The sequence below is a fragment of the Battus philenor genome, unplaced genomic scaffold (assembly GCF_028537555.1).
Source record: "Battus philenor isolate CCGP_79_NKW_IND1 unplaced genomic scaffold, ilBatPhil1.0.hap1 SCAF_21, whole genome shotgun sequence".
NCBI classification, from domain to species: Eukaryota; Metazoa; Arthropoda; class Insecta; order Lepidoptera; family Papilionidae; genus Battus; species Battus philenor.
Window position 1 is genome coordinate 1,821,226 of NW_027181684.1, and position 144,179 is coordinate 1,965,404.

Below are 144,179 nucleotides of genomic sequence, written 5' to 3' on the forward strand. Positions count from 1 at the left end.
TGAGAAATATCATAGTTTTACTAATGTTTTATCTATTTTATATTTGACTTTTAGTAAAATGATGCAATTGCCGTAAAGGTTAAGTCAAAATGTATTAGGAAAATTATAACATTTAATAAATTTTAAATGATTTTTGTTATGCCCATGCGCTTTGAGGTCTATATATAGCAATTTTAATACATTAAAGATTTCATATATCATTATTATTATTATCATTTTATAATTTGGATAAAAGAAATTGAGTACCAAGTTGCAAGACAAGCATTAAATACTGAAAGGGACATATATGTATGTATATTTACGATTTGTAAATATCTATGTAAAATTCTTTCAAATTTATGGCTATTATAGTGGTAAAGATACCTGATGAAGTAATCCTTTATATATCTACAGTAGATGAGTAATAGAGAACTTTATCGCGAACCTAACAAGATCCTTGTGATATGTCTATTGAAATTTCATGTCAACAATTATGTAAATAATGCATGTGCATGACAGTTGCATGTAAATTGTGCACAATCTTATCGCACGATGATAGATAATAAAGATAGGTAAACAATAGCAGACACAAATAAAATCATTATTATGTTATATAGATTCGTAACATTTCAAAGTTCGAACACTTACAAAATAGGTAATTAAAATTACATTGTACAATGAAATCTATAACGAATTTTATCTTTTAAATTAACATTTATAGTTTCTAAGTTAAATATCGTATTTAGTATAGTTATATTTTTGCTTTATAAAATAATTTTTGAACTACTTAGCGCAATACACGGGCTGCCATGTGTCATTTGAAATATTGCCATTTTATTACATCATTTTGTAATTATTTTTTTTATACTTTTCTTTTGTACAAAACCAATATGTATGCTACAAGGTTTGTAGGCCTGCAATGTTTATATAGAAATCATGGACATGCGCGTATCGTGTAAAAAAAAAACTGATGCTAATTTGCACAATTTGTTGGAGATAGAATATAATTACGAATAATTCTGTAAAAGTAGCACAATTGTGTGCTGATTAAATTTAATAAATTGAGGAAAGACCTACTAATTGTTTTAATTATTATAAATATTGCTAAAACCTGTTTATTCTGCATCGATGGGCACTTTTCGTGCCTTTTATAATTCGAATTTTTTTGCGAAAGTAATTGATCTCCACCTAAATTTATTAATAATTTATGTGTGAGATAAAAGAACAAGAGTCATTGCTTAATGGCTGACAGTATATGTAATACGTGCTATTATATATTAGCAAACCCTTAGCTCTAAAAAGGATTATCTAGATGGCTGGTAAGTGAGACTATGTATTGAATAGTAAGTATTATTAACGATAAAGAAATAACAAAACTTGAAAATAAAATATGAAATTATACCATTATAATATTATTATTACTATACTATACCAGTATGATAATAGAACGCACATAGACGTGAAGAAGTTATAATGTTTACTCCAAACAAAATAAGACTGCCACCGAAAATGTTTTTATCTGAATTATGCCAATTTCCTTGATTATATTCAGACTCATATATTCTTTGTTAAAAATATGACAGTAATAGAAATAATAAGTGCACTATTATTTCTAACAATTATTTTTTATAAAAATAACTTTGACAGTTCTGTAATTAATCTGTGCTGTGACATGTCACGTCTTAAAAACATTTACTAAACCATAAGCTTAAATGAATTAAATAAACTGTGATAAAGCAACAATTAAAAATGGATGCAAAAGATGTTTGCGTCGAAATAGAAAATGATGAGTTTTACAGTAAGTTCCTAGTTGATTCTGTGAAACCTATTGTCGGTGAGAATATTTCCGTCAGCGATCAAGTCAACAAACTTGCGCTTGGAATAGAAAAACTGACTAAAAGTCTAGAGAAACAAGTTTTAGATAAACACAATGATCTTTTAACACAAGCTAGCCATATATCCGATCTAGAAGCTATGCTAGAGTCTGTTAGGAGTCAAGTACAAAGCTTGTTACGCGGTGCTGAGAAGCTAAAAGATCGTGTTCACGCGCCGTACGATGCTCTCGAAAAACAAACAATGATGCTCGAAAGGGTACAAATCACTTGCAATTTACTCCGGCACGCGTCGAAGATATTAGTTTTATGGAACAAATTATCATCTGTTAAGGATAATCCAGCTAAAGAAGCAATGATCTTATTCGAGCTGAACGAATTGATAAACGACTACAATTTCGATGGTATTACTCTTTTAGACGAGGTATTAAAACAAGTAGGACAAAGGAAGAGAGATTTGTTGAAGAAAGCAACAGATCTGTTACAAACAAGTTTGCTAAACGGAGATAAGACAACTCTTCTGCAATGCTTCAAAGTGTTTCACAACTTGCAATGCACAGAAGAACAGATTAAGAATACAGTTGACAGTATGCTCAGTGACTTAAGGAAAGAAATTAACACAGCACTTAATGTTCAAATGGTCTCCATTGAAGTTAAAAAATCAAGTTCGGGCAGAGTAGCACCAGGAAAAGCCAATATAATGAATGCGCATGATTTCAAAATAAAGCTTTGGGACAACATAGAGAAATTATTCAACATTGAGATCTATAAAAGTTGTACAAAGGTCATAATGTTACAGAATGTTGTTAACGAACTTCATGCTATAGGAAACTTCAGGAATATACTTAAAAACTTCTGGAAAGATCTATCAGTAATTTTTAGCACTGAACTAGAGAAAAGTCCACTGACTGTCAATCAGTCCATAGAAATAGACTTTCCTAGGCTACTTAAATGTTTCAATGAATTAATAACTCGTCTTAAATGTAAGGATTTAGAGATGCACCGTTCTAGTCTTAATAGATGGGAGAATGCATTCCTATCAAAATCATTAGGGAAGCTTCTAGAACCAGTAAGAACAATGTGGCATCTAAACCAAGTACCTAATATGGATCAAATTGATAATGCTATAAGAGTTATAGCGGAGGCATTGAGTATATCACTCTGTGATAAGCAACTAAGCATAAGCTTGGCTAACAGTGTGGCTAAAAGTATCAAACAAATGAATATGGAAGCAGAGCAGAGAATGTGTATGGATAGTGATGTAGCGCAAATCATAGAACCTCCCACAAGCTCGCAGCAGAAAAACGCAGACCTCTGCAACTCCTTACACTACTTCTCTTCTCAAATCAAAAGGGTTCTTGTTAACATGAACTCTATGCTGCCTCAAGAGAGTATCCAAATAGTCCAGAATAGTTTAAAAGACATCTCGAGTACACCAATCTTAAATTTATTTGCGGATTCAATTAAAAATTCGCTTTTCCTCATTTTGATGACAATGCATGACGAACCAGATTTAATCAGGGCTGATGAGCCCAACAACAAGTCATTGTCTTGTTCACCCTATATGAAGGAACTGCAGCAGTTTGTTTCCAGGTGTAGAGATATCTACCTATCAATGTTTCAGGAGAAGTCTGCTTTAAATGACAGCTGCATCAACATATCTAAAGCCTGTGTTGAACGATTTATTCACCATGTCTGCAATGTTAGACCGCTTACTAAATTTGGGAGAGTTAAACTTCAAATTGATTGCAAACAGTTGGAGACAGCCCTGTCTCCTTTAGTCAACGATATTACAGACTTAGGTGATCATTATAGACAGTTAAAAGCTCTACAATTACTCTTAGATAAAACCCCACAAGAAATTGCTAAAAGTCAATGCGAAGGTGCTTTATTGCCATATTCAATAGTTTTAATGTTCCTATTTTCCTTTGGTGGACCTCAGCTACTAGCACCGCATACATGCGCTGGCTGGAATATACAGAAGTTGATGCATTGGTTGGACTCCCATCGAAATGAAAGAGACAGGTTGGAGTTTGTAGCGGGTGCGCTGCAGAGATATCAAAACCATATACGGCAAAACCAAATAGCGACATATGATGATGTTTATCCTGTTTTACTACAATTGTTAGAAGATGGAAGAAATGCTTTGAAAAAGTAATAATTATGTATTTATGTATATAATATAATTTATTAAAATCGTTATAGATAATATATATTGTTTTTAGACCTGCATTGGCAAATCTTATTTATGTTAAGAATAATTTATTATATGTGATAGATTTTGACCAAGTTGAATACACTTCCGATTGGTCCGAAATATGATTTTGAAATATGTGTTTATAAATATTATTGGTCTAATATAATTGTAAATGATAATAGACATAGTGAAAATAAAGATTTATCATTTGTATGATTTTGTATTGTATAGTAATATTGATTTTAAATTTAAAAAGGTATGGTATTATATAGCATATTTAAAAATGATTGAAAACTTTGTACCGGACCCAATAGAAATTGAAGAAGTAGTTTAAATTTAAAATCAATATTACTATACAATACAAAATCATATAAATATAAAAAATCTTGTCCATAATTATCCCAAAAATTCCAAAATTCTGCTTGTCTTGTATAAGAATCATCTTTCCAATAACAATCAGTAGGAGCAACATATAAATTTTTTCTAATAGCAAAACAATCTTGATATTTTTTATATTGTGGATCAATTTTTTGATCAATCTGATAAAATGATAAATCTTTATTTTCACTACGTCTATTATCATTTACAATTATATTAGACCAATAATATTTATAAACACATATTTCAAAATCATATTTCGGACCAATCGGAAGTGTATTCAACTTGGTCAAAATTATCGTCGCCGATAAATTCCGATTCATTTGAGTTAGACACGCTTGGACATTGCTGAGACCCATCGAATTTACCAGAGTTTGCCAGTCGTTGACTTGCCAATCGTTTGCCCAATCTTTTGACGGCTGATCGTTCTGCTCTATTGATTCCGGTACGAATTGCCGATCTTCGTTGAGAAAGAATCTCGCTGGTCGACTTTCTAGTTGAGATAACTCCAGTTGTTCGTTCGACGTTCCTTCTTGACTCAAGACGAGGGTCGGTAGTAGCAGATATGCCAAATACATGAGCACCATATCCAGTATAACCCCATTCCTTGTTGATGAAAAATTTAACATCTTCAGGCCAATCATATGGATCACCCTTTGTACACATTGAATCCATGTCAAATTCAATCGTACATTTAGCATGACTTGTAGTATATATGGAGGAATTTAAAAAATTACTACTTTCTGTAGCCGGGTTCAAAGCAGGAGTTGCTAACCTAAATGTACCTGAGGTTGGTTTCTAAAATTAGAATGCTGTCCGGAGTGTAGGTGCACAAATGTATAATCTTCGACACTTTGATAATAATTATTAGTGACTCTGAGTAATCGTAACTTGTTTTCGTTAATTCAGACGAAGCAATCACTTTTTCACGTTCACCTTCTGTAGTTGTTAGCTTAGTTTAGTTAGCAGTGTGAAATTAGGTTTTACCAATCAAAAGATCGAGCATCAAACAATTTTGATTGGTGGTTATTACATATATAAATTAATTTAATATAATACAATACATTGATGAGAGAAAGTTCATAAAATAAATTCATTTTTAGAAATGCTTAACGGGCCGCCTGTTGCTGCTCATCTCTGCTATAGATTATATTGTTTTTAACTTAAATCTGGTGGGAGTAACATTACTTCAACGTCAGCGGCATATCGAAAAAGGGGAATTCCACGTAAATAAAATTATTCATTTACGTCTTTATAAATACCGACGAAGCTCTAATATACACACGCTAGAGAAGCCCGTGTTTCTCCCGACCGCCGAGTACTCCTCGCTTCGTGCTACATACTCTACACCCCACTCACTACACCAGTGGCGTACCTAGGGGGGGGGGGGGCGGTGGGTGCGGTCCGCACCGGGCGGCACTTCCTTGGGGCGGCATTTTTTATATTTACTTATAGTTGTAAAAAGCAACTTTTTCATTTCAAATTTATTTTCTTTCTTGAATAATAAATGATTATTATAAGTTTAATATTTGATTTATATAAATTATAATTACCTTTATGATTTCGAATATTATTCCTCGGTGTATATAAATGCATTTTAGTGTAAATTTTGGATTCTAATTCAAAAACAAGATAATAATTTTATTTTATTGTATTCATTAAAATTCGTTGAATTCGAAAAAGGATCTTTACGACTTTGTTCGGCAATTTTTCCTAACTAAAATTTTTTGATGTCAGTTTATAAATGTCATTTCTTTTGAAAAGATTATATGATTACTTTGAAGTGATATATCAAAATTTTTTTAAAGCAAAAACCACTATTTGATTGACATATAATAGAAGGGGCGGCAAACTGGAGATCGCCCCGGGCGGCAAAAGTTCTAGGTACGCCACTGCACTACACTATACACCTACACGGTTATAGTTCTCCGCGTGTGGACGACTTCGTCGTAACTGAGGTACGATCCCCAGCGTAAAATTTTTAGTCCGTGGACCTCTGTTTCCACGGGCTCAATTTCTATGAAGCTGTACAAAGCCTAGACCGGCTAGCAGCACAACATCTAATAGCAAATATACACACTTCTGCTACGGACTTCGTGTTGTTACTACCACAAAACCTACCATAGGAACAATCCCACAAATCTATATTCAAATATTATCCTTAGCTAAATAATTTCCACTTTAAAAGGTGTTTTTGTACACCATTTTAACAGTGTACAGTACCCGACGATTAATATTGCACATCGATCTTTGAAAAGAGACAATCTACTAATTTCGTAGGCTTCGTAGAGCACTATCTCTGTCGCACAAAATAGAACGACTGACAAAACGTCACACAGGTAGTGTGGGACAGAGACAGTGCTCTACGAAGCCGAAATTAGCCGATTGATTCTCCAAAGGTCGATGTGCAATATTTATCGCCGGGTACTGCTTGACTGAATTATGGTTTTTAAATTTTCGAATCAGAGGAAACTGCAGTCATTTCCGAATATAGTTTATAATAATGTTAAACTTATGCAGTAAATATGTCAATGTACTCTAACAAGACGGATGCTTTACAATGTGCAATATGTATCGCCGGGTACTGTAAAATACCTTGACGAGATAAAAAGCAAAAAACTATATACAAAAATTTCTCAGCCATACCACCTCCGAGTAGCGAGATTGTCAATGTTTTTTCAGGATTCATCCCTGTTTCTCTAGAGTACTAGTAGAATATTAACTCAATACCAACCTTACACTGTGGAGATTCCTTGGGTTTCCAAGTGTTTCGACTAAACCTTTCTGATCTTCACAACCTGAGTATAGAACGCCTGCTTCCTTATTTCCCAAGAATTACAACCCAGGTCTCTTCCGTAATTCCGTGACGTACCTACTAAGTCTGCATGCTTTATCTTTGTCCACATACACGCTTTCCATCAGGTTGGCTTGGTGGTCAAATCGATAAAAAAAGAGAAATATTGTGAATATTTTTTTCTTTCAAATAAAACAGCATTTATTAACAAGTAACTTTTATTATGAACAAACATTAACTTGTGCTGTGTTTTGGACGAATCTTACGTAATATGCCGTCGGTGACTGTCTTTACATACTAGTTCTCCTTTTCCTCAAATTCCTCGAACGATTCCTTTGGGACAGATTATTAATTAAAATTATAACAGCATATAATAGGAAACTGTTATCACCAAAGGGGAAAATCATATGCATATTTACCTAAAGATATTTAGGGCTAAGTAACTATGGAAGCGACTTCAATGTGCTACTAAAATAGTTTATCCTTTCTCTCACAAGTATATATCCATCCTAAAATGCTCTTCAACACATTTGTTAAAACTATTACTTTCACAGTGTATAAATACGCCCCTAATTTCAACACAAAAATGTATTCCATAATTGCGAACACAAAATTAACAGTTGAAAGCTCCATAATGCTCAAAACAAACACGCTTGGACCTTATACTTCTGCAGGGTCCTATTGGAAATCTAAGTCGGAGGCCTATGTCCAGCTATAAACACCAAACGTAATTCTATATTTTTATTCTTCTTGATTTATTGTACACAAAAGCCTTTTCCATAATAAGCCATCGCGTATGCTTTAGGTAAATATGCATTCAAATAAAGGTACCCCCATCTAACAACAATTTAATATGCCATAAATGAAAAACAGAATTATCAATTTTGTAAATAATTATAATAAAAAAAAATCATATAATTTAAGTTTCTTATTTACGTTAAAAAATTATATAAAACTGTTGATTCTTAAAATGTAAATCGTCCCATTCTATTTGTATAGGAAAGATGGCTTCCATCACGGCTCTTAATTTGTCTGTTTTGGAAACATTAATATAATTACTGATTGATTACAGATATAAAATCTTTAAGGAGGTGGATATATAGTTCATTTGCTGACAATGTATAGTATACAAAAATAAATAATTTCAAAAATGAATAACATATTCAAAATTTCTAATGGATTCAGGCGTTATTTTGCGGAAATCCATCCTAAGTTAGAAAAGGACCAATATATAGCTACTTCCGCCAATGCACGTTGCACGACCACTACTGCATTGGCGGAAGTAGCTATATATTGGTCCCTTTCTAATATTCAAAATTAATTATTGTTTCCTATCTGTCCTTGATGACTTTATACTCATGTAAGTTATTATCCTATCACATGCCAATTGAAAAAAATATATAAAGGTACCATATTTCATAGTGATCGCTTTATACAGGATGATTGTAAATAGGTGTAAAAGCTTGTTTATAATATATTAATACCTTAAAAGGTTTTAACACTTATAACTAATCAGTTATAAAAGAAAAATACTTATAAAATATTGAATATGTAAAATGACACAACAACAGATATGTGTTGGTATAATATGGAAACGGCTTTTATACTTACCAAACTCTGCTTTTCAATAGAGACTAGAATATTAATTCTACACCAATATCTCACTTTGCGTCGTGGTTAAGTTCCAAAAAAAAACACGACGTAATTTAAACGCCGCAAAGTGAATTATTATATAATTTATATATAATTTTCTATAGCAAACCATGTAAAGATCGAAGATGGGTTCCAGGGTTACGAAAATACTACTTTTTAAAAATGAAAATTGAACAAAGCAAACATTTAAAAAACAAAAGTAATATAACTCTGTCAATAAATAAATTGAAAAAATATATACCTTTTTTGTAACCAGAAACAACACGTAAGAATTTAAATAAATTTATTATTCTCTTTTTAAAAAAAAGCACAACACACTACGTAATTGAAACTGAACTCCAAAATTAGCAAAACAAAGTGAAAATAAAACTGTATTGAAATTGCGTCGATTTTTAATTAAAAAGGGAATCCCCAAGTTTTGATGGCATGGCGCAATTTGAAACAAGTGTTGCCATCATTTGAAAAAAAAAGAAAATTTCATAAAAAAAAAGATTAAAGACTCGAACCCAAAACAACGCAACCCCAAAAACTAACGACGCACAGTGAAAATTAGTACTAATTAAGCAGCGAAGCAACTTCGAAAAATAAAAACGCAAAGCGAGGTATTGGTGTATTTACTAGTTTATAAATAACTTATATTTTTATATATGTTATACTATCATCATCATTTCCATATAACGTCCACTGCTGGAGATAGGACTTCAATATAAATTTCCAATAGGATCAGTTAGAAACAGTAAACCCTGGGACTACCATTATAAGGTCTACGCATTGTCATAAATTTAAGTAAAAAATTCAATAGCCTTGTTAGTTTTTCTAAGTTAGACTCTCTAAGTTATTAATATAAGGGATGAATTGTTAAATACATTAAGTGATCACCAAGTTAACTTAAGTTTGTTGTGAATTTCATTATAGCGGTGATATCAAATTAGATCCTTCTTGCATTCTTCTCACTTTTTTTCATTTTTTTCATTCTTGATCACTAAATCTCTCTCATCCTCTTCGTTTCAATCCATGGGGGCCCTCTGCTAGGCATAGGCCTTCCTCAAAGATATCTATTGGGGAATATACTATAATTCCCACTGTTGGTAAACAGGTTGATCGCAGTGTGGTATTATGGTATGCAGAGAACAAAACTGCCCATCCTCTAGAAACTTGTTTGAGATGTTGCAATACTTAATAATTAATGCACAGTTTGAACTATTTAACATTGTATCTAGAAAATCAGCGATCCCTAGTCTAATCATTTGTATAAATCTGTTGTATGAATGAGAGAAGAATCAAGGTGATCTAACTAAAGCTGTCTCCATAATTTCTAAAAAAAATATATCTTTTGGTAATCATGCAATTTCAAGACGCTCCATATATGCCAATTCCAACTTGTTATGGAGGCCTATGTCCAACTGTGGGAAATATTACAGCTGAAATTATAATTAAATATGCATCCGAAGTCTTACAATGAGTTTATATCTTTTTTTATTTTCTACATTTAGGGATTATGGGTATATAAAAGTATATAAAATAACTACATTTAAAATATATTCTTTATTTATAACAACATGCACCACAAATCTAAATTACATATATCTTTCATTTCAAATATATCAATGATAGACTACCATATATATCTTCATAAATAAATATATATAAATACATAGTGAAATAAATTTGTGATGATATTTAAATATTGTATGAATATTTAAAATTGAAACTTTTTTAAATAACGTATGTATGGGCCATTATTTAAAATCTTAGGTGAAAAATTGTGACAGACACCTGATAAATATAAGAAATAAAAATAATTAGCCTTAGATTTCGTGTTCATAAATTTTTACGCATGTATAATAAAGTTCCACAAGATATCTTAGACCTTCCTTTTTTTAGTTTTAAATATAAAATTAAAAGTATATTATTAAATAAATCCTATTATAGCATTCAAGTTATTAGTTGATCGAAATGTGTGGAACTTTGTTGACTTATTTACATGCTTGATATTATAATGTATATATCAAAAATTGTTTAATTTCATTTAAAAGAACAACTTTTGAGTTTTCGGCTCTTCTCAACAGATCAGCATTTCGAGCGGGTAGCTTACTGTTTATAATGTTAAAATAATCGACATTCAAAAGCGCATGTAAATGTCTGCTTGAATGATGATATTTTAAATTTGAAAGATACTTTGCCTAGATATTTTAGACTACAAAATTATTCATCTCCTAAAATATTATAAAAGAAAATGCAATATTAAGTAATAATAAACATGATGCTTTGACATTTTAGTTAAAAAATCTGATTCGAATTCTGTATTTAAATTAAGAATGTTACTTTTTTTTGATAATGTGAAAATGCGGTAAAAGACAAATATATATTTTTGGTCAAAAGTTAGTATCAGACAAATATCTTTTTCTAGACAAAACTAAAATGTAGACATGAACCAAATAGCTTATTTTTTCCACAAAAACATAAAAAGTTGCTAAAACTGAAAAGTTGGACTTGGGTAAATGCAATTTTTTGGTTAAAATTTTGCACTAGACAAACACCTTTTTCAGGCCAAAAATAAAGAAGTTCCTTTTTAATAAAATCACTAAATGTAATATACAAGAAGAAAAAAATATCATATAAATGCCTTTTTCTAATGCAAAGTGAAACAAGACAATTGATGTCTAAATGAGGTTTGATTTTAGTCACAAAAATAGAAATACTCCTCCTTTCACGTTTTGCTTTATGTCAAAGATTTATTTGTGGCAGTGTTTGTAACAATGGTAAAGCAAAAAATTGATGTTAAATATAGTATGAACCCTTTATCTATATAAAGGGGATTCCCAAAATATTTTGTGCGAGAAATATGTTTTTCGAACTACTACCACAGACTAATATAAACAAATTATTTTAAAATTCGACATTTGTTTCAGATTGAAACAAAATATGAATTTAAGCTGTATGCAGTTGATCGAGTAAATTTGACAAAAATTCCTCAAAACAAAACAGTTAATTACTGTTTTGTGAATTTGTTTTTAATTAAGTAAGGTAATTTTAGACCTCATATAACTCCAAAATCAGTTTTTGTTTATAACTACCTTTAAGAAACCGATTCAAATTTCAATGAGTCTATATCATACACTTTGGAAATCTTTGTTTCAGGACTTAATATAAATGCTATAGATATTTATCTATATATAGGAGAATCCGCATATGTTCTGACTCATTATGCTATCTCTGGAACTATAAGCCCTAGAGACTTGAAATTGGTAGGTTAGTAGGAATATTTTTTTCACTGAGTACAATTCAACTAAGAACCGATTTTACGAAATTAGACCTCCCCATCATAGAAATAAAAATGCCCATATACCCTACAGCGCAAAGGTAAACTTAAATTTGGCCAGAACATTTCTAGTGCTTGTTAAAAACTACCAAAAATGGATTTTATATTACATACATGAAGGCAGTGACATTTAATATATATTTATCAGACATAATGTACGAAAATATATAATTGATAAAAAAAATAAGTTATGGTCTATGAATGTAATCAAATTTATTTTGTTGCCAATCAAAAAATATACACATAACCATACACACTACATCTACATCCACTAAAATCATAAAACAGTCAACATATGTCTATATTACAATTAAATACAATACAATACATACAATAACTATTTATCAATTTGGTTTGATTTATAACAAATTCTCTTCGCACATCCCTTATAGTGTTCATCAATTTTATATCATTTTAACCCATAAAACAAAATTTTCAATATAATTTCTTCAATATATGTTCGATATCTCCTATATACCTTTCACCTGTATGCAATAGATTTAAGAATATAACCATCTCCAATTTAAATTATTTTCTTAAACATTATAAAGACAGAATGAATGACTTTATTAAAGCATTCCTGGTAAAAGGTCACTCTGAGAGATATGCTGTTACGCTGCAAGATCGAATCAGAATTAAAATCTGTAGGAAAACCAAGAACAAAACTAGCTCGAATCGCTAGTTTGACCTACGTCCGTTAAGGCTGAAGGGTTCTCGAGTGATCACAAGCCGATGATGACATAGTCAAGATATGAAGTCGTTGGATCATCATGACGATCTTTGGTGGAGACATATGACTTGTCGTGAACGTCTATCGGCAGATAAGAAAAGATTTCTGGTTATAGATTTCCCATTCATAAAGTCAGTTTTCCTGATACCTCGGTATCCAATGCCATCTTATATCTACAAATGACGAAGAACAATACAGTATGAATCAAGTCTAGACCTGATCGAAGGCAGTCTTGAACACTTCCTCGTAGTCACTGACGAAGTGCACTTCAATGTTCTCCCTGATGAAGGCAGGAAGGTCGTCGAAGTCTCTTCTGTTCTCTTCTGGAAGTATTACGCTGGTCACGCCCACTCTTTTCGCCTGGACGTCCATGCAAACATTAAACATACAATTAATGGTGAAATTAAATTATTTTATTTTAATATTATAGGACGAAAGATTCTCTAGTAGTGGCTATGCAACAGATGGATAGGCATTCGGAGGACTCCGGTTCGACTTCGAGAGCCGGTCTGGTGTAAAAATCAGGGAGGAATCAATAGCCTTCCTGATAAGAGAAGAAACAACCAAGGAAGACTTCACTTTGTGTGCACTTTGTGTTAAAGTAGGGTGACCATCTGATTTGTGAATAAAAAACTCCTTGTGAACCAGTGGTGTTTCATTTGTAGTCAGAACCCACGGTACATAACAATATATACAAAACATCACTATGGTGGGTAAAAGGTAAGATTAAAACATAAAATTATAAATAATCTTACAGCAATAATTTTCTCTTTGATGCCACCAACGGGTAGTATTCTGCCTGTGAGTGATATCTCCCCAGTCATGGCCAACTGCGGGCGCACCGATTTGCCCAGCGCTAACGATAGCAGCGCCGTGGTGATGGTGCAACCAGCTGATGGACCATCCTTAGGCGTCGCTCCTTCTGGCACGTGCAGGTGTAAATGGCTGTAAAATACCATCATAAAACTTTTTAAACGTAAACTTTTTTTATTGTTTTAACAGAAATATGCAATATTAAATTGTAGCGGTAAAATACAAATGTACAAAAAAAACATTAAGTTTAGTTTGAGTGCTTAATATAAAAAACACTCTTATAACAGTCTGTCTGTTGTACTTACCATAAAGAAAATATTTAATTAAAACGCCTAACTAATCACAATATAGCAGGTGGCGCAAAAGTAATGTCATAATGTGAACGCGCCTTAATTTTTACAAATGGCGCCAAATGTCACTGTGCTTTGACATTACTGCATACACATGCTTTATAAAAAGCATTCCAAATTCAAATTCTATATTTGTATGATCATTTTTTTTATCAACTATAGGCAAAGCATTTCCTCTGCGTCATCTGATATAGTAATGACAAGGTATTCTTGTCTTGAAGCCTCCTAAGTTGTAGTTACCTGGAAACGATGACTGGTAGATTTTTGCATCAGTCTTCATTGAACTTATGACCCATACAGAAGTAACAGAGCTTATGTGAAAGAGTGTGCGTGAACACCTGTCTCTATGTGAGTGAGAGAGAATATGTGTACGTGCGTGATTGTGTGTAAGAGAGAGAGAGAGAAAGAGTGCGTGACTGTATATATGCACTAATGAATTCAAGTGATTTCTTTCAACATCTCGGTTACTTTTGAGCTTCATCATACATATGCATATCTTAAGAGTTTCTCACCTGGTATTCAAGAATGTGTTATCCGGGTGGTACTTGACGAGGAAGTTCCTCGCCACTGTCAACGCTATCCGGGCAGACTCCTTCATCACATCACCGAGGTGGCCGGTCAGTTCCATGGAACCGAACGGAGATTTGTCGTCACGCTGCGCATTGCGGAGCGCTGTCTCGATGTACAGGGTGCTCCCACCTGGAGATTTTAAATATAATAATATTACCATCCCTGGTCTTAATCAGAATAAATAAATTAGCAAGTTCACATTATTGGTGGATAGTAAACTGACCCATAGCGGTCCAGGCGAGTCCCATGACCACTCCTGGCGGCGTGACCTCGTACATGCGGTCGTGCTTGAAGGTCGGCTTGCCCACCAGCTCGGACAGGTTGGCATCCGTCACCACCACGCTGTCCGACTCCTGTTTCACTATCTTGTATGCAACCTTGCGCGCTATCTGAAACAATTAGTTTTATTTTCAAGTATTAAAATAGTTGAACCGCAGAGGAACCTATCATATATCACGTCTGGTGTTCCGCTGCCACTTCGGACGTACTATGTCAGTGAACTTGGTTCTTGGAAGCTTGATAGTCCTCTCCATTGTTGTCTTAGACACCTTGAACCTAATAAGCTAATTATTATCCTTACCCTGAAGACATTAGTAAGAAAGAATTATTTATACATTCTACCTATGTTTCTTGTTTACCTTTTCTATATGTTTCTGCAGATTTCTCACACCACTCTCTCTGCAGTAGGACTTGATGAGAGAATGTAGCGCCTCTGGCTGGAGATCCAGCTGCTCGTCGCTGAGGCCGCAGTTCTTCCGCGCAGTCGGCACTAGGTACTGCTGTGCTATTGCCATCTTCTCTTCTGCCACGTAACCTGATAACAAGAGACATTTTTTAGAATGAACTATCAAAAAGGCTTGTGTGACACTTCCAGAAGTCAATTAATTCGACAAATTCTTATTATGACGTTGTTGCATTGACGTTTTTATGTCATTGTGTGGTAAGTAAGAAAAGGACTCATATATAGCTACTTCCGCCAATGCAGTAGTAGTCGTGCAATAAAGTGCACCGCCCGCCAGACCGCTGATAAATGCGCATGCGACAAAAAATGTTACAGTACCCGGCGATAAATATTGCACATCAACCTTTAGAAAGAGACAATCGGCTAATTTCATTCGTTCTTCGTAGAGCGTTATCTCGGTCGCACGAAATACGACAAACAAAAGTCACATAGGAAGTGTGGGACAGAGATAGTGCTCTACGAAGCCGAAATTATCCGATTGTCTCTTTCCAAATGTCGATGTGCAATATTTATCGCCGTGTACTGTATACGCAAGGAAGAATTTTATAAAAAAATCTATAGAATGCGAGAAAATGTCAAGAATTGAAGAAGGAAAGGAATAAAAAATAACAGGAGGTCTTTAAAACGATGTCATAAAAAAAACATACCAGACATATCGATAAGTTCCATACGATCACGTAGGGGCTCCGGAATGTGTTCAACAACGTTGGCAGTGCATATGAACAGCACACGTGACAGGTCCACCGGCACATCCAGATAGTGATCCAAGAAGTTTGCATTCTGCTCCGGGTCCAGCAGCTCCAACAGCGCAGACGCTGGGTCACCGTGGACACCCCTGCATATATCATGCTAATATACTAATTGGCAGATTAGCATTGCATTATTATTAACCAAAGCACATCCACAGCTGGACACAGGCCTCCATATATATAAAAGATCTATAGATAGATATTAGAAATCTTTCTTTGGTGTATATTTATTTAGATTAGCATTTACACACTTGAATAGTAAATCATTTTTCGGTTGATTAATCAGTGAACAAGCTATCACTTGCTCTAAACACTAATCTCATGACATGATATTATCAATAAAAATAAAAATATCTCTCGACTATGTATGTAAATGCTCAAAAATAAAAACAATAATGCGTTGTTCTGAAAATAGAGAAACGACATTTTAATTTATAGATTCCTTTTAAAACTCTATTCTCTATTTACATAAAATCCACTACTTTACCGACGTTAAATAAGCGCGATAGAATTATTAAAGGAAGTAATTTCTTTACACACAATATATATATATACATATATATATATACATAATTTTTTTTTTTCGTTATCTAAAGTACCAAGAAGTTCTTTCAGTATTCCTTTGCATACAAACCTCGTATTATAATGTAGAGGTTTTACTCTACTAAGGCGATTATACAGTAATCGGACAAAGAAGTACTTAATACATTTAACTCAATTCAACGTCGTGGATATTACATTAATGATTGCACGTACTTGCCAATCTTGTCGACCTCGTCGATGAGAACCAATGGGTTCTCCGTATTGGTCTTCTTCAGGCACTGCACCAGCTTGCCCGGCATCGCGCCCACGTATGTCCGTCTGTGACCCTTGATCTCGGCCACGTCAGTCATACCCCCCACTGAGAACCTGAAGTACTGACGGTTCAGCGCTCTGGCGATGGATCGAGCTGAAATTAAATTTTAATAAACTTGCAATACTGGCCACAATACTTATAACTGTTAAATTATTCTTAAAAGTTCTAAATTAAATTCGAACACCAACTTGAATTTGGAAGACATTAGTGATGCAGTCGCTGCTATTGCGTTTGGATCGAAATAGTAAATAGTGTCTGTATATATGTATATACACCACCTCGATCACACCTGGATCACATTTTCATCACCATCAAAGAAGGAACAATCACATGCACATGGTCACACACCTCCACCTCCACAGTATAACACTTAAAAATGTAACTACCCTATATAAATGAATCCTTAACATCATTAAATGATCAGGAGGTTGAGATGCTATATGCTTGCCTAGAAGAAACCTAGTCACTTGAAGACTTCCAGGTTATAGTCAGCTGGAAACAACGACTCCGGTGGGTTGTTCCATACCTTGGCTGTTGGCACTATAGAAGTATTATCAAAAGGCTTAGTGCTGATTTAAGAGATTTCCACTATGTATGGATATAATAAATCCGTATGACTTGTTGTCTGATAGAAGAAAGAAGATGGGGGAATCAATTGATGTAACTCTGACGAACTCTTCAAAATGTTGTAGGTGGAACACCAATAAACTGGCAAGTTTTCACCAATGATCCAGGCTCTGATGCTCTGAAACTTGAGAAACCAACTCACCGATACTGGTCTTCCCGACTCCCGGTGGTCCATGGAAGCACAGAATCTTGCCCTGTGTTGTCCCTTTAAGCTGTGAAACCGCAATGAACTCCAGGATTCTCTTCTTAATGTCCTCCATGCCGTAGTGGTCCTCATCTAGTATCACCTGAGCGTCATCCAACTTCAAATTCTCTTCTGATGTCACACCCCATGGTAATGATGTCAACCAGTCTAAGTAGCAACGGGTTACACTGAAAAATTAAATAGACATATAAAAGGAGGTAGTGACTGGATGCAGATAGCACTAAACCTACTTACAACTTATACTGGCAGGTAGCTGATGTAATAAGGAGTAACTTATCCCACTTTTACTTAACCCTTTAACTGTTTATGACGAGTATACTCGTCAGAGCGAAACTAATTTTTTTGCACAGTGTCGAGTATACTCGTCGCAAGGATAACAAAAAAACGCATTCGTATCATTATTAAACAAATCAATTGTAGTTTTTGCTCCCTGAAAAAGGGCAAATGAAGATCTTTTGGGAAATATACATTTCAGAATATTCGTTAATCTGGCAACCCTATTTATTTTTATTCGCAATAGCTTGTATTAGGCAGAAATAACAAATTCTAGGGAAGTTTCGTCAATTTTTTTTTTAATTAAGACGTACCACCATGTACGCATTTCTTAGTTGATTGTGCCGTACAATAATAGAAGGAAAGATAGAAGTACTTATTTTTATTCCATTAAGGAATAAAATTGTGAAATACATAATTTCAAGTATCTCTACCATTATTATGATATTGATGGAGATGTGTTTGAACACAAAGAAACGCAAAACAATGATAATTTTGTCATCTTCTGATGAGAGCAGTGATGAAGCAGCAAGTAGCAGTGACGAAGATACAGAAAGCAGTAATCTTGTTAAAGACCTCAGGAATGAATTTCAAGAGAGCAGATCAGAGCAAGAAGTTTTTTATTGCTTCTGATTATTTTCCTATAACACCATAATTTTATCTTTATATGATTTTTTGTATCAATGAAATAAATTTTAATTGTTAAAAAGGATAAATTATATATTTTGCAACAAAAATAACACGCAACGTTTGATTTTTAAATATAATCGCCTACACTTATAGGCAGAAACATTTTACTCTTAATGTCGAGTATACTCGTCTGTCAGTTTTTCGAAACAAAATTAAACAGTTAAAGGATTAAATATTAAAAAAATATAACGCTTTTTAAAATGATCACATAGTTTACTTATTAAATGTAAAATAAATATATTAATTATATTATTCGATAAATAACCTACATAATAATTCACATTTTTTAAACTGGCACAATATCTGTTAGGTAACATGTTTCATGATTTATTACACACTAGTTTTAAAACTTGCAAGACAGGATATGAAGATCATGGAAATAAATATTTGTATTCGGCCTAAATATTAATATCTCTCAGTAATTTTGGACAGCTCTTGTCATAGGAACTTCTGGATCATCTCGTCCAAAATTCAGCAATACCTGACGACGAAGGACTTTGACTAATGTGTTGTCAGTGATGATATATAAATACGTGACGAGTTTACGGTGGACCTTATAAGGCGCAAGATCACCCAGAGACCCTAGGGAGGGCTCTGCTTAGAACTTCGCTGTGAGATCTAAATAATGACATTGACAGAAGAACCAGTCTCCAACGTAACTTGACTTATTTCTCGTCTGAATTGGAAATGGGCGGAGCCGAAAGGTTCTCGGGTGGTGTCCACAAGCTGGTAGACGCGGCGTGGAAAGACAACCTATGAGGTAGACATGAGCAAGTGATCATCTTTGGGTGATGAAAACTTTTTAAAGTGGATGTCAATAGTTTTATAATGATGATGGTGATATATTAATATTAAACAGTTATGCAAACTCACTTGAACTCGGAACTGTGGCTCTCCAGGAAGTTCAGCTTGTTGAGTTCCTCATCGATGACGGTCTGCACAGCCTGGGGCACCTGCTTGTCAGCGAGGCGCTCTCGGAACTTGTCACCTATCGCATCTTTGTCGTCCTTCTCCAGGCCCAACTCCTTCTTGATCACCTATAAAATTATAAATCTGATTAGATGTAGTTCATAACAGAAATTATGTATTTGTGTGACTGGATTGTAAAATCGCATGATAGATAGACAAATTTTTGTAGTCTTGACTTGAATATGTATAGTCTTGTCTTTGAGCACTTGGATCCCTCAAGATCTAGTCACATTGTTAGTCGAATATAGGGTGATTTTCCAAAACTTTCTGGTAATCACCAAAATTATTTTAGTGATGTCAGCAAAAGTCAAAACCTCTGTGTTAAAGATGGCATATTTTATATTGATTTTTTTAATGATATAACATAAAAATGAATACTCATTTCCCTCGGAAACACTATAATTTAAGTAAGACTTGAAATTTTATTTATTTTTTTATAACATTCTCAATACTTTTTAAAAGAGCATTTTGTGAAAAAAAAAACAAATGTGCAGAAATTTCTAAATAAAAACACTATTGGAATTGCGCATTACATATCGTAATAAAAAAAATCTTTATCTATTATATCTGTTATTCTATAATATTAATAGACATTTCAACTGTTTCATGGCAACATTCGATTTTAAAAAAGAAAGCACTAAATTTACTATAGGTATTATCCCGCCAAAACTGACATGTCAGTTGCCTGACAAGTACGATGCCGCCATCTTTAAAAAAAATGTAACCTATTTAGTCTCAAATTTTTGACCAATTGTAATTTAACTGTGTTATTAAAAACTATTAAAAATAAAGGATCACTGTTTGAAAGTATGTAATCATAGTATTTATTATAATATCAGTATTAATTTAGTCGCTTAACATGAATATCTTACTTTAAGCTGTTCATGAAGAATATACTTCCGATGCTGCTGCTTCACTTTCTCCTCCACTTCCTTGCCAATCTTCTGCTGCAGCTTCGATAGCTCGTACTCCTTCTTGAGTAGCGACAATGACATCAGCAGTCGTTTTGGAATCTGAAACATAATTATATACGACAATGTAAAAAAAAAACTCTTAACATATAATATGATACAAAAACTTAAAAGGTTAAAAGGTAAATGTTAAGAAATACCTTATTTAAAGTTTATATATATCATTACAGAAAATATCCAGATGTAAAAATAATATACAATTATATTTTAAAAAATTTAATTTAATATGTATCAAAATACCGTTACAAAGCAGGAGTTGCAGAACCATCTAAACAATATACACGGAACCCTAGAATGAAGAAGTGCCGGAAAAAACGCGTGACATTGAAGTTATTTATAGATTTTTGTGTACTTCTTCGTAATATAAATAGATGTACTCCCCATGTCGACAGTTCAGTGTTGTTTTTTGAGTTACAAGATTAAAATCTCCGATCAGTGATACAAAGTGACTATTTAATAAGTTATTTGAACAGTGATTTCATCGATTTGGAAGCGTAGTTTGGACTAAGCGACTAACTATTTTTTATATTTATATAAATAGTATATGTAGATTTTTAAACATGTATAATAAATACAATATAATATATAATTATTAAATACAATATATATTGAATAAAAATTTTCATCTATTTTTTCAAATATTTATATGGATGTATGGGAATGTAGCAGTAAAAATATTTTAATTAAACATAGCACTTGTAAATTCGTCGTACGTCGCAAATCTGATAGTCCCCTGTTAATGTCAATCCTTACATCCTTTTAGGTTGCCATTTTTCTACCACATATATATATGTGCATATGGTATATATATATAGATACGTATATATATATACATATATTTATACATATATATTTATATAAACATATATATATATATACATATATATATGTATGTGTGTTTATTTATATATATATATATATATATATATATATATATATATATATATATATAATTATATTATGTAGTATCCATTAGCATATTTAAACATGTTTTTAAGTGATTCTCTTTCTTCTCAATTTGATTTTACATTTTTATTCTATTTCAAGTATTTTTAATATTAAATAGTTTCACCTGCCTTTATTGATTTATCTGTGAACCACCCAAACGGTTAATGGACAGAGAATGCTTCTGCTTAGGTTCACTTTTATACGAAAATGTAAAGAGTTTTTAAGTAATGAATAAAAAGGTTGTGTGTCCATCTTTTGGTTGACCGTCTCTCTCTCCAGGTCCCTGGTCTCTACTCCAGAACCATAAGCCCCAACCGGCTGTTCTGCCTGGTTCATTTGTCTATGGAGTCCCTTGTTTCTAGTTCAATCTCATTGATAAATTCCGAGCATATTCCTCACCATGGCTCTGTATAATCTTCATTCAAATTGTTCTTACAAAATATAGTTAAAGTAGATTTTTTGCACAAATTTTTAGTCTCAAAATTTGATAAACACCACACTCAATTTTGAATCTCAAAATCCTTATGTATTTTAAAACTAATTTAAATCATGAAAATCAATTGATCACTATCAGCTTTGATTTAGAAACTTGTGATAAAAACTTACGTCAGTTTCGTCAAGCACAGCCTGGAGCTCAGCGGGCTCCGCCCCGGTCAGGGCTGCGCCAAGGTCGCTCAGGTAAACAGGGTTGTCAACAACACGCTGACCTTGCGCCAGCATATGGTGTAATGACTCCCTGTGTGGAAGATTATATTTTAGATAACAGACATCATATTAAGATCGTCCTATGTTCAACAGTGGATATATTGCTGAAATAATGGTGATGACTCTTTATGCTAGTATTTTTGAACCTCTTATGTGTCATACCTTAGCCTTTATAACTTCTTGCGCCCCCCCCCCCCCCCCCAAGTTATAATCGTGTCGAGCCCACCTTGGAATTGCCCCTCTTAACAATCAAATTGCCCCCATGTGGAACGTGGCCATCCTTTTGGAAAACACTGCGATATACGCTCATGCCTTTTGCCAATGTAATTTACATAATATCACTAAAGTTTTTTTTTTAATTAGATAATACTGTTGTACTATAGTGCTACCGAAACCGCTATACCGCGCCTTAGGTATGAGGCAAGGGGGAAGGGGAGAATTGGCCACTCCGTTTAGTCAGTCGGCCGTCAAGGCTTGCGGAGGTGCTTTCGCTAAGTTTCTAGCGGTGGGCTATGTCCAGGTATGTTTTCCGGCTTGAATGATGACTATGAAAAAGTTATTATAAAAATAAAATTCACTTTAATTACCTGTACAATGGATTCATGTTAATTATATCCCGAATAGTTTTAATAACTTCCTGCGTTAGCGCCTTAACTTCTTCGTTCTGCTGGAACTTATCATGCATCACATTCTCCACCTTCACCATCAGCACTTGGTCGAGGATCGGTTTCTTCTTCTCCACTTTCTCTTCACCCTCTGGCTCGTTCTTCTGCCGCCTGTTGTTTCTGTACTTCCGGCGCCTGCGCTCGGCGTCTGTTTCTTCGCGGGTAACATCAATTTCCACATCAAATACAGGAAATTTAAGCTTCATTTCTGAAATGATAACAATCATTTCAGAAGTGAAGCTGTGTTTATGATGATAATAGCATTAACAAGTATTTTTATATCACCCTTTATATACAAGGTGTTACATGACCTGTGGAACAATCATGGCCTCAATAACTATCCACTTCCTTCCCATAGAATCAACAATCTTCAACAGTCCACCTAATATTTGAAAATTTGACAATGTCTGATTTCAATCAATATCATTTTTTAATATTAAGTATTGCCGGCAACATGAAATTTCACCAAAACATGACTAAGAAAAATATGCTATGTGATATTTATTCTACAGAGCCACAAAATTTATGTTAATTAAAAATAATATTTGCTTCATACTTATTTCAAACTTTATATCTGAAATATGTTAGATTTTTTAAAATTGGAATGTGGCAGGTAATACTGCAACATCTGACAGTACAATATATGTAGGACAGATAATAAATAATAATTAATATATGATAATACAAATTAAAATTTTTTTTTCGGATGATTCGGATTAGTACATATTGTGAAGCTTTTTCTTAATACAATTCCTAAAACATTAGCATGCATTTATCTTTTACAATTACCTTTATTATTTTATGCTTGTATTCTTGAGTGTTAAGTTACCAAGATCTGCTCAAGCTATTGATAAACTTAAAATCCTAAACAATTTTTTATCTAAGCTAAAATAATTTAGTGGTTTTAATTTTTCCTTCGGATTTGGGATTATTAAATTATTTTTAAATCTTTTACACTTATATTCACTCGGGAAGCTAATTATTGTCATGGACTTATTATGAAACTATGTTTGAAAAGAGCAACTGTCTAGTTTTTAGCTGACTCTTCTCAGCAGAACTGCCTTCTGAGCAGGTGGTGGCTTCATGTAAGACTAGCAATACTAACATGTGCTTGTGACAGCATATTTAAATAAAGAATATTTAGATTTCAACTAATGTCCCTGTATATGTTATGTCATGAAGTTGCGAAGGCAGTGTAATTAGAGTATGATGCTAGACCTACCTGCAGGTCCTGTTTCAATCTCCTCCTCTATGAACTGTCCAGTGATACGAATTCTCCGATGTGCCATAACAACCAGCCTCAGCTTATAGTCCATATCTTGCATTTCATGGATCTGTGCAAACACACCCACTTGGTGTACATCGTCCAAATTTGATACAACATCTGACTTCTCATCTTCTTTCTTACGTAGAAATATGCCCACATATGGCTGATTAAGTTTTACTTTTCTCCTTATCAAATCAATAAGCGCTGGATTTGATATCTGAAATAAATAAATATTTTTATATACATTACCACATTTATTACATAAGCCATACAGCATCTTGTGACAAACTTCACAAGGTTGTATAACCACCCTATGTGGGTGTCCTATACTGTACCTCAGAACCGTCAGCTCAATATTTAAAATTGTTTGAAAATATAAGACAAAGTTATAACAATGAAACATCTCTGTAACCTGCTGTAAGATTTTGGCCAATTGAAAGCAAATATCAAATCATTTCTGCTTGTATCTCCAACATAACCATTATACAAAGGCTGCAAAATGGTATACTGCGCACCATAACAAACGCACTATGGTTCCTCACTAACTCTGAAATCCATGAAGCTCTGGAGATCAAAACAGTAAAGGTGGAGATCCAGCAGTCATCGATTAATTATAAAAAATGGCTAGACAAACACCCAAATGACTTGGCTTCCGAATTAATTTGCATCCAGTACAGGAAATGTCCTAAACGCCATGACATCCAGAGTCTAGACGCTTGATGGTGAACTAGGAGTGTCTCCCATCGGGGAGACCCCTTCCAAAGCTATAACCACTCAACAAATCCTGGGACTGATCACAAATGAAATAAGGAACACAAAAAAAAAATAGATCATTTCTGAAATGGACTTCCAAGCGTTACTTAGGTAATTTAAAATTAAACTAGTTAGGGAGAGGTGTCTGAAGGTAAACACCGAGGCATAGCAATAAGACTACCCTAAACCCCCTATGTTGGTTGACAGTCCAAAGCAGTGTATATTGTCTTTTTCTCTGTATGATAATAATTAGTTACTGACAATATACTAAGGTTGCCTGTAACAAATTGCTTCAATTGATAAGACCCTTATTATTGTACTTTCCATGTTATTATTAGAGGTATATGTTCTTCAGATACTTTCAAGTAAAATAGATGAATAATTAACCCTTATATTTCATACCAAGTTATAAAAATTGTTATTCCATAAATATAAATATGTAGTAATATATATATATATATATATATATAATAGGCACATAGACTATTCTAAACATACTATTAACTATTCTATATATATATATATATATATATATATATATATATAGAATAGTTAATAGTATGTATAGAATAGTCTATGTGCCTATATATTTTTAAATTACTACAATATTTACAACATAAACACATTAAGATGTAAATATAATAAAACCACTGCTTTTGAAATTTTAAGTTCACAGAGTAGAAGGGTGTGTCAATTGATAAAGCTACAATAAAAGCCACCAGGCTAATAGCATCATCACCGACCGAGAATAAAGCAATAAACAAGCATTGAAATAATTCAAAGCGTGAAAAGGCATCTTTTTTATTTGCATTTTTCATTTGCACAGTTTTAACAATACAAGTTTAAATAAGACCATAAGGTTTTAGGCAGTACAAGTTCAAACTTTCAATAGTGCAAAATGATATCCGGATGGCAATAGAAAAAAAAGGTACCTCTCTAGTGCGAAAATCCTAAGCATCACATTATTAAACATGTTCCAAATACAGTCCATTAAACACAATTTAATATACATACAAAATATTTTATAACACTACACATATGACTTCACACTTATTATTGAGTAAACAAACGAAGTAACATATCTTAAATATAATACAAATTTAAAGATATTACTCTGTTAAATAACTGTTTTCTTTTTAATGTTGTGCCAAGGACAATGTATAATTCTTAACAGGTTTGTTACCATAGCATATTACACCTTACTGCTCAGGAATAAACTTACATTTCCTATACTAATGGCAATTTGTTTTTATCTATATTGTTAACATAATTAGAAACACTTAATCTAGTTTAGTTATTTATTCTATACTTTCATTTGTTTTATTTTTATAATTCGATGTCTTTTGTGTGTTTTATGCAATAAAAATATTATTACAAAAAGAGCCGTTATGTCACAAAATGTAATGATTTATTATACAAAAACTATAGTAAATATAAAAACTAACCTCAATCAGTTTGATGAATCTTGGAAATACCGGATTTCTGTTAATAGCAATCACAGGAACTTGCGGCCAAACTTCAGGGACAGCCACTGTAGCCGGTAAATGGCTGCTAAACAACGGAGTCTCATCCTTTACTCCCGGGTCGTCTTCTGGTGGATCATTTTTATTTTCACTCGAATAAAATCTGGCGTTAGCAACTTGTCTAGATAAAAATTGAAAACTGCCACCATAACTAGACACTCGGTTATAAAAGTTTAAGCTACTATAGTTACGAGAACTCTGAAATTTTTTATTATATGATGCAACTCTGCTAAAGTTCCGAACTAATCGCCCCGGACTAGACTTAAGTTTTGGGTTTAACAAGACGCCGTTGCGTAATATGTTTACAGTGTGCATATTTAATTCAGTTTACTAATGCTATGTTAATTATTTTAATATAACCATTTATAAATAGTTATTTACTAGGAACAAAAAGGTTATATTTCCAGATTCTTCAGATAATGAATGAAAGTTTGACATTCAAAAAAGCGTTCAAAAACGGAACATGATAAACGGATATTATGCTCAAAATAGCATTTAATTATTTAAATGCGGTTTAAGTTTTATAAGGTTAAATTACTTAAAAAATATGTATATCCACGGTAAGAAATTAATTATTATTTTGACATTTATAATTATTGAATCGATTTTATAGTAAAAAATGTTTAGTCCTCTAACCTAGTGTCAACACTTAATCTCAAAATGTCATAACAAACTGCATGCTATAAAACTCTATGAGGATTTCGAGAGTTTTAAGAATAATATCAAAGGTATGCCCACTATAGTGACTCAACTATAAAATTTCAACTTAAAAAAATCCTATACATTAGATGTAATAAGAAAAAAACAAAAGATTTTTCTAACCTTTATTTGTTCTTATAAAATATTATACTGTATATGTGTTTTTACAAAATTACGTTTATTTACACAGACTATCATGAAAATGGGAGAGACTGCAACTCCAGGGAAACCATTAAAAACTATAAAAGAAGGTCAGGCCGAAATCTGCTTAAAATCAGAGAAAGTATTTTATAATCCGGTCCAAGAGTTCAACAGGGACCTAAGTATAGCTGTGCTAAGTGTATTTATTGAAGATTATAAAAATGAGAAACTTGCGAGAGTCGACAAGAAAACTAAATATTTATCATCTGTAGACAATGCTGATAAAAATGAGGTACAATTTTCTATTTTTTTTTCATTGCGCTCAAGAATCTAAGTTATATTAAAGTAAATTAACAACTACTGGGCTCCTCCACTAGCTAAAGGTGACAAGTAATAAAGAGTGGTATGTTTGAAATTTCCTAATAAGCTTGAATAGTAAGTCCAAGTTGTTTATGAAGTTCTCAAAGTCAAACCAGCCGTATGTTCTGTGGCTGTAAAATTCATAGATAGTAAAAAATTATGTAAACAAGAGGCAAAAAAGGAAAATTTGTTTGATTTTAGTCAGTGGCATACCTAGAACTTATACCGCCCGGGGCGATCTCCACTTTGCCGCCCTTTCTATTATAAGTCAATCAAATAGTGGTTTTTATAAATTAATAAATAAATAAATAATTAACACATAAATAAATTATTAAGTTATTTAATTAATATTAATTAATACACACAGTAATTTTTTTTGACATTTGTATGCACCCGTAAATATATTTATATAATATCTACTCTTCTAGCTTTCATAATAGTAAAATCGTGTATAATGCTCTCAAAATTTATATTATTTGTAATTTCGTGTTCTATTGACAATATTGCAAGATTTTGTAGTCTGAATTGACTCATAGAACAAAGATAATTTTTTATCAACTTCACTTTTGAGAAGCTTCTTTCACAACTAGCGACACCGATTGAAAATTCTTATAAAAATTCTTAACAAAATTCCAATGTTGGGAACAGAATTTTCATTTATTATTCAAGAAAAAAAACAAATATGACATGAAAAAGTTGCTTTTTACAACTATAAATAAATATAAAAAATGCCGCCCCAAGGTAAGTGCCGCCCGGTGCGGACCGCACCCACCGCCCCCCCCTAGGTACGCCACTGATTTTAGTGTGTGTGTGTGTGTATTAAGGTACTTATGTATGCTACAAGTGTGCTTTGTAAACAATCCTTGGCAGTGATGATGTATTTTTATTTTAATTTGATTTAGGCTATATCTGCTAAGGTGTTTATGTTTACATTTGTATTGTTAAACTTTATTAAAAGATGTGTTATTGTGAGTTTCATTCTACTTCTCCACAACTATAACAGCTAGCGAAGCAGACTGGAGTAATAAATAAATTGATTAAATGATAAGATGATGATCATAAAGGGATTTTGTCTTTATCTTTAAAGGAACTTTTATTTACTACAATAAATACCTTACACTTTCAGATACCTGTAACTATTCTGGAAGGATTATCTGCAACTGGGTTGAGAAGCATCCGTTATGCCAAGGAAGTGCCAAATGTTACGAAGATTATAGCCAATGACCTGTCCCAACAAGCTGTGGAAACTATTAAAGATAACATCATTCACAACCAAGTAGAGAGTATAATAGAAACAAGCCATGATGATGCATGGTAATTATCTTTTCAATACTCATTATTGTATAAAAATTTATTATAGACTGTATTAAGTGGACCGAAAAGTAATGTCACTTTCTAAAGTTAAATTCACACAGTTCCAGAAATATTGGGTTTAGGAAGGACTTAGGCGGAAATTTCTTATATACATAGATATTATTTGTTACAGTATGCTGATGTACAAACACAAACATCCATTGAAGCGATTCTCAGCTATAGACTTAGATCCATATGGATGTCCCTCCATGTTCCTGGACTCGGCAGTTCAGAGTGTACAAGATGGCGGACTTTTGCTTGTCACCGCAACTGACATGGCGGTTTTGGCGGGAAATTCGCCGGAAACTTGCTATGGCAAATATGGCGCTGTCAGTTTAAAAACTAAATGCTGCCATGAAATGGTAATATATTTAATATTATTATTAAATATATGTAATAATTTTTTTTTACTAGCTACCTAGAGATAATTTGTAGTGTCAAAATAAGGTTGTCACAATCAATTAGGAAAACTGTAACTGTAATCACTATATTTATTGATTTAATATAGTAATAATTAACAGCATTTCTTTATTAAAGTAAATGTCGACTCTCTATTTAATTCATTCTTTTTTTTTCTATTTATCTTTACGTATACAAAGTCTACCATACTTTTTTTTACATATGTAAAGAATTCGTAAATAATCTTACAATACCTTTAATATAACACTTTTATTAATAATTTTAATTTAATGTATCATAACTTTGCGAAATACTTCGAGGCACGTCAAGCTGTCACCGCAGTCAGAAGTGGAATGACCCCAAAAGTACCTCCGCATTGCGCAAAATACAAATTTATATCCGTCACCTTTTTTATGAATTTTTCAAACTATCGTCATAAATTTTTCTTTAGTACCGGCACGTTGTAGTTTCTACATGACAACACTTTAGTAATAATGTATTTACAGTATCCGGCGATAAATATTGTACATCGAACTTTGGAAAGAGACAATCGGCTAATTTCGGCTTCGTAGAGCGCTATCTCTGTCGCACAGTACCGTTTTGTCAGTCTTGCCGATTGTCTCTTTCCAAAGACTGCAATATTTATATCCGGGTACTGTACGTGATACACGACTCTTTTTAATGTTATGGTTAAATCGATATTTACAAAGACAATGTATATGACACATATAGTATATATGTGAGTGTACATATAAACATAGTGAGATTGTTCCTAGGGTCAGTAAGTCTTAAGTTATTAACAACACGAAGTCCGAAGTAAAAGTGTGTTTATTAATTCGACCTTCTCCCGTATCTATATCGACGTAAATAAATATTTATATTTCTATGGAATCGATTTCGATGCGATCTTTATTATTATATATATGAAAATTATGTAATTGATTTTCAGGCACTAAGGATATTGTTACAATGCATAGAACACCATGCGAACCGTTACAGTCGGTATATCGTACCCATGTTGAGTATATCGGCTGATTTCTACATCCGTGTGTTTGTTAAAATCTACTCGGGCGCAATTCACTGCAAGAAAACCACAAGGTAAGTTCCATAATAGCAACTGATGGAGCCAAGGTTGAACTTTTTTGACACTGGAATCGAAATTTGAAAATGTTTTTTTTTGTGACAGCCCTAGTCCACTTTCCTTCTTAGAGACAAAGTTACCTCGTGAAGGGTTCGTATAAGCTATTTCGATTCATGATGGAAGATTTTGTTACAGCCCATAGACGCTATTGCAAGGCATATTGCCTTCATCAAAGATATCTATGGGGGATGTACAACAATCGCCACGCTAGGCAGTTTAACTATCGCAGTGTGGTATTGTGGTACTCAGAGGACGCTGCTGCTCATCCTCTGGAAAATTGGTTGTGAGCAGTAACAATCATATGCAAATCGAACCCGCGACCTCGCAAATTTCAATCCTCAACCGCTAGGCCACCACTGCTCAGACTACGCATGTTAGAATATACAATTCAATATTCATACGAATTACAATAAAACTTAACCTTTAATTGCATCTCGTTGCCAAATGTATACATACCACGTTTCATGTTATTTTATTGAAGTCGTGTGGTATGTTTCCGAACGCACTATGACGACCATAGATAATAAATATATTAAGTGTCAAAAAAGAAATTATGCAAGTTTCGGCGGGAAATCAATTTTCTTTAAATAGATATTTTAATTAATATTACCTAGTACTAAATATAAATAAATTATTTTTAGACGAAATTTATATTTTAAGTTGTAATTTGTAAAATTTAAATATTTTTATATCTTCCATTTTCTTGTTCTCAAGAGCTGTCATTAGACTATTTTTCGCCTTAGGATATTGATGTTACACTGAATATCAGTTTGTGTCAAGCCATATTATGACAATCTTACACGGAGACCGCTAAGCTGGTGAATGACTAAGTCATGATCTACCTGTATCTTGTAATATATAAGAAGAGAGGTTATATGTTTCTATGTAATTGGCATGATCTGCAAAAAAACTCTATAAAAGTTTAGATAAAAAAAGAATTGTCATTCTTTAAGATGGCGGTTTTCTGCAACGAGTACAATGTAATAAATATATAATAAACTAGCTGATCCCGGAAACGTTGTTTTGCCATGTATATTATTTCTAGGAAACATTAAAAAAAATAAGTGTTGATCGTAAAGGAATGAAAATTTAGGATTGCATGTATTTTTGTATGCTGTATCATAAAAAAAATAAAAACTAAAAATTTTGTCAAAAAAAAATTTAGGGGTGGACCATCCTTAAAATTTAGGGGGATGAAAAATAGATGTTGTCCGATTCTTCGCCCTGGCCGATATGCGCGCTAAGATTCACGAAAATCGGTCGAGCCGTTTCGGAGGAGTTCAATCACGCACACTGTGACACGAGAATTTTATATATTAGATAGATTTAAGTAAATTATTAAAATAATTTAAGTTTTATTTCTATATATTGATATTAAATATATTCCTATTTCCTTATTTTTATTTGCCACCATTACAGCCCTTGGGTTCCTTTGCTGAACATAAGCCTCTCACATTGAAATCTTTAAAGACTGACCGGACATGGTCATGTATCCACTTTGACCATTTGCCTGGCCGTTATCTCTAATCGAAAACCCCATGGCCCTGGTGGTCATCTCTTGTGCACGCCATGTAGTCTGCCCACTGCTACTTCAACCGCCATTTTTAAATGTAATCATTTATTATCTATGTTATCACACGCGGCCGCCCGCTCCCTAACCGCGAACAGCGTGGGCGAACCGTGGTTGGATCCGGATCCCTCTTCGGCTCGCATACTCCAGGAACCCATCCCGTCAAAGCTCTACCGCAAAGAGCCTTAACAACGTCCAAGCGTCCCCGTGCAACTTGTAGGCGCCTCCCCAGCTTAGTTTCTAGTTTTAAATCTAGTTCAAGGACCCTTCCGCTCCGTGAACTCAGTACCGATGAAGCTGTAAAAGCCTTAGGGCTAACAGCATTAGCAACGTCGGGGTCACCAGTGTAGGAGTGGTCGTAGTACTGTAGCTTCTTGTTCTTCGGTTGTTTCTTGTTCGTCGGTTGCTTCTTCATCTTCAGTTGCTTCTTCATGTGTTGACCGCACCTCCGCTAGCCCTTATAATGAGCGCGGAGACTCTCAACAACGCGATGCAGATTTTCGTTGCGTCTACTGTGGCGCCATCTGTCATTTATCTGTTTCACTGCCGCCGCCGCCGCGATGCGATTGACGGTCACGTGGGTAAGAGCTTGGTGTTCGAGTGGCGCGCGATATGCACGCCACAACATCTTCAGAAACAATAGAGATGTTATCACTATTTTCTCATAGGTAGTAGAAAAGCAGAGCATTATGTCCAGCTGTGGACATCCTGTAGTTGAGATGATGTAATGGCTAAGGTTACATTTATATTTCAGCAAACTGTCCATGGTATATCAATGCGTGGGCTGTGATAATATAACACTTCAACCGTTGGGTGGTTTTAAACCGAATCCAACGGAACAGAATCCAGGACAGATGAAGGCATACCTACCATCAGTGCCACCTGTCGGTGAACGCTGTGTTAATTGCAACCAAAAACATCATGTGAGTATAGATCATCACCTAGTGATAATATAGTAAAAAAGTATTTTAAATTTTTTTATTACTACATATTTAAATTAATAATTTTTTTACTGTTGTTTACTTCGTCCTGCAGATTTTGTACTGCCAGAAGTTATTGGCCTGTAAAATTCCAATTAAAAAAAATCAATTGGTGTAAAACTTTTTTAAATTTTATACAGGGTAATTGGAAATAGATGTAAAAGCTTTAAAACTTTTGTTCACATATGAGCTATACAATCAATCTTTTAAAGTTTTAACCAATCACCCTGTACAGTAACCGGCAATAAATATTACACATCGACCTTTGGAAAGAGACAATCGGATAATTTAGGCTTCGTAGAACGTTATCTCTGTTGCATGAAATACAAACAGTCCGGTATCTATCAGAAGCTGTAAAAATAATTTTTATTTTTATTACATTGTCTCATTTTAACAATAGGTATAATGATGTTTATTATGTACAGTTGTAATTTTCTTAAATAATTAAATACGTAAACATAATGTGAACATGTTTTTTTATTTTAGTTTACCTCAACCTAAAGCCACCACTTATATGAAAAATAGGTGTATTTTATAAAATGAATTAAAATAATTATCAAAAGATGCAAATGACACTTGTTGTAACAGCTCTTATTAGATAAAGGATTGTTTGTATTTCGTGCGATAGAGATAACACTACGAAGCCGAAATTAGCCGATTGTCTCTTTCCAAAGGTCGATGTGTAATATTTATAGCCGGGTATTATGTATAGAAATGACATCACAATATATAAGCTATAATAAATAAATTTCTTTTATTATTTTTTTATGAATAAAAACTAATATTCACGTTTAATTTTATTTTAAATTGTAGATGGGCGGGCCCATCTGGTCAGCACCGATACACGATGAAATATTCGTTACCCGAGTACTGACCCACGTGCAAGAGAAACCAGAACTGTTTGGTACATCAAAGCGTATACAGGGTGTTCTATCCATGGTGAGGGAAGAGCTACAGGATGCTCCACTTTATTATGTTATGGATAAGATGTTTGGTAAAGTTCATTTGGAGACCATGCCCATGTTGGTAATGAGGTATGTTATGATTTTGAAAATACGTTTCAAATTTAGATTTAATTTTTTAATTTTTATTATACATCTGGGTTGGGATGCATATCTTCACAAACTGGTTAAACGATATTCAAATTAAACAGACTCTAGTTTGGACACAGATAAAAAACTTTAGTTGTCAAAAAAAATTAAAGCAATTTTTTTATACATATTAGTGGACAATTTAAAATGGCGCCCCGAGATATCCACCACGTTTTTAACCTATTTGCAACGGATCTAAATATTTTAGTGAAGTGATATTAATAACCACATTTTATTTTCTGTAATAAAATTTATACTTTATATATTTATTATTTTCTATTAAAGGTTCTTAAGTAAGTAAATAATAGAAATTTATGAATCGATCGACGTTAGGTGTTTTTTTTTTAAATAAATAGATGTAGCCAAACAGCCTATGCGGCTTGCATTAAAACCTTTTTGATTTTAAATCGAAAAGAATAGGAAAAGGAACGCGTGAAATGTCTAAGCAAAAAATACATAATTAAGAACTCGACACACGCGACCTACAGTCCCCGGCGATAAATATTGCACATCGACCTTTGGAAAGAGAATCGGCTAATTTCGACTTTGTAGAGCACTATCTCTGTTCCGGACTACCTATGTTCTTAGGTCGTTGTGCAATTTTTATCGTTGGGGAATGTAACGTCGTTTCTGTCGACACATTTTACAGAAAAACCTTTGATTGAATTAATACTTATAATGTTACAATTATAGACGATGTAAATGCCTGCTTGATTAAAGATATATTTTGAATTTGACGTATTCTGTATAAGCTAGGCATAATATGTTAACAGACTATATTAATGGGATTTTTCTTTAATAGGTCAGCTATACTGAACGCTGGCTACAAGGTGTCGTTTTCACACGCTGCTAGATTATCTATAAAGACTTATGCACCTGCTCAGGTTATATGGGATATCATACGCACGTGGGAAAAGAAACATCCAGTGAAACCAGCTAAGTAATTATTTCTTTTTATATTCTTTTTATTTCTTTGACAATATATAGTTAACCATTTTAGTACGAGCGTCGAGTATAGTCGACGGCCACAGCGGCCCAAACCATGCTCTTATCTGCCGCGACGATGAGCTCGTCTTGCTCTTTAACATACTTGTGATGAAAGTGTTTTGCATCACCAGCTGATACAGATACTGTACAATGTTATTATAATAAACGAATTCCAGAGATATGTTAAAATTTATGGTTGACGACTAAAGTCGACGCTCGGTCGTGCACATATAACGGCCGTCTCAAGTTTATAAAAAGAAAAATTATATTTAATGTTTTAGGCTAGAAATGAATCCGGTTTCAAAATTCATACTCAGACAAGAGATAAAGACAGAAATAGACCTGAGTGAGAGGCCCGATGCGAATCCTATAAGCAGAAGGGACGGTTGTCTGCGCTTTCAATTCAATCCAACTCCCCATTGGGGTCCAGGTTCCAAGTCGGCTGTGAAGTTAGTATTGATGATAATTTTTTTCTATTCACACCTTTATCTATTCTGAACGCTGAGGGTAATTATTCTCGATCTTCCATGATTAGTTCCTAGAGCTCCATAAGGATCTTAAGTTCGGAGCGTTTCACAACATTCAGTAACATGGTCTTTGATCACTAATGTAAATGTTTTATAGTGGAATGGCTGTGCTAAGGTATATCTTAGCTGAAACGGGATCTAATCAGGACTGAGGGGATCTGTAGATGAACAATTGTAATTGACACAGCCACGAATGTTTGCAAGTTGAAGAGACAGTAGGCGGGCTAAGTAGCGGGTAGAACTGATGTCTGATAGAGCCTTAAAGTTCTGGAGTAGAAACAATGAACTCTACCTGTTAAAGTAGATGACATATTTAATGGAATCAGGCGTTACCTTGCGGAAGTCCATCCTAAGTAAGAAAAGGACCAATATTTAACTACTTCCGCGCATGCAGTAGCAGTATGCGGCAAACAACGCAAATCACACAACCGCCACCGCCAAACCACTCAACACGCGTTTCACCCCTCCACGGGGCATCTTCAGGAGTTATGTTACACCGATTAGTGACTCTGTGTTTGGCATTTTGTTGCACGACTGCCACTGCATGTCGTCGTGCATCGTCCTTTTCTTACAAAGTAGATGACGTTGGGTACAGGTCGCTTCCAACCCGGTCCTATTGGAAATTTAGACAGGAAGCTTATGTATATATATGCTATAATGAAACGGTGATGAAATATAAGCTATAATTTCTAAATCAGTGTTCTTATGTGTCAAGGATTATTTTTCTAATAGAGTTTACTATTTTTCATTTAATAATCACAGTGTCAGCGAAGAGAAAATGGCGAAGTCGATTAGAAATCAGAACAAACGCAGCAAAGAACAGCGGGCTCAGAAACGGGAACACTCGCCCCAGAGCGAGGAAGAAGCTCCCAAGAAAAGAAATGATAATAACATAACAACACAATAAGTAAAATAAATTTTAAAAATAAATTTGTGTTTTACTATTTTAACATACACCAATACCTCAATTTGCGTCGTGATTACGTTCCAAAAAAACACGACGCAAATTGAAACGCCGCAAAGTGTATTAAGATTTTCTATAGCAGATCATGTAAAGATCGAAGATAGGTTCCAGGATCACGAAAATACTACTTTTTAAAAAAAAATGAACAAAGTAAACATTTAAAAAACTAAAATAATATAACTCTGCCAATAAATTAATTGGAAAAATTAATACCTTTTTGTAACCAGAAACAACACGTTAAAATTTATATAAATTTATTATGCTCTTTTAAAAAAAAGCACAACACTACATTACAACACACTACGTAATTGAAACTGAACTCCAAAATTAGCAAAACAAAGTAAAAATAAAACTATTAAAATTTGCGTTAATCTTTAATAAGAAAGGGAATCCCCGAGTTTTTATGGCATGGCGCAATTAGAAACAAAAGTGTTGCCATCTTTTGGAAAGAAAGAAAATTGAAGGAAAAAAATTAAAGACTAACCAAAAACAACGCAACCTCGAAAATCTAACAACGCATAGTGAGAATTAGTACTTATTAAGCAGCGACGCAACTTCGAAAAACCCGCAAATCGAAACGAGGCAAAGCGAAGTATTTGTGTATTCAAAGAAGATATGAAAAAAATTGTTCACTGTAATAAAGCTTTTAAACCTATTTCCAATCACTCTGTATAAAGTCTAAAATATATGTGGAATGGTACGTAATAGTATACGTGAATAGGAACGTCAGATGGTGCAAGCGAGAGGCATGTAAGAGGAAGAGAGATAGACGACGTTTGAACGATGTAGGAACGTGCGCAGTTTTAGGTTAGGAGTTCTTTTTAAAATAAACAATTGTGCCCCACGAAGGACTTTAAATTCAATCCCTGCATCCCGATTACCACATATATAACATTAATTTATGTTTTCTATTGAAATACACCAGGCCAATTACTTCTAACAGTACAGTCTGTAGGAACAGATAATAAACAATAATTAATTTTAATATGTAGTAATCAGTTTTGAAAACACTTTTTTTTACAATATTACCATAGTGTTATTTATTATTTCTGAAACAATTGATTTTGGGTGTACCATACATAAATTACCAGCAAATGAGTTGTGGGATTCTACCTAGAGCTGATAGGTCTTGGAGGTAATGACAACACGAAGTCCAAAATAGAAGTGTGTATAATGAATGTATTGTATTGTTTCTGGAGAAGTTGTTGCTGTTAGCCTTGCGGCTTTTACAGCTTCATCTGTATGAGTTCACGGAACGGAGGGGTCCGTGAACTTTAAAACTTAACAAAGTTCGAGTGTCGGAACTCGTATCAGGGACGGTGGTGAGGTATAATGAACTAACTTAGCCCATATTTATACCAATTTTTAAAACATGAAAACAATATCCAGCCAATCACAAGCCGAGAAATATTGTAGAGTGATCTCTTTTGCCTAACATAAATATAGAGCGCTCTGGCGTGGGATTCCCCTGTTCGATACACGGAACTACATATCTTCATCTATCATCACCTTTAAATCTTTTAACCATAAAAAGTCACCCTGTATATTTTAATGTGTAATTGCAAGCAAAAAAAAATATATTACACCCATAGTTTAAATTTTTCTAGTCCTAGAGAAAACTCGTGAAAAAAATACTATTACGGTACATAGTTAATATATTCATGACAATCTGGTCTTTATGTATTGGAATATCAATAAATTTAAGAATAATATATAAGGTTAGCTCTACGACTGTATTAAAGATACCGATAACCCGTATGTGTTTGTTGTGGGCTCTTATATCATATTCCTATAAAATTGAGATCTGGCATTTTTCTCATGAAATACACAAATGGTCACTGAAGGTGATATAGATAAGAAATCACGCATTAATAATACTGACCTCGATGCAACTTTCTGAATACTACATCAATGCAAAAAAAATTAAATTGTAATTAAATGAAGCAACATCAATATTTATAATTAAAAATACATAGATTAGTTAGCAATTAAATGTAATATTGTATTTTCTTTAACAATAAATTATTGTGAATAAATTGGGTTTTTTTTATCCTTTTTTATGCCTTATAGCAATCGTAATTTGAGGCATTTAGTGCCTCAAATTACGATTGCCTATACTAACCTAAGACATTTACTAAAGTTGTACATTATTGAGTTGTCAACGGTGAAGTTAAAAGAAAACAGCAACTCGGAAACCGAAAAAAAAATATATTTCATTTAAAAGGAAAGTGGGCCGCAGGTCTGGTCTGATTTTATACCCCAGGACGATACCCCCCTGGGGCTGGTGGTAAGCAACCGCACGATGTCCCAGGACTGGTCAGGCGGCAGCAGGTCGAAACGTGAAGCGCCTGTACAGTATGTGTTCGTTCCGGTGCAAAATACTAATAAATTCAACCTCAATGACCGAAGGTTACTTTTAGTATAAAACTCGCACCCCTTTGGTTTGCGAGGCGATATAAATGTTGCGGCGTGGATTTAAAGAAGCTCCGAAAATGAAAAGAACCAAGACGAGAATTTATAACGTATATTCGAATTGACCCCGGCGCATGAGACGTCATGTAGCTGGTGAACGCAACCGACACAAAGATGTGCGTGAGACGTCACCTAGCAAGTGAACGCGACCGAGGCCAGGGTCCTTCTCATGGGCAATGGATGTAAACTCCTGTGGCTGGCCCGCAAGTGCATTGGAATGTTTGTTATAAAAACAAAGGTCCGTTAAACCGATAGCACGCTTCCACGATTCCACGCTACTTGATTGCAATTTATGTGTTATTTCTTGTGTTTATATTTTATTAATTAAAATTTAAAACGTATGGGGCATTAACATACAACGTTACAAAGTACGGTGTGAACTAATAAACCAAAGGAATTATTTAATTTTACTTGTTATGAAATTGCAGACCGACAACGTTTTTGTAGATATTTTTGCTGCGTTTCTCTTTCCTTTAAACGCCGCCGTTGTTTTCCGAAAATATAAATTTGGTGACTTAGAAAGTGCGCTCTAACATTTATAGCTTAGCTAGTACATCATAGCAATCATGGCTTTTTTGTTACAATTTTATTTAGTTTTCTACGATCAGTAAGAAAATTTAATACCTGTATTTTGTACATATTCCGATTAAATATTTAGATCTTAGCAGCAAAATTACTTATTTGTCAATTTTAATGGCAATTTGTGTCTAAAAAATGGACATATCCATCTTTAACCTACTATTAGCATAAAAATATTAATGTATGTTCTTAACGCATAAGGTTAACCTGTGGCAATGAATAAACATTTGTACATTTCGGAAAGTTATTAGTCGACAGTTTTAAATAAACAATTATTGTAAATAATTTGACATTTTCAAGCTGTCAACGTACTGTTTAAACAACATTTTCGAACGCAAGATAATTATTATGACTTTGAGTTTAAACGTCAATTATAATTTCCTGATTTCATCCCTCCCATAATATTTTCAAAGGAAGTGATCCACTCATTGTAATTTGAGTAGTAGATATTATTTGGTAGCGTTATACGACGATGACGCAAAATATTGTGCATACTTAGAAGGGAAGTAAGTTATATTACAAATACTTAGTCACTTTTGTTCTATTAAAATATTTATTATCATCTCGGTGTCCTACGCACGTGTTGGTTTATCAATTATTTCCTATGTGACTTGCATATTCACTTGTGAACTCGCTTCATTGTTTATAGACAAAAAGTGTTGATAAAAGAAAATAATGTTGCCTTCGACGATAACAATAAACATTATTGCGTTAATTACATTTTTATTGCTAACGATTGCATATGGACAAGAGAGAAAGGTAAATATTATTTATTTCTTTGATTATACGATTGAAACCACCCACAAAATGGACAAAAACATCATTCATCTAAGCAATTTTAGAAATTAAACTATCAAAAAACCCTTTATTTAAATAATTTATTTAAAAAACAGTTTTTAAAAATTGCTTTACGTGTATGATTATTAAAAAGCTTACTTATTATTTTAATAAAATTGCGTTAAATATTCGATTCTGTTCACGTTTACAGATAAATTCAACAATAAATCCAGGATGTAATGAATGTAGCCTTAACTCAACATTAGTATATATAAAAGCAACTGGACAATCTGATATTATACATCAAATATGGGACTTTACGAGAGGAATACCCACCATGATTCTGGCAGTTGCTGGTCTCAACTCATCTGTGAATATCAGCTGGGATGGTGTCAGACCAAATGACTTTGTATTGTCTGAAAAACCGCAGTACAGTTTTGCTACAGCTATTGATAAGGTAAGATGAACTTTTTTTTTAAGTTTTTACTTAATTTCTATTGTTGCCTCTCACTTAACACCTTGACCTTGACAAAATTGATATCTAGATCTTTCCATACCATCCTCAGTATTATTCAGGACAATAGTAATAAATGATCTATAATATATAATTACTTAACACTTATTAAAAACTTTCACCTGAAGGTTCATCATATTATACAGTGTGGAGATGGGAGTTATGGCCTTGGGTTCGCATTACAGGTTTTGGTAGACCTTCATGCATTGCACTTTTTTAGACCAGGCGCTTCATAACTTAAACAACCCTACCATTGCTGATTAAAAGACTCAATCTTGAAACCAGCTGATTTTGCTGTTATATCTCTTTCTTCTACCTTCACCACTTATAAGCCCATTAAAGGGTATCCAGGGAACAGCAAGTTCTATTAATACTACCTATATGTTTGAATGATTTCAAAAATAGGTATAAAACCGATTTAGAAAATGTCACTACCATAATATCCTCAGGAATTCTATACCATTTCTCTGTTACACATCTATTATTAATCTTCAATTAGAAGCTGCTTTTTCTTTAGGGTTCTTTTTTATTTTAACTTCTACAAAATCAACGAGTGTTTTATTTTTTCAGACATTTTGTCTTGGTAAAATCCAAGTATCCATTTTATGATATATTTAAGATATATTCATGTAAAGAGTTTAAAATATTTACTGTGTATGCTAAATGATTGGTTTTTGGTGTAAAATCTTTTATTTTATATTATTACGCACTAACTTACTTTTTAACGTCTGGATTAACAATATAAAGCCATTCGGTACAGATAGTAAACAATAATCAAATTTAAAATGTACTCATTTGAATTTTGTAAACATTTTTTTTACTATATTATTTATAATTTATACAACCATTGATTTTTGGAGAGGGTAAACCATTAATAAATTAAAAGCAAGTGATATATTAATTGTTCTAAATCTCAAACACCTACAACTAAACATACTGTATGTATACTTATTATGATGATGTAGTAAAAGCAATATTAATAATGAAATATATTTATTTAAATTTGTATTAAATCTTGTATACAGATTTTATATAAAAGTTTATTGCAATTAATCATCATCAAGCATATGCCTTACAGTGGACTTTATCAAGTATTAGCCATGATAACTAGTATTCTATCTCATCCAGAAACTTCCCGAAACCTTAACTATTCCATTAGTCTGCATAGTGGGAGGCCTAACCACTCTGCATCTATTGGCTTGTAGTTGAGATTAGAATGAGTTAATAAATCAATGTTAAATGTTTGAAAAAAATATATTGTATAGAACAGAGTTCCCCAAACTTTTTTGTGTCGTAGACCCTTGCCATGTTTTTTTGTGTTGGATAGACCCCCTACTTACCTGATATTGATTTCCTGTAAATTTATTTGTTTCTCCCACATTCATATTTATAGAGTGACGAATTGAACAAGTTAGTGCAAGGTAGCGAAGTTCTGAGACTGCGACTCTCAGGTTTTTACAAGTTCAAAATGTATTGCGATCTCAAAGCGAATACCAACATCCTAGAACTTACACAATTTTATAAACATATATTATAAAATTTTTACTTCATAGGTACTTTTATAAATAATGTAAATGTTTTGATATTATAAGATAGTATGATGTAAGTAAATAGGTACTATTAATGTATGTGTTGAGATCCACTATCGTGGACCCCCATTTTCATTTCATGGACCCCAAATCGTTTTTTGCTGACGTAGACCCCTTGCAGGTTGTCATAGACCTCTAGAGGTCGATATAGACCACTTTGGGAATCACTGTTATAGAATATAATTAAAACAAAGAACCAGAAATGTAGATGTACATTTGTTATATTAAAACAGATGGCACTGCATAAACATATTAATTTACATATGCATGACTCAATGACCCACATTTATTGATACACGCAATATCTCTTGACACATTCGAATAAAGTCAACCAGTTTTATATGAACAGACATGTATATATGTGAACTTTGTATATATATAATGTTTACATACATATGGAATATTTCCTAAAGTTTCAATATCTTATTACTCTTTCATGTAAATTAAATTAGCTAATGTATTGATGTTTAATATATAGGGTGATTGTTTATATGTATAAATCTTTAGAGGGGTAAATATATAGCACATTTGTTGTCAATTATTGTATTAGATACTTTCAGCTTTCCATAAATTTATGGTTACAAACATAATAAATAATGTAATGTTAATATAATAAAAAAAATGTTTTTAAGTCTGCTTTCGTACGTATTAAAATGAATTATTGTTTACTATCAGTCCCTGCAGAATTTGTACTGCCAGAAGTTATTGGCCTGTAGTATATAGAAAGAATAAATAAATGTAATATATTTCATATTTTATATAGAGTGATTAGAAATAGGTGTAAAAGTATTTAACGTTTTTATTGACAAATAAACTATACATTGACAACTTCAAAGCTTTTTTACATTAAACATTTCTTTTGTTTTTGTACTGTCCGTAGTTATTGTCATGTTGTAATAGACAAAATAAGTTAATGTCACATGTTTAAGAGTGATTATACAGGGTGATTGAAAATAAATTTAGCTTTTTTATATTAAACATTTCTTTTGTTTTTGTACTGTCCAAAGGTATGTTGTAATAGACAAAAAAAAGTTTGTGACATGTTTAAGAGTGATTATACAGGGTGATTGAAAATAAATTTAAAAGCTTTTTTCCGGAAATATGAGCTATACTCAATACTATTCAGCCCTTTAAAGGGTTTACATCTAAAACTGCCTATATATACATTAACAAATACTTTTTTATAAAGAAAGTGATATTAAATATTTATTTTATAACTCTATGAGAGTCATGTTTACATGCAGGTTTTTCAGATGATCTATAGTACTAACTTTTTACGTTCCAGCTCTATGAGTACAATGACCTGGAAGACAGCGGTCATATTGACGGAAAATGTTCTCACCATGAACAGTCATTGAGGAGAGTCTCTTGGTATCTGAACGAGAGTGTGCTAACGGATAAGGAGACAATGGTGAGGATGCACGGCTCTCTTCACGGCGTCAAGGGAAAGGACATTATAGATGTGAAGGTAACTTGTATAAATTCTAAATTTGGTGATTTAACAGATTGTCAAATATCTCCCTTCCGCTTTTTTGCTCTTTATTCAATGCTTCATAAAAAGTGTTACAGTGATCGGATTTAGTTCAAATATGCGCCGTTTTGTTCGATAATCTGTTTCCATCTAGACGGCAACTTCATAATACCTCCCTCGTAGAAGTCCCCCTCCTTATTTGCGAAGAACTCGGACAGCAACTTTTCACAAACCTCTTTTGAGTTCAACTTTACACCACCAAGGGCGTTCGCCATGGAGAGGAACAGGTGGTAATCACTTGGCGCTATGTCCGGGCTATGTGGTGGATGTGATAAAACCTCCCATCCGAGCTCCCGTAGCTTCTGACGAGTCATCAACGAAGTGTGGTCTGGCGTTGTCCTGGTGGAACACTACCTTCCTGTTGGCCAATTCTGGACGCTTCTGGTCGATCGCCTGCTTCAAGCGGTCCAGTTGTTCGCAGTAGATGGTAGAATTAAGCGTCTGGCCATATGGGAGCAGCTCATAGTGGATGATTCTCTTCCAATCCCACCAAACACACAGCAAAACCTACCTGGCCGTCAATCCCGGCTTGGCCACTGTTTGGGACGATTCACCGGCCTTCGACCACGACCGTTTTCGCCTGATATTGTCGTATGTGATCCATTTTTCGTCGTCAGTCACCATCCGCTTCAAGAATGGGTCGAGTTCGTTCCGTTTCAGCAGCATATCGCAGGCGTTGATTCGGTCCAGAAGGTTTTTTTGCGTCAAATCATGCGGCACCCAAACATCAAGCTTTTTTTGTATCCAGCCTTCTGCAGATGGTTTAAAATGGTTTGGTGACTAACTCCCATCTCCTGGGCGATGTCACGAGATGCCACATGCTGGTCTAACTCGATGTAGTCCATGATTTGATCGGTATTTGTCGTCACAGGTCTTCCGCCGGCTGGCTTATCCATGGTGTCGTTTTCGCCGGCTCTGAATCGTCGAAACCATTCCTCCGCGGTTCGAAGTGATAGAGTACCATCCCCCAAAACACCATTAATCTCACGTAACGTTTCTCTAGCGGATTTGCCTTTAACGAAGGAAAACTTTAGCGCGAATTTCGGCGTTAGTGAACTCCATGTTTACACGTCTATAACTGTTGAACGCAATATCCAAACTAATCATGCATAGCGTCGTTTTGTAGGTTATGTCAAGACCTTTCAAATTATGTATAGTATTGCCAGATACGAGCTTTGTAGCGCTTTGTACATAGCCGCGAAATTCAAAAGACAAAAAGGCGGAAGGGAGATATTTGACAACCTTTTATATGATGTATATTGATAATATATAACAACTAGCACAAACATTGTTTTGCTAAAAAAAAGTTTTTAATTCACAAATAAAAAATAAGGGTTGATCGTAGAGGAGTAAAAATTTAGAGTTGTATGTATTTTTGTGTGCTGTATCATAAAAAGAATAAAAACAAAAAATTTTGTCTAAAAAAATTTTGGGGTGGACCACCCTTAACATTTAGGGGGATGAAAAATAGATGTTGTCCGATTCTCCGCCCTGGCCGATAGCTCGCTAAGATTCATGAAAATCGGTCGAGCCGTTTCGGAGGAGTTCAATCATGCACACCGTGACACGAGAAGTTTATATATTAGATATATATTCAAAAATAATAGAAAATGGCTAATGGTTATCTGTTATCGGGGCGATAGGTACATATACGTCCAATGTAAACAGTAGCGTGTATGGGAAAGACATATAAATACTTCATTGATACATATGTTGCTTCCTGACACAGGTGGGGCGCTTAACTGTCAATATAATTTTGTTATTGAGAGTGGTTGACTTACTCCTGGTGAGCAGCCACGAGCACTTACACTACGACATCAAAGTAAATCTAGACCTAGACCATTATACTTAGTTGAAAGGCATTCTCTATAGCAAATGCCAAGCTATACAAAAACTATATATATAAAAAGGTTGTTAGGAAAGAATCTACATACTGGTGTCTGGATTGTAAGGCATCACTATGTTTCAAGAATTGTTTTAAAGTATACCAATACCTCGTTTTGTGTCGTTTCGTTTTGCGTTTTTATCGAAGTTGCGTCGCTGCTTAATTAGTACTTATTTTTACTGTGCGTCGTTAGATTTTTCGATGTTGCGTTTTTTCGTTGAAATTTTCTTTTTTTTTTCAAAAGATGGCAACACTAGTTTCTAATTGCGCCATGCCATCAAAAGTCGGGGATTCCCTTTCTAACTAAAAATAGCGCAATTTGAATACAGTTTTATTTTCACTTTGTTCTACTAATTTTGGAGTTCAGTTTCAATTACGTAGTGTGAAGTGCTTTTTTTAAAAGAAAATAATAATTTTATATAAATTTTAACGTGTTGTTTCTGGTTACAAAAAAGGTATACATTTTTCCAATATATTAATTGGCAGGGTTATATTATTTTTGTTTTTTTTTTCATGTTTACTTCGTTCAATTTTCTTTTTAAGTTTAAGAGTTGTATTTTCGTAACCCTGGAACCTATCTTCGATCTTTACATGGTTTGCTATAGAAAATCTTTATTCACTTTGTAGCGTTTTAATTTGCCTCCTGTTTTTTGGAACGTAACCACGACGCATAGTGAGGTATTGATGTATTTAACATGGAAATTTTGAATTTTAATTTTCTTTTCAATAATTTTAAAATTTTGAACTATCAATAACAGAGCCTAGCTCTGCTCTCTATATGCCACTCATAAGACAGTTCAAGGTATTTAAACTGTAATGAATATCTTTTCCTATAAACCATGTTTATTTTTCTGAAGAAATCAAAATGAATAAGTGCGGTAAATCCAACAGTATATACTAGGGGATCAGAAAGTAATTTCTCTTTCTTAAGTTAAATTTACACGACTACATATTTTAACAAGTTTTTATTTCTAATCAACAATATATTCACCTTCATTATCAACAACCTTTGGCCATTTAGTATACAAATCAATGCCGGAGTGGTAAAAATCAATTGGTTTTTTCTATAAAATATTTCGACAGAAACGACATTACTTTCCGGTAACCCTAATATATAAATAAACATAATATATATCTCAAAATATTTTTTAAATTATTTTAGGCATAAATATAAAAAAAAATTGTATAGATGACTCTATAGAACACCGGTTGTGACGTATTGACACGTTCTAATGTAAAAGTTAGAGTCCATTGAACTTGTTTTCTCTTGTTAACAGATTAAACAGACAGATATTTATAATTAAAATAACTATATTTAAACGACTTATCATTATCAAAGTTTACAATAAATATTGCATAATTAATATGAGAAACACAAAAGTGCATTAGGTTATATTGATAATATTTCACATATATTACAAGAGATGATACTTTGACAAATTTTTATTTTATTTATTTATACAGGATGATTTGTTGTAGGTGTAAAAGCTGTAAAGATGTGAATGTGTGTGTGCATTATTTGCTTGACAATTTACATATAGTACAGCCTATCCAAATTCAAAGGTTTACACAAATATATGTAACTCAATGATGATATAAAGAAATCGTCAAATTTCAGATCACCATGCAAATTTTGTACTGCAATAGAAAAATTATAGTTATGTAATATATATCATATTGATAATTTTATACAAGGAAATAGTATATAGATGTAAAAGCTGTAAGGTTTTTTTTTCTGATAAATAAGCTATATCCCCTAAAAGTTTTTAAACAAACCAATCATCAGACAACCTGTATGAATGAAGGGTACATTTACAAAACTAAGTCGTCCAGATTTTTCACTTTTTTGAAATGTTAAGTCACCAAAGTTAATAGGGTCTAGTCCCCTTTGAAAGCAATAGGATAGAACCATACAATGATTTTGATTAAAAAAATTTTTAACCTTTTTCTTGATAATGTATCTGTAGAGATACATCAGAATTAAAAAAAAATAGTGTCATCAATTTTGAACGCAAAATAATCTTTTGCATGTGAATGTTAAGGTAATTTCTTAATTTTCGAACGCTTGTTCAGTTTTTTCTGTTGGCATCCTTGGGTCTTAAAAGTCAAGTGGTATGAATATTAATGTAATATTTTAAAAAAATCTGCCAAGTTAAGGGTTAATGAATTTAAAAACAAAATGAAATCATTTCTTAATTGTTCAGATGTAGAAAATAAAGATAAATGGTATAAATAAAATTGATTTGTTCAACATTGAATCTTTTGACAGAACTCTTATTGATCGCCACCTTTATCTTTTTAGTCTATTTTATTTTTGAATTTACACTGCTTTGCAAGGTGCAATAGTTGTGAAAAAGAAGCACGAAGAAACTCCATAACAACACATCTTTTTAATAAAGTTTAACCATACAGATTTATACATATACACTTTATCATATATAGCCTAAATGAAATCAATCAGGCGACATCACTGCCAAGGATTCTTATCATTTAAATATTCATTTTGGCTTTCTTCACATTTCGAGACATGAACGATAGCTTCTTAAAGTATCTTATCGGTGATGATTATCTTTTCTTAGACCTTTCATCACCTCGGGTCACGTTAGGCGATCGTGTTCACCCCTTATGTATGATCACTGAGAGGTCTCTTAATAATAAATACATGAACATTTATTACCACAGCTGGACCTCCTGCCTTATACGGACTACGCCGTCCAACTGCCCCATCTGATCCACACTGCCAACTCCACTCTGGTGGACCTGAGCCTGGTGAATCTTACGACGTCCCGTGACTTCAACTCCTCGCGGTTCGCCCTGCATTTTGTGCTGGTGAGCACCGACTCCCGTGATGACACCATGCACAACGTAATGCGGAAGAGCCTGGATGACGAACACACTCCTGGGATTTTTGAGGTGAGCCTAAATCTATTGCATCCTTTATATCACTCATTTATGTATGAAAAGATATTAGCCAGAAAAATAATAATTTGATAGAATAGATTCGTTTTTACTAATAATGCAAGGAAAAGAAAGAAGACAAAATCCGTGGGCAAGACCTATGTCCAGCTGTGGATGTTCCACGGCTGGAATTATGAAGAATGGAGTGAACAATAATCATTCTACTATGCAAGCTAAGACGTTTAAAATAACTACACCAATACTTTACGTCGTGGTTACGTTCCAAAAAAACACGACGCAAATTGAAACGACGCAAAGTGAATTAAAATTTTCTATAGCAAACCATGTAAAGATCGAAGATTGGTTCCAGGGTTACGAAAATACTACTTTTTAAAAAGAAAATTGAACAAAGCAAACATAATATATATATATATATATATATATATATATATATATATATATATATATAACATTTAAAAAAACAAAATATAACTCTGCTAATAAATAAATTGGTAAAATATTTACCTTTTTTGTAACCAGAAACAACACGTAAAAATTTATATAGATTTATTATTCTCTTAAAAAAAAGCACTACACACTACATAATTGAAACTGAACTCTAAAATTAGCAAAACAAAGTGAAAATAAAACTGCATTCAAATTGCGCTATTTTTAGTTAGAAACGGAATCCCCAAGTTTTGATGGCATGCCGCAATTAGAAACAAGTGTTGCCATCTTTAAAAAAAAAGAAAGTTTGAAAAAAATAAAGACTCGAACCCAAAACAACGCAACTTCGAAAATCCAACAACGCACAGTGAAAATTAGTACTAATTAAGCAGCGACGCAACTTTGAAAAAAAACGCAAAACGAAACCACGCAAAGCGAGGTATTGGTGTACTTTTAAATCGGAAAAATTGGGTTACGTCAGATGTCTACAGGAGACTCGATGAAGGTTTGCATTGGCAAAAATGAGGGTTCACGGTTCGTAACCTGGAGTTTACGATAATTTATCTGTTTTTGCTAGTGAAGAATTTATTTTCCTTGGTACACAGGGATAACAGTTACAATAATAATTTATTCTCTAAATTTTCTTATTTACAGTCATCTTCCTTTTATCTAAATGTCATTCATTTCTCTTCTGTTGTTCACGATTTCTTGCATTCCATTTAATTCTTCGTATTCCTTTCATACTTCGCCTCACTTAAGTCGCCTTTCTTCAGCGAATAACTACAGGCTTTATTATAGATTTTATATATTATAAATTGTGTTTATTTACTTTTTATTGTCTTAACACTATATCACAGTACTATCACATGTTTTCTAATGTATGACAAGTCGTTACTATATTCAAAATGTGCTTAAAAAATGCTCAACGGCCATTATTTCTAGTCTCAAATTCCATTATGGGATCCTGAATCCATGAAAGCATGGGAATTGGTGACAATACGTGAATATACCGCTAGATGGCGGCCCGTACGTGCAGTCATGTGTGCGAGCGGGCGCGCTGTTCGAGTAAGGGAGACAGACTACTGCCCTGTGCTCGCATTGGCCAAGTCAATTTATAATTACGCAATTTATGTAAATATAGATTTAGTTCGTTTTTATCTCTACATACGTGGAACCTTTTACTTAGTTCTAGTGTTTAAATTAAGAAACAGGAATTTAAGAATATGCTAGAAATGTAGCTGCAGGGGGTGCAAAAAGGGAGCAATAAAAAGCAAATATAAAACGTAAATGTAAAAACAAAGGTACGGACGCTAATGTATGTGGAATATAGATTCTAATAATACAAAAAAAAGTTAAAATTGAAGAGTGGTATATGAGAGTCTAAGTAAGAAAAGGACCAATATTTAGCCACTTCCGCACGTGCAGTGGTAGTCGTGCAATAAAATGCACCGCCCGCCAACCCGCTGATAAATGTGTATGCGGCAAACAATGCGAATCACACAACCGCCACCGCCAAATTACTCAACACGTGGAAGGGTGAAACACCACTACATGTGCGGAAGTGGCCTAAATATTGGTCCTTTTCTTACTTAGGATGGACTTCCGCGAGGTAACGCCTGATTCCATTAAATATATGAGAGTCTAAATATGATCTATTCAAAACGTTATAACAATATAATGATTATTTTAAATAATGTCGATGTTGTTTTTAATAGATAATAGAAATAAAAACGCCCGCTTCGTTCGTTGGCGATGACGGCGGCTTCTTGCAGTTCCGGCCCGTATGCTACACGCAGCGAAACCGTGGTGTTGCCAGTTCCTCCATCACGCACGTGTCTGACTTCAACAGGTACGTAGATGTGCATGCAGACATTTATACGTGCAACCACATATGCATGCATGCTTAAATATCTACATTCAAATATGCTTAGTTTGTATTTCGAAACAAACCAATATATAAGTAACCTGACTAAATTATTATAGGCACCGGAAAGTAATGTCGTTTCTGTCGACATATTTTACAGAAAAACCGATTGATTTGTTACTGCTCCGGCATTGATTTGTATACTAGATGGCAAAAGGTTGTTGATAACGAAGGTGAATATATTGATGATTAGAAAAAAATCTTGTTAGAAATGTAGTCGTGTGAATTTAACTTAAGAAAGCGATATTACTTTTCGGTAACCCAAATATATATAAAAAAACTTGAGTTATTCTTAAAACAGTGAATACGACATGCGGATTAACGAGTTGAAATGACAGTAGCTTGATACGTGGCGAGTTGAAGTGGCAGTGGCATGCCACCTGGCCACGTGAGGTTACAGTGGCTTGCTACTTGGCGATTTGAGGTGCAGTGGCTTGCCACATTGCGATTAGAAGTGGCCGTGGCTTGCCACTTGGTAATTTGAAGTGGCAATGGCGTTTCACTTTTCTAATTGCAGTGGCAGTACGAGCCACTTAGAAAGTAGAAGTGGTAGTAAGTTACCTCTTGACGAGTTGCAGTGACAGTGGCTTACAACTTGGCGAGTTGAAGTGACAGCAACTTGGCACTTGGCGAGTTATAGTGGTAGTGGGTGGCCACTTTGCGCGCATAACTGATGGCTACCTGGGCCCTTAAAGTTATGGAGAGGAGACCACACCACCCTAAACCTAATTTTATTAGGTTGCTGGAAACACTTCAGACCTCTTAAACCAGTTCAAATCTATGATCGATCAGGTCTATGTTCTGCAATGGTCGTCCTTCATCTGAGATGATGAGGAAGTGCCTTACTAATAACCTAATTCAAACGAGTTAATACTTTTTTGGTGATAGCAACTCCACATTGCTTAGAATTGTGATATTTTAAATTCGATTCGAAAGGTCTTTGAGCAGTGTGTGTTGACGGTGATGACCTTCCGATCCGTGACGTTCAAAGCTCCGCTGTGAGGTCGAATCAGAAATGAGAAGATCCACAGAAGAAGCAGGGTCACCGATGTAGCTCGAAGAAGAGCAGTTGAGATCGAAAGATCCTGGAGCAGCGACCATAAGTCTACAGTGGCGTGAGAGGGCCGACCACTAGGTGGACCGATGACATGGTCAAAGTCGGGTCACTGGAAGTGGTCATCGTTGCGATCTACGATGGAGACCTATGCCTTGAAATGGGCTTGTCTTTAAATCTATAATGTTTGTCTACAGAACCTCAATACCACAGAGAAGCACGCTGGAGGCGTTCTACCGAAGGTTCGACGCAAGTAAACTCCTCGTGCAAGATATGCTGGTTTCCTTCGGCGAGCCGAGCGACGGTTTCTATAAACAACACAATTATACAGACTGGTAAGACTTTAGGATTAAGCTTCTAGATTCTGGAGAGATACAAAAAGATCATAAATCAACCTCTATAGGTATCCCATGAACCAGAGGTGAGTAACGTTTTCAATCAACGAGCCAAATTAAAATACTTTTTTTTTGCTAGCTGTACGTATTATACTTATTAATAATTTACAAAACTTCATTTTTAATACACATAAGATTAAGAAAATAAAAATTTTTTAATGCAAAATACAGCATTATTTTAAAAAATTTAATGAGAAATTTGGTACCATCTTTTCAATATAAACTGGTATATAAAGTACAAACGCAGCTTTCTATTCGTGCATCACACAGTCACAAACAAAGACCTGTTATGGAATCCTCATGTTGTTCAAAGGGTCTTAAAGTATAAATAATTCTAGAGTAATAATTGCTTTAGCTACTGTGATCACAAAAAAAACAAGTCGAGTTTACTATTGGTTCTTCTTAGATCATAGTGCGTTTGGAACCCTCTTGTAAGTTTTAAGAAACACCTTATAGGGGATCCAAATTGAATTCTAGTTTTTACCGAATTGTATTCGTCTGATACTCTCTTAAAACACACAAATGATCGCTTAAAGAATATACAGGTTCTTCAAGGTTTGCAATGTTTTAGAACGTAAATATTAGTTACTCATCTACTTTATACTATTTCTATTAAGATTTTTTCATTGCAAAGAAACAATGTGAAAAAAAATTAAAGCATCATATACTCTATAACTTTTTTACTAATGTGTTTCATTAAAAAATATTGCTGAAAATTATTTTGACAGTTATAATAAACGTTCACAGATTAAATAGTCGCTGATTTTAGTTTGACAGTTATAATAAGTAAATTTTGGAAGGTCAATTGTTTTTTAATTTTTGTCACAGGTCATACACGTTCGGCTACGGAGCGCCACCTGTTGAGAGCTTCTCACTGTTCGTGATCATGATTATATCTGTTGGTCTCGCTGTGCCAGTGCTATTAGCCATGTCTGGTGTTGTTCTGGTCGTGGTCAGGAAATACAGGCAGAGGAATGCACCCACCCGTCTCACGGAGGAAGACTGACCTTATATGTATAGAAATATTGAACGCAATTAAGGCTATGAATGTATTACGCCTCGATATATGAGAGTAGTTTAAATAAAAGTCATTATTTGTTTTTGTCATCTCATGTTTGATAATTAAGAGCTACGCTCCATTATTGACAAGATGAAGGCCTAACGTCTTGTAACATGTAAAACAAAATTACTCAATATTATTATAAACCTCGCTGTGTACGGAAAAATTATTTTAAATCATGTTAGTAAATTATAATATTTATATAGATTAAATATCTCCAAATAGAACATCCACTAGACACTTATTTACGCATAATTTAAACAAGCTTATATAACCAAACATAATATAAAATTACTATACTTTACATATTTAGGTAATTAAATGGATATGTTATATGTTAACAAAATTCAAACAACAAACTTGATATATAAAAGAGGACTAAACTTTTCATTTTGTGATAAAATTATAATACACATAATATGGCATTGTTGTTCAAATTCCATCGCAAGTTCAGACGTAGTTATCAAGAAATAAAGTAAAGTATTATATATATAATAAAAATTAATATGATTCGCACCCGGCTTAGGATGACTCATTTTTAAATATAAGACATATTTCTTAAATTTATTTATTAAATAAAATGTACTGTCTTAACAAAAATTATAAAAAGTATCAAATATATATCAAAACTTTCACACTCACAAAAGCAATTGTCAATAACACGACAAATATGAAAAAAAAAATTTTCACGCAACAGATAAGAATTCGTCATCCATCATGGCGTCTGTTTAGGCTGAAAATTGCTGAAAACTGTAGCCATACTGATTGATTTTTTAAATATATGTTTTGCCTTGCGATTTGAATCGTTCGAAATTTGAATCGTGGAATTCTGTCATATTAACGACAGTTGACGTCATTCGTACCAAAAGAAATATGTCAGCAAAAAAATTATAATTAAATAAAATAATATAAATATGTGCTTATGTGCCGATAAGCATATATTTAAATTATATTTTTCTATACATTAAAAGTAAAGACAGCAAAAGCTACAATTATAAATTAAATAAGTGTAAAAGAGAATATTATTGATAAATATAATTTGATGTATATTTATCTAAAAAAGATAAAATTAAAAAATTTATCTAAAAAAGGTTTTCTATGAAAAATATCGGAACTTCGTGATATATAAATTTAATTTATTATAGTTTGGCGTATATTTAAAAACGTTTAGATGGTGACTATTACAAAGTACATATTTAGTATAGTATAAAACTGGCGTTTTTAATTTTCGAATTCTGATTTATTTCATTTAATGAACGTTTACTTACATTTCTTCGTTTGTTATAACGAAATGTATTTTTTCTATGCCAAAGCTACTAGTTTCCACTCTTATCCAATTAGTAAACTCTGTATATTTCTATAATTTTGAGACTATGAAGCCATCTTGATTTCTTATATTAAAAAATATGCATACTACGGCGCGATATTTATTAATAAAAATAGTAATTTTCATTTATTCTAAATAATAAATTCGCTTGCTAACGGTACAGAAATGATCGTGTGATGACGTCATCAAAATGACGGCCGCGCGCTTTTGCAATATGCGCAGATAACGTCAAACATTTGGTTTAAAAGGTTTATAGAGAAAAATTGTAATAAAATAATTATTATCCTTAATATCTATATTATGTATCCATACAATTATTTCCATCAATGTATAAAACTTTCTATGGTATCAGTAGGGAAAATATATAAGAAAAATTATTAATTGTGTGCTTTTGTCAAATATACTTGTATTGTTAGGATTTTAAAAACTATGTAACCTGTATATTTGAAATCGGAAATTTATTTATTTTATATTTTGACACGTTATGTCTTATAACTATGACAAATAAAAGCCTTAGATTATCTTTAAAAAAGTTAGAATCTTTCAATTTTTCATTTTCAATATAACTTAATTTATATTACTTTACTTCTCACCATTTATAATTTGTTTACGATATATTCTATGTAATAAATGCTCGAATTAGTTTAAATGTATGCATTAATTTTTACTAAACATTTGATTTTAAAAAAACAAATACTAACTAGACTACATTCCTTGAACGGTGTTAATATATCTCTATTTCAACAATAACTTCTTATGATAATTTTTTTTATTGAAACGTAGATTCTGCTGCGCAAATGACATTTGCTGATTCCGTACAGTTTTGGGGTTACCGTGCGCAGCGCGTCTAACCTAAAACCTTTTAAGGTAAAAAAAGCTCGGGGCTTCTAAAAGTGCCTCCGCTATACTACTATTTTATCGAATTGGGTTTTATACAAGTGAAAAACATTGAATTATAGAGCATTAATAATGTTAACACGTTCCGTGGCACGACAATATTTGAAGATTTTCCATTTAGGCCGCGTGGGGCGTATACGGACAACACTTTAAAAATTAAAAAAGATCGTTTTAAACGTATGCTTTACACTTATTCAATACAGCAAAACTATAATCAGTGGGAAAAAGTTATACAATTTAATAAGCATTACGTACGCATGCGTGATGTAAAGTTATATTCGACCCTACAATTCATTTGTTTAAGGATCTTTTGTTTTTTAATGAGAACTGCAAATGGTCGGAACGGAAAGTGCAGCGGCGGTCGTATACGTCCCACATGTCATGGAATGTGTTAAAGATGCGTTGACATGTGAGTAAATTCTTTTTGAAACATACGTAAGAAATAGTATTTTTTTACCATCGTCTTTTTGATTAACAAAACCGAAATATTTAATCAATTTTGTTACTGGGTTTTTCTACGTTTAAAAGTAAATACTCCAAAACCATGACAAAGCATTTTTTGAACTAAAGAAGTGGATCAGCTATTTGCCCTCATGTTAACGTATTATTATCTCATTTTCACTGACCATCGCGTTATTTTTTTTAGTGACTAAATATATTAAAAATAATTAAAATTTATATAAAAATGTTTTAATATGTGATCCGTAATAAGAGGTGATATTGAAAATGAAATTAAGTACATATATTACAATTTGTGATTGTACATACGAAATGTTCTAGAACATATATGTAGATATTATTTCGTAAGTTTTAGTTTTGTATTTAACATTTTGGACATTTGTGATGTGATACTGATCTCCGGTCGTAGATATTTACGTGAGACAATGCATTAAACATCACTGTAACTTGATTTCCTGTAATATTAAACTTCTGAACTATGATTGCATTGTTATTTCAAAACAACCAGGTTCTGCATGTGCTTGTCATCTTGAAGTTATTAAAAAAATATTTTAATACTACCCACCCGTTATGTCCGGATAGAATAAGATCTATTAACAGAACTTTAGCAAACAAGTTAGTGCTTGTAGTGGCTGACGATTGTTAAAAAAATGCAAAAGTGCGTGTACATGCGAAAACTTTTTAAAAAACTGCAAATTACGATTTAATAGTTCTGTCATCGTCTTGGTTATTATTACCATCGTTATCTAATATACACCCTTAGTTATAGAATAAAGAGGAATCAATGAAAAACACGTTAAAATATTGGACAAATGGAATGGATGAACAGGTGCAGACCTGTAAAAAAAATGTATACTCACATTTTGCCACCGATGTAAATGCATCCTTAACTCTTTAATGGAATCAGGCGTTACCTTGCAGAAGTCCATCCTAAGTAAGAAAAGGGCCAATATTTAGCCACTTCCGCACATGCTGGGTTTGGCACTAATCGGTGTAACATAACTCCTGAAGATGCCCCGTGAAGGGGTGAAACACGTGTTGAGTAATTTGGCGGTGGCGGTTGTGTGATTCGCATTGTTTGCCGCATACGCATTTATCAGCGCACTGGCGGGCGGTGCACTTTGTTGCACGACTACCACTGCATGTGCGGAAGTAGCTAAATATTGGTCCTTTTCTTACTTAGGACGGACTTCCGCAAGGTAACGCCTGATTCCATTACATAGAACAGATAGAGATCTGTAAAAAATGTATACTCACAATTTGCCACCGATGTAAACGCATCCTTAACTCGTTATGATTAACCAATGAAATAATAAACGTTTTTTGATTTTATCTCTTACCGGTAACTTAATTTTACAGCGTACTGTGTAAAAAGACGGTAGGATAAACGACTGACGTCACGTCCGCCAACTGCCGCGCCGTGTTCCCGCGCATCCCCCACATCAGGCAGTTTCAAGTTGTACCTTGCGGCGAAGCGCACGCAAATTGAACAAATGAATTAGTTATGTGAGGTAGATTTATTATCATCCAGCCAAACCTGGTGACTCGGCGTTTAAAAATATTTACACAGAAGAGTGCGCGACAAAAAGGTGTATCGACAGTTCCCAACGTTATTATCTAAAGCGCAGTACAGCGTGATACTCCTGAGGCCTCACGGTTCTTGTAAAGTACATGGACTGGCGGGAGTAAGACGTCCACAAAGTGGACACACAACCTTCCATCAGGTTCTATAGGAAATCAGTGGGAGAGCCCATATCCAGCAGTGGACATGACTGATGATTCGATCATTTACAAGTAAAGGCAATTCAGCGTTTAACAAGAACACAATTCAATGCGTAAAAGGACACCAATATCTAGAAGTACACAAGTAAAATGGAATTTAAATAAAACAACAGTTGCCTTCTAAACGATTTAGTAGTTTTTCATTTTAAATTTTATGTGAAGCCATTTAGTCAAAGATATTTTATAAAAGGGCTTCAGCTTTAGTCAAGAGATCAGTCGAAAATCAAAATCTACACGATATCACTTCAAGTGAGACAATCCCAGATGGCGCGCTTGTCAAATTTGAAATTCGCCCAAGATGGCGCCACGAAATTTAAAAACGAATTGTCTTCAACAATCTCATTCGAAATGTCTTTTTGGACTGGAGAGAAATTGTTTGAGTGAGTATTCTGCGGCGTGAAGAGTTGTCTTTTCGCCAATTTCTTCTCTTTCCTACTACTATTTGGATTATTGGTCTTCGTATTACCGTTGACATGATTCCCGTTTTTGAACTTGTGTTCGTTTTGAAAATCTTGTATCTCATTTTGAAGACCAAGCGATATCTTCTGCTTGTTCTTGGTGGTGGATGACTCTATATCTCCCATCGACTTGTGCCGAGTCCTCCTGGTGCTGTTATATACTTTTGTGGTTCTCTCTGCCACCCATCGTCTCATTCGTTTCACGAATGGCAACACCATGAAAAACGCATTAGGGCTAACTCCCATCTTTACTTTCGGCGTCATATCTTTCCTGTTTGAGGGCAGATCGGCCAATGGGAACCACTCGCAAGCTTTAATCTCGTTTCTAGTACGTGGCTGGAACTTTGTATCTCGCGGTATGTTGCCTATTATATACAGACGGACAATTTGGTCGTGGATAATGGCCTCTATGTAGTCATTCTTGTTTATTAGTTTACTTATATCGAAACCAGTTTCTTCCAATACCTGAAAAAGAAAATTCACTTGTCATTTTTTTTACTTTACACACACTTCTACCCAAGTGGCATTAGCAGATAGCACGGGTGCGAAAGGCAGGGCGCTTAGTCTTAAACCTATTTTAAAGTAGAAAAGCTCAAGGCTGCAATGGACGCTCCATGGAGTACCTAGACTCAAGGATCCACCAGGTATCTCCCGTTTAAACAGATGGAGAGAATGTCTCGTGAAAAGAAGAGCTTTTCTATATCTTCCTCTGACGCCGAGATATGGACGCTGATATATAATGACCGTGGATGCTTTCAAGTGAAACGTCTAAATACTCAAGGAACTCAAAGTGACGACGCTTTCACCTATTTATCGTAAATACCGTAATACCGGAGTTCTTCAGTATTTTGGTCACATTGCAAAGACGAAGGGATCCTCCTAACCTAAAAGCCATGGAGAAGATGATTAAAGCGCTGGACAGATTAAATCCACACCACTCTAGACCCTAAAGTTTATGATGCTATACACGGAGACAGTTGCAACTAATGGCACAGACCAAGCAGAAACGGGCTCGTATAGGTCATGAGAGATACGACGGAGGAATTAGTTAACGGAATGGTGTTACTTGAAATACTAATAGATGGCGCTAGTAGTCAATTGACACGCTCTATCGTTTGAAGCTCCATCTGATAATCAGAAGCTAATAGTTGTTGAAATGTGAAGGGTAAATAGGCCCGAAAACGGGCACTTCCTCGCTGGACTGACTCAATTTCAAAAGCGTACAAAATCACCATGCAAGGCTTACAACTTTCACTAAGAACATCCTGGAACAAGATAGTAGCAGAAACTGACGATCTTTGCCAGGACCCTCAGTCCTAAAGCAGAAATGAAGAAGAATTGTTTGAAGCAGGTAGTGGATTATAAGGACAATGTTGGCAGGTGCTCGTTGGGCATGGTGGATTTTCCGAGTATTTAAACTGAAATACATAATAGATTCAAATGTTACCTTGCGGAAGTCCATCTTAACTAAGAAAGGGGCTAATATATAGCTAATATATACCAGCTACTTCTGCTATGCAGCTGTAGTCATAGCTGAAGTAGCTATATATTAGCCCCTTTCTTAGGTACTTGAACTGATTCAAGTGTTCATTGCTCAATGATTATATCCAGATTGATAAACCTATGAACGATACACAAATGATTGGTTGTGTATGTAAAGGCTTTAAAAGGTGAATACATATCTCTTTGGCAGCAAAAAGGTTCAAAGGTTTCACATATATTAGAGGAACCGGAAAGTATTGTCCTTTCTGCACATGTCGACGTTTGTCATTTAGTAGCTCATTTTGTACTTGCAAGACATTGTATACTAGATAGCAAAAGGTTGTTGAAAACGAAGTTGAATATGTTGTTGATTAGAAATAAAAACTTAGTCAAAATGCAGTTCTGTGAACTTAATTTAAGAAAGCAACATTACTTTCCGAACCCTCTAATATGTTGATTTTGGTCTAATAACTATGTCAATTGGTTGCTTACATCTGGTCCTATATTAAATCTAATAGGGAGGCCTGTATCCAGCAGAGAATGTATTTAGGATAAGACAATGATGATATAACAGCTCCACCGAGTTTAAAGTAACAAAGGTCTCGTAACATTTGGACAAAACCTCATTAGAGTAACAAAGTCAAGCATCTCTACTCACCTCCCTTGTAGCACACTTCCAAGGCTCCTCATCTTCATTAACCTTGCCTTTAGGAAAGCCCCACGACGCCTTTGTCCAATACGACTGTACCAGCAGAACATGTGTTAACTCCGTATCAAGAAGTATGGCGCCATATGTGGGTACAGTCTGTTTGTACTCCCTCCAATTGTCTAGAACCGCATCTAAACTACTGACGTGTTCCCTTAATTGTGGTACATGCTGAAAAAAACAAATTCTCTCAATTATTTTAGCATTAAATCTTATTGTCAACTTAATATTATTATATTTTGCATTTAATCATTTATAATAAGTTTCTTCAAAGCTGACAATTGTTCTGTTTTAGATAGACAAGACCATGAGAAATCACTAGATTTGGACAATGCAATACAACCAGTATCATGGCAATCTTTATCGGAGATATATGTCCTTTCTTGATAGTTGGCTGATATGATGAAAATGATAATGTATGTTATTTAAAGACACAAATTCTTATTCAAAATTTTAAGTCATCAGTATGGGACTCTAGTCCTATCAAAAAATCCTGAAGCTGTTATTATAAACATAATTAAGATTTTCAAGTAATTTTCAACTAATCTTACAGGTAGCAAGTAAAGTATATATAATATCTTATATTAAATGAAATATATTAGTTTTAACAGTCCTTTGTGCAGAGCGTGCCTGTCAGAACGAGACTGCCCACATATTTCTTTGCTGTATGGAGGTAGTACCCATCATGGCTACCCATGTCGACACACCAAGATGTCTCTGTAAAATCTCCAGAGACATCAAGAGTCTTCTGGGGTTACGTGAGGAGTTGGGTTGGCTTGAGTAAGGCTAACCCTGAAACTAAATGAGGGCAATGCCACTTGGTTTCGAAAATCAGCCCACAAAGACAAGACAGAACATTCATTTTTGTAAATCTTCATTATCATTCCAGCTTTAGGTATTAGATGAAAGCAATCAACATCTTCCAACATCCCAAGCTGAACTTGCTGGTCTGCAGTCTCCACTCCAGACCTTTACGGCTCCAGTTTCAATTGCGTGCTGTTTCATACCCACTGCAATATCAACTTACCAATCCATTGGGTTGTTAGCTTATGGCTATGGCTAGTTTTATTATACCGAAGCAGAAGACAATATCCAATATTTTTTTTATTATGTACAAAAAAATTTAAACAAACAATAATGATGTTTACCTGAAAAATATGTGCAGCAAATTCCCTTATACCACAAGGATTAAGTCTCTTAGACTCATCTGTACAATAATAATCAAGGTAGAACCAATGTGCCAGCTCTATTTGGAAACATATGCGGACCAAATTGCCTCTGTCTTCAGGAGGCAAATTTATTATAAAACGACTGTAACAGAAATAGAAAGACTGAGAAATATTCTCGCAGTTAAAAAGTTTTAACATCTAATAGTGTTATAAAAGCACCAAAACTCAAATCCTCCTATTGAGACCTATATAAAAATAAATTTCAATGTATAGCATTATTTTGCTATTACACTTTTTATAATACCATTGGGCTGATAGTAAATAAATTTATCATATCAAAAAAACTAAAAATGCAGCCAACAAGTTAACAAAAACAAATTTGAACTAAAAAACGCTTTCCATTGTAAATTGAATGATAATACTTTATAGCTTAGTATGTTAGTTTTAAACTTAACAATTTATAATTTTACATTGCAAATAAATTTTCGTGTATTATAGTTAATTTTAAAAAATGTAGTTTTCAGCCAACCTGCATAAGTCGTCTAGAATGTCAATAGGTATTGAATGTTTGTTCTGATGAGTATTTCCTGTCGTGGAACCCATGGTTCTTCACAATACGAAAAAATGAACACTTTGCAAAATAATGCAAATCAATAAAATTGTTATAAATAACAAATTTTAAATTTTTGTCTCAATTTTAGGATATTCATTAAAGAAACGAAAACAAACTAAACAAATGCACAGATAATAATATTTTTAGGTAGGTGTTTACTAAATATCACTATGAACGTTTTAGAGAAAATTATTTTTATTAGTATTTATCATCGTAATGACACTTTTAAATTTTAAAATTATCGTTTAATACTTTTTTATGTTTAAACACTGTAATTCGTTAATTAATTTATTTAAAATTTATGTGCTATTTTATTTATTAAATAATATATTTCAAAATGTTACAATAGATAGATTAAAATTGGGTTTTATATTTAAAGAGTTATATTTAAAGAGAGTTTATTTCTTTTAAAATAATGTTAATAGACCTAACAAGTTTTTTTAAAATTTAGTATTAAAATAGGAACTAGGTGTTAATTATAATTCGAACTAGTATTATTGCAGGAATATTGATCAGCCTGTGATCTGTCATATTGGTGTGTCAAGTTATCAAGTTGGAGATAAGTACGATTTTGTAAATATTGTACAAAATTCAATAATAAATAAAAATAAAAATGGATATTACACCATTATTTAAAGCATGTATTAAAACGGTGAAAACTCGTAATAAAGCATTCGGTATACAAAGCCCAGGAAATGACGATAAGCAACGATTACTACGGACAAAACCTAAAACCGTCTTTACTCTAACAGCTAAAGATATCACTTGCCAGATTACACGCTTAAGAGATTTTTTACTGGAACACAGATCTAGGTATTTAAGTTTCTATAATGCATTCACTGGTGATGAAATGACTGAGGCTGAAAGAGATCAAATTGACACTGGTGCTCAGAGAATCATAAACACTTGTTCACATCTGTTAAAAGAATTTAGAAACGATAACCGAAAAATCTTAGTCTCACTACAAATGAGAGAGTATATGGATGCAGTAATAGATTTAATTGATGCATATTTAAAAGCTGTTTGCAAAATGCACAGCGAACTGAAAGCTTTGAGAGTGAAAAGAGCTCTCGATGTACGTAAATTGTCACGTCTTGAACCTCCGCAAGCTAAATCTACTATTCTAAATCCTTTTGTAGAAGAAAATATTGCAGTTAAAGATGAAAAAGTTAATGGTATAGAAACAGATGAAACCGATTTGATTAAAACAAAGATGGATCTATCAGAGAATGAGATAGCAGTTATGTCGGATGAAGGAGAATTAGATGCAGAAGAGCTTCAGATGTATGAATCTGAAAATATTCAACTGTTGAATGAACTAAACAGCATGACTGAGGAAGTGAAACAAATTGAGAGCAAAGTATTACATATAGCCGAGTTACAAGAAATATTCACTGAGAAGGTTTGAATTTAATTTTAATCAGATCTATCAAACTTAGTTTGAAGTAATAGTTTATCTTTAAAGTATATTAATGACTGCCACCTATGAACAAAGTTTGTTAAAAAGTAGATAGCTAATAACTATAATTTGTATAATGTTAGATTCTTATAAGTATTCAATGTAACTAATATAATCATTGTCATTTTATCAGCTGTTTGATGTCCACCGTTGGACATAGGCCTCCCTCATTACCAATAGGACCCTTCAGAAGTGGTCTACATCCTGTGTAAGAATTATAAGACCATAAAAAGGTTCTTTCTTGCACTTGATGCTGGACATCCTATGCAGCACTTGGGGTCTCGCCATCTCATTGTCCCAGTATCTACCTTTTAGCCCCAGGAGCCATCTGTTTACAGGACTGTATTGATTACTATTGTTTGTGTACAGATCACTAAATACAGATTTGATCTTGTAAATAAATCCTGTGCATACCTGTTTCTATAGCTCTTTGAGCAACAAGGTGCATGCAAATAGTGCCTTAATAAATATATATTTAGCATTAAGAATTAAAGCAGTTTGAGAGAGATTACCTTTAGAATTATAAGAATTTTCACAGCCAACATTAAAACCATTTAGCTGGGCGAAGTGGAATAAGCATTCTTGATATGGCAATATATAAGCTTGTCCAGATAGACCATATCACTTGTTCAGAAAAGATATTCAAAAATAATCTGTAATATTTTGTTTCAGGTTCTCCAGCAAGAACAAGATATAGACAGGATATCCAATACAGTGGTAGGTGCTACAGAAAATGTCAAAGATGCCAATGAACAAATTAAGCAGGCCATACAAAGAAATGCTGGGCTCAGAGTTTACATTCTATTCTTTTTATTGGTCATGTCATTTACACTTCTATTCCTGGATTGGTATAATGAATAAAATGTTTTGTTTTATCTGTGTTTAATTATTACTTACTAATTGTAATGTTTATTTATACTGTATTGCAGCTCTGTGAACTGAATAAATCAATTCCTGTATATTAAATATTGTATAATTTTTAAAATAAACATATCATTCACTACCGATCTAAAAACATATCTATCTCAACCCCTTTGTGTAAAGGCAATACATGAAAAAAAATTAGTAGGTACAGTACCCGGCGATAAACATTGCACATCGACTTTTGGAAAGAGATAATCGGCTAATTTCGGCTTCGAAGAGCGTTATCTCTGTCGCGCGAAATACGTCTGACAAAACGTCACATAGTTAGAGCAGGACAGAAATAGTGTTCTACGAAGCCGAAATTAGCCGATTGTCTGTTCCCAAAGGTCGATGTGCAATATTTATCACCCGGTACTGTAAAAGTAGTAGTAAAAAAGATTTTTTATAATTTATTTTCGAAGTAGTCAATTTGCTATGCGGCATTATTTACAGGTTTATTATATCCACAATTAAAAATGCAATGTGATATTTTGGTACAAATTCAATATGTTTCTTTCTCGTAAATTTAATTTTGTGTTTTAAACAGTTACAATAAGGTTCATAATCGCTTAAATTGTAAAAGAGACGTTTATTATGTCAGAAATTGTCAATGTCAGATACTATTATCTAGATGTGTTTAAATGCAATTGCACACAGATGCGTTACATTGAAATCAATAAACCAATTTCCCTAACAGTTATCGATAATACTTCTATTCCAAGTTCCCAGTGGGAGTCTAAAAAGTCGTAGAAAAAGTATGTTTATTTGCGAATCATAAAGTATATTTACAAATATTTTAATGTCAAGGAAAACGCTAAGTAAAATCATATCATCGGTTGGAAAGTTCTTTTCTCCAAAATTACAATCAACCGGTCAAGATCGGGGTCTATTTTGCTCAGATTTTAAGAAGATGGCCGATGTGACTACAGCTTTATGCCAAATGGGATACGTTTTTAACAGCGGTAAGAAGAAACGATATATTAATTGGACTTATAATTTATTGCTAATAATTATGAATAATTATAAAGGTTATCATATATTAACAATTATACGAAATCGTAATATCAATATAATTATAAATGTACTTAAATGAATTTTATGATTTATGCATTAATAATTATTTTATTTAAAAACGAAAAAATACTAAATAATATCACTGTAATACAGATGGACAATTGAGAAGACTGGGAAAATATAAGACGGTGACAGATGAGCCGTTTCTTTTCGAAGTAAGCACTGAACCAGAAGAATGCCAGGCTCACTATGAAAAACTGGGTGGTGTTATAACAAATTATGTATACCAAACTCTTCAATCAAAGGAAAGATTAATTCGCTTACCATGTCCAAAAGATTCAACTCCTGAAAATGGAACATTTATTTTTGTATCAAAAGATTATGATTTAAAAGATATCTTGGTGATATTGATCCAAGGATCAGGTGCTGTCAGAGCTGGACAGTGGTCTCGAGCGTAAGTATTTTTTTAATTAAACAATAAATTTACCATTTGCAATAAACATCTATTATAATAGTATATGAGTTTGCTTACAACCTATTTAGATAGGGTATAAAATTCACACGGTGCATTTTTAATATTTATAGAAGGTGATTGGTTATAGGTGTAAGAAAAGGTGTGAATTTATAGCTCATATGCTGTCAGATAATGTATATACATGAACCAAAAATAATCGGTATCATGAATAATAAATAATGTTATGATAATATACAAAGCAAAATTGTACAAAGTTTCAATAAGTATATAATAAAATCAGTAATTTTGTAATTTCTGTCCCTGCAGGCTTTATCTTGTCAGAAGTTATTGGCCAATTACATTCCTTTAAAAAAATGTTACATATTTTAGAATGATCAATTTATACAGGCTGATTGGAAATAGGTGTAAAAAAGCCTTAAGGTTTTTATTGACGAACTATACATTATCCCCTTCAAAACTTTTACATATAACAATCAATCACTTATGTAATATATTTAATATTGACAAATTATAAAGAAGGAAATTACATAAATATAAGTTCTTATAACTGATAAAATTGTTCTTAAATATATTTTTTAACTGCCTAACCTACTTGGTAAAATATCATATTATGAAATGTCATTAACTTTATTCAATGAATGGAATTAAACTTATAAAAAATGACATACATATATACTTGTCTAACATAGTTCAAGTGGTGATGGTATATCAAATACTCAAATATTTATGACTTATTATGTTTGTAGTCTGATAATCAATGAAGGTTTGGACATTGGGTCACAAATACCATATATCAAGAAGGCACTCGGTAAAGGCTATGGTGTTATGATCTTAAACCCAAATGATAATCGCAGAGGCAAAAACCAAAAGATACCACACAATGGTACTGGTGAAGAACATGCTAGATATGTGTGGGATAATTATGTAAAAGAAGCAAAGGCCTCAAAGATTCTCATAGTAGCTCACAGTTATGGAGGAATTTTGACAGTTACTTTGTCTGATCAGCTCAAAGAAGAGTTTGAGCAACGTGTGAAAGCCATTGCTATGACAGACTCAGTACATGGGTACTCGGAGTTCAAAGTTACTGATTATTTAAAGAAGGTATGATATATACATCTTATAAATGTCAGAGGGACCAGAAAGTAATGACATTTCTGCTAAGATATTTTACTGAAATAGTGATTGATTTTTACTGCTTCTGCATTAAAAATTTGTACACTACATAGCAAAAGATTGTTGATTAGTAATAAAAACATGTTAAAAATGTGATGATGGTGTGGTCCTGTGAATTTAACTTAAGAAAGTGACATTACTTTCCCGTCCCTCTAATATTTTCTTTTCAAAATGAGTCATGTTAAATATTTTATACGATTAAAGATTTCCAAGAACTGGATATCAAGCTCTGCACCTCTTGACACACCATTGAAAACACCAGAATTTGATATAACCCGAGTATCAGCAGGTAAAAATCTTTTTTATTTATTATCCATATACTGGCAACATTTTGTCTTTTAGATTTTTAGTGATAATTTATTTCTACAGGCTTATTGGAGCATTGTCGTGGTGTTGAGGTAATGAACCTCAAGCATGTTTTATAAGAGTTTTAATCCTTTCCATTCCAATGTCGAGTGTCACTCGACACTGATTTTGTTCCACAAGCTCCACTGTTGAGTGATACTCGACATGGTGTAATACTTCTATTTGCGGAAAATTTTAAAACAGGAAAGATTTTTGTTACTAAAATGTTTGAATCACAAATGAATGAAACATATTCTAGAATTGCAAGATACTATAATTCAATTAAATTTTATTGATGCTACATAACAGCTTTGGAGTGGAAAAGGTTAAGTTTTTTGGGCATTTGTAAATAGAAAGTATTGCTATTTGTGTTGTTGTGATTTTTATAATCTGTACCACTAGTGGTTTAAGCTAATATTCAGAAAGGTAGTGTTTAGATGGAAATAAAAAAATTAGCTACACTTTACTCTAAATGTAAATAATATATATGCTAACATTAATGAGAGGCATTATGCTTTGATTACATTATCGTAAAATAGATTTATATTGACAATGTAAGAATTTATTTGTGGATATTGGTAATGAAAGTTGTTCTATTCAATTATTTAGCTACTTTTTAAATATATTAAGGTTAAAGTAATTTCTGGTAAAAATGAACTTTGTTGTAAATTAACAATTCAATTTTTCATAGCAAAATAGAAGGTCATATTTGTATTTCAAGGTACAGAAGATAATTAAATATTTCACTATGAAGTAAACGGAACATTTTAAAATAACAAATATTTAGTTTTTTCAAAGTTATGTATATATTTTGTATCTTTAGTTCACGATTTTCATTATTTTTGAAGCAAAAATAGATGAAAAGTGACCTGCTCTCTTGTACCCTGCACTATTGTACCACCATCCATATGAGCCTATAAGCAAACCATATAATGCCCTTCATCCTATGGAACGATATGAGACAATATTAGACTGTTCCATCACCAGCAAACATATTGCATAAGCTACGGCAATTTTCTTCTTGTTTATTGCATTCTTATATTGTCTCAAAAGGTTGATTTCCGCAACCAAGAAACAATGTCTTCATTGTCTCAAGCTATATATGAAGAATATCTTTTATGTAATATGGCAGGCTACAGTGGTCCTTTATAAACATATCATAGCCATTTATAAAAATTAAATTCAAGTGATCAATATTTTGATTATTACCATTAATTTTGACTCCCTAATACAATAAAAAATGGATTATCTTCTTGTTGTCCTATCCTAATTTTTTTGAAGATTTCCTGTCATTGATAAGGAAACATTAATTTGATTTTCATTTCAAGGAACCCTACCTGTATAGTGTTCAGGGGACCCTTACAAATTAATGAAGAAAGATTTGCTACACAGGCAAATATCATTGCATCTATGTGCAGATTAAACATAATTTATAATAAGAATCATAATTTAAATTTAGAATCATTTGAAACTAGCCTATTAAAATTGTTTTTTTTTTATATTACAGGACATCCGCGTCATGAGATGACTTCATCTAAATGTATTGAATCAGTGTTCAGTTTTTTTGAGGAACAATTAGCAGAAAATTGAAACAATATGATTGAATAAATAGATATATTAATGGTGATATCAAACTTATAAAAATAATTTCAACAGAATGTTTTAATTATAATACATATATTTTATTGTTACATTTATTTTTAACTCTATTTCTTCTTCCCCTTAGAATAGTTTTTCAACCAATATTTAACATCCTGTTTGTCAGCCCTTATTCCCAAAACTGCAGACTTTGAGTTGACATCTTTAACAGCGAATGGTGAAAATCCAGCAATGTAGTCAGGGTCCATAGCATTTGTTTTCTTACGTGCCATTTTTGTAGCAAACCTTTTATGTATATGTTGATCTTCTGTGAGTATTGGATATTGAAAGTGCTGTCCTCCTCTTGGAGTGGGTAAACTAAAGCGTTTTCCCCTCGCTGTAAGTGGTTTGCGACCATTAATATAAATATGTTGATTCCCATCATCATCAACACTGACTGAAACTTTTTTCAAAGTAGCATGACCACATTTAGAACAGAATAGTTTAGTCATAACACTGGTTGTTTTGAAGCATGTTGTGCAACGAAAAATAAATGTACGGAGATGTCTAATAATTCTACCATCTATTGCTGTTACATTTAACCCAATTTGCTTTAACACGTTCTGCATGGCGAAATCTGAAGTTATGCAAGCAACTTCCACATTCTTTTCCTCGAATTTACCCATCTCCATATCTTTTTTCTTCTGTGCTAAATTTGAAGGTGTAATCCATTCCTCTTCATCGCTTTCTGATTCATCTTCACCACTTTCTGATTCATCTTCACTTTCTTCATCACTTTCATCATCAGATATCTTTACCATTAAATCATTTGCCTCACTGTCATCTTTTAAATCCATGTTTTTAATTTGCTCAGCAATATTTTCAGCCAGATCATCATCACAATCTTCGTTTATGTTATCATTGTCATTATCCGTAACACATTTTTCTTTACCGATACTTTCATTGTTCTCTTGAGTAAGTTTTGTTTCTTCATTAATTTCATTACCGGTAGATTTATTTATTTCTTTTTCAGGAACTTCTTGTTTATTATCTTCTGGATGTAGCTTAAAACCGGTTAAGCCGCCCACTTTAATTGTTTTTTGCATAGTAGGTTCTGATTTCAGATGTTCAGTACCAACTTTTTCTTTCTCGATTTGATACGTTAAAGCCATTACCTTAATATCGGTAGCTGACAAACTTGTATAATCACCAGTTTTCTTCGAAAAATCAGTGATGAATTTAATATTTTCAGTAAAAACATCTTTAACGTTGATATCGTAAGGAACAACGACTAGTTTTCGACGTTGTCTATCATTAGTTATTTCGTCAATTACTTCTTGCACTGTATAAACATTTTCAGCGATACTCGAGAGATTCTCGGCTTTTATAAAAGCTGTAGTATCTACAATCAAATGCTTTATCTTCTTCGACATTTTTTAATTATAACTTTAATATTACATCAAAATGAACTTTCCACGTGCATCGACGATTGTTTTGACAAGATCTGACATTTACAATTAAATGACAGTTGTCGGATAAAATAAAATGTAATAGATAACAAATATTTGTTACAGGTATTTTATATCTGTAAATAAAAGAAATAAAGGAAACCGAACCGACTAAAAACTATTAAATTTATTTATTATATTTCTTACTATATAACCTAATTTCTTGTACTTCTACATTCAAATGTGACATATTATATATATATATATATATAATGTTACATTTATATATATATATATATATATTTGTATATATATATATAAATATATATAAATGATAGTAAATAAAAAAGGACGCTGACGCCTGTAGCACAGTTCGTAACTAGTACAACCACTAAATTAATTTTAAATATGTAAATAGAGATCAATAGTATCAGAGCAGTTTTTCCTTTAACTTAATGATTTTTTTTATAATATATAAATTTACATTTTGACAATAGAATAGTGTAAAAATTGCTTTAGTATTAAAGCAGTTCATTATTCATCCATCATTCATCACTGCTATCTAATAGACACTGCTAAATAATTAAGCTGCTAAGGATTAATTAAAATGAAAATTATTGAGCCTACCTAAAACCGATTCATTTTATCAATTATGGTTCATATCTCCCTGGATGCACCTAACTTTTTAACTACTTGTCACACATAGGCGGCAATTTAAAAAATATTTAAAAATGTGTGTAACATAAATAAATTGGCAAAATTAGAGTATATACATGGCCACAAAATTGTCCCTTTATTTATGTATTTTTATTAATCAAAGTATTTTAATTATTCCTATATATATTATGTCCCTTATTATATAATAATCAGTAAATTATCACATACGTTATTTATTAATTTATTTATTAAACAAAAGAACACTGAAAATTTTGAGAAAATAAAATAAAATCCTCTAGGTTAAATTTTTTATTTTATATTTAATAAACTCTATCAGCTTTTATTAATTGCCATTTTAGTTAAATAAAAGTCAAAGAACTATCTTTTTTCCATCATACAAATTAAGAGAAATGGTACATCATCTTTTCTTGTAAAGTAAAGGTCCTTTATTCGCGTCGTATGTTAAATGGTAATTTTTATAGGATTATTGGGTATCGTCCCTAAGTGAGAAAAAAAAACAAAAGTTAAAAAGATCTTTTAATACAGATTGTTCTTAATTCTTCAATCTTAATCAAATTTCTTCTTCTTTCTTCTTCAAATTCTTAAGCATTAAGACTTCTTTCTATAGACGAATCAATATTCATAAAGAACTCGCAAAACTCATTTGCCATTCTTAAATCTTCACTAAGATTTTCTAATCAATTGTCACGTTTCCAGTGCTCGTTTAAGCCTCTTCTTCAATGGGCAGCGAATTTAACTTTTTTTCCAAATTGGTTTCCGCTAAATCTTCATCTAGTCATTCAAGCAATTCCCGAATATTCTTGGTTCTATCTGTTTGGACTCATGTCTTCCTATTCCATTCGCGATTTCGGCTATGTTTGCAGTCAAAGTTTGAACTTGCACAGATTTTTCGTCATTTTCCACAGTCAGAGCAGGTCACAGATTTTTCTAGCATGACTTGGCAAAGTTGTAATAAGATCTATTTTAATTTTTTTATTAGTCCATTCGACAACATTTACAAAATACATTGCGGTGGATATCTATTGGAATCCTTTTATTATTATGTATGTATTTATAAGATCCGCGAATAAAGAAATTTTTAGCCGCGAATATAGGAATTAGGTTGTATTTTTGTAATCCATAGTGAAAACGCCAATAAAGGAAGCGCGAATGAGAAGCTTTTACTGTATTAATACTTGCATTTTTCAAAAATTACACCCACTCATTATGCAAACGTATTTAAAAGTATATTAATATAAGTCAATTCTTCTGATGATACAACTATCTATATATACATCTTATTTTTATAAACTTTGAACTGTGCCTCCTAAACGATCACTACTATCAAGTCATGACAACCCTGTTCATGTTCTAACTTTAAATTCAAACTACTACGCAGCTAATACGATACATCTGAATATGCGGATTTTAACAAAAGTAATTGTTTTAGGCGTTAATATTTTCACGTTATATATTTCAAAGAAAATTTTTGAGAATGTATATCTTTCTTATCTAACCTATGAATTGTGTGTACCAAAGTCACTATTTTATAGGTAAAAATTGGTATTAGAGTGGCATCCCTTTTGTCTTTTCTACTTTGGTTATTTCTGATTTATGTCACCAAGTGTCATCTAGCTATTATTTAGAATTTATTTTTCAGCGAGTAAACAAATTATAAAGCTTGTATTATTTCAGTTGTTAATGCATTTTATGTAAAATATTGTAACAGAATAAGGACACAATGAATTCCAAGAGGGGTAAAAGGAACATGGGGAATAAACATTTTCCTATAGCGGAGTCTGTGAGCATAGCATTGAAAATACAGTTGGATAAATTTCTTAGCGATGAAACTGAGTTGGAACTTAAGTTTCCAAGCTTCCTGTCGGCTCAAGAACGCGGGTTCATTCATGAGACGGTCGCGAAATTGGGTCTAAAGTCGAAATCGCGCGGGAAAGGTAATTCTGAAACAATAAATAAATTAATTTTGTACTGATATTTATATACACAAATATTATGATTATTTTTACATTATCTACAATGACGTTTTTAAAATTTTAATAAACGAGTTTTAAAATAAGATATGATTTGATGTGTGATTTTATTTTCGCAAGAATTTTTTTAAACCTTTTTAAGTAAACAATTAGGTAAATTTCGCGTATTTTTCTATTATTTTAAAAGCAATTGTTTTATTACTGCATGTATAATACACAGTGTAGGTTTGTAATATTGTGTAATTTATATTATGAATTATTGCACAATATATGTGACTGTACCATATACTTGACATGATTAATACTAGACTAACATAACTTATCTCATAGACTATATGAAACAGATCACAAAATAAGTATAATAAGGATATATATATGATTGCATAGTCTTCTATGATAAAAAGACTTGGAAGATATCATTTTTAACTTACTGGCTTTTAGCAATTCCATAGGCTTAAGGAGGCAGAGTTAGAGAGTCTTAAGCCTTAATCTCAGCATAGGTAGCAACAGGGGCGGCTTAACCTATAGTGTAGGGTGTGCAATGCACATGGGGTGCTGCGGCGCTCCCTGAGACAGTTAAGAGCATCATCTTGGACTATCATGCTCACTTGGTTTCGCAACAGAAATGTGCTACCGGCATAAAACCAATGAGTGTTATTCTGGTGCCAAAAGAAGAAAGGGCATAACTAATAGTATACTGTAAGCTATACTTACTGATAAAATAGCCTCTTGGAATATGAAAAAGCTTTCTTGTTATGACGGCAAAGTTAATAGTTATAGTTGCAGGGGAAGGGGTCAGGCCTAGGAGGCGCAGGGGTTTTATTGCACATAGGCGCTACACAAGCTAGATCCGCCTCTAGGTAGTAAGGCTTGCAGGCTCCCTTGGGAACTTTGATTAGGGCAACAAAATATTCATAAGAAAACCAATATCTTTGGTAGTTATTATTATGTAGTTCCTATGCAATAAATGTCAAATTTATATTCCAGGTGTCAACAGGTACTTGACTATATATAAACGAGCAGGTTCGACCATCATCCAGAATAATGCTAAGCTAATACTGGACTCTAACATGAGATGTAGCATTGTGGAGTTATTGACAGCTTTTCCGTTAACCGCTAAAGAGAGAGATGACCTTAGTTGTTGCTCTGATAAGGAGAGAAGTCCTCAGTTGACCCATAAGTCTATGGGTCAGTTGAATAATGGGGTAGCTCAGGTAGGTTCTAGTAACTATTTCTTTACTCTCTATCCTAGCTGTATATTGATTATAAATTAAAATTATCGGTATGCTGGTCTTTTTCCTGAATACAAATTTGGTCAACAGTCTTTTGGTTCCTCCAGCAACTTACTTAGTAACAACTTAGAATGATGATATTTACACAAATTTATTTAACTTATGAAGTTGTACGCTTAACCTTTTTTTTTGTATTTTAGGGACATTGCACAGACATTACTCGTACCTTTGTCTTAAATTTACGTTTATTATTTCCGATATCATTTTAAACCCCCATTTATGCATGTTACATGGGTTAATAAAAAAGAAAGTCTCTTATTATTTCTTAATGATGCATTACCAATGTCCAGTCTTTAAAATAACGTTTTTTGTGACCACTTCCTTGTCCCTACTAAAACCTGAGGATGGCAATATGGAGTAGCAATTAAGGATCAGCTTGACTGGATTAATTTATCTCAGGACGATCAGACTCCATCACCAGTTGGGTTCTGTTGTGTTGCTAGATGAATTACAGATGCTCTATGGAGTAACTGTACATGATGGCATCGTAAGATGCGTTTAGCATTTAATTTGAAGGTTCAGGTAATCTTAGAGCCGAAGCAAGGCTGTTAACTCTAGGGTTGAGCAACCTTTTCAATCGACAGGCCAATTCAAAGTTAAAAGTTTTTTGGCAGACTGCACAGTAACACTTTGACCCTTTGCACTCAAAGTTTTTTTTTGAGTCATATTATCAGCAACTCGAAGCCATTTTAGTGAAAAGATCATATTCATATGTAAGTTCATGATATACGCATTGAAAGAAAAGTCATTGTTGCATGTATATAAAAATTCTAATTGTCTCCGTAGCAAAGCCTTCGAGCTTGAAGACAAATTTTAAATAGCTCCGCTCCGGAGTGCAAAGGGTTAATAATTTACTAAACTTTATTTATAATAAATGCAGCAATTAAAAAAGTTAAATATATGAAAAATGTAATAAAAGCAAGAAAAGAAAAGGAAAACGAAATTGATTGAAATATATAATGAGAAGTTTGGCATTGTTTTTTCAATACAAATACAATTGATAGGTTAACTACATATGCAGCTTTCTTATTAGAATCCTTCAGTCTTGATCAACAGTCTTAGTACTTAGTCGGCCTAGTATGTACTATCATTTTATTATAATTAATTTTATAACAATGTATTGATGAGAGAAAATCTGTAAAATAAATTCACTCTTAGAAATAATTGACAGGCTGCATAAATACAGTACCCGGCGATAAATATTGCACATCGACCTTTGGAAAGAGACGATCGACTAATTTCTGCTTCGTAGAGCACTATCTCTGTCCCACACTACCTATGTGACATTTCGTTTGTCGTTGTATTTCGTGCGAAAGAGATAACGCTCTACGAAGCCGGAATTAGCCGATTGTCTCTTTCCAAAGGTCGATGTACAATATTTATCGCCGGGTACTGTATGTGTAGAGGGCCGCGCGTTGCTCATACCTGTATTAACTGATTACTGCAATAATTTGATTGTAAGATAATGTGAGAAATAGTCTTGGGTATATTTAATTGTAACATTGTGTTTCAGGTTCCAAACACAACATACAATCCTGACCTGATAAAGTTCAGGGAGAAGTTGCCGGTTTATGAACAGAGACAGGATCTCATCAATGCTATCACTCACAATCAAGTGAGTATGGGAATAATAATCAATAGCTTACAAAAAAGACGTCGCAAAGTGAACTATAGCAAACCATAATCGAAAGAAAATTGAACAAAGTAGATTTTATTATATACATAGAAAAAAACTAAAAAATACTTATTCAAAAAATTTTTTTAGAATAACAAAATTAAAATTATTCACTGTCCGATGAGTCCATAGTGGCTGTAGTAGTAAATAGGCTTTCTTCCTCAAAAAATTGGTCCAATGTTTCCTGAGCAGCTTTTTTCGTCATAAAATAAATAGTTATTAGTAGCTACCGCCTGGAATACTTTAAAGCTCCTTCCGCTGTGAGGATAGTTTTTTAAAAATCTCCATACCTTCGTCAATCAAACATATTGCTTTGGAAATTTGTGTGTTGGTTAAATTTTTTTCTTAAGAGATTTCTATTGAATGGTCACTGTCATCTTCATCAGCAAATTTCAATTCCATTTGCAATAGTTCTTCATCAAATAATTCTTGGTTATGTGAGGTTAACAATTCATTTATCAGTATCATTCATATCTATAAAGTTAGAATCTCTGGCTGCAATTCCACACAGCACCAGCTAACACCTCACCTGCGACACACCACAACACTTGTTATTAGGGGGCAGTCACCCGTTCCCTGACCGCGAACAGCGTGGGCGAACCGAAGTTGGATCCGGATCCATTCTTGGCTCGCCTGTGATCCACGCTGCCGTCCCAAGCCGCATACACAACATCAACACAGCTCTACTCGGGTAGAGCGGTTTACTATGTGCAAACGTCATTGTACAACTGGAATGCGTCTGTCCAGCTTCTGTTTTAAGTTTTTTAAGTTCATGAACCCTTCCGTTCCGTGAACTCAGTTCCGATGAAGCTGTAAAAGCCCCCGGGCTAACAGCATCAACTTCAACCGAAACCATCAACAGCTGCAATTAGAAACAAGTGTTGCTATATCAAAAAAAAAAGAAAATAAAAAAAAAAAGGAATCGAACCCAAAACATAGCAATATTGAAATTGCACGCACAATAACGTCACATATATAATAGTTATTATATATATTCATTAATAGCAGTTTATATTCAACCATTTCAAAGCTTAGGTGTTCCCCAAAAGACTTTCACCAATTTGTGTGGTTATAAAATTACAGGTGATAATAGTGTCGGGCGCGACTGGATGCGGTAAGACTACCCAGCTGCCACAGCTGGTGCTGGATTGGTGTCAGGAGCATAAGCAACCTGCACGTATATACTGCACACAGCCTCGGAGGATCTCCGCAGTGTCCGTTGCAGAAAGGGTAAGTATACAAATATTTCTTTTTATTATTATACTGCGATAATCAATGTTGTCATGACAAAAATAGTTCACAATAATTTAGCGGTAGGAATTGAAGGGAGCTTATCTTCTTTCTATAGTGAAGAACTTCACCAATTAACGTAGGCAGATAATATTTAACTCTTTGGAGTACCAGCTAATTGGAGAAATTTTAGCTTTTCAGAGTTATTGATATCTTATATTTAAAGCAAATATATGGATATAAGAAAACACAGAATTTATTGTAACTGATTTATTGTATGGTGGTGAAATGAGATAAGCGGATGCTATTGAGAAAATTTATTGTTCACACAACTACTATACAAAGGTAGGCGCGTCGGAGGGTAGGCGCGCGTGGGACTGTCCGCCATAATTGTATTTAATGATATTTCTTCATCATAATCTTCACTATTCTCCGTGTCACTGTCAATTCTTAGTAAATTTCGTCTCTTAGGAGAAACAATGTAATAGTCACTTTCACCGTTCATATTTTTATCATGTACTTCAAATTCTAATTCATCATCACTACTCTCATTATTTCCTCAACTCCTTCAATTTTAATAACTACATTGTTTAAATTTAAAATAAATATAAATTTGTAGCGCAAATTTTGTAATATATAAAGTTCTTTTTAATTTTAAAATAACACATGCAACAACTGTCTATTGATCTCAACTCTACGGATTCAGAAATCTTTCATTTGCTATTAGAGAAGTCTTGTCGCCACTGGCGGCATCGACCGCTAAGGTACTGTTGTAAAAACTTACATATTCCATATTTAGTACAATGTGTCTAGATTTGCAAAGCGCAGATGTGCAAAGGGACGATATAAGAATTGTAGTACGTGTGCTTGCAATCTATTAACCCTTTTAGTGCCGGGAGCCGATATATCGGCTACTGCTACACTGGCGAAAAGTGCCAGAGCTGATATATCATATACCAGCGCTTCGTAGCGCATTACTATTCGCATTGCAGAAGAACATTATTTCAAAATACTGAATGACGACCTGATGATGAATATGGAAGTACCGAAATCTAACATAAATACCGATGGTTGCCGCTCCAGCGACATACAAGGCGCGGCGTCATTTGCTGTGGCTTTGGGCTCTTATCAAACTGTTTTCAGATATAATTCATAATAATTAGTCCATATAAAATTATGGTAAAAAAATGGCTATTTATGTATGTAAATACGTTGTGTAAGATAGAACTCAACTTTTACTATTTTTATGAATATTTATACCTATTCCATTCGCTTAATTTTTAATGCGTAGAGAAAAACTAGTAAAGTTAGTTTTGTTCTTTACTTTATCCAAAGTGCATTGCTTTTTGAATCATATAAATATTGTTTCTTTTTAGCGCATTTTCTCAAACCCTAGTAAAACGATGAAATTCGACCGGTTATTCACGCGTTAGCACATCTTTTTCGACCGGCACTAAAAGGGTTAATTTATGATTTGAAGCCAGGCGTGAATTTTGGGAGTATGGTAGAAATGTAGCTCCAGGAAATCTACCGAACTCAATTAAATTTTGAAATTGGTCTATGAAAAAAGGTATGGAACCTCTGCTTTCATCGTCGTTTGGCCTTCACCAAAGATATCTGGACGGTATATAACATAATCGCCACTCAAGTAGAGGGCGTTACTGTTCATCCTATAAAAATTTGCAATCCCATATAATTAGTTGTACCTGTTACCTACTATCGCGAGTCAAGTCCTCTTCAGCTGGATTAGACTACCACTGCTTATGACCGCTTGATAAAAAGTAACTTATTATTTACAGGTGGCATATGAACGTATGGAGAAAATAGGACAGTCCATAGGTTATCAGATCCGGCTGGAGTCCCGCGTGAGTCCACGCACGGTGCTCACCTACTGCACCAACGGTGTGCTGCTGAGAACCCTCATGGCTGGAGACAACTCCTTAACTGGTATACCTTGAAGTACACGATGATGATTGTTTTGACATGCCCAAGCAGAAATCCTTTCGAGATGATTGTACAGAGTGTCCGTTTATCTGAAAGAATAAAGAAGATTCATAAGAATATAGTGGCCTAGTAAATATACAGGGTGATTGGTTATAGGTGTAATATCTTTAAAATTGTGAATGCATAGATCATTTGCTGTCAGTTAATGTATGGTACACGATATCCACAAATAAATGTTTTTTTTTTAATAGTAAAATAACGTAAGAAAAAGAGTTTTAAAAATTGAGATTACTGCATATTAAAATTAATTATTATTTACTATGCAGACTCTGTGTGTCGGATGCTATTGGCTTGAATCATCTGCCAAGGCTTTTTGGAGAGTTGTAGGAGGTTGTAGCGTAATTTCTCCCGGCATCCAGGTCTATATATATGAGTTGTTCTAAAGTTCTTGTATTACCCACTATCTGTCTCTGTCTATCATCATGCCTGCCGATTGATGCCCACTGCAGGGCATAGGTCTCCTCTATATATCGCCATCGTGAGTGCTCTTGCGCCGCCCGTATCCAGCGACTTCCCTTGACTGGGTCGATCTGGGCTTCCACCTACCCACGCTGCGTCTTCATGCTTGATGTAGAACTTCATGACGTTGATTTAAGGGAAACTATGTATTTATGTATGTTTGTACAGGTGTTACGCACGTGTTCGTGGATGAAGTGCACGAGCGCGACAAGTTCAGCGACTTCCTGCTGATCGCGCTGCGAGACGCCCTGCCGCGCTTCAAGGATCTCAAGCTGCTGCTCATGTCGGCCACCTGCGATACGCAGATCTTCTCCAGGTATTACATATATCCTTGCCTTGGTCCCACTGCCGGGATCACAAGAGTATTTTATAGCGTACTGTCAAACACGCGAAGTTCATACCGGACTGTCAAACACGCGAAGTTCATACCGAACTGTCAAACACGCGAAGTTCATACCGAACTGTCAAACACGCGAAGTTCATACCGAACTGTCAAACTCGCGAAGTTCATACCGAACTGTCACACACGCGAAGTTCATACCGAACTGTCAAACACGCGAAGTTCATACCGAACTGTCACACACGCGAAGTTCATACTGAACTGTCAAACACGCGAAGTTAATACCGAACTGTCACACACGCGAAGTTCATACCGAACTGTCAAACACGCGAAGTTCATACCGAACTGTCACACACGCGAAGTTCATACCGAACTGTCACACACGCGAAGTTCATACCGAACTGTCAAACACGCGAAGTTCATACCGAGCTGTCACACACGCGAAGTTCATACTGAACTGTCAAACACGCGAAGTTAATACCGAACTGTCAAACATGCGAAGTTAATACCGAACTGTCAAACACGCGAAGTTCATACCGAACTGTCACACACGCGAAGTTCATACCGAACTGTCAAACACGCGAAGTTCATACCGAACTGTCACACACGCGAAGTTCATACCGAACTGTCAAACACGCGAAGTTCATACCGAACTGTCACACACGCGAAGTTCATACCGAACTGTCAAACACGCGAAGTTCATACCGAACTGTCAAACACGCGAAGTTCATACCGAACTGTCACACACGCGAAGTTCATACCGAACTGTCAAACACGCGAAGTTCATACCGAACTGTCAAACTCGCGAAGTTCATACCGAACTGTCACACACGCGAAGTTCATACCGAACTGTCAAACACGCGAAGTTCATACCGAACTGTCACACACGCGAAGTTCATACTGAACTGTCAAACACGCGAAGTTAATACCGAACTGTCACACACGCGAAGTTCATACCGAACTGTCAAACACGCGAAGTTCATACCGAACTGTCACACACGCGAAGTTCATACCGAACTGTCACACACGCGAAGTTCATACCGAACTGTCAAACACGCGAAGTTCATACCGAGCTGTCACACACGCGAAGTTCATACTGAACTGTCAAACACGCGAAGTTAATACCGAACTGTCAAACATGCGAAGTTAATACCGAACTGTCAAACACGCGAAGTTCATACCGAACTGTCACACACGCGAAGTTCATACCGAACTGTCAAACACGCGAAGTTAATACCGAACTGTCACACACGCGAAGTTCATACCGAACTGTCAAACACGCGAAGTTCATACCGAACTGTCACACACGCGAAGTTCATACCGAACTGTCACACACGCGAAGTTCATACCGAACTGTCAAACACGCGAAGTTCATACCGAGCTGTCACACACGCGAAGTTCATACTGAACTGTCAAACACGCGAAGTTAATACCGAACTGTCAAACATGCGAAGTTAATACCGAACTGTCAAACACGCGAAGTTCATACCGAACTGTCACACACGCGAAGTTCATACCGAACTGTCAAACACGCGAAGTTCATACCGAACTGTCACACACGCGAAGTTCATACCGAACTGTCACACACGCGAAGTTCATACTGAACTGTCAAACACGCGAAGTTAATACCGAACTGTCACACACGCGAAGTTCATACCGAACTGTCAAACACGCGAAGTTCATACCGAACTGTCACACACGCGAAGTTCATACCGAACTGTCACACACGCGAAGTTCATACCGAACTGTCAAACACGCGAAGTTCATACCGAGCTGTCACACACGCGAAGTTCATACTGAACTGTCAAACACGCGAAGTTAATACCGAACTGTCAAACATGCGAAGTTAATACCGAACTGTCAAACACGCGAAGTTCATACCGAACTGTCACACACGCGAAGTTCATACCGAACTGTCAAACACGCGAAGTTCATACCGAACTGTCACACACGCGAAGTTCATACCGAACTGTCAAACACGCGAAGTTCATACCGAACTGTCACACACGCGAAGTTCATACCGAACTGTCAAACACGCGAAGTTCATACCGAACTGTCAAACACGCGAAGTTCATACCGAACTGTCACACACGCGAAGTTCATACCGAACTGTCAAACACGCGAAGTTCATACCGAACTGTCAAACATGCGAAGTTCATACCGAACTGTCAAACACGCGAAGTTCATACCGAACTGTCAAACACGCGAAGTTCATACCGAACTGTCAAACACGCGAAGTTCATACCGAACTGTCAAACACATGTAATCAGTGTAGTCATTCTCATGTGGCTTGGTCAAAGGAAATACGGATTAATTTCTGTCTCTCTTTTTCTATTTCTCGTATTATATATATAATATAGTATATTGGTATTAGGCTATAACAACCAGTGAAGAGAAAGTCTAAGATAGTGCTATGGCACTAAAAAATCAAGATTATTTTATGACATATTTAAGTATAGAATAAAAATTTAGGGGATACTTTAAATTGCAGATATTTCAACAACTGTCCGGTGGTGACCATCCCGGGCCGCCTGCACGAGGTGCAGCGATACTACCTGGAAGATGTTCTCAAGATGACTCACTACCGCAGCAAGAAGATGGTGCAGGCGGAGAAGGAGCTCAGGCATAAGCTGGCAACTGGACAGAGCTACTGGTCTCATCTAGAAGGTAACTATGTACCAAACTCTATTTTTACCTTATAATATTTGATTAGTTTTTTAATTAACTTGGTATACAGGATTATTGATTAATTATTGTAGAAGATTTAAAGTGTTTACCCTATCTATAAAAAAATAATTAATAATATTGATAATATAGATATAAGAAAAAGCGTTTTCGAAATTCGTATTGCTACATATTAAAATGAATTATTGTTTACTATCTGTTATTGTAGATTTCGTACTGCCAGATGTTATAGGCCAGTAGCATTCCAATAGAAAAAATATAATTTAATGTAACATATTGTTACACGACTTACAGAACCCTCTAAACCAGTGATTCCCAAAGTGGTCTATATCGACCCCTAGGGGTTTATGACAACCTGCAAGGGGTCTACGTCAGCGAAAAAAAATTTGGGGGTCCATGAAATGAAAATGGGGGTCCACAATAATAGATCTCAACACACACACTGATAGTACCTATTTACTTACATCATACTATCTTATAATATCAAAACATTTACATTATTTATAAAAGTACCTATGAAGTAAAAAAATTATAATGTTTGTAAAATTGTGTGAGTTGTAGGATGTTGGTATTCACTTTGTGGTCGCAATACATTTTGAACATACACTAAACTTCACTACAGTTAGAAATTTATAGGAAATCAATATCAGGTAAGTAAAGAAGAAAGTAAGGTAAGAAAAACATGGCAAGGGGTCTACGACACAAAAAAGTTTGGGGAACTCTGCTCTAAACAATAAACACGGAACCCTACGATCAAGAAGTGCCGTAAACACGAGTGACCTTGAAGTTATTTATAAATTTTTGTGTACGGTTCTCGGAAATTCTAACCAAGTTCTATCTCAAACTTACTAGAACCTTCTCCATAGTATAAATAGCTGTACTCCCCATGTCGACAGTTCAGTGTTGTTTTTTGAGTTATAAGATTTATATCTACGATTAGTGATACAAAGTGACTCTTTGGTAAGTTATATGGACAGTGATTTTTTGAGCGATTTGGACTAAGTAAAAGTATACTTTGTGTTAAAGTAGGGTAACCATCTGATTTGTGAATAAAGGACTCCTTGTGAACCAGTGGTGTTTCATTCCGAGTCAGAATATACACTACGTAACAATATTTTAAAGCGATCACTTTATATCTTAATACTAGTATAATGTAGAGGATTTCATATACACCAATAGAAAAAAATAATAAACGGTTTTGGACATGAATGGTAGGTAACATCAACTCTTAAGCTCGGGTTCATTAGAATAGGGCACAATATGAGGCGACTAAGAAGCTGATGGGTTCGTTGTGTTGAGAGTGGGTGTCTTCACCACTCCAAAATAACCTGTGGAGGCCAGAAACACCAAGTGGTCTCGTGTTCTTTGAAAGCTCTGCGACTTTGTAATCTGATAAAAGTCTAGTATGTAGCAGTCCGTGATTAGGTTCCTGAGGTCTTAAACTGGACATCCCCTACGCCCTTCCATCTAAAACCCACGGAATCTGCAAATGAACAGCAGTGACAGTCAGGTCCTAAAAACTTAGGTACAGCGAGGATATCATGGGAGGTTCATCTTGTCCCCGGGGAGTGCGTTACTAACTCCTCAGTATGAGAGGCAATTCTGAGTTTCTAATGTTCCTTTTCTTAGAGGAAAGAGTATCTTTTTACCATTATCTTACCTACCAACACCGTATAATAGTTGTATCATCAACGGCAAAATATTTTAACTGACACCTGTTGTCATAGTCTCATTCATATGTTAATAATTCATAAAACATCCTCAATATATTTCGATTATAGTCTTACTATCTTATATTGAAGTTCAAGTTCATTAATGGTGTTTTACATTTTTACCGGAGGAACATATAATGTAATATATAAGAATAAAAATATTTTCTACATTTCCAAGGACAAAAACAGAACATAGAAGAGAGTAGCAGTAGCAATAAAGAAGATAAGGAGAACACAATCGATCCAGCACTGCAGGCGGACATGGATGAATTTCTAGAAGAGTGTTTCAAAGAAGGCAGTATGGTGAGTTAATTCTTCTTTTATTAGCTAATGTTTCTCCCGTTAGTTGATTACAGGTCATGTGGAGCAGTGGTAGCGCAGGACTGAAACTTGTAATAAAAGATCTAGAGTTCGATTCCCAGGATACTATCTTATATATAACTAGCTGACTCCGCAAACGTTGTTTTGCCATGTATGTTATTTATAGGAAGCATAAAAAACAATTAAAAAATAAGGGTTGATCGTAGAGAGATGAAAATTTAGAGTTGTTCGTATTTTTGTATGCTGTATCATAAAAAAATAAAAACTAAAAATTTTGTCTAAAAAAAAAATTAGGGGTGGACCACCTTTAACATTTGGAGGGGGATGAAAAATAGATGTTGTCCGATTCTCCACCCTGGTCGATATGCACGCTGAGATTCACGAAAATCGGTCGAGCCGTTTCGGAGAAGTTCAATCACGCACACCGTTACACGAGAATTTTATATATTAGATATAAAAACTTTTGCTGGATATAATATTGATAAAAAAGTCTAAATTAATATTAGTTAATGATTTAATATGTAACTATTATATTGGTAGCCCAGAGGTAAGGATTGAGACTTGTGATCGATGATCTGGAGTTCGATACCCAGGATACAATCTTATATAACTCACACTTTATGCATTAACTATATAGGATTGCCACTGCTCATAAATAAGTTTATACAGGATGGTCAGCAGCGTCCTCTGTGTATCATAATACCTGCTATCGCCAACCAGCCTACCGAGAGTGGCGATTATGGTATTCCCCCCCCCCCCCCCATGGATATCTTTGAGGCGGCTTAGTTGGCGTTTGCAGTGAGCTGAAACAATGATTCCTTTATTAATAAGTCACTGGAGTGGTTTAACCGTTTCCACTCCAAGGCTGTTATGTAGCATCGATAAGATTTAATTAAATTATAGTATCTTGCGATTCTAGAATATGTTTCATTCATTCGTGATTCAAACATTTTAGTAACAAAAATCTTTCCTGTTTTAAAATTTTCCGCAAAAAGAAGTATAACACCATGTCGAGTATCACTCGACAGTGGAGCTTGTGGAACAAAATCAGTGTCGAGTGACATTCGACATTGGAGTGGAAAGGGTTAATCTATTAATCAAATATACAGATTGTAAAAACAGTAAAAGGAATAAGGATATAGTCAATTTCGAAGTAATTAATGTAAGGTATCTAAGAAAAAATTAAAGGTAATATAAATAACGTAATGATAATACAGTAAGAAAAAAGTTCTAACTCGTCTCCCAAGCGGATCGATTATGGTAAATCCCCCCCATGGATATTTATGAGGGAAGTAGTTGACGTTTGCAGTGGGTTCTATAGGTTGATTACATTGTACCATCTATTTTTTTATTCTTATTAGTTAGTAAATTTGGACTACAAAGTAATTTGAACATAATCTTTATAATAATTTAACAAATGGATCGCTAGGATCTTGAAGTTCTGAAGTGAAGTCATTAAATTTTTTATACACAATAAAGACACAAAAACTGTTTAAGTGTAATAGAAAGTTTATAGTTACGCTTTTAATAAAGTTCTTAAATTACAAGTGGTTGTGTGTCCCAGGACTCGTTCTGCCAGATCCTGTACATGTACCTGTCGGAAGGCGTGCCCGTGCAATGCGCCCAGGCTCACACCGGTCGAACTGGTCTGATGGCGGCCGCAGCTCACGGTCTTGCAGACACCGCCGCACACATGCTGCACCTCGGTCAGTCAAACATTGAATATATATTTTAACACATTGACTGCCTCACTTATATCCGGGTGATAGTAAAGGTTTTCAAAGGGCCATATCATTCGTTTTCGGGTGACAAGGGTTCCCATCGCTGGTCAACTAGGCAACTTATTTAAAAGTATAGTACCCGATGACAAATATTGCACATCGACCTTTCGAAAGAGACGATCAGCTAATTTCGGTTTCGTAAAGCACTATCTCTGTCCCACATTACGTATGTGACGTTTTCTCAGTCGTGCGAAGCATATTAGCCGATTGTCTCATTCCAAATGTCGATGTGCATTATTTATCGCCCGGTACTGTAATTTCGTGTAGAGCGACCTGACGGAAATTTCGTTGTGACCTCACGTGGCAGTCAACATGTTAACAGGTAAGGAGACGAAGTGGTAAAGTTACATACGCTATGTACGGCGATACTGGGCAGGTCTAACCTGGTGAAATGTTATGTAGGGATTTGAGATGGGACTCCCCAGGGAGCCCTCGACTTTTGCTACCTTAAAAGTGGTTTTAGATTAAGCTACCTCAGTGGCGAATGCTCAGTGGCATGTTAAATTATGAATAATGATTTAGTTAATAAGTTTGAACCTATGGAGCCATATGAAGGTGCAGCAAGGTGGAGGCTGAGGAAAAGGAGATCTTTAATAGAGGATTGATGAAACGGAGCAGCTGGTGAACAAATTTTACACATTACTTGTCAAAGTGATGGAGCATTCAATGGTGAAGAATTGGGATTACTCCACCTAGTTATAATGCATGTAATACATGTACATCTATTGTAATTTAGATTAGCACCTGTCTCATCTCTCCATTATTATCTGCAATACATTTGCTTACACACAAATTCAATTTCGCTGCATCACTGGCAAATAACATATAAAATTTGTTTGAGTAACATAAGTGATTATATTTATGGGAGGCAGTGGGGGGGGGGGGTATAGGCTGCTCCATTCCGTGAGTCCTCTGTCAACGATCTCCCCTTAGCCCCAACCTTGCTTCGCTTCCCTAAAGCTCAGGTTACTTTGATAAAAGCAGAGCCTATAGCAAATATCAACAATAGTTTAGCCCATATGATAAAATAATGAAATTATATCTGTCCTCATCTAAAACATCTGATTATAGGCACACAATAATAAACCTAATATAACTTGCAGGTGCGGATCCATATTTCAAAGACAAGAGCGGAAAAACTGCGTACGATTACGCCGAAGAAAATGGCCACATGGAGTGTGCCAAGCTTCTAGCTTCCTTCAACTCATCAGAGGAGTCCAAGGATAATCAGGAAGAAGAGAATGCAGCAGACAACTTCCTCCTGGACGTCTACAATCACTCCATGTCCGAGGAGTTGATAGATCACGATTTAATGCTAACCCTTATCAAACATATTCATGTGAACCTACCAAAAGGGAGCATACTCATCTTCCTGCCAGGATACGATGATATAGTCACTTTGAGGGATCTTATCCAATCGTGCTCTGAGATGAATGTAATGAAATACCAGGTATTCACACTACACAGTAACATGCAGACGTTGGACCAGAAGAAGGTCTTCAATCCATTACCGAATGCAAGAAAAATCATTATTTCCACAAACATAGCGGAGACTTCCATCACAATAGATGATGTAGTGTATGTGGTGGACTCTTGTAAAGTGAAAGAGAAGTATTACGAGTCCAACGGTGGGGTGTGTTCGCTGCAGTGTGTTTGGACTTCAAGGGCGTGTTGCCAGCAGAGGGCTGGCCGAGCGGGAAGGACGAAACCTGGACACTGTTTCCACATGTGCTCCAAGCGGAGATTCAAAACCCTTCCACAAAACTCTATACCCGAGATCCTTCGTGTACCTTTACAGGAGTTGTGTCTTCATACGAAACTTCTCGCGCCCGGTAACACCCCTATAGCCGATTTTCTATCGAAAGCCCTGGAACCGCCGTCATTTCTAGCAGTTCGCAACGCTGTCACGCTTCTGAAGACAATAGGAGCTCTAACGCCTATGGAAGACCTTACAGAGATTGGACAGCATCTGCTAGATTTAACAGTAGAGCCTAAACTGGGTAAGATGTTACTGTACGCGTGCGTTATGAAATGCCTGGACCCGGTGCTGACAATTGTCTGCAGTTTAGCCAACAAGGAACCGTTTCAGATATCCATGAACCCGGAGAATAGAAAGAAAGGTAGCATGGCGCGAAAGGAGTTCGCGTCGGATAGCTACTCGGACCACATGGCGTTGCTACGGGCGTTCCAGGCCTGGCAAACTGCCCGCTCCAATGGCACTGAGAGAGCCTTCTGCGCCAAGAACCTCATCTGCGGCGCTACCATGGAAATGATCGTGGGCTACCGGTCCCAGCTGCTAGCTCAGCTGCGCGCGCTGTGCCTGGTCAAAGCTCGGGGCTCGGGCGATATAAAAGACGTCAATTTGAACTCTGAAAAGTGGCACGTGGTTAAAGCGGTACTGGTCAGCGGTCTCTACCCCTCCATAGCGAGGGTAGATAGAGATTCAAGCACGCTGCGTACTTCCAAAGAGGCCAAGGTGGCTTTCCATCCGAGCTCGACCCTGAATCGCGGCACCGGGGTTAGTGGATCGCAAAAGTCGGTGCAGAACTTGCCGACTGACTGGGTGGTGTTCGAAGAGATTTCCAGGGCCGGGAGGTTCTGTTTCATTAGGTGCAACACTCTCGTCACGCCGTTGACAGTCGCGCTGTTTGGAGGTTCACTGCGACTGCCTCCATACGCTCTCTGTCAGAGGTCCAACCCTCCGGGACAGTCGAGCGACTCGGACAGCGAGGTGGACGAAAACAATTCCGCACGGGACTCCGCTGTGGTGGTAATAGACGATTGGATGGCGTTTTCAGCGGATGCAGCTGATGCGATTAACGTGTTCCTGTTGCGGCAGAAGCTTTGTGCGCTGGTGGTGCGAAGGATGTGTAACCCGGCTAAGCCGATGACGCCGCTGGACGAGCAGATCCTGAGCACGGTTGTACACGTGTTAGGTGCTGAGGAGAAGAACGTTGGCCTCAGCCAGCCGAGCGGCATCGGACAAAGGCCTAAGCCCCTGACGGTGGATTCGCCCAACTGGCGCATGCGGATGGACGAAGAATACCGGCAAACTGATAAGCACTACCCGATGTACGGACAGAACGAGTTCGCAAACTATTACCAGAGTCAGAACGCATACGCTTACAGGGTCGGGCAGCGACCAGCGTGGCGCCCCGACGCACCGCAGGGCTCCTATAGCGGTCCCAAGAGTCCCATGTCGCCCAACGGCAAGACCTTACTAGCCAACATAGAAAAATATGCGGAGGGTGGGGAGGCCAGCACCCGGTACTTTGTGGCGAAGGCTGACGACGTGCACGGGGTGGAGGTCGCGCAGAACACGGGCGTCTTCAACTTCACGCAGAACACTGCGAAGAAGTTGCAGAAGGCTAAGCAGGTAAGGCTGTATTAACTATAATATTGGGTCCTGCCATATACACATGTACTTTAGTGCATCGAGGTTCAAGATCAACTGCAAATTGTTTAAATAGAGCGGCTAATGCCCCCCCTCGTCTCGCCGCGAACGTACCTTAGGCGCGGTACAGCGGTTCCGGTTATGCTATATTCGTTTATTATATATTTTTGATTTATACATATATACTATCACATATAGCCTAAATATAATCAAAGTAATCCGACATCACTGCCATGGACTCTTGTTATGTATTTTTAATTTTTATTACATAATAAAAAAACCTACACATGGAACTTTAGAATAGTTAAGCTGCGAAATTAGGTATCATTTGTAGTATGTTCCAAAATACGACAGTATATATATATACATGTATACAAATGTATGTATTTATACACATATATATATAAATAAATAAATATATAAATATATATATATATATTTATATATATATATATATGTGTGTGTGTGTGTGTGTGTGTGTGTGTGTTACACGATTATGTTTCAATACACATAAACACGAATCTATATTTGTCCACTGATATATATATGATGATGACACATACTTCCTAAGTACATTTCATGTAGAATACAGGGGAGCGCGCTGAAAGTGATGCGACTTATGTAGGCAAATAGTAGGGGACAGTGAGGGAGGCCACAAAAGGCGGCCAACAAAAAATATATCGCCACGACGACTGGTCATCCTCTGTCCACATCCAAACACATCCCGCGACCTAATGTCGTTGGTCCACCTAATGGAGGATGTACCCAGTCTACCGGCATTTGGCTCCAACACAACACATGTCCTGGTCTCAACGATGTAACCAATTCAATGTACAGGAGGGTGCACGCGTGGTGGTGTTCTTCTCGTGCGCCAGCGCCGGCAAGTTCTGTGGTAGCGCAACTCTGACTGACACCTCGCTGGAGTGGCTCTGCACCCAGCATCTGCCCTACCAGATGGTCAGGTATGTAATATCTTCAAGAATTTTAGCGAAAGGTTATATGAAACTTTGATGGCGAGGAAAATAAAAGCCAGGTGTGATCAACATTGTGTATATTTACAGAGACAATAGTATGCTATTTACAACAGTAAGCTATTTACAATAGTATGCTATTTACAATAGTATGCTATTTACAATAGCAAGCTATTTAAGATAGCTAGCTATTTACGATAGCAAGCTATTTAAGATAGCAAGCTATTTACGATAGCAAGCTATTTAAAATAGCTTACTATTTACGCCGCCAAACTTCGCGCAGCCTCCGGTGCAACGAAGTGTTTTATGATGATTTAAGAACTCGTGCTTCAAAATAACTACCCTCCCACCCCCATAAACAACCTCCTGGCTTAACAGTAAAATGTTCTTTTACCCTTACGTTCCCTTATCATATGCAGTCACAGGGACAATATCAATATTTTTACTCTCTTGTACTTTTTACTTGCGATCACCTCTTTTATATTTAATGGAATCAGGCGTTACCATGCGGGAAGTCCATCCTGAGTAAGAAAAGGACCAATATTTACAGAGACTCTATGTTTGGCACTAATCGGTGTAACATAACTCCTGAAGATGCCCCGTGGCAGTTGTGTAATTTGCATTGTTTGCCGCATACGCATTTATCAGCGGGCTGGCGGGTGGTGCACTTTGTTGCACGACTACACCACTGCATGTGCGGAAGTGGCTAAATATTGGTCCTTTTCTTACCGCTTTTATGCTTCCTTCCTTCGTTCTACACTTTTTCTCACACTCTATAACATTTTTATACATACATTCCCTGCATCGCCATCCATTATTCGCTGCTTTTCACACTTTTTGATACATTGAACACTTTTTAATTTATTTTAATAATTTATATTCTATATTTATATCACAATATTAAATTATCACTTCATTTGGTCATATATGTTTGTGTAGACACATAGCGAACTCGCTAGCGGGAGGTGCAAGGGTCGTAGGCGCCAGGGACGGGAGCGAAGTGTGCGCGGGAGCTGGCCGCGCGCTGCTTGCCGCCATGCAGCACGCCCAGCATGCGCAGCATACGCAGCACGCGCAGCATGCGCAGCACCAGCATGCGCGCCGACGCACCGCCCCACGCGCCATACAGAAACACTCCTCGGATCAGTGATATCAGAGGAAAAAAACTAAACCAGCCAACTAGCAGAACCTGAAGTGATAAAGACACTTGTGTGTGAGTGATCAAGGGCCTGCTGTTTTTAGTATTCGTCATGTTAGTGATATTAAAAGAAAAAAGTGTCCAAAACGCAACACGCAGTGAGTAACAAAGGCAATTGAACTTAATTAACATGATATGTGATCCGGAATCCATAAGAACATGTCGATTTCAGTGCAAAATTAACTTATCTCATTGAACGTACATACATATTTTGATTAACATTTTAGATAATACATGCTATATGTATGTATATCTTGTACATCTAGACAATATATTTATAAACTTCTATATTGAATGCATGTCCATAAATAAGCAACTTTAAAAACGAATAAATTTATTAAAAAAAAAGATAATTTTTAAATTATCTGTATTGGATATAAATTTAAATGAAATTTTACAAATAAAGGACCAATGAAGTTATATGCATAATAGTAGCACATATTAGTTAAATAGCATGTTCCTATTTATATGTATACTGCTATAACATACGCTATACATGTACGTTAAATTGATATAGAAAAAAACTCTGTTACTTAGCACTAAGATTTGTGTTAAAAATCTAATTATTACATATAGTTAGCTAGATAATTATAGCGTGAATAGTGTATTGCTATATAGCATAATGTTATAACATGTGCTATGACGTGCTTTAAATTGATGAAGAATAAACTCTGTTACTAAATCACTAAGATGTTAAAAAAGCTATTAATTACCTACAATATTCAAGATAATTACTACAACGCTAAAAGCATGTTGCTATATATCATACTGTTTAACTTGATATAAACTCCATTACTAATTGCTAAAAAAAGCTAATAATTACATATAATTAACAAGCTATTCTCTACAACGGAAATAGCATGTTGCTATAAAGCATGTAATAAAATATTCTGTAATGTGATTTAATTTGATATAAACTCATAACATTAAATATTATCCATTCAAGTTTGTGTTATAAAAGCTAATGAATAGCATGTTGCTTTATAGCATACAGCTATAGCACATGCTATAATGTGATTTTATTTGATGTAAACTCCATTACTAAATTACTACAAGATATTAATTAATCTTTGGCATTCAAGATTATGTAAAAAAAACCTAATAATTACATGTAATTATCAAGCTATTCTATATAACGGGAATAGCATGTTACTAAAAAGCATGCAATAAAATATTCTGCAATGTGATTTAATTTGATATAAACTCCATATATTCGCTTACAGAAAGATATTAATTTTATTAATACAAGTTTGTATTAAAAAAAGCTTATTGTGACATATAGTTACCATCATAATTCCAATAACTTGCATTTTGCTATTTAAAATACAGCTATAGCACATGCTTTAATGTGAATTAACAAGCTAATCTCTATAACAGGAATAGCATGTTGTTATAACATGCAGTAATATATTCTGTAATGTAAATTAATTTGATATAAACTCTATATATTAGCTACTTTCTATAATAGCTTATATTATCCATTCAGGTTTGTGTTAAAAAAGCTAATGAATAGCATGTTGCTATATAGCATGCAGCTATAACATATACTATAATGTTATTTAACTTGATGTAAACTCGATTACTTAATTAGTGCAATGTATTAATTTTTAGCATTAAAGTTTGTGTTAAAAGAAGAACTAAATAACATATAATTAGCACGGTAATTACTATAAAGCTAATAGCGTGTTGTTATTGAAAATATTTAGTTACTTTTATATGCAGCTATTTAGTGTTTATATGTAGCAGCTGTTGAGCGAGTAGAGTGTAAGGTAATTAGGTGATTTGTGGTTCGTTTTGTTATAATTTTAAAAACATTAAGATAATTAGATACCCGAGGAGTAAAAACTTTTCATGTCAAAAACAACCAGTCTGTACTGGCCTTCACACAAGGACAGTATTTACCGACATTACCTTCTATGTGTGGAGAGGTATGTCCTCTATATAAACTATATAGCGCTATAAATATATAGCTCTTTTATTTTGGAATATGCTATATTTCCAGAATAAAGACTTTGTTTAATATAGAAGGCACCTTGAATAATCCGACGATAGAAAAAATAGTATGAAAAAATGATTTATAATGCAGCCAGAGATTAAAAGTTAATATCAAGGTTATAAACCAAGAGTGGTTACTAAAACCAAAAACGATGACGTGTATTGGTTTTTTAATATTTGTATCAGTGTTTGTTAAACCAGTTTGAATTTTTATAATAAATACAAGTGAACGGTGAAATACTTAAACAACTGTTAACATATGTTTTCAGTGCAATATAGTCAATTTTATATATTTTATTTTAAAAAAAATGTTATTTTACTAAATAAAATGCCTTATAGTGAAATTTGGCTTTAGTAAAATATGGAATGATATATGTAAATGTGGGTGAAGGGGGGCGGTTGAGTTCAATTTTTTTTTATCAATTTTCAAATTTGGAATGTTTTCACGAGCCGCTATTAAATGCGCATTTAAAAGGTGTAGGACAAGTTTTTTTTTATACAGTAATTACATTATTGAAAACATAAAGAAAAGCACGTTATATGGTTATTAAATTTAAATATTATAAATTCATTTTTATTTATTTTTATTCTCTTCATAATTGCTTTAAATGTTACGTGATTTAAGACATTTTAAAAAGAAATATGGTACAATAATCTTTTACTAAATTATAATGACACAAATATGAAAAGGAAACTCTGGTACATTAATTGTGCATAACAGCACTTATAGCCCTTTACATATATACACACACACACACACACATATACATATATATAAAAATTTAATATGTAAAACCCATGGAATAAACTCAATCTCAACTAAACCATACCTTGTGAAACCCTTTGATGGCTTCTCTTTGTAGAGTGATCCAGTGGTACCAGGTCCCGGAGATTACAATGCTGATCATGTCACAAGACTTAATGTCAGTGTGCATTATGATGTGACCTATATGTGAGACAGTGAAGAGTGTGATGATCAAGACGCACACGAGATATTAGGGAACAGATATATTAGAGGTTGGATTTTGGTGCACCTACTCTTCCAGTTGCTGGTATACCTCGCTACAGGTCAAACACAGACAATCAAATAAAAATACATATAAAATAGTGAATGTGGGTTTTAAAACTGTTTTTAAGTGATCTATATTGACATGTTTGACATACGCACACAATGCTTCTATAATTGTAGTTTTACAGTACCTGATGATAAATATTGCACATCGATCTTTGGAAAGAGACAATCGGCTAATTTATGCAGCACTATCTCTGTCTCACACAACCTATGTGACGTATTTCGTGCGACAGAGAGTCTCTTTCCAAAGGTCGATGTGCAACATTCGTCGCCGGGTACTGTACTTAGTCTTGTCCTGGTGTGTATCCGAAGAAATTAAAAACTTGTTTTAAATTACTTTATAAGTTGTGATGAGTATGTAGTTTTAAGTAAACTTATACGAAGTTCTATTTAATACTAATTGGAGAAGATATCTTTAAATTTCTTAAATATATAAAACTAATGTTTAATGAATTGTGAACGAAATAAGATATATATTTGATATGATTAAAAATTAGTTTATTAAAATTTTAAAAATGTTTCTAACATACAATACCCGATGATAAATGTTGCTTATCGATCTTTTGAAAGAGGCAATCGGCTAATCTGCATCGCACGACTGACAAAACGTCACATAGGTAGTGCGGGAGAGAGATAGCGCTCTACGAAACCGAAATTAGCTGATTATCTCTTTCTAAAGGTCGATGTGCAATATTTATCGCCGGGTACTAGTAGGTTTGTTTGCCTTTTTTTGGACTACCGATAGCACCCAAAAAATTCTTTTTAGTTTGGTTGTAATATCATTTAGTAGAATATTAAATTATTTCAGTTTTGCATTTGTCTAATAATTTGAATTTATTATTATAAGTACTAAGCTACTCTAGGATTATTTTAGGACTTCCTAGATGTGGCAGTTGTTTGGGTAGTAACACAGAAGTCCGAAGTAAAAGTGTGTATATACGAACTTCGCCTTTATTTATATTGACGTAAATGAAGAATTATATTTCTGTGGAATTCCCCTTTTCGATGCGCCGATAATGACGTAATGTTGTCCCTACAACCACAAGGAAGTCAAAGAATGCATATAATTTAAAATAAAAAAATAATAGTTTAGTTCGGTGCACGTTTTGATGTTACGATCTGTACACTTGTGCTATCAAGATGTATTTAATGGAATCAGGCGTTACCTCGCGGAAGTCCATCCTAAGTAAGAAAAGGACCAACATTTAGCCACTTCCGCACATGCACGTGTGTTACACCGATTAGTGCCAAACACAGAGTGTGTTTGGCACTAATCGGTGTAACATAACTCCTGAAGATGCCCCGTGGAGGGGTGAAACACGTGTTGAGTAATTTGGCGGTGGCGGTTGTGTGATTCGTATTGTTTGCCGCATACGCATTTATCAGCGGGCTGGCGGGATGTGCACTTTATTGCACAACTACCACTGCATGTGTGGAAGTGGCTAAATATTGGTACTTTTCTAACTATCTAGATGTTTTAGGACAACGTAGATGTACAAGTCCACTATTGGACATAGCCCCCCCCCCCCATTTCCAATAATACCAGTTGAAATCTGTCTGCAGTACTTTAGTGCCACCTGTTCGAAAACCTGTATGCATGTGTGATTAATTTAAAAAGAATTAAAAAAAAACTTCCAGTGTTTTAGTAAACTAAATACGACCTTATAATACGAGAAACATCTTAGATAAGGGATGAACAACATTTTATGAGGTCTGCGAAATATTTCTAAAATTGAATTTATTTTATCTAACTTCTCTCATAAATATATTGTTATGAAATAAATCATAATAAAATGGTGGTACATGATACCCATCAATGATGATCACCCATCAAAACTTAGTGATGGACCATTAGCGTATACGCCTGTATCCAAAAAACTATCAAATTTCTCTGAAAAATTTTAAAGTTGATTAGTTTATCAGTTTTTATCTTGTTCATTTTAAATCTTCCCTTAAAATTTGTATATTTCTTATTCTAATGTTTAATGTAAATTATTTAACAAGTGTTACATTATGTGCGGCCTGCTGAAAAAAAAATTAAAATTGAACCATTGATTAAAAAGGTTGCTTACCCCTGTCTATTTAGCCCTTCGACTATCATTAATTCAGCCGGAAGACGTCCAATGATGGACATAAGCATCTCTCTGTATATTCAATACCTGGTCTGATTCAAAAAATGATCTGAAGCGATCTGCATGCAGCGCCTTTCGACGATTTTAACCAGGTCCTCCATTCACCATGAACGGATTCCCTTAAATACCTAATAATGTTAATATAATAGGAATATTGTCATAGCTTCGTCAGTTTCAATCACTTTTATAATGCTATTTTTATAAAGCTATTTCGTTATAACGATATTTGTGGGTGTAAGAGTTTTAATAGGGTGAATATATACCAGATTTGTTAGCAAAATTTTTTAAAGGTTATAACTTCTGACGGTATAAACAGCGGGTAAAGACAGTAATCAATAATGAAATATATTTATAAAACGCTTTTTCATACTATGTTAGCTATATATTCAACCCTTTGAAGCCTGCACCTATAGCCAATCAACTTGTAGAGAAAGATTATTATATTAATCTGTTGAGTAAAAGTTCGTCGAACCTATAAGAAAAATTGTATTCAATGTTGCTAGTCTATTTGGTTCTTGATTCTCTTCTGGCTTGTTTATTCTTTGCTTCTCTTGCTTCCTTCTGCTTCTTTATTTTGCCGTTATATCTGTACATTTTGCGTAGTGCAACTAGTGGGTGAGTGAACGCGCACAGCTCTGCGTGTAGGTGCTGTGCGAGCGAGACAGTACTACAGATTAATGTTTGGCGTGCTATTGGTTGATTTGGCGATCCACATAAACCCTTTACATGTGCTGATTTAATGTAAAAGTTTATAAACGCACTTGCAAATTATTGTGATAATGAGATTTACGTGAGTTTTTAAATGGAGTTAGATGATTGGTCCAATAAATGTAATTGTATTTTACATGGATATATTTTATTGTGTAAATTATATAGATGTGTTGTTTGTGGATTTAAGCTATGAATGCGGTAGAAACTAATATGCGTTTTTTTATGGCCGCCGCTATTGGGAGCCTCTCGTACTCCCTATCTTGTCTGGGACAGGGACTTGTTACCATTTATTTAATTTTTTCTCAGATATTTTTATTTTCTTTCTCTTTTTTCATACATCGTATGGTATTTCGTTCTTTTCATTCTTGCCACAATTCTTATTTCCCTTTCGCTCTGTAACGCCTTTCATACATCCCTCATTACTCTTTTACATTTTTATTATTTTATTTCTATATAGGATTATTACAGTATCACTTGGTCTTACAATATATTTTTTTTGATTTTTGTTGTTTACATTTTATTAGCTTTTATTTCTATCTATTATTATAATAAATATGCGTTTAATTTCTGAACGTTATGTCAAAATTCTGAAATTGTCTCTTTTATCATCACCAAGACAGCCTATAGACGACTGCAGGGTATTGGCTTTCCTCGAAGATCTTAATGAGAACCAGTTCCAGCGATTTTCCATAACCTTATCCATTTCCTCGATTCACCTAGTGGGGTGCTTCCAACTGCTCCTACTGTCAATTTAGACAAGCAATCATTCAGGCTATGTTCGGAACAAGGTTCTTCTCTGTATATCTCGTTTCCGTTTAAGCGCCATTGCTCTCTGGGCGAGCTATCTCATTCATATTTAGAATAAATCATTTGAATTATTTTAGATTTCTAAGTTAGCTAATTACAACGAACCCCCTATAACACGGTAGATTTATCGTGGTCGTGTACGGTAATGTAAGATTTTTTGTTAAGTAAACTGTTCTGGTTCTGCTTAACAATAAACAGTACTTGCATAAGTATTTTCTAGATAAAAAAGTAATTTATTTACTCTCAAATATATATATATACAATTATTAATATATAAGTAATTGTTCACAATAAATTACATAATATATATGAGGGTGATCGGAAAATAATGTTGTTTCTGTTGACATATTTTACAGAAAAATCGATTGATTTGTTACTGATCCGGCATTGATTTGTATACTAGATGGCAAAAGGTTGTTGATAACGAAGGTGAATATATTGTTGATTAGAAATAAAAATTTGTTAAAAATGTAGTCGTGTGAATTCAACTTCAAGTGACATTACTTTCCCGTTATCCTGATATGTCGTACTAGTAAATCTTATTTTTCAAGTAAAATAAAACAATTTATTTATAACACTATGGTTTTAGAAACTTAAGAGGATTGATTCAGTTTCTCAGAGCTTCTTTATTGCTTCTGTTGCCAAGAGACTTGGGTTTGCGTTGTCGTTGAACAATTTTGAAAGATGATCGTGTTCACTACATTAGTTGATTTTAAAAAAACAAACTTGCTGCATGTGAACGCATCTTTACAATCGTCTGCGCTCACTTTAATCACCTGCAGTACAGTGTAACAACACCCTATTATATTTCTCTAAATTTATTTATTTTAGAGCACATCGAATTTGTTTTTGAATTAAAACTACTAAAGTTACTGTAATCAAAATACTTTAATGAAAAAAAATTGTTTAAAAAGTTATTGTTTTTTAATCATATTTACACTGTTATGTTAAAAGTCACGTTTTTTCTCTACTTCTGTATGACCTGCTTCTCTATCTTCTCCTGCTGCTCCTGTGACTGCAGCTGCTGCAGAGTAAGCAGGGAGACACCGAGCTGGTCCTCTCTAGTGAAGGGTTGCGCCATTTGACGCAGCCAACGTTTACAGATCTGAAAGCGATGAAATGAGTTCTAATATTCATTTTAAAATATAAAATCAAATTTTATTTCGAAACCAATAAATTGTTTATGTATTTCTTCATTTTTGCTATGTGTGCGGTTTAAATATGTTATATATGTTGGCGTGACTTCTGTAAAATCGCACCACTAGGTGGATCCACGACTTTGTCAGTCATGGATCGGTGACGTTCTTTGAGGGAGGCCTGTTGGCTGATATGTTGATGATATTATTTCGTTTACACTTGATTGTTTAACCCTTTCCATTCTTATGTCGAGTGTCACTCGACACTGATTTTGTTCCACAAGTTCCACTGTCGAGTGATACTCGACATGGTGTAATACTTCTTTTTGGGGAAAATTTTAAAACAGGAAACATTTTTGTTACTAAAATGTTTGAATCACGAATGAATGAAACATGTTCTAGAATGGTAAGATACTATAATTCAATTAAATCTTATCGATGCTACATAACAGCCTTGGAGTGGAAAGGGTTAAATGTATTAACTCCTAAAATCAATGTGAATATATATCGGACAACTATGGGCAAGTTCCAGTTAGCGACTCCAACCTTAACATTATCCAAAGGCTGCAAAATAAACGCACAGAATCCATGAAGCACTTAACAATTATTAAGGAGTTAAAAATAGCAAGGAATAAATATACGAAGCGACAGGAATATCACACGAACCATTTAGCAACCGTATGCTATTCTAAACAACTGAAACACAATAACACTTGGTGAGATGGTGAAGGATGAGATATCTCCTGTTGAGGAGTACCTTAACATAAAGGAAGTCGAAGTGCAATATTTATCGCCTGGTACTGTATCACAGTACTGCTATGTACAGTTTAACCAGTAATACACCGATGATTTTCAGCAAAGTTCCGTACAGCAGTAATTTTACACTGGTAACAGTAGATTAGTCTTATGTCTCTCTCTGACCTATGACCCAGTGTCGGAATCCTAAGTGGGCAGTATATGCGGGTACCTGTACAGCTTCCTCGGTGCTGAGGTTGCAGAGCGAGTCGCGCAAGTGCTCCTGGATCCAGCGCGGCAGCCGCGTGCGCTTGTCGGCGCGGCTGAACCGCTTGTCAGCGAAGATCATGATACCGTAGTCAGTTTTGCCTCTGCCAAAAATAAAAACAGTAAATACTAGTTGAACGACGGCAACTAACAATAAGCTACTATGATTCTCGATAAGTATTCACTCTGTGAGATTTAGCATCAAGAATCTATTTTTTTTGTAGGATTTATTCGTACTATAACTTAATATGGGAATTTCTTACTTGTATAAAAATTTGGAATTTTTGACACGTCCACGCCGGCGCGGGCCACCGGTGACCCGCACTAAACTGTTTTATTGGTCGGCGCGGGCCACCAGTGACCCGTACTAAACTGTCCCATCTAGCGGCGCGGGCCACCCGTGACCCGTACTAAAATGTCTCATCAGGCGGTGCAGGCGACCGGTGACCCACACTATACTATACCATTTAGCGGTGCGGGCCACCGGTGGTACGCTTTCGATTGTGTTCTAAATTATTAGACTATTAGACCCAGAGAATCAAAATAAAGAAAATTTAACGTTTATTCATTTAAAACATTTATTCTTAATAATAATTATTATAGCAAAATCCTCATCGGAAGAGGAAGAAAGTATTCATAATCCGAATAATTCAATTCACTAATTTCCATATACGTATCTATTTTTTAAGAATAAAAATGAAAAAAAAACTTTCTAACCGCCCTTCTAATTACACCTACTGTCGGAAATATGTGGTCTGGAAAAAACGGCACGACAAAACTTGCACGATAAGATATCACTGTACTGTAGAACAACAAACACAGCGTATGCAGGTCTGAACAGGTAATAACAACGTCAGTCAGATGAAGTGCGATATTAATTTGAGCGCCACCTCATAGCAAAACAAAATAATATCGGCTCCGGCGTGAACCTTTGGTAACATGGTAACATTGCAAATAATGTTACCATGTTACCAAAAGTGTAAATGGTAGCAGGGAACGGTAAACACAGTTGAAACTCACCGCAGCGCCCGGCCCACGCACTGCGCCGCGTGTCGCATCGCGTCGAACGTCAAAAAGTCGTTCTCGCGGATCTGTGGACAAACGCACACGCAGACATTTTTTTAATACACACATAAAACATTAATACACCTATCCCCCGATTTACACGGTACTCGTTTTACACGTTTTCGCTTTTACACGGTTTTCCAAAAAAGTTTCTTTTTTGTTTTAATAATCGATTTTATTACCATCTTTCATATTGTAAATATTTCTGCTACCAACATCGATTCGGCACAAATAATGAAAGTGAATTCGAACCTTCGATTCCGAAAAAAGAATGAGAGTAATTTCTTTTTTGTTCTTCTGTTTAATTTGTTGTAATTAAATTTAAAAAAAAAACAGTGTTTCCGTAATATATTAAATATTTAAAATTGTCAATGCATTTTATTTTATTTATGTGTACACAACAATTATTGAAAAAAAAAAAATCACAACTGTTAAATAGCAAAATCATGCATTTTCTGCAAGCTTTTTGATTTACACGGTTTTAGCTTGAAAATTTTTAATTTTCGATTTACACGTTTTTCTTAGGAACGTATCTACCGTGTAAATCGGATAAGGGATAGGTGTATCTAACAATTAACGCCATCTATCCGTCCACATTGCAATTATATTTGAAAACATAATGTATATATATATATACACACACACACATATATATATTTATGTATAAAAACATATTTTTAAGTATTTTATGGGTATTGGTATACGATATGTCACCTGGAACTGGTCGCGAAGGTACTCCAGGCGCGCCTTGAGGATACGGCTCTGAGTGAACACGTAGGGGATGCCGAACATCAGCACGGCGCGGCCCAGGTGGTGATCGAAGTCCACGCCCTCCGACACCTTGCCGCGCGCCACCGACAGCAGCACCGCCCCGCGCCCGCTCTCGCACGCCTGCGCGCACACACCACCGTCACCACCACCATCACGTCACAACAAACTATGCCAACATCTAGTGTAAACTTCAACATAAACAGGGTGATTAGTAATAGCTATTTATTTATAATGTGAATATATAAAAATATATAAATACATATATTTATATATACAGGTACACGTCTTTCTGTTATTTGACTCTTACGCCGTGTTGCTATTTTTAATCGTAAGTTGCCATAATAAAATATTATCAATTAAATCTCAATTAAAATATAATCTAAACTACATACTACTACTACAACTACAAAATATATAGAAAGAAAGAATATATAGTAAAAGAACTTGTGAAGGTTGAACGAAGAGAACGCAATAAAAATGTAATGTAATATATATATATATTTCTTTAATGGCGCTGCTTTTTGTGAGTCCTCCGGTTCCCCTATCTTAAATCTATGAAAGTAATTTAGTTACAAATAATTTTCAGTACATTTTTTATTAGCGTTCTTTTCGTTCAACCCTCACAAGTTCTTTTACTATATATTCTTTCATTCTTTACACTTTCTTCTTTACTCTTTTCTTTCATACTATATATGTACTCATACAGTATAAAACCGACAATCGAAGTATATGACGAAACCCCACCATAAGGTAGACGAACGACCTTGTAAGCCAATCGGAAGACGCTGGAAACAGGTGATGTCCAGATGGTCCTGAGGAAGCCTATATCTAAAACGATGATGTACTCACATTTGATATATCACTTAACATTAAGTGTACGATTGTATTATCACTATACTATATAAATACCTGTTGTTTACCTTCACCAGGCTCTTTTGACCTGATCATTGTTTTGGTGAAACGAAACTACCTTTTAATACTACCTTTATATAATTGATGAGTGCGAAGCTGGTCTCGGCGGAGTCTTGCGTCTCGATGAACAGCAGCTTGTGCCTCTGCAGGCTCGCCACCACGCCTGCGGGAGAAGAAAGGAGAAAGAATTGAATAGTTAAGAGAGAGAGAGAGAGACTGTCTCACTTTATATTAAGGTATTACCACAGATAATAAAAACTAGTGCTACCTCTATACTATTCTCTTTTCTATAAATGCTAAGAAGGAATTATATTAGTTTGTACTGGCTACAATATATAGCAGCACATAGAATACAGGTCTTCAATGTAAGAGTGCATGTTTTATATTCACGTAGTGCGAAAGAGATAACGCTCTACAATATTTCTCGCCATGTGATTGGCTGATAATTCTATTATTTTATTGGTTAATTATTGTATTCTTAGGATTCATATGAATATAGGCCAAGTTTTATATACACAAATTTTTCTGATTTTGACCTTGTTTTTTATCTTATACCTTTTTATCTAATCTTATATTGAGATACTTTTATATTTTAAATAATTTTGTCAGTTTGTTTTTTTTTTACAATTCTGCCATTCTTTACAACCTCTATTATTCTTCTCCGCATCTTTTAAAATTTCTTTCGTTTATTTACATTCCATTCATATATCGCCACACCATTTTGATACAGTTTCAATTTTGATTTTTATTTTCTCTTATTATCACATTTTGTCTTTTTACAATTGTATTGATTTTAATTACTTATTTGTTGTCTTATCTCTATTCTTATTTTTATTCCTTTTTACTCAATACCATAAGAAAATACCTGCTAGCCCTACTAGAGAGAATACTACAAATTAAACAAAGCCATAAATCACTTCATTCTGTGCAGATCTGAAAATTTTGATAAGGAAATAATATATTATTAGAAACTTAAAAAGATTTGAAAAGAATATATATATATATATATATATATATATATATATATATATATATACATGTGTGGTAATCGGGATGCAGGGATTGAATTTTAAAGTCCTTCGTGGGGCACAAATATTTATTTTAAAAACCACTCCTAACCTAAAACTGCGCATGCTCCTTCGTCGTTCAACCGTCGTCCGTCTCCCTTCCTCTTACACGCCTCTCGCTTGTAGCATCTGACGTTTCTATTCACGCCATTCTACATATATATATAAAACATACTGCGTGCATCGAAATTTTTGGTCAAGTCTGATATACCAAAGAAATTATGTACATACCTTGATCATACCACGCTCCAACGACGCTCTCCAGATACAAATATGAAGTGAAGAAACACACCACGCCGTCTGGCACACAGGCCGACACCTGCCAACGAAGCCAAACATCTCAAACAACCAAAACAATTTTCACAGTTTATCATTATACATATAACTATTTATGTGTATATATGATGTATTTGCTAGGCTACTTCAATGTTTATTATTTAAAAATATATATATATATTACGCTATACTTTCTTTTCGCTTTTTGACAGGTTTGGGGCATATTATATGAACAGCAGGTAGACTCATCACATAAATCAGAGTTAGATAATAAATATTTTTTTTAATTAAAATATTTTTGAATCTGTAATTTTATTTATGTTTATTTTTTTTTCAACTACAGGCAAACCTCTAACTTGATGTAAAATGATGAGGAGGCTTACGATGCTAGATGTTTGTCTAGAACAGTGATTCCCAAAGTGGTCTATATCGACCCCTAGGGGTCTATTACAACCTGCAAGGGGTCGACGTCAGCGAAAAAAAAATTTGGGGGTCCATGAAAGGAAAAGGGGGGTCCACGATAGTGGATCTCAACACATACACTGATAGTACCTATTTACTAACATCATACTATCTTATAATATAAAAATATTTACATTATTTATAAAAGTACCTATGAAGTAAAAAAAATATTATATATGTTTATAAAATTGTGTAAGTTGTAGGATGTTGGTATTCGCTTTGTGGTCGCAATACATTTTGAACATACACTAAACTTCACTACAGTTAGAAGTTTACAGGAAATCAATATCAGGTAAGTAGGGGGTCTATCCAACACGGAAAATGGCAAGGGGTCTACGACACAAAAAAGATTGGGGAACTCTGATATAAACCAGAGAAAGATAATAAATAATTTTTTAATTAAAATATTTTTAAATCTCTTTTTTTTTTCAACTAACGGCAAACCTCTCACTTGATGTTAAGTGATAATCAGGTTTGCGATGCTATGTTTGTCTAGAAGATACTTATTCACTTATAATTGACTGGAAACAACAAAGACAGTTGTTCCATACCTTAGTAAGAAAAGGACGAATATATATATATATATATATATATATAGCTACTTCCGCCAATAAATTTTTTTACTGCTCTATTTATATGCCACCTCCTCCCCCGCTACCACTCAAAGTCACGTGACCAATCACCTGGGCTATTTTTATTATACCTTGGGTTCCATACCTTAGCTGTTTGCACTATAAAAGTATTATAAAAACGCTTAGTGATGGTTGAAGTTATTTCAACTATATATGGATGTCGTGAATCCGTACGTCTTGTCGTCCGATGGTAGAAAGGCTAATTGATTCATGTAACTCCTATGTACTCTCCAAATTGAATATTTGTTTATATATGTAAAGAAAGTAGTTTCTTTAATAATTCTACTTTGTACTGTGCCGCACTCAATGTCGGTAAAGCAGTTGTTGTTTAACCTTGACGCTTCATAGATGGCGCTATTAACAATATTGTGATGGCGTCCTTTGCAGTCGCCGGTCGGTAAAGCAGCTTATGTTTGAGATGTTAGAGTGATAATTTAAAATATTACAGAATAACCTTTAAAAGTACTCGACAATTTAAACAATAACTTTAAATGTCGTTTTTCTGTTTTCAGGTAGGTTAACAGGTTGACTTCCACTTGTGCTTATACTGAAATTTCTATCAGGTCGCTCTATACGAATTTACGTTTAAATATGTGCCGAAAATCTTTATAAGTAGTCACCTAGGTGTTCAGCGAGGGGAACTCTTGTTGTCACTCGAATACGGGTGACGTGGCCTTATGAGAACCTTAAATGTTACTCTAATATAAGTGACAATGTAATGAATATGTTAACCCTTTCCACTCCAATGTCGAGTGTCACTCGACACTGATTTTGTTCCACAAGCTCCACTGTCGAGTGATACTCGACATGGTGTAATACTTCTTTTAGCGGAAAATTTTAAAACAGGAAAGATTTTTGTTACTAAAATGTTTGAATCACGAATGAATGAAACATATTCTAGAATCGCAAGATACTATAATTCAATTAAATTTTATCGATGCTACATAACAGCCTTGGAGTGGAAAGGGTTAATGGTGTAAAACATTACGTGTGTGATTATTATTACATACCTAACGTGTTTAAATATATTTTTTCAGAACAAAGCATTATTGTTTATTTGAATTATATACTTACTTATATATATATATATATATATATATATATATGCATATACTTATAGTTAAAAGAAATTGTTTTATATATATATATGGTCATATGTATGTCCGTACCTCTACAAGCAGTTGCCCGTAGTTACGTATGACCGCGACGTCCTCCCTCGACTCGTACTTGGAAGATATGGCCACCTGGTCGCTACCCTTTGATACAATCTGAAAGTTATTGTTTTATTAACCCAACGGTACAGTGCAGACTTGAGATCATATGTCACGAGTTGGACTCCGGAATACAATCTTATATAATTCACACTTTGTGCAATAATTATATAGGATGACATTTGCTCACAAACAAGTTTTCAGAGGATGGGCAGCAGCCACACTGCGATCGCCAAACCACTTGCCAAGGTTGGCGATTATGATATATCCACCCATAGATATCTTTTTGGAGAGCTATGTCTTGCAGTGAAACCACAAAGAAATAAAAAAAACAAATAACACTTCTTATAGTTAGTTCATAAATAATTAATTGAATTTAAAATATGGTTGTACATAAGAATATTGAAAATATAGACAGAAAGAGTATCAAGAGAAGAGTGTTGAAGAGAAACAATAGAGAAAGAGAGATCTTGAACAAATTTTAATTCCAATACTGCTTTTAGACTTTTTTTTGGTAATTCTTTTAATATTTGTAATACAGTAGAAAAGCAATTTATTCCCATGTTTTGATACTATATTAAATATACTATTCAGAGTTATTTAACATGATTTTTATATAATAGATTCTCAGAAAGAATAACAAACAAAGTGAGAAAGAATTTCTTGTAACCACAATTTTATAAATTTAGACAATTATAAAACGGTAATGTAAAATAGTACGGTGAACTCACCATTGGCAGCAGGCAGGGTCGTGCCAGGGTCATCGTGAACGAGCTTATGATCACAGGGTTGAAGTCCAGGATCTTCGGGTACATGTCCAAAGGAGACAGCGTTCCTGCGAACCAAAGTGAATGAAATTATTGTAACTTTTTCTACCTCGTTACCATGAGTAGACCAAACGAATAGTTTAACCAGTTTTAGCAATTTGAAGCTTCACAAAGTACCATTTAAAAGAATTGATCGTTTTCATCGTCCTCGCAATTGGGGTTACTTGTTACTCTTAGTTCTCGGACAAGGATTATATTTTTATTTTTATCACATAATTTCCTATTTTCACCCTCTCTTTCTCTCATTCTTCAAAATTTCTCTCTTTCTTTTATCCTTCACAATTTCTTTTCCTTCCTTCTCCCATTCTTCACAATTTCCTTCTTAATTCCATCTTTCATCCTTCACAATTTCTCTGTTTATACCTTCTCTCATCCTTCACAATTTCTCTTTCTTCCTTCTCCCATTCTTCACAATTTCCTTCTTAATTCCATCTTTCATCCTTCACTATTTCTGTTTTTATTCCTTCTTTCATTCTTCACAATTTCTCTTTTTCCTTTCTCTCGTCCGTAGTGTTTTATCGCCATCGTTTTTTTCGACCCGTCGTTCGCCTATCACTTTTTGGGACAGTAATTTTGATTTCACTAAGTTTTTAAATACGAGTATAGTTTTATTTATTTTTCTTCTTTCGTCCGTCACAATATTTGACATTCTATCTTCTTCTTTCCTACACATTTTTTTTATTCATATTGTTTTTATTTACATACCTTTTTTGTACCGCCTCCCAACCTTCACCACATTTCTTACAATATTACACTTGTTTATACATTTATATTCTTATTCTATTATCATATTCTTATTCACCTTTTTTAAATTATAATTTTAAAATATTTGTTATTTTTACTTGTTAAGGAAAAGCTATTTACACTATAATAGGCGACTTAAACAATAAGGGTTCATGACAAGATTATTTTGCCGCTATATCTTCACATCTTGCGTAGTACAACTCGTGGGTGAGTGAACACGCACAGGTCTGCGAGTAGGTGCTGTGCGAGCGAGACAGCACTAGGAATTAATGTTTGACGTACTATTGGTTGGTTGGGCGATCCCCATACATACAATACATAAATAAATAAACAAAAATCAAAGAAATCATTCTTGTATTTACGCTTTAATACACATGGAATGACACTAAAAATGTTTAATTGTAACACTTCGACTGATTCATTCTACCTATCCGGAGCATTCAACAAAAATGAGTCATTTATATGTATTTTTCTATATCGCAGTTATTTTTATATGCCTGTTTATATCTTTACCTATCCCATGTGTTATATGGGATGCTCTTAAACCAAATTCTATGTAAAAGACCAAAATCACTCACCCGATGTGATGATGACAGTTTGAAATCTAGCGAAAACTGGCCGCATTGCTATTGAAGAGTCCATGCACCTGCAAAAAGTATACAACGGTTTGATTAAATTAAAAAAAAATGTTGATCAGTCGAATTGATATTATAATATATATGAATAAAAGAAATTTAAATGTCTGCTTATAGTATTAAAAAAGCAGCTTTTAACTACGCGCATATGAATATATCTAATATATAATATTCTCGTGTCACGGTGTTCGAACTTGAACTCCTCTGAAACGGCTTGACCGATTTTTACCAAATTTTATATGCGTATTTAGTAGGTCTGAGAATCGGCTACTATCTATTTTTCATACCCCTAAGTGATAAGGGTTGTTCACCCTTAAAATTTTTTTTTTATTTTTTTTTACGAAATTTTTTGTTATTTTTTTATGATACAACATACAAAATACATACAACCCTAAATTTTCACCCCTCTACGATCAACTCTTATTTTTAAATTGAAAATTAAAAATATTTTTTTTTGCAAAACAACGTTTGCGGAATCAGGTAGTATATCTATATATATGTATTTAACACAATAACTTTGGCATACATTTATTTAATTTATTTATTTAATATTCTTTATTGTACACGCTAGGCACTTTTAAATAGTTTCATAATATAAAAAAGTACAATCGGTGATCATATCACACAAGGCAATCATACATACAACCATAGTATGGAAAAGGCAGAAGTATAAAACATTCCATGATTTCAAAATTTAAAAAAATAACTTTTAAATTGGTTTATTATTAATTGGTATATATTTTTTTCTTTAAATATGGAGAATAACTAATATATATATTCTTTAAATATGGAGAATAACTTGATTTAATCTATTAATTTCCACAGGTAACATATATATTTAATATAACACATATATTTTTTTATAACCAACTATACTTGATTGACATCCAATCACAGCAGTCAATTAATTAACCACAATCAATTCCTAATTTTTTATTGAATATTATTAATCTGTGGTTGAAATTCAGCTGCAATTTCCTTAGTTAAGTTTTTGGTAATATGGTAGAAACATCTGCAGGTGATCTATCGGTACCATCTAAACTTTGAAAGACTTCAATGAGAAAAAAAATTAGTAAGCTCTGGTGTAGAATGTTGTTTATTATTATTAGAAGGTCAAAATAATTAAAAATCAGTGGCCTAGAGCAGGGGTGACCAACACGCGGCTTTTTAAAAATTGAATGTAATTGTCGACTTTTTACCATCAATATACTTATAAAATTAATTATAGGCAGTACATACCACCGAAACAATTTAAGTTAATCACTTGAAGGCGTATTCATCAGATTGGTTGCGTTCTTAAGTCGATTATTACTTGTGTTTGGGAATAATAATTTTTAACTATGAAATTAAACAAAAAAGACCAAAGATCAAGACTGAAAAGGCTGCGTAATTGTAGCTATCTTATAAGTTCCGATTGATATTGATACATCTAGTATCAAACTGCCGAATTTCTCTTTAAATAATTTCAAGTAAAATCCGTTCTCCGTTCTTTTGTTTTTTTATTTTTCATTAAAATTTGTATATGAAATAAATTTCATAATTTTCTAATTTCTATTATTGTTTATTGTACATAAAATTTTATAAATTATTATTCTTTTACATTATGTGCGACCCGCTGAAAAAAAATTATTGGCTTATTGATTAAAAAGGTTGCTCACCCCTGGCCTAAAGAAACACTAGTACACATTAGAACACGCAATAGGTCCTCCTTTTAGCAAGCGGGAAGAGCAAGACCTGTCAATGGGGCGACCATAACACGTTGACTGCCATATCACTTATATCGGGGTGACAGTAAAGGTTCTCATAAGGCCACGACACCCGTATTCGGGTGACGACAAGAATTCCCATTGCTGATCAACTAGCGACTACTTACAAAGAATTTCCATATCATATTTAAACGTAAATTCGTGCAGAATTACCGATGTAAATTTCATCGTGAACACACGTGGCAGTCAACCTGTTAAGGGCAGGTCTCTGCCGTCCAATGGGCGTCTGATATTATGAGGATAAAAGTGGAACACTCACGAGAAATACAGTATAGGGTTGGAGACAGTCGGTGTCTTGTCATCAAAGGGCTCGATGATAATGATGAAGCCTTTGGTGTAGGTCGCCACTAGCGTCGCCAGATGCGTGATGAGGGTCAGGGATGCGAAACCGCTTGGGTCTGGGATTTGCAGCGTTCGCAGCAGAGATGACAGCCGCGACGCACAGAAGCGCAGCGGTTTCCGCTCGATGCACACGCGAGATGACAGGTCCTTGAGGAATCCTGCACATAAATCCCCCAATTACAGTACCAAATGAACGTGTCTTCAAAATTGCGGGTGGAATTTCGTAAAATACTATTTTAGATTACCTCTAGCGGAGTCCCTTAGCCTTAAGCCTAAGGGTTCTAGAGATATCAAGATAGATCTAGAATTCGTACACACACACACTTATATATATATATATATATATACATATATATATATACCTTTCTCTGTCGCACACATCTTCTGTCGCTGTCACACAGTCGACACATGTGATTGGTTGTATGAATAAAGATAGTTCTAGGATTTTTTAAAGTGCACTTGAGTTACATTTTCAACTCCAAGAGACAGTTTCCTAATGGATGGAAAATTCTTATCAATAAAATTATTATGTACATGGTTTCTTTTAAATTGACCCTTTTGTACAACTTGGGTATGATATGGGGAAGAAGTAACTCGAGGAACTCAGAACAACACGTTCTCCAGGTCAAATTAATCTGAACACTTACCCGCAGGTGACTCTTGCACAACATGCTGTATCCTCAGCCTAGTCTTCAAATACTCTATGAACCTCTTGAGGAAACCGAGGAAGTGTTCCGCGTTCCTGATGTTACCAGGGACTACCTCTGAAATATGGAATATTCAATATTTAAAAAAAGATGTAACATCTTCAGCCAATGTGTTCTTCCCGGGCTGTCATATGTGAACTTGGGTTACCACTAAAAAAGTGTATAGGACAAAGGAGAGGAAGCTTATGTTCATTATAACAAACTAAAACAAAGTTACAACAGTCTACTACATTTTCATAAAAAATTATTATCGCATAGTAAATGTCTGTTTGTTCACTAAGTAAGCAATAACATGTCTATAAAGTTTGAACAGCTTTTGTGTAGTGACGTACCGTTAAGGACTTCATCAGGCAGGATCGGGTTCCCCAGGATGGTGTCGGTCTCCCTCGCAGTAGCAGCCTCCCTGAGCCCCTCCACCATCTGCTCGTACTCCGCTGTTAGCCTTGCTGCATCTTCCTCTCGTATCCTGATTAAAATCGACAAAAAATTTTTAACCAACACTTTATCTATAGGTAGAAAGATATTTCAATTTCGATACTGCGTACAACTAAACCACTGTTGATGGAAGGAAGACGAAAGAAAATGTAAAGTATGAGAGACGAAATAAATTCTAAAATATACAGGGATTGAACGAGAAGTATAGGGTTCAATAAAACAAAAAAAAAACCACCATATTATTTATTAAACAATATATATACATATAGTTTTGCAAATAAAAAATTACAGGTTTTAATTAACAAATAAAAAATAACGGTTGATCGTAGAGAGGTGAAAATTTAGGGTTGTATGTATTTTTGTATGCTGTATCGTTATAAAATAAAACCAAAAAATTTGTCTAAAATATAAAAAAAAATTTAGGGGTTGACCACCCTTATCACTTAGGGGTATGGAAAATAGATAGTAACTGATCCTCAGACCTACTGAATACGCATATAAAATTTGGTAAAAATCGGTCAAGCCGTTTCGGAGGAGTAGGGTAACTAACATTGTGACATGGAAATTTTATTTATTAGATATATATATACAGCATGATTGGTTATGGATGTCAAGGCTTTAAAGATTTGAACGTATAGCCGATTTGCTGACAATTAATGTATGGTACACCGTTTTAAAAATAACTTAATAATAATATAGTAAGAAAAAGCGTTTTTAAAATTCACATTAAAATTAATTTTTATTTACTATCTGTTCCTGCAGACATTGCGCTGCTAGAAGTTATTGATCTGATGAATTCTGATTAAAAAAAATTCATAGTGATGACTTTATATGGGGTGACCGGAAATAGGTGTTCAAGATTTAATAGTTTTTGTAGAAAAATGAGCTAAACTTTCACCTAAGCAAAAGCTTTTACAACTACAACCAATCATACTGTTTATCTTTCAATATCTTGAAAGTGTGTGTATACCGCCATCTAGTATTAAGATCGGAAAGAGAGATAATAATATAAAAATTAGAAATAATTTATCAAATTAAAATCTTGCTGTAAAGAAATATGATAATGATTATAAAATAAGAAACAAACAGCATATTAAAAATATTAAGCCTTGTCCAAAAAAGATACGAGAAAAAAAAAAGTAAAAAAAGATCGGAAATAGACACACGTGTTTGCTACGTACACAGAGATATCGAGCAAGAGGTACAAACAAAAGCATACATACTGTGCGACAGTCTTCTCCAGCTGCTGCAGTGCTGCCGTGCTCTTGTCTATGGTGCGGCGTGTCAGCTTCACGCTGAGCGAGTCCACGCACACGTTGTCTATGTTATGAGCCTCGTCGAACACTACCACAGCCTCCTTGTGCAGCTCCTTGGACACCACCTCCGCTATCTTCGGGTCCAGGAGGTAGTGGTATGAATATACAACTATTTCAGCGTGGATTATCTGTGGATGTAGGAAAATGTACATTGTAATACTTACTGTTCTATTAAAATCAAATATCCCCTAGAATGTAAAACTAAATTAAACAAGTATTAAAACCGATGCAATTGATTCTTAAAAGGCAAAGGCGGTGTCAAGATGCAGCCTTTATAGACAGCGATGGTATGACAGGTCAAAATAGACATGAGCTCTATGGATGGACAAAGTACTGGTTACATATCCAGACCAAAGAGCAGAACTAGAAGTCACTTCTATGTGTAATACATAGGTCATAGAATCTCATTTGACATATGTGATACTACAATTACGGAACATTTATACAATTAAGCACAGATATAATCCTATATGATATCCTTCCATACAGCTCATATCACAATATTGAAACATCTACAGTGTAAGATATAGCGAAGGAAGGTAGAAGAAAGACTGAGATATGTGAAGAATGGAAGAAGAAAAATGAAGAACATAATACTGAAAAAAATTATTTCATGAGTATAGTCTTTTATAGATAAAGATAAGGGAACTAGAGGCCCTCTAAAAGGGGAGCTATAAATATAAACGTTTCAAATTCTTAACAAATGTTAAAAAAAAATTGTTTCCATAAGTGAGTGTCATAAATAAGATATGGAGTTAATATATTGTTCACAGACAATTATATTGAAAATTTATCTTGTGTCACTAGCCGGGTACTGTTTTTGCATAAATTTCATGTAACTCTTTTATTTGAGAATGCTACAAATTAGTCTGCATAACAACTAAATCAAAAACACGACTATCAAAAACACACACCCATCTCCTTACTGATAGTCGGAGCCTCAAGTTCTATAGTTGCACCAGGAATATTTAAATAATTGTGATATTTCGGTGTACTATCATGTTTGTTCCACTCTTCTTTCAAATCGTCATCACTATCTCCTGCTATATAACTTTTTTGATATTTTGGTGACCTTATATCAGAGTCGCTCTCTTCAATGCAGTATCATTTTCACATTTACAACAATATGATTCATAATTACTTGGACGGTCAGATAAAGCATCTGCATATAATTCATTGAAAGACTCTTCATTATGTTCTGCCTTTGTTTTTTAATTTTTTTAAATTATCAAATATTGATACAGATTTTGGCTTATAAGCGAGAGAAACATCTTGTATTATGCTGACCAATAATTGCACTGCATGGTCGCCAACAGAGATCACAACAGTGATGTAAAAAAAAAACCATCACGGATTTACTCGCTGGTCAACAATGTGTTAACATAAATGAAGTATTTAAAATAAATTTAAATCCTAGACTTAGATCGTTATAGATTGTGTAGCTTATTGCAGAGGTTGTATATTTTGTGATTATACTGCCTAAATTTTACATAATAAATAATATATTCCATTACTCTGGATTTTGAGAACCTATAACATTGTTTTTAAACTAAGTGACTCACAGCAAACCTGGAAAGGAAATATGGACACCAGTTTCTGTCAGCACCGTACTGCTTCAGGTCATCTATTGTATAGACTCCATAAGGTAACATAGACTCCTTGCCTTCACGGTTAAACCCCTCATAAAACTGACCTGGAAATCATGAATAAGTTATTATTTGATATGTAATAAATTTTTTACTGTACAAAATAATTAACTAATTTTCGTGCATATAATGCAGGAAGACTCTAATGAAAAAAAGTATATGTTAATATATGTAAAATAAAAGTAGTAAAAAAATTTGTTAATGTTGCATATCATTATATTTTAGTGATTGTATTGATGAATTACTACATAAAATTACAATAATATTTACTAATTGCAACACTAAAATCTAAAATAATGTTAAGCAAAAATTTTTATTAGGACCAGAAAAAAAACCTGTTATTGAAAAAAAAAAAAAATTTTATTAGTTCGACACTCGGAAGTATATAACATTCAGTTTCACCTATGATACACTCATTTGCATCTACAAAAGTGTTTGCCATGTTAATCCAACATATAAGTAAATATTAATACAATTATCTGATCAATAGTAATTGTTACACATGGTATAGAGTAACTGCTTGCATGGCATGAACATGTCATGCAACCCGATCCTAAATATTCAAGGCATGGTAATGCAAGACGCTACCACTGATGTAGCACTATGTGACCAGATGTATTATTATAAGTAACAAATATTAAGAAAAATACTCCATCTTCATACATACTTTGAAGTGGGTAGGTTTTAGGAGATTAGTTAGCATATAAGTTTAGTTTGTTATTTCTTTTTACAAATAATAATTATAAGTTAGTTGTTTTCATCGCCTGTAGCCATTGTAATTCAATTACAAAAAGAAAATTACTTGAAAGTGATAAATAGATATGTGCAGGTCATGTTGCAAGGCTCAGCAACAAAAATTGGGTACTCCAAACTACTCAAGAATAGAGGCCACCAGGCAACCGAAACAGAGGTAGACCACAAATTAGGTGGGACAATATGTCTGTACTAGCTGGTCCCGACTAGATCAAAAAGGCCCAGGACAGAGAGGCTTAGCACAGGTGAGGAGGCTTCTACCCAAACAGGTTTCATACCAGTAAATAAAGACTAAAATAAATAAATTTAATTAGATTTAATTCAATTTTAATTTTGTAAGTAAAGACAATGTGTACAATAGAATGTACTTACAAATAGGCACCGATGGATCTCTCTCATGTCTTTCTCTTATATAACTAGCTGTGAGGGAGTGGCATTTCCCATCCACGAGTTTTCCCTCTCTTTCTCTTGACACCTGAAATAATATTTATATAAGTATTACTATTATTTACAGTTAATACCAGATTGTAGTAAAGGGTTAATTAAAACAAAATAAATTTGTAATTAACAGTAATTGCAAATTCAATTAGAACAACTACATACCACAACAATGGATACAGAAAGAGAAGAAGGTTAAATGCTTCAAACAAATTAAATTGAGCTATCATATAATAGAATAGCATCCATGGTTTATCTTGTGCTGTCTCTGTAGGCTGATTTCCCAAAAAAACGGTATTACACTTTAGCATTGTTGAGAAATCCTGGCAGATCCTTAAAATGCATCATCAGATCAGCCGATAGATGTTCACTTCAAGGCATAGACCTCCACTGCTCTCATCCAGTGAAAGGCTAATGAATGGCATTGCATCATACAATTTAAAATGTAGTTACAACTGTACCACAATATATCTAGATCTTTTCATGGTATTTTTGTTATAACTATCACATACTGCTCTGAAATCGTCATTAAAAACTACCGAGCATCAGGAAAGCAGGTTTTTTTTCCTAGGTTGGTAGGACTGTTTATATTTCTCAAGGGTCTGCTTGTAAAAGTCGAAATATCATTTGGCTCGGCCCAAACCATTTTGAAGGATATTTTGATTGTTGCCAAAATTGCTTAATTCTTTGGACAAAAAAGGTTCAAAAACTCAACTCATATAACAACTTTACTTGCCAGATTTGACTCTGTGAAACTTCTGGCTATTCAGGAAATTAAAATGGCTAATACAGGAATGCTATTTTGATATCATTGAGTAGATTAAAACAGAATCCATAAGGTCTTCGAGGCTATACCAGAAAAAAACTATCGCATCTGTTTCAAAGGCTGCTGGCAAAGGTGCATTTTATAGCACGGGGACGATATGAAATTAATTTGAAAAAATAGATAAAGCCTACTTTTTGACCACAGTATTATGTTACTAACACAGTAAATGATGTAATTGATTCCCAAGCTGTATTACCACTTGTAAAATTGAACTGTGTAGCTTTTTGCGACTGTCTTTTATCTATGGGATGATAATATATAAGTACACATAAGTATTTTACAACTTTTTAAATTATATAGCATTAAATATTTATTTTTATTAGAATGAAAAAAGCAAAATCTTACATCAGGGTGTATACACAAATTCTTCCTGGAACTGAGAACTACACCGGTTAGATTGGGCTTCTCCCCCTGACTCTTCTCATAGTAATGGATAAGATTCTTCAACTCTTCCATTACTTTCTCTATCTCTGGTACTGTACGCGAACAATAAATTAGCTTTCTGAAACATACATGTATATGACTTTTCCACCTTTATACTGACTCATCACAATATCTTTAGAACTGTTGGCTGAGAGGCGGAAGTTCCTAGACTTTTTTCTCATAGACCACTTTCACAGTTATTTTAATGTATATATAATATTCAAGGGTAATATCAGTGGCGTAGCTATAGTAGTAGTTGGGGCCTGGGGCAGAATAGGGCTTGGTAAAAAATAGTAAAATTCGATATTATTTTTATGTTATTTACTTTAAATTATGGTTTCCACTTTTCTTTTAACATTTTATTATTCAAAAAAAAAACTATTCAAAAAAATTATTTTCAACTTTGGTGCCCCCCCTGCTTGTGGTGCCTGGTGCGGCCGCCCGCTCACCACCCCCTAACTACGCCACTGGGTAATATACATCATTTAATGTGAATAATTCGGCATATTATCATATCATGTCAAATAGGTGGAGACAATAAGTTATTTATCATAATTGTTTTAACCCATACACCCCCACTGCTAGGTATAGGCTTTCCCCAAAGATATCATTGGGGGATATATCATAATCACTACACTTGGCATATGGGTTGACAATTGCAGTGTGGTATTATGGTACACAAAAGACACTGCTGCCCATCTTCTGGAAACTTGTTTGTGAGCAGTGGCAATCTTATATGATTCACAAAGTGTGAATTGCATAAGATTTTATGCCAGGAATATAATCTGTGTCTCAGTCCTCCACCATGCATATAATTTTGTAAAGTATAAAAAAACACATTTATTTTTCACAATAGTCTACCTTGTCATGTTATGTAAAAAATTGCATAATATTTAAAAAATATATATATTATTTATTATGTATAAATATATTTTGGTTTTTGAATATTATGGAAGATATACTGCTTAGTACCAATACTATTGACGTGAGATGGACATAAACATCACTCACCTTACATGATGTGGATTTTGAATCATATAAGCAACAATCAGTGACAACAATGATATAGTCTTCCCTGTTCCTGATGGCATCTCAAGTAATCCATGTCCCTATAAAGCATATTACAACATTTTCATTGTCATAATTGGTAATTATAAGAAGAAGGAGTAACAGTTATGTGGCTATAAAATAATTTCAAAAATATACGGCGTTTATTTTAATAGAATTCATTTATAACCTATAAGGATTTAAACAACTTAAGTTACCTTTGCATCGAGAGCCCTTTTAAGTTCAAGCATATACGCATACTGTTCAGGATATATGTAATCGTAGGGAAAATACACCAAAAGACCGTCAACTGTAAGCCTGCAATAAAATTAAATTGGTTATAAAATTGTTTAAGCAATTATCTCACATTAAAAATAATTAAAATTACTTACTTCATATTTCATGGACAGATCACAATAATTAAGAGTCAATTATTATATTATATACAAAAAAATTGCTTAAAATTCTTATAGGCGCCGGAGTTCACAATGTTTTGACATTTAATGACAATTACAATAGCTGTTACACCACAGATAATATAATGCAGCCATAAAATATTTTATACAGGTTTAATTTTTAATATTATCTCTTATATAAAGGTAACATGTCAGTGAACCAGATTACATGTAAATATGGACGGAGATAGTTCTGAGAGATCGTTCGGTCTAGTCCAAGCCATTGATTTTTGCTGCTATAGCATATATAATAGTTTATTACTTCGAAATTTGTGGTTTTCCAGTGCGCGCTTTAAAAAAAACTATCTTACTAAATACGACAAAGATATGTTCTGAACTGCCACTTCCAGTATTTTCATTTTAAAGATTGACAAATCTTCCTTTCTTGCATGAGAAACAAGAAGATACTATTAGAATAGAGACATTAAGAAAAAACTTTATTTTTATTTTTGTCATAATAATATCTAGCCTGAACTTTAGAATAATTTCTATTTAAATTAATCCTAAAAGTAAATAATTAACAAAATTATTTAAATCCGTAAACGTTTCTATATAATATCAACGAAATCTGACTTTACATACAGTCAATTACTGTTTGAACTTGTTTGGTTAAAAAGTAGCGATAATCCTTATAGATAAACAATTATTAGTTAAACAAAATAGCTATTTGTCTAATATGAAAATATTCTCGTTGTATTGTAATATGTAAATAAAATTACCAATTTGTTACATTTCGTCTCCACCTGTTAAGGACCCTTATCAACATAATGTAACATTAGCTAAAACAAATATTTACGACAAGTCAACATTCAATAATGATCTGTTTATAGGACCTCTGAACTCGGGATAAGAAGATCTATAAGAATGCATAATGCAGTGTTTGATTCACTTTCAAACTTGCATCACTATTTGACTGCAAAATGGTTAAAATTGCAGTTATTGGTGCAGGGGTCAATGGTGTGACCTGTGCATTAAAAATTAAGGAAAAATATCCAGATTTCGATGTTGATATTTATCTAATTAAATATGATTATTATTTAATTTCATTTATTAAAGTAAATACATTATGTTGATTTTCAGGTTACGATATTTTCAGATGAATTCACACCGAACACAACAGGCGACGGTTCTGGGGGACTATGGTATCCATATCTTTGCGGAAGCACAGCACAAGAAAAGCTGACGTAAGTTTTTTTTTTAATTTTTTTATTTCACAGTCCTTCTTTTAAACATTTATCCAGTCTTTCCGAACATGGGACTCTATACCCAACACGCTGGCAATTTAATTGTTAAAGAGCAATTTGAAAAATAACTCGACGCGAGTTCAGGCCCTTCCCTCTAGACCATTTAAATGCATTACTAGATTTAGGTGCTCAATTTAGCCTAAATAGCATATTTTAAAATAGCCGCAATAAATAATTGTAATAATAATTTTGACAAAAACTCCGCGGGGATCCCCGGACTTTTTAAAATCTCGATGAATTTTAACTTCCATAGTGTTTCACAGCATTCAGTTGCTGTTAATTTGAAATATGTTTCTATCAAAACTGTTGTAAAGAACAACTGTTGAGTTTCTTTTCGGCTCTTCTCAGCAGAACTGACTTCCGAGCCGGTGGTAGCTTCTTGTAGGGACAATAATGCCAATATTTCTTGTTGACTGAAGTTTCGTAAGTGCCTGTATTAACCTAATCGAATTTAAAATATTTTAATTTGGTTTGATTTGAGCGTTTAGGTCCTTGTTTATTTATCTACATTAAAAGTAGTCAAGATTTCTCAAGGATCCGTAGAAGTACTTTTCTCTTGAACGCTCCGAGATCATCTTCGTGTCAGGTTCTAGAGAGAAAAGGTTTTACTTGTAGAGAACCTTAAAAGTAGGGTGAGGTTAAATATCATAAGTTAAATAAAAGATTGTTAAGTGAATCTACTGCATAATTGTTCCAAATGGAATACTTTTATAGACTGCTTGAAAATATATCGAAAATATATGGGCATTTACACATATGCGAGAATAATATTGTGGGATTCTTCCAAGGGCCGATATATCTTCTAAAGTAATAGTGTGTATATTGATCAAACTTAGGCCATATTTATATAGATTCTTATAATTATGAAAAAAATATACAACCAATAAACAACGGAAATAGAGAAAGTGCCGTTAATAAAAGGCTTTAGAGCAGTGTTTCCTAACCTTTTTTGTGCCATGCCCCACTTTTTAAAATTCTTACGCCCCCCTGTGTAACATATATAATTTTATATTAAAGGGAAAGGATTAAAATTCATTTTCGAATTGCCCCACTTAACAACCAAATTGCCCCCCCGTGGGACATGGGCCCTACGTTGGGAAACACTGCCTTAGAGGAAACTTATCATCTTAATCTTCGACCACGACAAACTCTAATGAATTGTCTTTTTTCCAAAAAATATTCACATATGTGTGGGGTTACAGGAAATGGGGAACGGAGACATATTACTTCCTGCACGATCTCTGGTACTCCGGTGGTAACCACGTCTCCCTGATGCCCATGTACGAGCTGTACAGGGAGAAGAGACAGGTGGAGCGCCCGCTGTGGGCCGACACGGTGTTTGGCTACAGAGAGCTTGACATGAAGCAACTTGACCACTTAAGCCGAATGCATTCAATCAACTACGCGTAAGTACTTAGAGGCATACTTCCTTTTTAAGTTCACGGACCCTTCCGCTCCGTGAACTCAGTTCCGATGAAGCTGTAAAAGCCCCCGGGTTAACAGCGTCAACTTCAACTGAAACCAAGCAAGCACACTTCCTTGCAAAATGCAGAAATTATAATAAAGAACGTAATAAAAATAAAGGTCGTGCAAAGAATTAAACAGGTACATAAAATGACTGTGATATAGAAAGAAGGTATATTCAAAAAAATTGTATAATAAAATGTAAAAAAGGATGTAATATTGTAAAAAATGTGGCAAAGAATGGAAGGTAATGTATGTAAATAAAAGCAGCAAGAATGAAAGAAAATATGACGGAAGGAGGAAGATAAAATGTCAGATATTGTGACGGAAGAAAGAAGAAATATAAATAATACTAAAACTATATATATACTAAAAACGTATTGAAATTAAAGTCTCGGTCCCAAAAAATGATAGGGATACCAGAGGTCCTCTAGAATGGGAATTATTAAAATAGTATTTTAAGGAAGATGTTACGAATACCAAAGATAGCAAGGAGCGCCAATAAGTCTATCCTCGACTAGCTCAAAGCTAAGACCAAGCTCTTTACAATATTCTACCAAGAAGTCCTAAATTATTAGGAACCCGGAAACTAATGTCGTTTCTTTGCATGTTAATATTTGATTATCATTTGGTAGCCCATTACGTACTTGGAAGACGTTGTATACTAGACGGAAAAAGGTTGTTGATAACGAAAGTGAATATATTGAAGATCAGGAATAAAAAATTGTTAAAATGTAGTCGTGTGAATTTAACTTATAGCGACATTACTTTCCGGTCCCCCTAATACTTTGGTCACATCGCCCGAATATAATCAGATAATTTCGATAAATCACTGGTAGACGGTAGAAGAATCTACCCGATTTGATCAGGTCAAATCAATAACTGTACTCTTTGGTTCTACCTGTAGGAAAGCAAATGGTAGACTATTATAGAAAGAGCGTGTCATCGATTCCGTTAAAGTGTTTCTAGACGGACACGATCTGCAGAAAAAAGGAGAAGACAGAAAAGAATAAGAAGTATTTTAAGTTCTTTTAACGTTTTGTATAACTTCCAACTAGGAGATTAGGAGAGTAGAGACCACGTACCAGCGAACGCCGCAAAAGAAGTCAATCCAGATGGTCCAAGACCGTCTGTCCAAGACGACTTTGTTACAGTAGTTTAACACTGGCAGCTTTTAATCGTTTTTTTTTTAAATCTATCGAAGTCTAAGTCCAACAGTGGACTTTCTTCGGCTTAAATGTTGATGATGAATTTATTTAGTATAGAAAATTCATATGTTAGTGATATCGATATTTTCGCGTGCTCTCTCGTATCTTTTAAAAAACAATTTCGTTCGAAATTATTGAGTACATACAATGCAATTTAAACCATGATATAAATATATAATATAAATATATAAAAGAACATTATATAAATATATAAACCATAGTCTTTGATCCCTGTTTAGTAATGTTTTTATTTTTTTTTTCATTGTTTGACTATAAATCATTATATTTTCTCAGTGAGATAGTTATAAGGTAACAACTGTAACTAATTTTATATTTCTAAGCTTTTAAGTTTGTACTTTCTTACTGCCTTTTGTTACTGTTTATCTCCAATAAAGTAAAGTCCTTAATAATCACCGAAGATACGACAGAGAATTATAATTTATTCTGTTTTCTTATACCCGCAGAGCTGGGCGTAGTTTCACCACGTTCGTTGTCCAAGCACCGAAGCTTCTAGAATATCTTTATAAAAGATTCAAGAACGCCAACGGAAAGGTGATTAAAGCGAAGTTGGGCTCCCTGACCGACCCCCTGTTACGTGAGTTCCACGTGATCGTGAACTGCACTGGAGTAAACGCTAGGAATGTTGTACCCGACAATAGAGTTTTCGCTATAAGAGGACAAATCTCTAAGGTAATGTATATCTTTGACTCTGTGTTTGGCACTAATCGGTGTAACATAACTCCTGAAGATGCCCCGTGGTGGGGTGAAAAACGTGTTGAGTGATTTGACGGTGGCAGTTGTGTAATTCGCATTGTTTGCCGCATACGCATTTATCAGCGAGCTGGCGGGCGGTGCACTTTGTAGCACGACTACCACTGCATGTGCGGAAGTGGCTTAATATTGGTCCTTTTCTTACTTAATATATATAATTTTTATTTTTGTATTGCGTCGGATGTTGTTGAATGCGGGCAGCGCAAGACTGATCATTGTGACGAATGCATCGAACATAGACAAACGTAAATAAAACATGTTAGTCTACATTAAGTGGTATAGTCTATAGAAATTTTTGAACCCCATAAGAGAGTGTCTCCCTTTTATGTATCATGTCCTATTTAAGCCTTTCTAAAATTTAAAAGCCCACCTATGTGTGCATAATTTTGATATTAAAGCAAAAGTTAAAATTGTTCCAAGTCCATTTTCGAAATGTCCTCTTTAACAATCAAATTGCCCTCCTGTGGGACACCATGTTGCGAAACATTATTCTAAAGGAAGAGACTGTATGGTAAATGGTAATTAAACTAGATCTTGATCACACACAATCTATTATTAACTTATCAACTAATGTAATACCAAAATACCGGTATTTTTACATAAATACCGGTTTTTGATACTGGACAAAAATCGTCCGGAATGCCGGTATTGTAAGCCGTACCTCCGAGTCATGTGCATGTTGATGACTGTTTTGTGCATCGAGACCGACGGGACTCAGGTGCAGGGTGTGTTTGGAATCCTCTTATTTGAAGAATACTAAAATACGCTATCAGAGGGCGGTGTTACCCCCTGAGCACGTTGGAAGGGAAAATAATCGAAGTGTTGTATTGATATATATGTCCTAATACAACGGCAGCGACCACATCACTGATGGCGTCCGAATTCAAATCGGCGTTCGAATTTTAAATCGAACGCGCAAGAATGATTTGACATAAAAGTATTGTGGCTGCAGTCGCCAGTAATACGAAGCGTTCACGCTAAACCATTATAGAGTATATTAATTTAATTTCAGATTCTTTTTATGAATTAATAACCATGTCAAAACATGTATTTAACGTGGAATGTCTAAAGAAGTTATTGTTAAAAATATTATAATCTGTTTAACATATTTAAATTTTTATATCATAAACTTTTGACAGGTCAAAGCATCATGGATTAATTACACGATTGTCGATGAAGATAGCGGCCATTACGTTATCCCTAAGTAAGTATAGATTGTTTTAAAGTACATATGCATTAAAGTTATTCATGTTAGTAAAAGCACTAAAAATAACCCAACCGACAACACGTATCGTGCCAAGAGATGACAACCGTCTTATTGACATCTAATCGCTTTTAAGAATGACGACGTAATAAATAGTCATATCAATTTGATTAATACAAACTTTCTGTATGAAACAACCAACAATACGAAGTCCGAAGTTACCCCGAAGGCTATTACAGCTTCGTCTGAGCTGACTTCATAAAGGGGAAGGGTCTGTGAACTTAAACTAAGCCCATATTTATACCGATTTAAAACAATAAAAACAATGTTCAATTTATAAAAATCGTCAACCAATCACAAGTCGAGAAGCATTGTAAAGCACTCTTTCGTTCGGTGTATAAAAAAAATATATTTTTGTTGAATTCCCCTTTTTGTTGCCGCTGACGATGATGTAATGTAGCTCCTAAAGTAGAAAGGCGACTATGTAAAGTTGTCCGTATAGAATTACCAAATGAAATGCTTATATTTTTTAAATAACATGGCTATTTATACCCCGTCTGAAATCATATTATAAATCGTTCGGATAGTCGCACTGGTATACGAGTAAATAAAAAAAATAATTTCTGTGGAATTCCCCTTTTTGATGCCGCTGACGATTATGTAATGTAGCTTCTAAAGTAGAAAGGCGACTGTCTGAAGTTGTCCATGTAGCATAACTAGATGGAATGGAATTTTGAAATTACATGGCTATTTAGACCCCGGCTGAAATCATATCATAAATCGTTCGGATAGTCGCACTGGAATATTAAAATGTGGGACTTCTATTGTGTTAGCGTTTCTTTAAAGCGCCTCGTGAAACCAGGAGGCTTTTCCTCAAGGCAAGCATGTTGAATAAAGGATGCTGACATTTATTATAAGTAAGACGTCAGTTGGTCAGGACCGACGTGTTAATAAATGTGTGATATGTATGTAGCTTCTAGTAAAGTAGCCTTACCATAACAAATATTATCATCGTATTAATAACTACGAAGAAGCATTAGTAATATTGTAGAAACCAACTACTTTTATGGTATTTCAAATGTATACTCTTCGAAGAAATTACAAAATATATGAACGATTTTTTTTTTTTGGACCGGACTATTACTGCTGCCCAAATGGTGTTTTTTTTTTCGTTCCTCTAACTTATTTATGGTACAGGGACGTTTTTATCTTTTAATGATTCCCTTTCTTTTCTTTTTTGTTTCCATGCTCTTCTGTCATACTTCACATCGTCATTTTGATCATATGCCATTTTCGTTAACTGTTAATAAAAATGTGTGCAAGTTGTTTCGCGATAAAAATGTATGTTCGTGTCTATTCCAGCGATGCGATTTGCGTATTGGGTGGTACTCATCAAGAACACGACTATAGAACTGACATTGATGACCATAACACGACATTCATATTGGACGGCTGTCGGCAAATGATACCTGGATTAAAGGTAATTAATTCTGATTTTTCTTCTTATTTTCAGCTGATAGACAACCACTACAGCATAGGTTTCACCCAAGCATCCAGGGAAATTTACTATGTCGTCGATCCAACTAGTGGGGTATCTGACCATTTCTCATAACCAATGAATAACTAGAGATTGGATATTCAGATACGCGTTTACTTTAAAATAATGCCGACATGCTGACAATTGCTTATTTATAAGTAATAATATAAGTGTGAAAACTACTACATTTTCCAAGATTATCCTAATTTAATAATCACTTGCGAAAGTATCTTTACAATATTTAAATTATAGCTAACAAGACTGTTTGGCGGGAAAATAAAGAATGTGTTGTACCCGTTATTTAGTTCATTTTTTTTCATTTAAAAATTAATCTAAACAAAAAAAGCCCAAGTTACTTCATGTTACATGAGCTACCAGCCAGTATAAGTTCCGTCAAAATCGGTCCAGCCATTTCAGACATTAGCCGGAAACAGGCAGATAGACAGACAAGAATTTTAAAAGATGTAACATTCATATGCGCGTAGTAAAAAGCTGTTATATTAAATAAGAAAAGGACCAATATTTAGCCACTTCCGCACATGCAGTGGTTGTCGTGCAACAAAGTGCACCGCCCGCCAGCCCGCTGATAAATGCGCATGCGGCAAACAATGCGAACCACACAACCGCCACCACCAAATCACTCAACACGTGTTTCACCCCTCCACGGGGCATCTTCAGGAGCTATGTTACACCGATTAGTGCCAAACACAGAGTCATATTAATATTACAGACATCCTAATTTCATTTATTTGTATTTGTTGTACTTTAAGGAAGAATGAAGAATATAATTATTCTAGTTAACTTTAATTTATATATCTATTTTGTATTGTGTGTATAAATATAAGATATTTGTAATTTCAAGTGTAAATGGCATTTAATGTATATTGTATTTTTAGCACGCTGAATTGGTGAACCATTGGGCAGGATTGCGTCCCGGCAGGGATGAGATCAGACTCGAAGCGGAAGAGAAAAATGGCAAATTATACATCCACAATTATGGACACGGTAAATAACATTGATACAACTGTATTATTAGCTTGTAATAGTAAAATGCCGTCGATGCAACAGTTCTTTATTCTCTACTTGATAGAATATTCCAGTAAACACTGTAGTGGAAACATTAGGGGTGCATCAAAAAGGGGAATTCCACCGAAATAAAATTGTTCATTTACATCGGTATAAATACGGGCGAATCTCAAATGAATATATTCAACCTCCATTGAAGTGTCAAATGTTGGTTCTGAAACACGAATGCTGTTTTTTACCAATCAGGAAGCGGTACGACACCGTTCAATTGACCACTCAGTTTATCCACTGCTCCAACGCTATAGGGCATATTCTTTAATTAAAAAAAATTATTCCATTAATATTCGAATTACTGGTAACACTGTTATTGATCATTTATTTCTTATAGGTGGAAGTGGTCTCACATTGTTTTGGGGTTGCGGCGACAACGTCCTGAATATACTGGAAGAGCAGTTGAATAAAATAAAACGATCAGAGACAAAGTCAAAACTTTAATATAAACATTAACACGTATACAAAACGCCTCTAAAATATAACAATTATATCTTATGAGAAAATATTTACGTATTAAACAAAATAAATTATGTGTTATTATTTGATACACTAGCTCTTGATATATCTTTCTATACAGGGTGATATAGAAGTAAAAGCATAAAAGGGTTTGAACTTTGATTGCAAAACAGGTGATCACACTAAAATATGTTATATTCATTTATTTTTATCTATTGGAATGAGATAGGCCAATAGCATCTGGCAGTACAAAGTTTGCAGTGACATATAATAAACAGTATTTAATTTTAATACGAATTTTGAAAACACTTTTACTATATTATCATTGTTATTTATTATCTATGAAACCATTGAAGTTTTGTGCCATGAATTATTTGACAGCAAAGGATCTGTACACTGGCACAATTTAAAAACTTTTATTCCTGTAACTAATCATCCTGTTTATATCTCTAGATTTATTGCACAATTATCACACGATCTATGAAAAATCGTAAAGTATGAAAGATTCAAGTATAGATAATTATATAAGAGTACATATACAAATTAAACTTAAAATTGCTTTGGTTAAACCTGTGGTACCCAATTTTACTCAAATGGCCATGCGCTTTGGACCAAATTACGTTAAAAAGTTTTTAATTGGTCGAGTCAGTATATTTAACATTAAATTTTACCAAAAAATAATAAACAAAATACAGTAAACATCAAGTAAATAATAGTTAAAAAAAGTACAATAGTTACTTTATACTAAAATATTAGTCATACTTATACCAAGCTGGTATATAATAAACGACTTACAAAGTATATTGAAAGTTTAAAATTGGAACTCTTGTTAATTTTGGAAGTCTATTTAAATTTTGAGGCTAATTGATCCCTTGAAAATCGATATCTACCCCATCAAAGTCGTTATCAATCTCTAAAAAATCAATATCTGTCTCTGAAAATACGACATCGACCTCTAAAAATCGATATCGACCTCTAAAAATTGATATTGATCTCTAAAATCGATATCGATCTCTTAAAATCGATATAGACCTCTCTAAAATCGATATTGATCTCAAAAATCGATAAAGATCTCACGAAAATCGCTATCGATCTCTAAATAATCGATGCGAAGGAGAATTGACATAGAATGCTAATAGTAGTCGAAGTCGAAACCTATAGGAGAAGCCTATAGGTAAATAAGGGCTCGTTATTGTTCTTTAAGGACTTGTAATTGTGCCTTTCTATCACTGGATATACGTTATAATGTACACATTTATTCCTAAACAATAACTGTTTAAGTTAGACTTTCTTACACTTATGCACGGTGTCATAGATGTCCATTCTCTTTTGAACTCTTATCGGTATTTGACTTCTCACTTCGTCTACTTTCGTAAGATCTGTAAAAAATTAAAATTATTTTGGTAAAAAAAACTTTTTTTAATATATTTTATTTTTATTCAACACTGAAAAGATTTCAGTATATAATTCCATATATGTTCTGCTGCAGATATACATACATATAACACTTGTGTCACTTGATTTGACACATTTATTATCCAAATTATTTAGTTTGAAAGTATAATAGAACAAATATTCCGCCACTGTCCAAGTAGTTAAAATAAAATACAGACCTATATCAGCAAGTAGCATGCCAGGCTTCTCGTCGAGGCAGGCCACGGGCTCGCCCCAGGGGTCAATGAGGGTGGAGTGACCCCAAGCTACGTAGTGCGCTGTTGTGTCTCGAGCTGGACTAGCCAGTGCCACCCACAGCTGCTCGTCGTTCGCCCGGGCGCGGCCTAGGAGAGCCCAATGTCGAGGCCCCGTCGTCATGTTGAACGCACCCGGGTACACGAGTACAGAGCACCCTGGACAAATATTATATATTATTTCTGAACTGTTGAACACCGGTTATCGAAAGTAAAGGTTGACATCTCAAACTCACACGTCAGATTAATTTAAGAAGATCGTATTCTAAATAATAATATTATACATACATTTTTACCAACAGTTAAAATGTTGGACTACACGGAAAGCACTTTAAAAAAAAATCTCAGGTTGCAAATGGACTAGTGAGATTGATAACTGTACCAGCTTCTATCCAGATAGATTGAGAAAACAATTCCTTTTGTACTGTATCTATTAGTAAACCATTAAAGCCGCTTCCATAATCAACTTTAAAGATTAACATACCCTGATTAGCCATCAGGCGAGCCATTTCAGGAAAGCGAAGGTCGTAGCAGATGCCCAGACCTATCTTGATGCCCTGGAAGTCGAAGGTGGTAATCTGGTCTCCGGCACTCAGTACATCAGACTCTTTGAACGTTATTTTGTTCGGAATATCGATATCGAAGAGATGGATCTAAAACAATTTCAACAACAATTTGAATATTACAAAGTGCTTGTTATATTTAATTATAAACTGCCATCTATATTGCCAAGTCAGCCTGTCGAATTTCACCCGAAAAAAATATTTTAATATATTTCATAGTGATTGTGTGGAGTGAGACACCTTATTAATTAATAAAATTTAATTTACATTTTAATCTATAAAATATTGATCGACAAAGCTGTTAAATCACAAAACTAATTTGCAGCATGTTAACTGTCAAACGGGCGAAGTTCATATCGAACTGTCAAACGGGCGTAGTTCATTGCGAACTGTCAAAAAAGAGAAATTAAAAGCAAACTGTCAAACGGGCGAAGTTCATACCGAACTGTCAAACGAGCGAAGTTCAAAGCAAACTGTCAAACCCGACAAACTGTCCAAACGAACATGAGTTTCGAGAAGAAATGTAACGCAGTTCAGAAAGGCCAATAGATGTTTGTTTTGAGTAAGACATATTAATGATAAAGTCAGTACTACAATAGGTAGTTTAGTTTGAATAGATCACACTCTACAAACTTTATATACAACTATCCTATTCCTGTTATTATAACAGATATCATACAAAACTGAAATCTGTTAGTCTTATATTGCTTCTAAGAGGTGATACAGCTCTATTGTCAAAAAAAAGCTTTAATGATGTTACACCTATTACTGATCACCATATATAAAGTGATCACTGTGAAAAATGTAACATTAATTTATTTTTCAATTAGAATGCGACAAGCCAATAACTTCTAACAGCACAATAAACTAATATTATAAGATATTTTTTTTAACTTTTTAGTTATCTGAGTTTTGAAAACACATTTTCTTACTAAATTATAATTACCTTATTTATTATTTCTGAAATCATTGATGTTTGGATAAGGTATATATATATATATATATACTATACAGTAGTTGACAGCAAATGAACCTTACTAACCAGTATGTTGATAAGTAATTGTGTTAATATTAAGAAAACGAACAAAGTAACAGTTTTTAAAGCTTTTATAATAAAATTATTCCATGTCTGACCTTCCTATGCTTTGCTACAAGCTTGCCCGAGCTGTCCCACACAGTGCAGGTGTTGTACAGCTTGTCCCCGCAGCGCTCGGGCAAGGTGCCTCCCACCACGCATACGCCGGCCTCCGCCGCGGCTTTAGACAGCGCCTGACATGTTGCACCCGAAGGCACTTCCTCCGCATAGTCTTTGAAATACTCTGTAGAATACAATTTTTACTTACATCTCTAACATAGAGTCATTAATTTTAATTGCTAGTACAAAATAAGTAAATTATCATACTGAGAAGACAAACGGACTTGAATGTCATCATTTCAACTGCAGTGTCCCACTGCTGAACCTATGTATAAGACTGGTTGGAAGCAAATTAAGCGCATCTTATGTCTTCAAACAAACTTATCAAAGGCATCCATCCACCTTGTGGGTGAACATCAAAAGAACTTTAAAAACTTGAATATATTGGAGCCTAAAGTAAAACATAGCTTATTATTGCTCCTTGTTCAAGGCACTGACTAGCTAAACTGCAACTGGAAAGTCACCATCACCAACTTAACTCTATAACAAATTTCCACTTCTTTCCAAATTTGGGTATCTTTTTTAAGAAAAATATAAATCAATACCAATGAAGCAGTAAAATCCATCTACCAAAAATTCTTCGAAAAACTACTAGGTTTCTTTCTGCAATTAATGGAATTTTAAATTTGTTATATTTCTTTACCCATAAAATGGCACAGTTGCATTGTCTTTTTCTACCAGTTAACCATTTTTTAACTAATCTTTCGCATTTTTTCAAATATTTCAATGTATATTTTAAGTCTTTATTAAATGTAAGAACTAATAGAAGCTTTTAAAAATATTTTCTATTATTCAGTATCTGTAATTTAAAAAAAAATTATCATGGTACAATTTCTCTGTACATATACCGATTATTCCAACTATTCTGATCACTGGTTATATCATAACAAAGTATTAAAATTAGAAATGAGGAAATCCGCAGAAGAACGAACAAGGTCACAAACATAGCTTGAAGAATTGCTTAGAAGTGGTGGTGGGCGGGATATTTCTTGTGCAACTGACAGCCATAGAGGATCAAACTATTCTTGATTGATGACCATGTGCCGGTAGACACAGCACAGTTAGTTCTCCATGCTACATCAATGTTGCTAGTTTTGGGCAGCATAAAACCAATAATAGTGATGATCTTAGGAGAAGACCTAATTCTTGCATTAGATATCTATTGGCTGATATAAAGATGATATGAAAGTAAAAAACTCACGAGTTCCATATGGAGAGTTGAAGCATTCTGGCAGAGCTACCAATTGAGCTCCCTTCTCCTTTGCTTTGTGGATTTCTTTCACAGCATGAGTCACATTCTTTAATTTATCTGGACCCACAGCTAACTGGATAATAGCTATCTTAAAACCTGTAATTAATTATTTAATTTCATTAAAAACTTCACAACATCATAAATTCAGAAATGAAAATATTAGGGCTTGTCAGTCTATAAAACCAATAGTTGATAACATACATTCGTAATTATTCCTAAAATATCTACAAACATTTAATATTAATAATTTATAGGTTAAAGAATTTAACTAAATGAAAAATTCAAACATAAAACTTGATATATCAAGGTGTTCTCCGCTTGTGTGACGGTCTACTTGTTCCACCAGCTTAGCCACGCTGGTATACTTCATGGTTGCTGGCCATCATATTGAGGGGTACTGAACAATTTATTTTGTGATGAAATGATGTAATTATACAAGGGTGATTGGTTATAGGTGTAAAAGCTTTAAAGAAGTAAAATATAACAAGTTTGGATACCTAAACCGATGAAGTAGATATTATCATGCATTATGAAATAGTTTAAATTAAGATTGAATTTATAAACAGAGACAAGTTAGATACAAGATTTATGCTCAGAAATTATCAAGGCGTTTTCAAGGAGTTACTTACTAATATGAGTGCTAAGAGTCAATATCTACACATAAACAGGTGTAGTTTGCCATCTAAGTCTCTAGCAGTTTTAGTTCTCTCTCACTTTCACAAATCCTAAAATTTATTCAAAGGAAATTGCTTTCTATATTAATCTATTATTGTAAATAGCCATCCAAATATTCAATTTTTGTGTATTACTAACTAACGCTAGTATTTATTTTTCTGTTACAAAACTTTATTGTATTGTATTCGAAATTAATATTTGTACTAAATAAACATACTCTTTAGTTTTTATATATATGCACTCATGTAATACTACGAAGTCTAATGAAGATATTTAAATTCCATTGTAAATTTAGTTAGTGTAAACCGTAATTTAAAATTGTCATATATTGGACATGAATTTTATTTAAAATTTTACTTAATTATTTTATATATTAGGTAAAATATTAAAGAGTTATTAATTATACCAAGCATATTACATGCAATGAGTAATTACACATTCAATATGATTATATATTTTTTACTACATGCAAATGTTTACGTTTCAAAAGATTCTTATCAGTTCACTAAACAAACTACATGACATTTACAATCTTAGGTCAAGACTGGTTTCAGTTGAAACATTTTAACTTATGTTATTGCCGAATTAATTAGAATTAATTATATAATTATGTTAATTGAGGCAGAGGTTAGATGTAAGCCAGAGTTAAAATTTAAAGATAAACCGAATACTATACCCCAAAGAGCATAAATAGGTTTCTTTGTGAATCGCGGATGCACCGCATCCGTAGTCGTTTCGAGCATGTTGTGGATGCATTTAATTCATTGTGAATTTAATTACCTCTTTTCAACATGACCGGTATGCTGTTCGTATTTTCTTCGGAGGAGGCACACAACGTACAACTATAGGACTACACGAAACGTCAAGTTGGTTCACCAACTGTCACTTGTTAACAGTGACAGCCGATATGTTGCCAGATAATTTTTTAAAGTAGAAACTTCTTTTTTAAAGCCATAAAATCATAAGCATCGATAAGATTTATTTATTTTTGAATTTTTGCACACTTGGAGAGCGCCTTAAATCACAAATGTTGACAGAAAATTAAAAGAACGGAGCGGCGACATCCCTCCGTATCGCCGAACGCATACCTAAGGCAGAATTTAAATATACAACGATTTCGTTATTACATACTCACCATACTCTTTAGTGAAACTAATTTTTACATTTTTAAATTATTTATTGCATTAGTAATAAAAATTACATGAGTACCAAATTAATACGTAGGGAAAAAAAGTTTCTAGTACACTAAATTTCTTTCAAGTTTATTACAATATTACTTTCATCAATTTTATTTATGTGTGTATACTACCGGCAATTTATTTATTTTGCAAAGATTATTGTTCATGTATTAAACACTTATCTTCCTAATTTTCAGGTCTAAGATTCTGTAGTCGTAGTTCAGCCCATAGACGCCCACTAAAAGGTATAAACCTCCCCCAAAGCTTTCTACAGGGAGATATACTATAATTGCCACGTTTGGTAGGCGGGTTGGAGATAGCAGCACTGTATTTTGGTACGCAGGGGACACTGCTGCCCATCCTGTGAAACCTTATTTTGGGCAAGTGGCAATCCTATAAAATTAATGCATTGTGAATTATCTAAGGTTGAATCGCAGAAATTGAACCCGCGACTTCCGTTCACAAGTCTAATTCCTTACCTCTGGGTTACCACTTCTCGATTCAAAGCAGTGAATATAAAAAGTATCAATATTTTTCTTTGTCTATAAATAAATACACAAATTGTACTATAAATTTAAATTATATCAGTAAATGAAACTCATATATACAAAATACTTATTTATTGACTTCACTATTACTAAAGCATATAAATAAGTTATTTTTAATAAGTACTGATTGCCTTAATAAATTAGGTGAATGTTTACTATACAAATATTGCTTATAAGATATACTTATTGTATCTGTTATTTATAATCTTATAAATATATATTCTGTATATGTTCTAACCGTTTTGTATTTTGACATAGATTTGTCATTAATTACTCCTCCATTATTCCTCTGGATATTGCTTCACTGCAAAATGAAAATTTATTACACCGGCTAAATGTCTTGTCAATGAAGGCAGATGGGAAAGGAACGTTTAAATTTTACTTTCCAAGAATTTAACATTTTTTTATTGTTTTTTATAAATATAGTTTTGTAGATTATAAGTAGTTGATGTGCAGTCTGCCAAAAAATTTAAAAATTTAAATTGACCCATTGATTAAAAAGACATTGATATAAACCCCCTATAAAGTATGATATAGTATATGTTGTGACAAACCCCTCTCCCTACAGTAAGAAAAATTAAATTTCAACTCTATTACTTTGTCTCTTTGATTTTGGAGAGACAGATGATGAAGGATTTCATTTGCTAAGTTCTAGAATTAACTTCTGTCACCAACATAAAATCTTCTTTAATGATTAAGATTTTTTAAGCTCAATCATTAACTGCTAGTTTTCAGAATTAACTTCTGTGACTAAGGCTTGACGAACATCACTACAGAAGATTTATATGCTTATTCTTTAGGTGTTAGTTTCCTAAATCCACTTCTTTGACCAAGGCTTCTTGATCATCAAGGGATTTTTCATGTGCAGCTGTTGGACAGCGGGCGCGTGATGCAGGGTCAGTAGATCTGGTGGGAGAGGCGCGCGCGGCGCTCTAGGCGGCTGCGGCTGACGTAAGGCGAAGGCTGCTTCAGGTGCACGGTGCGCACGTGCAGCTTGCGGCTGTTTGACTGCGCGAAAGCCTTGCCGCACACCTCGCACTCGTACGGCTTCACGCCCGTGTGGCTCTGCGTCACATATATAAACTTTACAGTGTTAGCTTTGGGTCAATACTGGTTACTGTTTTAGACTAACTGAGAAAGTTTTGAAAAATAAAAGAAATCATGTGTGTTTTTCAATGCTACCAATAATTATATGTGGTAATAAAAATCCTTCGGTGAGCTAAGTGTAGATCCAAAAAGAACTTCCTGACGTACACCTCGAACAGGGCGGCTCTAGCTCGTGTAGCGCCTGGGTGCAATAAAACCCAGGCGCCACTTAGGCCTGACCCCCCCCCCCCCCGGTTATAACCATTAACTTTGCCGTGGTAACAAGAAAGTTTTTTCATATTCCAAAAAGCTATTTTATAATTAGCTTACAGTATGGTATTTGTTACGGCCTTTCTTCTTATGACGGTAGAATAACACTCATTGTTTATATTCCTGTAGCACATCTCTGTTGCGAAACTAAGCGGTTCGCCGCTGTAGATTTCCAAGACGATGCTCTTAGCTGTCTCGAGACGGCGGCGCCCGTGCATTGCACTATAGGTTAAGCTGCTTCTAAACTTGAAAATAATTACTGCATAGTATTATAATAGGCAACGGGCAACTGTGAATATCCCTCAGCTATTTAATAAATCTAAACAAAAAATAAATGGATTATTTACATTGTCATCAAATACTATGTGCGGAGATATATATATACATAGCTTATTTGCTGTGAATTGGTTTCAATGATTAAATTAAAGGTAATATAGCACGAAAAAGTGTTTTTAAATTTTGTATTACTTTATATTAAAATTAATAATTGTTTACTATATCTCCATGCATAGTTTGTACTTCCAGCAGTTATTTGGCTGCTTATCGAATCAGCCGAAAGATGCCCACTGCAAGGCACAAGCCTACACCGAAGATATTTAATGGAATCAGACCGGACCTTGCGGAAGTCCATCCTAAGTAAGAAAAGGACCAATGCATGCACATGCAGTGGTACAGAGTGACTCTGTGTTTGACACTAATCGGTGTAACATAACTCCTGAAGATGCCCCGAGGAGGGTTGAAACACGTGTTGAGTTATTTAACGGTGGGGTTTGTGTAATTCGCATTGTTTGCCGCATACACATTTATCAGCGGGCTGGCGGGCGGTGCACTTGTTGCACGACTACCACTACACACCCCAAAGATCACTACGGAAACCACTACCTACGCTCCACTACCACTATCGGCTTGTGGATCACACTAAAGAACCTTTAGTCTCCAATAGCTACCGTTTGCATGAGCGATTTGTCCCGGCTACTGTCACTTCAGACGAGTAATTTTTCTACATAGGACCACGCTTTCAATTTAAAAATAATGAATATAACATATTTTAGAGTGATCACTTTATAGTGTGGTTTTAAATACACCAATACCTCGCTTTGCGTCGTTTCGTTTCGCGTTTTTTTTGAAGTTGCGTCGCTGCTTAATTAGTACTAATATTCACTGTGCGTCGTTAGATTTTCGAGGTTGCGTTGTTTTAGGTTCGAGTCTTTAATTGAAATTTCCTTTTTTTTTCTAAAAGATGGCAACATTTTTTTTCTAATAGCGCCATGCCATTAAAACTCGGGGATTCCCTTTCTAACCAAAAACAACGCAATTTGAATAGTTTTATTTCACTTTGTTTTGCTAATTTTAGAGTTCAGTTTCAATTACGTAGTGTGTTGTGCTTTTTTTAAAAAGAGAATAATAAATGTATATAATTTTTTACGTGTTGTTTCTGGTTACAAAAAAAGTGTATATTATTCCAATTTGTTTATTGGCAGAGTTATATTATTTTTGTTTTTTAAATGTTTACTTTGTTCGATTTTCTTTTTAAAAAGTTGCATTTTCGTAACCCTGGAACCTATCTTCGATCTTTACATGATTTGCTATAGAAAATCTTAAATCACTTTGCGGCGTTTCAATTTGCGTCGTGTTTTTTTGGAACGTAACCATGACGCAAAGTGAAGTATTGGTGTAGGTTTATACCTAACTTTTATAAGTTTAATAGCTTTTTGCTGATAAATAAGTAATATCTTCTTTCTTCATTCTTCCCTACGTATACTCTGGTCCAAGTCCCCCATGGACATCAAGAGGTCAGCTTAGATCACTTTTGGAAATATTATAAAGGGATTTTTTTTGTATTTGTTATAGTCATGCAATGGAACTCACGCGCGAATGGCGGTCGAGAGCACCCTTGCACTTGAAGGCTTTGCAGCAAACGGTGCAGGGGTGGGGGCGGACGTCCGAGTGCGTGCGTTCGTGCATCTGCAGGTTGGTGCGGTTGAAGAAAGCCTTCGGACACTGCGCGCACTTGTAAGCGCGCTCCTCGGAGTGCGTGCGTTTGTGGTACACCAGGAAAGCGTTACCCTGTTACAAAACCAAAATAGTAATTATTGCTACCCAAAGGTAGATAAAAACTACCATTCTACCAATTATCTACAATTACGACAGTTTATAAGTCTTCGCAACCGATTACAGCAAATGTCATGATAATCATGAAGTAAATATCTACTTCGCTATTATTTACCCCTCAAGTTAAGCAGTGGTAGCACAGTAATCCAATTCCTAGGATACAATCCTATATAATTATAAAGGATTGCAACAGCTCACTTATGTTTCTATAGGACATACAGTATTGTCCTCTGTGTACCACAATACCACACTGCAATCGCCAATCCGCTTGCCTGGCGTTGCGATTATGGTATATACTACCACATGCCTAGCAGTGGATTCTTTATGACAATTGTGGCTATTACTAAACTTGGGGTAATTTGCTCGTAGGGTGGTGAGTGCCACTGTTAATAGTAAAATAAAACAGTATAGATAAGTAGGTACCTAATAAACTGCACATAAAATAACTTGTCAATTAATAATAGGAAAAATAGAATAAAAAAAGGGTAGTAATGTATTAAGAAAGCGCAACCCAAAGAAACTGTGATAAAAAAATAGAATATGTTAATAATAAAATAAAGAATAAAAAAATGTACCTAGCCACCTAAGAGTAAATGATGGAAGGAAGGCGATGAAAGCAAGAAGGAATGAAAGAACAAAATGAAAGATATTGTGATGGAAATAAGGTAAGTATAAAAGAAATTGAGAAGTATGACAGTGAGTAAAGAATAAAATTGAAAAATCTGAAAAACTTATTTGTAAACAAAGACCCTGATCCCAACTAATTAGGAGTACGAGAGGCCTCCAATAGCGGGGGTCATAAAAAAACTTGGGGTAAATAAATTCACACGAAATAACGGGTTTTGTTATCTACCCAGAAACTACAATGAACTAAATTTTTTACAATAATTTTTCTAATATATAAATACTAGCTGATCCCACAAACGTTGTTTTGCAAAAAAAATTGATATTTTAATTTACAAATAAAAAATAAGGGTTGATCGTAGAGGGGTGAAAATTTATGATTGTATGTATTCTTGTATGCTGTATCATAAAAAAATAAAAACAAAAAATTTCGTTAAAAAAATAAAAAAAACTTTTTTAAGTGTGAACAACCTTTATCACTTAGGGGTATAGAAAATAGATAGTAGCCGATTCTCAGACCTACTGAATACGCATATTAAATTTGGTAAAAATCAGTCAAGCCGTTTCAGAGGAGTTCAAGTTCGAACACCGTGACACGAGAATTTTATATATTAGATATCCAACTAACCCGAAAGCTTTTTCCACATATATCGCAGATGTAATTCTTCTGTATGGGATAGTTCTTGTCGGGATGAACGCGACGAAAGTGAGTCCAGTAGTCGCGAGCGTTTGCGATCTCCTCCGAACACTAAAAACAATAATAAAACTATAGTTTGGGCTAAGAAATTATGGAGGTGGCTTTAATTAGTTGTGTGATGTGGAAATAACACGTTTATTTAATAATTAACATAATTTGTGCCCGGAAAATGAATAATGCGCCTACGATCGGTTGCGCATCGTTCCCTAGTTCAAATCCGACTCCCCGAGAACTGTAACGGCCGCGGGCGCACATGCTGCGCGAGCAAGAGCGCGTATAGTGCACGCCGTGCGAGTGAGCGAGACGAGTGGGCGTGATGAGCAAACGGTAGAGCGTTGTGACGACGTACGCGGGAACTTTCACATATGGCGGCTTTTTATTTATATATATATTATTACAGTTGCTTCAGAGTTATTGGTTATAAGTAGGCTTTTACGGCTTTAAATCTTTGACAACTATTTCCAATTACCTTTATATAATGTTTGCAGCAATAATTAATTTTAATATGTAGTAATATGAATTTTAAAAACGCTTTTTCTTAATATATATATTTTTTTTAATTTATGAAACCATTGATTAATAAAGTATACCTTATATAATAAAAAACTAGCTATACATTCAGACTTTTAAAACTTTAACACTGTATATCGAAGTATAAGAAATTCCAGTCACTTACATGTTCACACTCGGTGGGCCAGGCGAGGTTGGAAGGTTTCTTCCCGTAATTCTTAGGCCTTTTTCTCGCGTGCTCTCTTCTGTGATGAAGTCTCAATTCCTCTGCGCTTTTAAACGTCTCCCCGCAAACTCGGCATCCCGTGCTGAAACATTAAAAAAATATCTAATATATAAAATTCTCGTGTCACGGTGTTCGAACTTGAACTCCTCCGAAACGGCTTGACCGATTTTTACCAAATTTTACATGCGTATTCAGTATGTCTGAGAATCGGCTACTATCTATTTTCCATACCCCTAAGTGATAAGGGTGGTCCACCCCTAAATTTTATTTTTAATTTTGTAGACAATTTTTTGGGTTTTTATTTTATTATGATACAGCATACAAAAAAACATACAAACCTAAATTTTCACCCCTCTACGATCAACCCTTATCTTACATTTGTTAATTAAAAACTAATTTTTTTTCCAAAACAACGTTTGCGGGATCAGCTAGTAATAATATAAAAAAATATATTTTATGGATTATATTTTGGTTTACTGTATGAGATTATCGTATAGAATAAATGAGACTGACTTGAAATCGGTGCTCTGAGTGTGTCTGACGGATGTAACCATGTGCCTCTTCCAGGCCTCCGCGGATACGAACTTCACGTCGCACTGTTCGCAGTATGGACCCTCCTCCTTGCTATCTTCTGCTTCCACCTTCTCCTGAAAGGCAACCAATCTTTATTTTTAAAAAATTTCTTCCTGTGTCCATCAAATATCATTGGCGAATATAAAGCTCAACGAATCCGCTGGCTTGGTCACTTGGAGCGAATGGGATCGGATCGGAGCGTGAAGGTAGCGTACCTGGAAAAACCGAGGGGTCGAAGACCAGTGGGTAGACCCAGGTATCGCTGGATCGATCGCGTTGAGGCAGACTTGCGCGAATTGAATGTCAGCCAATGGCAGACGATGGCGCAAGATAGAGGAAAGTAGAAGTCTCTCGCTTCGGAGGCCAAGACCCACTTTGGGTCACTGAGCTAGCGGAGTAGTGGTAGTAGTAGTCCATCAAAACTCAAAATTCGGAACGAAAATTCCTTTGAAGGAGTAAAGGTCATCTAATATAAATTTAAGGAAATTCCACCAGGTTTTATTAACAGTTTGAAGGTTCACTAGGTAGAATTAAATATGGCATGATACTCACTGCCAAGTCCTTGTGCATCATGGTGCGGTGCATGGCGAGCCCTAACCGGCTGACAAAAGAGTACCCACAGGCTCCGCAGATGTGCTGCGACGGATGCTTAATTCTTACATGGCTCAGGTACGAAGTCCACTTGCTGTCACAGAAACAGACACCTTATAGATATTAACAGCAAAATCGGGCCATCATCATGTCAGATGATAGACATCCATTTTTTTATGGCTACTATTGGAGGCCTCTCGTACTCCTAATTTGTTGGGATCAGGGTCTTTGTTTACAAATAAGTTTTTTAAAATTTTATCTTTATTTATCACTCTCTTTCATACTTCTCAATTTCTTTTATTCTTACCTTTTTTCCTTCACAATAACTTTCATTTTGTTCTTTCATTCCTTCTTGCTTTCATCGCCTTCCTTTCATCATCTTATTACTCTTAGGTGGCTAGGTACATTATTTATTCTTTATTTTATTACTTATCCTATTTTTTATATCACAGTTTTTTTGGGTCGACTTTTTTTTAATACATTACTACACTTTCTTTCTTATTCTATTTTAGTCATTTTCCTATTATTAATTGACTAGTTATAGACATCCATTGGAAGGGATAGGCCTCCCTCAAAAATTCTGACAATGAACGGTCTGGGGCTGCTCGAATCCAACGAAATTCCGCGACCTTAGATATAGTTGTCATCGGTCTATCTAGTAGGGGATATCCCTACGCCGCGTCTATCATCTCGTGGTAGCACGAATGATGTGAATCTCTCTCTAAGACCAATATCGGTCTCTGGCTGATCATACACTGGGTAAAATAGATCGACATTGGATACATGGTTTTGAAATATAAAATCCTATGTACCACAGTACGAGTAACTGAGGCTATAATTATAATACATGATAAATAATTACTGTTGTTTTATTTTGTTTTCATTGTAATTGTAACGGTAAGTTCAAGATTTTATTGATC

General features: G+C 34.3%; 13 protein-coding genes across 17 annotated transcripts in view; 7 read left to right on the plus strand and 6 right to left on the minus strand.

Annotated features, from left to right (window-relative positions):
- The first annotated feature begins 1,652 nt into the window (after window positions 1-1,652).
- On the plus strand, window positions 1,653-4,022 carry fws (four way stop). Its single transcript, XM_068766494.1, has one exon. It carries the CDS (start codon window positions 1,729-1,731, stop codon window positions 3,967-3,969), a length of 2,241 nt encoding a protein of 746 aa, XP_068622595.1. The 5' UTR covers window positions 1,653-1,728; the 3' UTR covers window positions 3,970-4,022.
- A 3,405-nt stretch (window positions 4,023-7,427) lies between these two features.
- Window positions 7,428-26,960, minus strand: Lon (Lon protease). 3 transcript variants are annotated; one of them, XM_068766383.1, is made up of 15 exons: window positions 26,484-26,960; window positions 24,241-24,502; window positions 22,941-23,166; window positions 22,255-22,384; window positions 20,602-20,742; window positions 19,634-19,797; window positions 17,735-17,964; window positions 16,866-17,058; window positions 16,008-16,195; window positions 15,257-15,432; window positions 14,842-15,007; window positions 14,561-14,747; window positions 13,641-13,830; window positions 13,102-13,245; window positions 7,428-7,513 (listed from the first exon to the last, which is right to left on the minus strand). In XM_068766383.1, exons 1-15 carry the CDS (start codon window positions 26,874-26,876, stop codon window positions 7,478-7,480), a joined length of 2,826 nt encoding a protein of 941 aa, XP_068622484.1. In that variant the 5' UTR covers window positions 26,877-26,960; the 3' UTR covers window positions 7,428-7,477. The 3 variants fall into 3 exon arrangements, with proteins under 3 accessions (XP_068622484.1, XP_068622483.1, XP_068622482.1); XM_068766382.1 differs by having other exon boundaries at window positions 22,941-23,172; XM_068766381.1 differs by having other exon boundaries at window positions 22,941-23,226.
- Window positions 26,961-27,214: 254 nt separating this feature from the next.
- On the plus strand, window positions 27,215-36,746 carry Trm1 (tRNA methyltransferase 1). 2 transcript variants are annotated; one of them, XM_068766540.1, is made up of 10 exons: window positions 27,215-27,289; window positions 27,451-27,693; window positions 28,888-29,075; window positions 29,248-29,476; window positions 30,463-30,611; window positions 32,979-33,147; window positions 34,018-34,238; window positions 35,098-35,235; window positions 35,564-35,731; window positions 36,572-36,746. In XM_068766540.1, exons 1-10 carry the CDS (start codon window positions 27,254-27,256, stop codon window positions 36,714-36,716), a joined length of 1,686 nt encoding a protein of 561 aa, XP_068622641.1. In that variant the 5' UTR covers window positions 27,215-27,253; the 3' UTR covers window positions 36,717-36,746. The 2 variants fall into 2 exon arrangements, with proteins under 2 accessions (XP_068622641.1, XP_068622642.1); XM_068766541.1 differs by lacking the exon at window positions 35,564-35,731.
- A 3,502-nt stretch (window positions 36,747-40,248) lies between these two features.
- LOC137923302 (glycosylated lysosomal membrane protein B-like) lies at window positions 40,249-54,421 on the plus strand. Of its 2 annotated transcripts, XM_068766506.1 has the most exons (8): window positions 40,249-40,330; window positions 40,474-40,583; window positions 40,813-41,058; window positions 43,990-44,172; window positions 48,803-49,033; window positions 51,181-51,314; window positions 52,641-52,778; window positions 53,667-54,421. In XM_068766506.1, exons 2-8 carry the CDS (start codon window positions 40,500-40,502, stop codon window positions 53,842-53,844), a joined length of 1,194 nt encoding a protein of 397 aa, XP_068622607.1. In that variant the 5' UTR covers window positions 40,249-40,330; window positions 40,474-40,499; the 3' UTR covers window positions 53,845-54,421. The 2 variants fall into 2 exon arrangements, with proteins under 2 accessions (XP_068622607.1, XP_068622606.1); XM_068766505.1 differs by having other exon boundaries at window positions 40,259-40,583.
- A 4,061-nt stretch (window positions 54,422-58,482) lies between these two features.
- On the minus strand, window positions 58,483-62,901 carry DCP2 (decapping protein 2). Its single transcript, XM_068766515.1, has 4 exons — window positions 62,708-62,901; window positions 62,158-62,320; window positions 60,962-61,180; window positions 58,483-59,286 (listed from the first exon to the last, which is right to left on the minus strand). The coding sequence occupies exons 1-4, from the start codon at window positions 62,779-62,781 to the stop codon at window positions 58,609-58,611; spliced, it is 1,134 nt and encodes a 377-aa protein (XP_068622616.1). The 5' UTR covers window positions 62,782-62,901; the 3' UTR covers window positions 58,483-58,608.
- Window positions 62,902-63,339: 438 nt separating this feature from the next.
- Window positions 63,340-65,188, plus strand: Syx18 (syntaxin 18). The gene is made up of 2 exons (XM_068766597.1): window positions 63,340-64,193; window positions 64,923-65,188. Exons 1-2 carry the CDS (start codon window positions 63,405-63,407, stop codon window positions 65,109-65,111), a joined length of 978 nt encoding a protein of 325 aa, XP_068622698.1. The 5' UTR covers window positions 63,340-63,404; the 3' UTR covers window positions 65,112-65,188.
- A 528-nt stretch (window positions 65,189-65,716) lies between these two features.
- Window positions 65,717-69,812, plus strand: LOC137923221 (FAM172 family protein homolog CG10038). Its single transcript, XM_068766404.1, has 5 exons — window positions 65,717-66,115; window positions 66,321-66,621; window positions 67,389-67,743; window positions 68,020-68,104; window positions 69,668-69,812. The coding sequence occupies exons 1-5, from the start codon at window positions 65,953-65,955 to the stop codon at window positions 69,748-69,750; spliced, it is 987 nt and encodes a 328-aa protein (XP_068622505.1). The 5' UTR covers window positions 65,717-65,952; the 3' UTR covers window positions 69,751-69,812.
- Window positions 69,788-71,231, minus strand: LOC137923220 (RNA-binding protein NOB1). Its single transcript, XM_068766403.1, has one exon. The coding sequence runs from the start codon at window positions 71,169-71,171 to the stop codon at window positions 69,867-69,869; it is 1,305 nt and encodes a 434-aa protein (XP_068622504.1). The 5' UTR covers window positions 71,172-71,231; the 3' UTR covers window positions 69,788-69,866.
- A 2,244-nt stretch (window positions 71,232-73,475) lies between these two features.
- Window positions 73,476-93,060, plus strand: LOC137923202 (3'-5' RNA helicase YTHDC2-like). The gene is made up of 12 exons (XM_068766379.1): window positions 73,476-73,798; window positions 74,822-75,048; window positions 76,640-76,741; window positions 77,885-78,031; window positions 79,831-79,978; window positions 80,663-80,810; window positions 83,326-83,501; window positions 85,410-85,534; window positions 87,117-87,258; window positions 88,437-90,709; window positions 91,565-91,689; window positions 92,638-93,060. Exons 1-12 carry the CDS (start codon window positions 73,585-73,587, stop codon window positions 92,846-92,848), a joined length of 4,038 nt encoding a protein of 1,345 aa, XP_068622480.1. The 5' UTR covers window positions 73,476-73,584; the 3' UTR covers window positions 92,849-93,060.
- Window positions 93,061-100,487: 7,427 nt separating this feature from the next.
- On the minus strand, window positions 100,488-120,534 carry Xpd (general transcription and DNA repair factor IIH helicase subunit Xpd). The gene is made up of 19 exons (XM_068766400.1): window positions 120,445-120,534; window positions 120,271-120,370; window positions 120,017-120,114; window positions 118,928-119,084; window positions 117,691-117,793; window positions 116,482-116,612; window positions 114,827-115,047; window positions 113,501-113,634; window positions 113,109-113,225; window positions 112,379-112,619; window positions 110,297-110,364; window positions 108,879-108,982; window positions 108,106-108,204; window positions 105,798-105,885; window positions 104,571-104,662; window positions 103,531-103,707; window positions 102,772-102,842; window positions 101,717-101,855; window positions 100,488-100,718 (listed from the first exon to the last, which is right to left on the minus strand). Exons 1-19 carry the CDS (start codon window positions 120,447-120,449, stop codon window positions 100,581-100,583), a joined length of 2,283 nt encoding a protein of 760 aa, XP_068622501.1. The 5' UTR covers window positions 120,450-120,534; the 3' UTR covers window positions 100,488-100,580.
- Window positions 120,535-121,396: 862 nt separating this feature from the next.
- Window positions 121,397-129,540, plus strand: Daao2 (D-amino acid oxidase 2). Its single transcript, XM_068766559.1, has 8 exons — window positions 121,397-121,511; window positions 121,588-121,691; window positions 122,954-123,157; window positions 124,888-125,113; window positions 126,334-126,398; window positions 127,761-127,878; window positions 128,832-128,940; window positions 129,350-129,540. Exons 1-8 carry the CDS (start codon window positions 121,428-121,430, stop codon window positions 129,454-129,456), a joined length of 1,017 nt encoding a protein of 338 aa, XP_068622660.1. The 5' UTR covers window positions 121,397-121,427; the 3' UTR covers window positions 129,457-129,540.
- A 1,134-nt stretch (window positions 129,541-130,674) lies between these two features.
- Window positions 130,675-135,616, minus strand: LOC137923361 (omega-amidase NIT2-A). Its single transcript, XM_068766587.1, has 6 exons — window positions 135,521-135,616; window positions 134,119-134,265; window positions 132,857-133,041; window positions 131,644-131,812; window positions 131,085-131,318; window positions 130,675-130,850 (listed from the first exon to the last, which is right to left on the minus strand). The coding sequence occupies exons 1-6, from the start codon at window positions 135,585-135,587 to the stop codon at window positions 130,753-130,755; spliced, it is 900 nt and encodes a 299-aa protein (XP_068622688.1). The 5' UTR covers window positions 135,588-135,616; the 3' UTR covers window positions 130,675-130,752.
- A 1,654-nt stretch (window positions 135,617-137,270) lies between these two features.
- The window catches only part of LOC137923293 (zinc finger protein 490-like), a 14,632-nt gene continuing 7,723 nt past the window's right edge, over window positions 137,271-144,179 (minus strand). Inside the window, exons 8-13 of the mRNA XM_068766495.1 lie at window positions 143,221-143,353; window positions 142,609-142,742; window positions 142,036-142,177; window positions 141,291-141,410; window positions 139,796-139,993; window positions 137,271-137,635 (exon numbers count right to left, since the gene is read on the minus strand). Of these exons, the coding sequence (XP_068622596.1) occupies window positions 137,468-137,635; window positions 139,796-139,993; window positions 141,291-141,410; window positions 142,036-142,177; window positions 142,609-142,742; window positions 143,221-143,353 (895 nt within the window). The 3' untranslated portion in view covers window positions 137,271-137,467. The remainder of the gene's footprint in view (window positions 137,636-139,795; window positions 139,994-141,290; window positions 141,411-142,035; window positions 142,178-142,608; window positions 142,743-143,220; window positions 143,354-144,179) is intronic.

Bases quoted from the DNA above. Each gene is read 5' to 3' on its own strand.
- Trm1 (XM_068766540.1), top strand. From the start codon at position 27,254: ATGAGGATTTCGAGAGTTTTAAGAATAATATCAAAG. The intron at 27,290-27,450 runs GTATGCCCACTA...TTATTTACACAG, and splicing joins TTTTAAGAATAATATCAAAG to ACTATCATGAAAATGGGAGA. The intron at 35,732-36,571 runs GTTAGTATTGAT...TAATAATCACAG, and splicing joins GGTTCCAAGTCGGCTGTGAA to TGTCAGCGAAGAGAAAATGG.
- LOC137923221 (XM_068766404.1), top strand. From the start codon at position 65,953: ATGTCAAGGAAAACGCTAAGTAAAATCATATCATCGGTTGGAAAGTTC. The intron at 66,622-67,388 runs GTAAGTATTTTT...TTATGTTTGTAG, and splicing joins GCTGGACAGTGGTCTCGAGC to TCTGATAATCAATGAAGGTT. The intron at 68,105-69,667 runs GTAAAAATCTTT...TTTATATTACAG, and splicing joins TATAACCCGAGTATCAGCAG to GACATCCGCGTCATGAGATG.
- Syx18 (XM_068766597.1), top strand. From the start codon at position 63,405: ATGGATATTACACCATTATTTAAAGCATGTATTAAAACGGTGAAAACT. The intron at 64,194-64,922 runs GTTTGAATTTAA...ATTTTGTTTCAG, and splicing joins AAGAAATATTCACTGAGAAG to GTTCTCCAGCAAGAACAAGA.
- LOC137923220 (XM_068766403.1), bottom strand. From the start codon at position 71,171: ATGTCGAAGAAGATAAAGCATTTGATTGTAGATACTACAGCTTTTATA.
- Xpd (XM_068766400.1), bottom strand. The intron at 117,794-118,927 runs GTAAGATTTTGC...ATATTATTTCAG, and splicing joins ATTTGTGTATACACCCTGAT to GTGTCAAGAGAAAGAGAGGG. The intron at 108,205-108,878 runs GTGAGTTCACCG...AATAACTTTCAG, and splicing joins GACCCTGCCTGCTGCCAATG to ATTGTATCAAAGGGTAGCGA.
- LOC137923202 (XM_068766379.1), top strand. From the start codon at position 73,585: ATGAATTCCAAGAGGGGTAAAAGGAACATGGGGAATAAACATTTTCCT. The intron at 85,535-87,116 runs GTGAGTTAATTC...TGTGTGTCCCAG, and splicing joins GTTTCAAAGAAGGCAGTATG to GACTCGTTCTGCCAGATCCT. The intron at 90,710-91,564 runs GTAAGGCTGTAT...TTCAATGTACAG, and splicing joins AGTTGCAGAAGGCTAAGCAG to GAGGGTGCACGCGTGGTGGT.
- DCP2 (XM_068766515.1), bottom strand. From the start codon at position 62,781: ATGGGTTCCACGACAGGAAATACTCATCAGAACAAACATTCAATACCT. The intron at 61,181-62,157 runs GTAAACATCATT...TGTTTTTTTCAG, and splicing joins TTGCTGCACATATTTTTCAG to CATGTACCACAATTAAGGGA. The intron at 59,287-60,961 runs GTGAGTAGAGAT...TTTCTTTTTCAG, and splicing joins GGAAGTGTGCTACAAGGGAG to GTATTGGAAGAAACTGGTTT.
- LOC137923302 (XM_068766506.1), top strand. From the start codon at position 40,500: ATGTTGCCTTCGACGATAACAATAAACATTATTGCGTTAATTACATTT. The intron at 44,173-48,802 runs GTAACTTGTATA...TTATTACCACAG, and splicing joins AGGACATTATAGATGTGAAG to CTGGACCTCCTGCCTTATAC. The intron at 52,779-53,666 runs GTAAGACTTTAG...TTTTTGTCACAG, and splicing joins CAACACAATTATACAGACTG to GTCATACACGTTCGGCTACG.
- fws (XM_068766494.1), top strand. From the start codon at position 1,729: ATGGATGCAAAAGATGTTTGCGTCGAAATAGAAAATGATGAGTTTTAC.
- LOC137923361 (XM_068766587.1), bottom strand. From the start codon at position 135,587: ATGCTCGAAACGACTACGGATGCGGTGCATCCGCGATTCACAAAGAAA. The intron at 134,266-135,520 runs GTATAGTATTCG...AATTAATTACAG, and splicing joins ACCTATTTATGCTCTTTGGG to GTTTTAAGATAGCTATTATC. The intron at 130,851-131,084 runs GTCTGTATTTTA...AATTTTTTACAG, and splicing joins CATGCTACTTGCTGATATAG to ATCTTACGAAAGTAGACGAA.
- Lon (XM_068766381.1), bottom strand. From the start codon at position 26,876: ATGCACACTGTAAACATATTACGCAACGGCGTCTTGTTAAACCCAAAA. The intron at 17,965-19,633 runs GTGAGTTTGCAT...TTAATTTTTCAG, and splicing joins AGCCACAGTTCCGAGTTCAA to TGTAACCCGTTGCTACTTAG. The intron at 15,008-15,256 runs GTAAACAAGAAA...TAATTGTTTCAG, and splicing joins TGCAGAAACATATAGAAAAG to ATAGCGCGCAAGGTTGCATA.
- Daao2 (XM_068766559.1), top strand. From the start codon at position 121,428: ATGGTTAAAATTGCAGTTATTGGTGCAGGGGTCAATGGTGTGACCTGT. The intron at 121,512-121,587 runs GTTGATATTTAT...GTTGATTTTCAG, and splicing joins AAAAATATCCAGATTTCGAT to GTTACGATATTTTCAGATGA. The intron at 127,879-128,831 runs GTAATTAATTCT...TTGTATTTTTAG, and splicing joins AAATGATACCTGGATTAAAG to CACGCTGAATTGGTGAACCA.